Genomic DNA, 144,179 nt, shown 5'->3' on the forward strand with positions numbered 1-144,179 from the left:
GCTCACAGTAATTACCAAGTCTGCTGCCACCAAAGAGAGAGTGTACACACCAGCCTGTTTGATCTAGCTATGCAGTCACACTTTGCTTAATGTTACAGCACTGAGATTACTTCTAATGAAACAATGAGTTTATTAACAAAGGTTGGAGTGATACCAAGTAAGGGCCAGCACTAGACACTGTGTCTGGACTCTGCTTAGACCCAACTGATTTCAAAGCATCTGCTTGGGGGACTCAGCCCGGGCTGTAATCTTCTTGTTTGTTTTTTACCGTTCAACCAGCTCATCTATGCCGACCCCAGTTTCTTGAAGGAACACTTGGCTTGTTTGTTCATTCAGTAACTCTCCATTGGCGCATGGATCCTGTCCCAGAGGAGCCATCCACTGAATGGAAATCTTGCTTCCCTGATGATGCCATGGGTACTCCATGGAATGTGGACATAATAAAAAGGCTTCTTGCCTGCTCAGTCATCAAAGGTTTTCAGAACAACCAGGGCTCGCTCCTCTCATATGGTCTGAGCTGACTGAAATTCCTGCAATTTCCCCACAAAACACTTTGTCACCTGTCACTGTTGAAACAACTCATCTAGAAAGAGGACCAGTCTCACTCAGGCAGGTGCAGGAAGGAAATAGCAGGAAAGTGCCCCCTAGTTTTCTAAATCCACAAATACAAGTATGTTCCTGATGTTTGGAATTACTGATTTCTTTCTTTCTTTCTTTCTTTCTTTCTTTCTTTCTTTCTTTCTTTCTTTCTTTCTTTCTTTCTTTCTTTCCATACATTCACAGTTCCATAAGTACATTATAAAAAGGAGAGGCTGAGTAAGAGCTTGTCTTCATGGCTCCGTATTTTGGTCTACGGGGGCATGAATTGCAGTTTACACTAGTATGCTGGGCTATAATTGTCCTGTGAGTGCAAATGCAAATCAAGTTCACACTTTCAGGGTGTACATGGGGCATTTACAACCAATCATGCTAGAGAGTGCTGTGACGTACACTTCTGTAGCCCGAACTGTGGAAATGCCATAAGACACTGGTTTTCAACTTTTTTTCATTTGCGGACCCTTAAAAAATTTTGAATGGAGGTGTGTACCTTTTTGGAAATATTAGACATAGTCTGTGGACACCTAGGAGTCCATGTACCATGTATTGAAAACCACTGCCCTAAGACAAGGTTATGGGAGATACCTTAACACAGTTAGGTCCCTTATTTGCTGAACTGCCTCCATACAAATGAGACTGGCGCAATGCACAGCAAATTAAGATTAGGTTTAGGGATTAGAAAATTAGACACCCAAGTACGTCCCATTGAATGTCAGTGGGAGTTGGGCACCTGCTTCCCCATTGCTGTAGTGAAAATACAAATCTACAAAGAAATGTGGGAGATGACCGTGACAACAATGATGATGATTCTGCACTATGGCAGTTTCACCTGGACTCTGCAAGAGAGCGGGTTGAACTATTTGGCTGAGAAACATTTTCTTACAAAAAAGATCTACAGTAGAACCTCAGAGTTGCCAACACCTTGGGAATGGAGGTTGTTCAAAATTCTGAAATGTGCATAACTCTGAACAAAATGTTATGGTTGTTCTTTCAAAAGTATACAGTGGAACATTGATTTAATACAGTTTTGAAACTTCACTACGCAGAAGAAAAATGATGTTTTCCCTTTATTTTAGTAGTTTACGTATAATACAGTACTGTAATGTATTTTGCTTTTTTTTTGCCTTTACTGCTGAATGATTGCATACTCCTGGTTCCAAATGAGGTGTGTGGTTCACCAATCAGCTCGTAACTCTGGTGTTGGTAACTCTGAGGTTCTACTGTATTTTCAAAAAATGGAAATTTCTGTGCAAAAAAAATGTATATAAATTGTTTTATTTTTGTTAAAAATCTCATTTTTTTTTAAATGTATATTTTCATTTTCACCCAGTTTTACTTATTACTTCTCCTTTTCTGTGGAAAAGTTATGGGAGGGAAGAAGAGAAAACAGGTGGAGGGGAGGAGAAATTAAAAAAATCACAGAAAACTGAAATAAATGATAAACTGCTCCTTTTCGAAACCTGCCCAACAGGAATTATTTTGAAATTTTCTGTTTTCTTTGTGTATACTCTCGCATTTACCCAGTGGCTCTAGTCTCCAGTCTGGATCACCACTGTAAGTTGACCTAAGTTATGTTGACTTCAGTTATGTAACTTATATATAAGAATGGCCATACTGGGTCAGGCCAAAGGTCCATTTAGCCCAGTATCCTGTCTTCCGACAGTAGCCAATGCCAGGTGCCCCAGAGGGAATGAACAGAACAAGTTATCATCAAGTGATCTATCCCCTGTCACTCATTTCCAGCTTCTGGCAAACAGAGGCTAGAGTCACCATTCCTGCCCATCCTGGCTAATAGCCATTGATGGACCTATCCTCCATGAATTTATCTAGTGCTTTTTTGAACCCTGTTATAGTTTTGGCCTGCATAACTTAGGTCAACATACAGCTTTAGTGTAGACAAGCCCTCACGGTAAGGCATTTTATCAAATCATTTTTGTGGTTCTTTTCTGCACCCTCTCCAACTTTTTAGTGTATGCACAAGTCAGGTTTGATCATGGCGGGCAACACAGCAGAAATGGGGCTGTGAGAGGGACTTAAATGCAGGCAGAATAGGGGATTTCCAAATGAGTTTGCAGAGGTTTACCGTACATGGCATGGTGTGAGAATGGGACAAACAGAAGGACTATGAACTGGAGAGCATTGATGGAGTGGAAGGAACTGGAGGCAACAGAAAGCATGACAAGGGAGGATATACAGGGAAAGGCAGAGTTACTTAGAGCTTTTCAACTGGTGCCTAGAAGCTGAGCTTTGATACAATATCCAGTGGGAAGCCAATGGATGGATCCAAAGAGTGAAGAGCTGCTAAGCGTGTTACCTAATGAAAATTGGACCTTTAATGCTGCCCTTTGTTATCTCTCATACTTTGCTGCTCACCCCATGACCTCAGAGATCCTTTCATAGCCTATTGTGAGGCACATAAAGGAATTTTGAAGGTCTAAATAAATGTCAACCCATTCTTTTTTATCTACTGTTTCGGTCACACATTCACGTAATTCTAACAGATAAGGGAGACCCAATTTTCCTTTGCAAAAATCTGTGCTGCTTAGACACTATCATATCATGATCCTCTGGGTCTTTTATTAATCTATCTGTAATTATTCTTTCAACCCCTTTACCAGGCTCATATGTTAGTCTTACTAGTCTGTAATTCCCTGGATCATCTCTAAGGCCTTTTAAAAATGTAGGGAAAACATTTGTTAGCCTCCAGTGTTCTGTGATTCTGTCAAACTAAGAGGATGCTGAAGTACATTTCAAAAAAAAATATTATTTTTTTTAAATTATTCATTTAAAATTTTTATTCACAAAGAGAAAACTTTCAGCTCTACTCCTCGTGTGGAGCGATACAAGACACCCTGCAGCTATTCTGTCTCCTTTTCTTGTATATTCCAGTAATGGAGAACCAGACAGAGATGAGCGAGTTCATCCTCCTGGGCCTGACCAACCTCCAGGAGCTGTGGTGCTTCCTCTTTGTTCTCTTCCTGATGCTGTACTTGGCCAGCATGCTGGGGAATGGGGCCATCATGGCCATGGTAATGGCTGAACCCCGGCGTCACACCCATATGTACTTCTTCTTGGGCAACATCTCCTGTCTGGACATCGTCTACTCAACAGTCACCGTGCCCAAGATGCTGGCTGGTTTCCTCTCAGAGTACCAGACCATCTCCTTCACTGACTGCCTCTCCCAGCTTCATTTCTTCCACTTCCTGGGCAGCAGTGAGGTCATTCTTCTGGCTGTCATGGCCTATGACCGCTATGTGGCCATCTGCAACCCGCTTCGCTACATGCTGGTCATGAACCCACAGGTCTGCCTGCTCCTGGCAGCAGCGACCTGGACCACCGGCTTCACACGGTCATGACCTCCAGTCTGCACTTCTGTGTTTCCCCTTTATTGTAATCATCAGCCCTCCCCTGGTGGGCAGTTCTGGTCTCAGTCTCAGCACAATAATTGCCCTCTAATTTCCCTGCTAAATCTTCCCCCCCATTTAAGTTTACCCTCACTCATGACCATTGTTGCCATATAAGGGGTATTATTGAGCACTTAGCTATTTTTGTCAGTGAACACCTGTATGTTTCTGGTTTTGGGATTTTCCGTCTGTGTCTTCCGCCGGTAGCTTACCAGACAGACTTAATGTCAGATAGAGCCAGTCCCCCAGCCCCCCACAGCATCTTTCAGCCTGAAGCTCACTGGGTTAAATTTTCAAAAGTGTCTAACTGATTTAGAAGCAAGAATCACATTGTTTTTAATTTAGGCTTGAATTTCTAAGTGCCCAAGTTAGATTTGAAAATTGGACGTAGGCTTTTAAGTTATGTTGGCACTTCTGAAAATTCTACCTATTGATTAGTACCTTAGGGCAAGATATTCAGAGGTATTTAGATGCCTAGTGGGATTTTCAAAAACATGTAGGTTCTCACAATTCATTGATGTCAATGGATGTTAGGTGCTTAGATGCTATAAAAAACCCCACTAGGCGTCTAAACAGCATCAAAAATCTGGCCCTTACTCCTTATGATTTCCATTCAAATTAATACAGAAGAACTAATTCAGTATGACTGTGGCTGAACCACTAAGTAACTGATATCACACTATAACTAAATTAAACGTCCATGGGGAAGGTAGGGTACCAAAAAGTTTTGATTTTCTGGTGCTGTCTGGCCAGCAGCCATGCCTGATGGTTAAGACTACAGTTTTGCACAGATATCATAGTGTTAAAAGTAATTGTGAATTGGAATGAAGTCCATGACCCCAGTGGCAGTTCCTGTCCTGTGGGAGTGGGACTGACTCCCCATTCAGGGTTTTGTGACCTGGCCCACGTGGTCACAGTGCCACTCAGTTTTGGTGTGTCCACCCCTCCATAGATGGAGACAGAGGGACAGAGGGCCAAATTTGATTGGCATCATTACAGAGCCACTCAGATTTGACTTATCCATCCCTCTGTGTCCCTTCACCCTGAGCAGCAGTAAAAGAAGGGGTGCCTATGGTTCTTACCATAGGAGAGCCAGGAACAGGGGCACAATGAAGGGGCAGGCCCCCTTCCTTGGCTAGCTCTGAATGGAGGCCCAGCCACCGCCTCCTCTTCCGCCCATGCCCATCAAGTCCGAAGGACCCATTGCCCACACAGGACAAAATAGGACAGGGCATCAGCATCCCTGCTGAATGGGGACCCCCTGCCTGAGTTCTGATGCTGTGGGCTGGGAGGTGTGGACCCAACTCTTCCCCAATACTCCAATCAGAGCCTTCCTTGTGCCCCTGAAAGACGTACCACAATGGCATTGCAGTTCTCAGAAAAAGTGCTGGATGCTGTTCCAGTAGAGCATTTAGGCCCCACTTGAGCACTGGTTGTTTTTTTGGGGTTGAGATGCAAAAGAGGAGAATCCACCACTTCCCTTTTGGAGTTTGTTCCTGTGGTTAATCAACCTTACTGTTAGAAATGGGTGCCTTATTTCTCCTTTTAATTTGTTTTGCTTGAGATACCAGTGGTTGGTTCTGCCTTTCTCTACTAGCTTAAAGAGCCATGCTATTTTCTCCTCATGAAGGAATGTTTACAGTGTAATCAAGTCTTCTATCAATCTCCTCTTTGTTAAGCTAAACAGATTGAGCTCTTTAAGTCTATCATTGTAAGGTGTTTCTCTGGGTCTTCTCTGAACTCTCTCTAGATTTTCAACATCCCTTTTAAAATATGCACTCCAACCAGAACTGTATGCAGAATTCAAATATCCATCTCACCAATGAAGTCTATAGATAGTAAATCACCTCTACTCCTATTCTCTACTCTAATTTCTTTCCTGATGTATTTTGATCTCCTTATCAAATTTCTACATTCAGAACTTCTAGTTTACGTCAATTGCTACCAACTGCCTCATTTTTCCATTAAAAAAAATATTTCTGCTTCCTTCATGTCACCACTGAACCAGGATGGGGTTTTAGCCAAAGTGGTCATAGATACTATAACCCTCGGCAAACTGCATCTAATTTGCTACATCTGTTTTAATCCTCCATGGCCGAATGGGACCAGGAATCACAAGGAACTACATACAGAATCATGGTGGACCAAATTCAGTGGTTTTAGTAAATAAATAAATAAATGAAATAAAGCATGATATTTGCAAACCAGAGTCTTATTTTTTTAGATTGGGATATTCAAATATATTCAAAGGGATTTGAGCACTTAATTCCCTTAGGATCACTGCTTTGTTTACTTATTTTCCCAGCAGCTCTTGTCTGCACAATAATGCTTGACTTTCATCTCTGTAGGGAACGCTTGAGTTGTTACTCACAGACCAGTAACCCTCCTGTTGTTCAGACATTCTGCCCCACCGGAGCCATCCAGAGAATGGAAATTGGTTTCCCCCCATGGTGTGAATATGATAAAAAGGCTCATTTGTTCCACAGATTCAGCACAACCATCCAGATATTCAAGTCAATAGGAGCTCGCATCTCTCTTCCTTTCTGAACAGACAGAAATTCCTGCTATTTCTCCACAGTGCCCTTTCTTGCCAGCGATTGTTATTGTTTCCATTACAAGGAGGACCAAAACCACCTTGGCTGAGCTCTAAGGAAACAGCATGAGAGAGTCACCAAGGGTAAGATTTTCAAAGGGCCTCAGACTCCTTTGAAAAGCTTCTGACTCCACAAAGGCAAGTAGCCATAACAGCCAATGCTTGCAAGACAGCCTGGCTCAGTGAGTAGAGTTCAGGGTTACAAATCAGGAGAGCTGGGGTCTTTTCCCCCCTTCTGCCATGACTAGCTGGGGTAAGACGTTGGAAAACTTGTTTCCCCGTTCGCAGTCTTGTTTGTTTAGTCTGGTTCTTCAGGGCAGGGATTGTCTCACTCTGCGTTTGTGCAGTGCCTAGCACAATGGGGCCGTAGGTGCTACCATGGGTAAAATAATTGAATTTTCTTTCTTTCTTTCTTTCTTTCTTTCTTTCCCATCCTACTGACCAGTTCTTTTTCTAGATACCAAGGAGGAAACACTCTGCTTCAATTCAGACTCTTATCTCTGCTATATGCTGGGATTCAAAGGAGTCCAATGGAGTTTGTTATCCAACTCCCATTGGATTTCAACAGGATTTGGGCATCCAAGTGCCCGAGACTTTGAAAATAGCCCCCTCAATGGCAGTTGGTAACCTAACTCCCTTGGGCTTCTTTGGAAACCCCATCTGACCTCCAACACAGTTCGTGGAGTTACTCGCAGTTTGCAACAGCCTTGCTGAAGGCAGCATGTGGATAATGACCTTCTCTCATCTTGCCCTCTTATCAAGGCAGGGTTTTTTCTGTTACACTTTTGTTTGAGAGGAGGGAGTAAGGGAGGAGGATATGGAGGACAAATTCATGCACAGAGGGGCTGTCAGACCGACAGATCTGATTCATGCATTGCCTTCGGGCAGTTGATTCCATGGCCTGTCTTCTCCCATTCCCCTGATCGCTTGACTAGCAGCCGGCTGCTGCCAGCTCATGTATTTTGTTGTGTAGTTTAAGGAGTAAGAGCTTGGGGTTCAGGGTTAAACCCTGCTGAGGCAGCATGAGGGGGGCTATTATAGCTGCACAGAATAGTTAATGCACAAAAGAACATTATTTAAGTTGCCAATTCAAATACTACACTCAGCAGCTGGGAAATGCCAGATTCTACAACTGCTTTGCAACTTTAACACTGCCCCCTTGTGCATATGCATTATGATACTCTCTTTCATTGCTTGATCATATGCTATTTTGTTCCACAAGAGAGCTGTCCTGTTCAGTGCATAGGATGGATGCACAAAGGGGCAGAATTATGGCTGCACGGGCAACTGCATACCATCTTGCTTGACTTTGCAACTTAAAAATTCACTCAGTTTGCAAACTGATTCAGATGACTCTGTATCAGCAACCTGTCCTCTTCATTATTTACAACTCCACTTTTTATGATTTTTGTATGTTAAACCCTGAGAATTCTTTTAAAAGCCAACAGCCTTTTTCATGTTGTGTATCTATACATTTATTGTCCTATATATATATCAACTAAAAAAAGTTCCTTGTCCTTCAATTTAAACTGATGGGTGAAGGGAAAATGGTTTCTATGATGGAATGTATGTAACATTTTTACCCTGTCTTTACTAATACAGTCCAGGTGCGTAGCGGAAAAAACCCTCAAACTAATGAAAATATCTACAAATATATGTTATAAAGCAAACTGGCTGGTTGATAAGGGATACTTGTAATTGCACAGGGGGTTTGTCATGGAGGAAAGTAATGACCCATTGAAAGATGTTTTTAACTCATTGAGAACTGTCGGTTGTCACAGCTCTTAGTAATAATGTCCGGGTTAGAGATTCCTTTTTACTCGTCAGTCAGGTAAACCGAGAACCATAAAAGAAAGTATATCACTAATTAGGAAAACAAAACACATGGTGGAGTTAAGCTCGGGAAAGGATTTCCCCCCCAAAAAGGAGTTTAGTTGTCTGACACCCTATAAAAGCAAAGTTAGATTGGGTATGAACACTGTCAGCATTCTATCAAGTACAGAGGAAGGGCCCAAACTACCTTTTCTTCACCATCTACAGGGGATGGTAAAGTGTCTATACTTTCTGTATTCTGCATAGTACAGTATTAATCTTTGATTAATAATCTTAGATTAAATAATGCCATTTGAGCCTGTTATTTGACAATCTTGAATCATTATTAAATTAAAACGTGCAACACCCCCCAATTTTTGTGTCATCTGAAAACGTTATGTTTTCTTCCAGGTCATTGATAAAAATGTTCAACAGCATATGGACAAGAATTTAGCCCTATGGGATCCCATTAAAAACACACCTGTTTGATCATAATTCCTTGTTTTCTGCGAGATTCTGAGACCTATCATTTAGCCAGTCTGTAATCCATTTAATGTATGCCAGGCTAATTTTGCCTCTTTCTAGTTTTTTAATCAAATTGTCTTGTACTACCAGATCAAACGCCTTACAGAAGTCTAAGTATATTGCATGAATTCTATTTCTTTTATCGGCCAAAATTGTGCTATCTATCAATCTATCTATTTTTCATAAACCTACGTGGATTGGAATAAATTATGCTATCCCCATTTAATTATTTATTAATCAAGTCTTGTATCAGCCACTCCATGCCTGGAAATTATGTCAGACTGATAGACCTATAGTTACACGAGTCATCACGTTTATCTTTATTTAAGAATGTGTCCATCGTTAGATTTCTTCCAGTCTTCTGGAACTAACCCAGTGTCCCAAAAGTTAAGGAAAATCAATATTAGATATCCAGTGACCTCCTTAGCTAGCTTTTTTAGCTTGCAACATAACACTATTTTATTTCTTGGAATGTAGAATGACTACATACAATAATCCAAAAACAAAGAGAGAGAAAACAGGCTGCTCCCTGAGGCAGAGACGCACAAGTCACCACACTGTATTTTGAGCTACCTCTCTTATACTTTCTTCCTCAGCCCTCTCCCCCAGCATGTGAGCATGACAAGAAAAACACCCCCCCACACACACAAACACACTTAAAGTGATACCTTGCAATTCCAATACAGTCTTCAATACCACAATGTAGATATCAATATACACCACACTTTATCCCTCTTAGCCCCCATTATTTCATCTGTGAAATTGGGATGTTACCCCAGAGCAGCCACGGGAAGTATTAATTAATAAATGGCAGGCACTGTGGGGCCCTTAGATGGAAGGTGCATATAGAAATAAAAACCACGTGGATTGCTGCATTTCATTCTATTATGGCATTTCCTCTTCCCCCTGCAGCGATGGAGAACCAGACGGAGGTGAGCGAGTTCATCCTCCTGGGTCTAACCAAGCTCCAGGAGCTGCAGTGCTTCCTCTTCGCTCTCTTCCTGCTTCTTTACATGGCCAGTGTGCTGGGGAATGGGGCTATCTTGGCCGTGGTGCTGGCCGAGCCCCAGCTCCACACCCCCATGTACTTCTTCTTGGGCAACCTCTCCTGCTTAGACATCTGCTACTCCACAGTCACCGTACCCAAGATGCTGGCTGGCTTCCTCTCGAGACATCAGATCATCTCCTTCACGGGCTGCCTGGTCCAGCTCCATTTCTTCCACTTCCTTGGCAGCAGCGAGGCTGTGCTGTTGGCCGTCATGGCCTATGACCGCTACGTGGCCATCTGCAACCCACTGCGCTACAGGCTGGTCATGAACCCACGGGTCTGCCTGCTCCTGGCAGTGGCCACCTGGTCCAGTGGTTTCCTGCATGCCCTGATGCACACGGTCATGACCTCCCAGCTGCATTTCTGTGGCCCCAATCATGTCCACCACTTCTTCTGTGACATCAAACCCCTGCTGAGCCTGGCCTGCAGCAGCACTCGCCTCAACCTGAGCCTCCTCAACATCGTCACTGGAGGCATCGTGATAGGCCCATTCATACTTACACTCCTCTCCTACATCTACATCATCTACTTCCTCCTCCTGCAGGTACAGTCCAGGGAGAGCAGGAGGAAGGCCTTCTCCACCTGCACCTCCCACCTCACGGTGGTCACTTTACTCTACATGCCCGTTATCTTTAACTATGTACTGCCCTCTCAGGGGGATTCCCAAGAGAGGGACATGATAGCCACCCTCATGTACAGCATCATCACCTGTGTTCTGAACCCCCTGATGTACACTCTGAGGAACCGGGAGGTGAAATCTGCCCTGAGGAAAGCGGTAGGAAGAAAACTATTCCCTGGAAGGACATGAAAAAAACCAAATGTTTTACTCTGTCTCTGAGAACGAGAGTGGGTAATGGACAATAAAATGTGCTTTCTCTCATCGAGTCTATTGTGCACTGGGATGTGGCCATTAATTTGCAGGGAATCACTATGCATTGGGAACTGGGAAATAGGCTGTAGATAACCTTCCTAAACTGAAGAATGGAGGTTAATAGTAAGGGAGATTTCATAGACTTTAAAGTCCATAGGGACCATTGTGATGATCTTGTCTGACCTCCAGCACAATGGAGGCAACAGAACCTCACCTACCCACTCCTGTAATAGACCCCCAACCTCTGGTGGAGTAACTGAAGTCCTCAAATCATGTTTTAAAGACTTCAAGTTACAGAGAATTCACCCTTGACAGTAGTTGTGCACTGGGCAGCAGCAATTTGACCTTAGGGAATAAGAAGCCTGGGTGGAAATAAACAATATGCTGGAAATTGACGGGGAATCTTTTTGACAAAAAGAAACAAACAAATCATTTGCCAGAATTTTCAGTAGAAAATCTTAATTGTTCATGGAAGAAATGAAAATGGCCAAAACTTAAAAGTGTACTGCCTAGAAGCAAGGATTTTTCTGTTTCAGGGGTGTTGGTTTCCCAGGGGATTTTTTTTTTTTTTTGAGAAAAGCAGGCAATTAGCACAAAATTTTTAGTTTTGTCAAAAAAAAAAAGGATGTTGAAAAACCCATTTTCCATCAGAAAAGTTTTGATGGAAAAAATCACTCATCCCTTTTAAGAAGCCTTCTTCATTTGCATCTGTAGGTGGAGTCTGAGATTTTCAAATGTGTCTGGTGCAGTAAGGCACTCAAATCCCATTGGCTGTTAATGAGAGTTGGACACCCTTAAGCCTTTACGTACAGCTGAATAAGAAATTCAGCCCCCAACAGACTGCAGATCTCAAGCCCTACAAAACATCAAGATCCCACAAAGATCTAACCTATATCAAGCCCCCGTAGGTCCCCACCCATGTTCCCTACAGTAGCACACACAAATAGTTGTTCCTTGCAATGTTCCATGAGGGACAACAGAACAGGGCTATTTTGGATCTAAAAGGAAGAGAGACTGGTGGAGCTTCTTCTACAGTTGAGGCTCCTCACAGAGAAGGCTTTGGACTAGATCCACAAAGGCATGTAGGCATCTCCATCAATTTGGAGAAAGTCCACAAGAGAGAAACAAAAATGACTAAAAGTCTAGAAAACATGACCTATGAAAAAGACTGGGTTTGTTTAGTCTGGAGAAGAGAAGACTGTAGGGGAAACATGATAACAGTTTTCAAGTATGTAAAAGGTTGTTATAAAGAGGTAAGTGATTAATTGTTCTCTGGAACCACTGAGGACAGGACAAGAAGTAACGGGCTTACATTTCAGCAAGGTAGATTTAGGTTAGACATTAGGGAAAAGCTTCCTATCAGGGTGGTTAAGCACTAGAACAAATTATCAAGGGAGGGTGTCAAATATTTGTCATTAGAGGTTTTTAAGAACAGGTTAGACAAACACCTGACAGGGATGGTCTAGATAATGCTTAGTCCTGCCAAAGTGCTGGGGACTGGACTAGATGACCTATTGAGTTCCCTCCCAGTCCTACGATTCTATGATTCTATGAGTAAGCTCTAGGCACTCGGTATCGGGAAACCCAAGAGTCAGCTTGAGAGTCCAGGGATGACTCGGAGTACCTGGAGAACAAGGGTGGTGCAATGCTGGGAAGGGTACATGGAGACCTTGAACAGGATGCATGCCAGGAGCACAGCACTGGTGGCAGCATGGGCATCTTCCTGGCTGCCAGTAACATGTGGTGGTGGGGATCTGGAGCCAGTCCTGTGGAAGCGGGAGGTACTGAACCAGAGGCACATGATGCCATGGTCAAGCAACCCAGTGCAGACAATATAGAAGCTGTTATTGGTGCCAGATGAGGGTCTTCATGCTGAAGCAAAGGCAAGAGCAATACCGGCAGGCAGAAAAAGTCGCTAGCCACAGGATAAGCATCTGACATAGTACCAACGTGGCCTGGTGACCTGCAGTGATCAGGAAAGACTGTTATGTCAAAGAATTATCCAGACTCCACAGTCCCTGAGAGGACACCAAAGTCAATGGCTCAGGTGTCTCTGAATGAGTCAGTGCCAGGAGCAGCAAGCCTTCTTTGCCTTCAGGCATGCTTTGCCTTTGGTACCTGATGGATTCTCTGTTGAAGAATCTGTGACCCAGGGATTTCTTGATGCCAACTGGCACAGGGGAGAGGGGGGTGCACATGGGTTTACAGGGAAGACTGATGCTCACAGGCCTGCTTTTACTAATTGCAGCAAGAAGATGAGCCCAAGGATAAGGACACCAGACTATTCAAAGAACTAGGCCATTGCTGCTTGTTCAGTTCAGGACGGTGTGGTGAAATTAATTCCAAATCAGTGATGCGTGTTTTAAATGCATAGGATTTGTGGCCTGTGTACGGTCTAGTACCGAAAAAATCTGTGTTAAATACTATTATGTGTTTGTTTGCATAGTACCTGTGTGTTGCTGTAATAAGAAGATTGTGTTTAGATTTCTGAGGAGTCTTCAATAACCCGCAAATTGTCCTCTTATAAATATCTAGATTTTTTTTTAGTCTGAGTCCCTTTGCTATACCGTGGTTTCTTTCTTCCAAACTGGAGCAATTCAGATTACGGGCATCCACGACTGTCCCAATTTGCATATTTATCTGATGTGGTATTATCCACAGGTGGGAGTTCCATGGTCAAAACAGACTGGACCTGCTAGCCATTCCTGTTCTAAAATGGAATTATCATGGGTACTTGTGTAATCCAGGTTGGGTGGGTCATACCAGCTCAGCCCTTCCTTACACAAACAAAACCAGAAAGAGACCTCATCCCACCCAATAGCCTGGTGGTTAGGGCATTCTACTGGGAGCCAAGAGAAATGGGTTTCAGACTGTGACGGGTTGTCACCCTGGGGTGCAGTCTGGGAGCGGTTGGAATTGTGCCCTCAAACAATTCAGTTGGGTTGGCCTTTCTCACACTGCTCTTCCGGTGACTCAGCCAGCCTTTCCAGGCCTTGTTATCACCCAACATTACAGCAGGTGGTGCCACACACACAACTGAGTTAACTGAGTGCTTTATGTAACCCACTCATGGACAAACAGGGGGCTCCCAACCAGCTTCCCAGCTCCCCAGCCTTGCACCCCTATTGAAGTATAAACCCAGAATTTTACCATCTTGCACTGCACAGGGATCTGTACAGAGTCCAGTGGAGGGCAACAAAAATGATTAGGGGTATGGGGCACATGACTTATGAGGAGAGGATGAGGGAACTGGGCTTATTTAGTTTGCAGAAGAGAAGAGGGGGGGGCGGATTTGATAGCAGACTTCAACTACCTGAAGAGGGGTTCCAAAGAGGAGGGAGCTAGGATGTTCACAGTGGTGGCAGATGACAGAACAAGGAGCAATGGTCTCAAATTGCAGTGTGGGAGGTCTACGTTGGATATTAGGAAAAACTATTTCATTAGGAGGGTGGTAAACCACTGGAATGGGTTACCTCAGTTTTTAAGGCCCAGCTTGACAAAGCCCTGGCTGGGATAATTTAGTTGGGAATTGGTCCTGCTTTGAGCAGGGGGTGGGACTAATATACCTCTGAGGTCTCTTCCAACCTTAATCTACTATGATAAACAAAACTGCAAACTAAGTCTTTTACAAACTAGACAGGATTTGAATCAGCATTATCTCACCCTGTCCGATGATACAAACAATCTTGTAGATTCTTGAGGCACAAGTTGCATCTGCCTTGCAGTTTGGGTTCCCCTCCCTTGTTCCAAGACCTTGGTCTTCCAGAACTTCTTTCAAGTGTTGAGTTGTGGGGGAGTGAGAACAATCATGATGTCACTCCCCACCTTTTAGAGTTTCTCCATATGGCGGGAACTCTTTGTTTCAATGTAAGTTCTCAGCCCAGTTTGTGGAAAAACACAGGTACCAAAATGGAGTTCAGTATCATGTGGTCTGGTCACATGCCCTTGCTGAGTCATAGCGCCCATTATTCATAGGCTGGCTGAAGAATTCCCAGGTGAGGATAAACCTTTTCCATGATCCATTCTCTTTCCTGATGGGCCATTAGCACTGTCTAGCTCAGAGGTGGGCAAACTACGGCCCATGGGCCACATACAGCCCGTGGGACTGTCCTGCCCGGCCCTTGAGTTCTGAGCGGCATGGTAAGGGGGCCGGGGCTGGGGGGTTGGATAAGGGGCGGAGGTCCCAGGGGGCAGTCAGGGGGCAGGGAGCAGTGGGCGGTTCGATGGGGCGGAGGTTCTGGGGGGTGGTCAGGGGATGGGGGACGGAGGGTGGATAAGCGTGGGAGTCCTGGGGGGGGCTGTCTGGGGGAGGGGGTGTGCATAGGGGTCAAGGGACGGGGAATGGGGGGGTTGGATAGGGGGTGGGGTCCTGTGGGTGGTTAGGGGCGGGGGTCCCAGGAGTGGGCAGCTAGGGGACAAGGAGCAGGGGGGTTTGGATGGGTCAGGGATTCTGAGGGGGGCAGTCAGGGGGTGGGAAGTGGGACAGTCAGAGGCCAGGCTGTTTGGGGAGGCAAAGCTTTCCCTACCCAGCCTACCAAACAATTTTGCAACCCCAATGTGGCCCTCGGGCCAAAAAGTTTGCCCACCCAGGTCTAGTTTCTCCATTGTTGTGCCTGAAAGGCTTATTGTGGGTGTTACCCAGAGTAGGTACATTAGAAATACAGATACATAGTGAATATTTATAACTTCAGATACAAAAATGATACATGCACACAAATAGGATAATCATATTCAGCAAACCATACCTTTTTTATAGACACCTCACATGACATATTTGGTACAGGATGCATCATAATTATGTCATAATCTATCGTAATGATACCACTATGATGAATATGGAGTGTAGTGTCACACAGACCCACCTCCAAATTAGGCACGGGGGGGGGGGCGGATCCAGGGCTGTGGGTCTCCCACATCCCAGCTGAGTGCTCTAACCACTGAGATATTGGGTATAATGGGACACCTCACCAAAAAAAAAATCATATCCCCTGCTGACATTTGTGTGTGGCACTTCCCAGAGGTACTAAAGGCTGTGAGATGCCTTGCCACTGCCTGCCCTTAGTGTGAAGCAATCTGTGTCTATGCCTGCTGTGGTTCCGCTCCTGGAAACCAACAGCCTCTGTCCTCCAGGTCTCTGCAGACCTCACCTTCTCTGTGTAGGCTACATCCCAATCTCTGAGGCCTTGAAATGCTCCCTGCAGTATCCAGCCCCTGCCACTGGATGCTCACAGTAATTACCAAGTCTGCTGCCACCAAAGAGACAGTGCACACACCAGCCTGTTTGATCTAGCTATGCAGTCACACTTTGCTTAATGTTACAGCACTGAGATCTACTTCTAATAAAACAACGAGTTTATTACCAAAGGTTGGAGTGATACTGAGTAAGGGCCAGAACTAGAGACTATGTCTGGGCTCTGCTTAGACCCAACTGATTTCAAAGCACCTGCTTGGGGGACTCAGCCAGGGCTGTAATCTTCTTGTTTGTTTTTTACCGTTCAACCAGCTTATCTATGCCGACCCCAGTTTCTTGAAGGAACACTTGGCTTGTTCGTTCATTCAGTAACTCTCCATTGGTGCATGGATCCTGTCCCAGAGGAGCCATCCACTGAATCGAAATCTTGCTTCCCTGATGACGCCACGGGTACTCCATGGAATGTGGACATAAAAAAAGGTTTCTTGCCTGCTCAGTCATCAAAGATTTTCAGAACAACCAGGGCTCGCTCCTCTCATATGCTTTGAGCTGACTGAAATTCCTGCAATTTCCCCACAACACACTTTGTCACCTGTCACTGTTGAAACAACTCATCTAGAAAGAGGACCAGTCTCACTCAGGTAGGTGCTGGAAGGAAATAGCTGGAAATCGCCTCCTAGTTTTCTAAATCCACAAATACAAGTATGTTCCCGGTGTTTGGAATTACTGATTTCTTTCTTTCATTCGTTCTTTCTTTCTTTCCATCAAGTACATTATAAAAAGGAGAGGGTAAGTAAGAGCTTGTCTTCACGGCCCCATGTTTTGGTCTATGGGGGCATGAATTGCAGTTTATACTAGTATGCTAGGCTGTAATTGTCCTGTGAGTACCCTGTGAGTGCAAATGCAAATGAAGTACCTTTTAGTTCACACTTGCAGGGTGTACATGGAGCATTTACAACCAATCATGCTAGAGAGTGCTGTAACTAACACTCCTGTAGTCCGAACTGCGGAAATGCCCTAAGACACTGGTTTTCGACTTTTTTTCATTTGCAGACCCCTAAAAATTTTGAATGGAGGTGTGTACCTTTTTGGAAATATTAGACATAGTCTGTGGACACCTAGGAGTCCATGTACCATGTATTGAAAACCACTGCCCTAAGACAAGGTTATGGGAGATACGTTAACCCAGTTAGGTCCCTTATTTGCTGAGCTGCCTCCATACCAATGAGACTGGTGCAATGCACAGCAAATTAAGATTAGGTTTAAGGACTAGAAAATTAGACACCCAAGTACGTCCCATTGAATGTCAGTGGGAGTTGGGCACCTGCTTCCCCATTGCTGTAGTGAAAATACAAATCTACAAAGAAATGTGGGAGGTGACCATGACAACAATGATGATGATTCTGCACTGATATGGCAATTTCACCTGGACTCTGCAAGAGAGCGGGTTGAACTATTTGGCTGAGAAACATTTTCATACAAAAAAGATCTACAGTAGAACCTCAGAGTTGCAAACACCTTGGGAATGGAGGTTGTTAAAAATTCTGAAACGTGAGTAACTGAACAAAATGTTATGGTTGTTCTTTCAAAAGTTTACAGTGGAACATTGATACAGTTTTGAAACTTTACTATGCAGAAGAAAAATGCTGTTTTCCCTTTATTTTAGTAGTTTACGTATAATACCGTACGGTACTATACTTTCCTTTTTTTTATTATTATTTTTTTTTGCCTTTACTGCTGTATGATTGCATACTCCTGGTTCCAAATGAGGTATGTGGTTGACCAATCAGCTCGTAACTGTGGTGTTTGTAACTATGAAGTTCTACTGTATTTTCAAAAAAACGGAAATTTCTGTGCAAAAAAAATGTATCTAAGTTGTCTTATTTTTGTTAAACATCTCAATTTTTTTTAAAATTATATTTTCATTTTCACCCAGTTTTACACATTACTCCTCTTTTTCTGTGGAAAAGATATGGGAGGGAAGAAGAGAAAACAGGTGGAGGGGAGGAGAAATTAAAAAAATCACAGAAAACTGAAATAAATGATAAACTGCTCCTTTTCGAAACCTGCCCCAAAGGAATTATTTTGAAATTTTCTGTTTTATTGTGTAAACTCTGCCATTTACCCAGTGGCTCAAGTCTCCAATCTGGATCACCACTGTAAATTGACCTAAGTTATGTCGACTTCAGATATGTAACATATATAAGAACTGCCATACTGGGTCAGGCCAAAGGTCCATTTAGCCCAGTATCCTGTCTTCTGACAGTGGCCAATGCCAGGTGCCCCAGAGGGAATGAACAGAACAGGTAATCATCAAGTGATCCATCCCCTGTCACTCATTCCCAGCTTCTGGCAAACAGAGGCTAGAGACACCATCCCTGCCCATCCTGGCTAATAGCCATTGATGGACCTATCCTCCATGAATTTATCTAGTGCTTTTTTGAACCCTGTTATAGTCTTGGCCTGCATAACTTAGGTCAACATACAGCTTTAGAGTAGACAAGCCCTCACGGTAAGGTATTTTATCAAATCATTTTTTGTGATTCTTTTCTGCACCCTCTCCAACATTTTAGTGTATGCACAAGTCAGGTTTGATCATGGCGGGCAACACAGCAGAAATGGGGCTGTGAGAGGGACTTAAATGCAGGCAGAATAGGGGATTTCCAGATGAGTTTGCAGAGGTTTACCATATATGGCACAGTGTGACAACAGGACAAACAGAAGGACTATGAACTGGAGAGCATTGATGGAGTGGAAGGAACTGGAGGCAACAGAAAGCATGACAAGGGAGGATATACAGGGAAAGGCAGAGTTACTTAGAGCTTTTCAACTGGTGCCTAGAAGCTGAGCTTTGATACAATATCCAGTGGGAAGCCAATGGATGGATCCAAAGAGTGAAGAGCTGCTAAGCGTGTTACCTAATGAAAATTGGACCTTTAATGCTGCCCTTTGTTATCTCTCATACTTTGCTGCTCACCCCATGACCTCAGAGATCCTTTCATAGCCTATTGTGAGGCACATAAAGGAATTTTGAAGGTCTAAATAAATGTCAACCCATTCTTCTTTATCTACTGTTTTGGTCACACATTCACATAATCTAACGGATAAGGGAGACCCAATTTGCCTTTGCAAAATCTGTGCTGCTTAGACACTATCATATCATGATCCTCTGGGTCTTTTATTAATCTATCTGTAATTATTCTTTCAACCCCTTTACCAGGCTCATATGTTAGTCTTACTAGTCTGTAATTCCCTGGATCACCTCTAAGGCCTTTTAAAAATGTAGGGAAAACATTTTCTAGCTCCAGTATAATAACTGATTCTCTAATTCTATCGAACTAAGAGGATGCTGAAGTACATTTCAAAAAAATTAATTTTTTTTAAAATTATTCATTTAAAATTTTTATTCACAAAGAGAAAACTTTCAGCTCTACTCCTCGTGTGGAGCGATACGAGACACCCTGCAGCTACTCTGTCTCCTTTTCTTGTATATTCCAGTAATGGAGAACCAGACGGAGATGAGCGAGTTCATCCTTCTAGGCCTGACCAACCTCCAGGAGCTGTGGTGCTTCCTCTTCATTCTCTTCCTGATGCTGTACTTGGCCAGCATGCTGGGGAATGGGGCCATTATGGCCATGATAATGGTTTAACCGCGGCTTCACACCCCCATGTACTTCTTCTTGGGCAACCTCTCTTGTCTGGACATCTTCTACTCAACAGTCACCGTGCCCAAGATGCTGGCTGGTTTCCTCTCAGGGTACCAGATCATTTCCTTCACTGACTGCCTCTCCCAGCTTCATTTCTTCCACTTCCTGGGCAGCAGTGAGGTCATTCTTCTGGCTGTCATGGCCTATGACCGCTATGTGGCCATCTGCAACCCGCTTCGCTACATGCTGGTCATGAACCCACAGGTCTGCCTGCTCCTGGCAGCAGCCACCTGGACCACCGGCTTCCTACACGCCCTGCTGCACACGGTCATGACCTCCAGACTGCACTTCTGCGGCCGCAACCGTGTCCACCACTTTTTCTGTGACATCAAGCCCCTGCTGAGCCTGGCCTGCAGCAGCACCCGCCTCAACCTGAGCAGTACAAATTTTAAAAAAAACGATGGATAAGTTTAGACCAACTCTACTTGGGAACCATTATTATGAATTGTTATTTTTATTAACGGGGATGCTAGTGATGATATACAGAAGGTTATGACAGATTTTCATTTTGACTGGATTTATAAACCTTTAGATTTAAGAAATGTAAAAATCACACACACTCGTCATCAAAACATAACATGGGTATTAAAAATGAAACAGTATTTGCATTTTTCATCCTGCTTGGTGAAGATCAGGCTGAAGATGTCAAAACTAACCACTTTTTAAAACAAATGTTGAATGGAATGTTTGACCTTTATACAGATCCCTGTTGGCAAAACCCACATATGCTCTTCGGATCTGAATGATTGAAGGATTGGAAAACATGCCTTATAGTGATAGAGACAAGGATCTAAAACTGTTTATTTGAAGCAAGAGAAGGTTAAGGGGTGATTCGATCATAGTCTATAATTACCTACATGTGATCTATCAGCAGATATATAATATAGAACATGCAGACGTCTCGCTCCCAAGGTCTCACTCCTGAAGGGCTACAGAACAGAGATGGTTAAAAATAGAGATCATAGGCAACTGAATTTCAATGTGATTTGGGCACCCAACTCCCTTGGGCTCCACTGAATATCCAAGACATAGACAATTACTCTCAGCCTGTTACTTTTCAAATTGGATGCAGATGTCTTCCAAGATCAAAGAACAAATGTGGGAGAACTTTTGCATTTTAATATGGCTAAATGTAAACTTAGATCTCAGAACAAAGAACGTAGGCCATGCTTATACGATGGGGGTCACAATCCTGGGAAGCAATGACTCTGAAAAAGATTTGGTGAGGGGTGGATAATCAGATAAACATGAGTTCCCATCACGACACTGTGGGCAAAAGCGTTAATGCGATCCTGGTATACATAAACAAGGGAATCTTGAGTAGGAGTAGAGAGGTTACTTGACCTCTGCATGTGGCACTGGTACAACTGCTGCTGGAATCCTGTGAGCAATTCTGGCATCCAAAATTCACGAAGGATGTTGAAAAATTGGGGAGGGGTCAGAGAAGAGCCATGAGAATGATAAAAGGATTAGAAAACCTGCCTTGTAGTGGAATTTTGTTTTGAAAAAAACTGGAAAAAAAAAACATTAATCGATTCATAGATTCTGCAGCCATTAGGGACAATTGTGATAATGTAACCTGACCGCCTGTATATTACAGGGCATAAAAATTGAACCTGACAAGGTTCAAACTTTCCATTGTCAGAATAGAAAATTTCAACATTTTATTTCAAAATGAAACATTTAATGTGTAACTAATCCCTGGGCGAATGGTAGAGCATGGAACACCTGCTGTGTCACTTTCCGTGGCTTTCTTTAGCAGACTTCCCTCCAGAATGTGATGATCCCTACGGATTGAGCAATCGATCATTCGATAATAACCTGTCTATGTGTTTTAGTTTGGTATAGCACCTATTGGTGTGTTATTGAAATGATTCTCGCATAAATTTTATAGTGCTAATCATAGGCGCCAATTTACTCAGATCCCAGGAGGTGCTCAACCCCTGCTCTGCCCCATGCCCACCCCCACTCCACCCCTTCCTCCAAGCCCCCACCTTCCCCTGCCTCTTCTTGTCCCCTCCCCGCACCTTTTCCTGCCCCTGCCCCTACCCCTCCCACCCTGCACCTCCTGCACACCACTGAACAGCTGATCTGCGGTGGGTGGGAGGTGCTGGGGGGAGGGGGAGGCACTGATCCAGGGAGCTGCCACAATTTTTTCTGTGGGTGCTCCAGCCCCGGAGTACCCTCAGAGTCACTGCCTATGGTGCTAATCTTGAAGTCCTTCCTCGAACAGAAGTTCCAACATGCCTGATTCTCCCCTCATCCATCCTGGTGTAAATCAGTAGTGACTCCATTAGAGTCTATGAATCTGATTCCCCTCGCACTTACTCTAATTCTCCAATAATTCTATTGGAGTCAAGGAAGCTGATTCCCAACTCATGCCCCCTAGTGTAAAGCAGGAGTAATTCCATTGGAGTCAGAACACTTACACTAGTTGAGAGGGAAGAGCCAAGCAGGGGGCTGGGTTCCAGGCACATGGATACCCCAGGGAGAGCAACACAAGGGGTGGTATGAGGGGGCATGAGGTTCAGGGAGGAGAGTTAGCTCAGTGGTTTGAGCATTGGCCTACTAAACCCAGGGCTGTGAGTTCAATCCTTGAAGGGGGCATTTAGGGATCTTGGGCAAAAATCTGACAGGGACAGTATTTAGTCCTGCTGTGAAGGTAGGGGACTGGACTCAATGACCTTTCAAGGTCCCTTCCAGTTCTATGAGATAGGGGGGGGTGTGTGTTTATATATATATATATAAAAGAATCTGACCCATTCAGCTACAGAGAAGATTTAGCACAAAGTCAAATAACAGGAGGCAGAGGACACTGTGGGGTACAAATAATACAGCTCAGTTGTGTAAAGACACTGGGGCAATTTTGTTCTCAACTATACTTGTGTCAATCTGGAGTAAGTCCTTTAATGTCAATCTATGTAAGGTACCTCTATTTGTTGGAATATGTAAGGGTTAAGTAAAGACATGTTTTTTGCAGTGTTGCTCATGACACCAGATGTTAGAAGAAAAAGGAGCAGGTTGACCCAGAGGCAGGTATGAGTACAGGCTTCTTTATTCTGATACTTGTTCCCCTTGACCCAATTGTCCAGTAAGCACTGGATTAGTTACAGCACACTCTTTTTATTTGAGTTGGTATGTAAACGCCTACATCTGCTACAACACCCCAAAAACCCTTATTAAGTAATATAAACTCCCATACTATGATCATACCCACCCCCTTGACTGATTACAGCATTACGCATATTATACACACATTTTTCCCTTGAAAATATATTTGTTTGCAATAATTTGTTGCTACAAGTTCCCTTAATCTGCAGTTCTCAGGGGAGAGAGGAAGGGGCTATGAGCAGTTGTCAGGGGAGGGAGGAAGGGGCCATGGCCCAAGGCTCGCTTATGTAACTGGGAAAGGAAGGGAGGAGGATATAACACTTCTTTACCCAAAATGTATCCTTTAGAGCCCCACATTTCTTATGCAGCTGCAACACTTATCAATTCTTAACAAGGAGAATGGAGGGGAAAGGTGTAACACTTTATCTATCAAGTGAAGGAATAGTGCATGCCTGTGCCTACCCCCTGATACCATGCCAGCACAGCAGCAGTTTTCCATGTCTTTACTTAACCCTTACATATTCCAACACTATTGCCCATTATCCACTGTAGGTGCCTAAATTCTTTTAACAATCCTACTAGGTGCCTTAATACCTTTAAAAAACCAACCCCAGGTGACTTGTTTATTATCACATAGGGAGTCTGTAGCAGAGGAAAGCTTTGAACCTGAAAGGTCTTAACCACTAGCCTGCATTTCCTGTGTTCTTAAAGTAGTCTGGACTTACCAGTATATCTAAGAGCGAGATATGGTCTATTGTGTGATGAAATAACTTAAAGCAGTAAAGAGAGAAGGTGGGTGAGGTAATACCTTTTATTGGACCAACTTCTATTGGTGAAAGAGACAAGCTTTCAAGCTACATAGAGCTCTTCTTCTAATATTGTGGGACCAACATGGCTACAAAAACACTGCAAACATTAAAGCATTAAGACACACAAGCCAACAGCAGCAGAGTGAAAGCAAAGTTAAAGGGTGTTCTTAACATAGTGGGTGTGTAGAGGTATTTAGCAAAGAGGTGGAGTGATAATTGGTAGAGCTGGTCAGAAAATGGGATTTTCCAGTTCAAAGCCACTTTTCTTTTCAAAATTTAAGCTAATTAGAGAAAACTAATCAATAAAAGCAATGGTCAAAACTGAAACAACACATTTGGAAATTATCAAAACAAAATCTTTCAAGAGACACAAATGGGAAAGTTTTTTGCAGATTTTCTGTTGATGAAAATTTCTGAGGTTTCAACTGTTCATCCCAGTTCCGGGTGGGAATAATTTTTTCCATAATTGAAAATTTTTGTGCGATGGGAAAACCATTTCCTGCATACCTCTGTAGTGGACTGCTACTGTGGTCCAGGGAATCGAGCATTAGGTTAGGAGACAGTGGGTATGTCTACACTGCAAAGAAAACCCCACAGCACCAAATCTCAGAGCCTGGTACAATTGACGAGGACTCGCGGAGCTTGGGCTGCAGGGCAAAACATTTCAGTGTAGACATTCCCAGTTGGGCTGAAGCCCAGGCTACAAGCCTTTTACCCTGTGACAGTATTCAGAGATCGGGCTCCAGCCCAAGATTGAATGTCTACACTTGATATTTTTAGCCCTGCAGCCTGAGCCCCATGAATCTGGGTAAACTGAACCAGGCTTTCAGACTCAGCACCATGGAATTTGCAGTGTAGACGTAACCTGAGGTTCTAGTCCTATCTCTGTCAATGACTAAGGCAGCAGTTTTCAGATTTCATTGAATATAGCTGAAAACTGTGGGGGGGAAATTGGGGGAATTTTAAATGATTTTTTTGTTTTGTTTTGGGGTTGTAATTTTTTGATGAAAAATTGAACAGTTCAAAGGAAAGCAGACACGTTCCACGAACAATTTTGTTGAGTCAAAACCCAGCTTTTCCTTAAAGGTCAATATAAAACTCAGAGCTTACCTAATAATCATGTTGATGCCAATCCTTTTAGTAACCAAAAAATAAAGGTTTAATAATATAAAAAAGAAAGAAAAGAAGATAGTTATTGAATGGTGAAAGGATCATATACATACAAGTCATTTTCAGTGTTCATAATTCAGGATTACAGCAGTAATGGAATAAACTGCTAGTTTACTAAAGTCTCTCTGGAATCACCCAAACAGATTGGGGGTCATGAGAACTTCTTTAGATCTTACTTGGTAGAAATCTGGTCCAGGGAAATGAAACAGGAAATAAAGAGAAAATGGAGATGTCTCAGGTGTTTGTTTATATCCTCTGCCATGTGCGTGGAAAATTACTGTTCCAAACACAGCCAACAGCCCCTGTTTTTGGAAAGTTACTCTAGCAAGATGGTGTCCAGAGTCACATGAGCATATCACATGTCTTTACATAGTTGGCTGAATCACAGGGTGGTGGTCAGTGTCTGAGGCATCCTCAGGGAGAGCTATCTGGGTGGGATGAGTTTCTTCTATGGCCCATTGTTAGAGTGAAGTATACTCAACGGGCCATCAACACATAGCTATCTAGCCTTGTTGTAAATCTATTTGTGAGATGTCAGACAAGAACAGACACGTTTGAGATACAAATATATATTCATTACTTTAGCTATAAAGATGGCACATAGATTTAACTAGGATAATCATATTTGATGGATTGTAAATTTTCCATTCAGACCTTACATCAGTTTGTGTGTATGTGGTGAAATCGACTTTTACTAAAAAAATTCAAATCATTCTGAGCCTAAATATAAACTATTATAGTTCCCAGACAGACGCCTAAGATTGGTAGAATGGAAAGAGTTTAGAGGAAAATTTTTGTTTCTTCAACTGAGTCACTTTATCTAATACATGCATTTGATATCACTTTGGGTGAAATTCCACAAGTCAGGGATTTTCAGGTAAAACACCCAACTCCTAATGCATCACAATGGAGTAAAGTGCCTAACTCCCTTAGGCACTTTTGAAAATTCCATCCAGAGAGACAGCACAATTCCAATTATTATTATCGCTATATGACAATAGGTGTATGCATACAGGCCAATTTCTGATCATCATGGATACTCATAAACTGGGCAACAATAAGACTATAAAAGTAAACTATTGTTGTAATATGTGGCCAATTTATTAATAATAAAGACAATAGGCTTGTGTTTGTATTGTGATTATTCCCCTTGCTTTCACCTAGTGTATTAAGCAGGCATGCTAACAGAGATTCGTCTCTCTGCTGTCTTTTCTTAGGTGGGAACCAAGCTGTGAAAGAATAAAATCAGAAGCCATTTTTTTTCTCGGTGTTTCATTATGTGAAGGATTTTCTTGGCCCTAAGCCCAGTCAGCGCACTGGGTCTACAGGGATGTGTTAGAGCATGGTTAATAATTGCCTCCCTGCTAATTAAGGTAGGAAGCCAATGCAAGGAAGAGGTGTAGCTGTGCATGTCCTGTGAGGTCTCATTAGACTAGATGAATGGGGTTCTTACTAGCTGGGCATCCCAGAGGCAAAGCTGGGAGCATCTTTGATGTGTCTGTAACTGCAATGACTGATACCTTCTTTAGCCAATTTGGTTTACCATTACAGTTGGTGAGTGACAATGCAATTCAATTCTGTTCTGAAAAATTTCAGAAGTCCCCAGCTTCAAATGGAATTCAATACATATGCTCAGCTCTGTACCATCCTTCTACAAATGGAGAAGTGGAATGTTTTCTACAAACACTTAAGCACGTCTTAAAAGCTAATAAGTCTATGCTAAGTCATCAGCAGACACCACAATGTCTTGCTAGTCTACAGGAACACCCTACTAATCTACAGGAACACCCCAAGAGTCACCTGCAACTCTTTTCTTGAAGTGCTCTTTGTGTGCCTGTTGAGACCTGGTATGTCCTGATATTGCCTCATGTGTAGTCAAATCCTAAATTAATCAACAACATGAGACTCATCATTGTTCTTTCCAAGTTGGAGACTTAGTGTGGACTTGCAGCTACCATTATGGAGTGAAACGGGACCTGTTTCATTCATGGTGAAATTATCCAATGGTATTTTACAGAAATGACATATGGACCAGTTGAAGCCAAGACTAGTACCAGCATCTAAGGATGTTAGAGTAGGATTTCTGTTTCTCAGATCGAACCTCCTTATGGTACAACTCCTAATTTAATGACTTGGTGGAAGAAATTTTTGTACCGGGACCAGCTGATTCTATACCAAATCCAGTTGATTCCTAACCATCAACAGTTCCTGTTGTTCAGGACACTACCACACCATTATCTCCATGTTACTGCAAGAGAGTCTACAAAGCAGTTGTGTGCCTGAATATCCATATTTTTATGTAGTAAATTGCTAGTCCAGGGCAGAATAATCTCTTGAAATTTAAGAGTCTGCCATAGTCCACCTGCAACTCTTAGTTACTTTATAGAGTGTTTATTGTTAGCCATGTAAACAATAATGTATATGTGTTTAGAAAGTTTTTTTAAAGTAGGGTGGAGGAATATGGTGTCCTGTCCTTTTCAATGTTTGAGCACTCTTCCCTCCCCAGTGCAAAGTCTCACTTCAGTATTAGTTACAGTTCTGTCCCTGGAACAATAAAATTAGCACAGAAAACAGCTGGGTTTCCATTACTTCCCTCTGTGTCTGTCTGTCTCCTGCTGTGCTGGCTCCAGAAATATAACACTGCAAACTCCACACTCACCTCCTTATGACCTGCCTTAACTCCCATACCTTAAGAACATAAATTTCAGTATAGGTACATAACTCCTTAAATATTGTCCGTATGTACATTTTACAGTGATTATGATGATCAGTGGGCTACTGGCTGTCAGTAGAGACATAAGAACATAAGAATGGCAATACTGGGTCAGACCAAAGGTCCATCTAGCCCAGTATCCCGTCTTCTGACAGTGGCCAATGTCAGGTGCTTCAGAGGGAATGAAGAGAATAGGAAATCATCGAGTGAGCCATCCCCTATCGCCCATTCCCAGCTTCTGGCAAACAGAGGCTAGGGACACCATCCCTGCCCATCTTGGCTAATAGCCATTAATAGACCTAGCCTCCATGAATTTATATAATTATTTTTGAACCCTGTTATAGTCTTCACAACATCCTCTGGCAAAGGTTTCCACAGGTTGACTGTGCATTGTGTCAAGAAATACTTCCTTTTGGTTGTTTTAAACCTGCTGCCTATTAATTTCATTTGGTGAAATTCACATGCCACCCTTTATTGAATAATTAAGTATATCCGAATCAGGGTATCCCCATAAATCTCCATGCACCCCGCGTACCCTCTGCCAATTAGCCTCAAGAGGTACCTGGAGCACAGCATCCTGAATTGAAAATTGTAACCAAAAAGAAAATGTAGACAGGAATTCTTTCGTTTTAAATAAAACCTAAAACATACCCATGAAAAATAAGTCCTAGTATGAAAAACATAAATAGATAAACATGTACATTCAGATTTTTATATAGAAAAAAAATCCACAACTGGAAAACCCAAAGGTTTACCACCTTCAGTGGAAACATGCATATAAAGAGACGATCCCTATATTATTATTATTATTAAATTATTTAATTGATATAGTGAAACATATGCTCAAAAATGCAACAAATGTATTCACTGGTCAATGAAACTACTCTTGAGTAAAATTGTGCGTCCTTTTACTGACTTCATGACTACACAGAACTTAAATGATTACAGAAATACTATTGAATAAACATCATTTATCAGAGGCCATTTTTAACACTTGGGTGAAAATAAATCCACCAAGTCATAGTAACACATTTAAATAAATAAATAAAAGAAATAGATAGATAGATAGATAGATAGATAGATAGATAGATAGATAGATAGATAGATAGATAGATAGATACCCGAGATGAAATTCATAACTGAAGGCAAAGAGTTTACTCACATGAGTAAAGTTAGACACGTGGAAATTTTTGAAGGATCGGGGCCATTGGAAAGAAAAGAAAGAAAGAAAGAAAACAGGAAGAAGGGAAATCAGATAGACATGCAGGCAGACATACAGATAGATTTGGCACACCCCACTTCCTCCTTGTTGTGATCCCCACTCCTACCCACACATCATGCTGAAGGCCCGCCAGCTCTTGACTGTGTTCCTTGTCAGCCCCTTCTTCATGGCGTCTTTCACCTCCTTCATCCTCAGGCTGTAAATCATGGGGTTGAGGAGCGGAGTGATCACAACATAGAAGAACAACACCACCTTGTCCAGCTCTGAGGAGGAGCGGGGAATGGGACGGATATAAATGAAGAAGGCCATGCCGTAGTAGACCACCACCACAGCCAGGTGTGAGGCACAGGTGGAGAAAGCCTTCTGCTGCCCTGTTGTTGAGGGGATGCGCAGGATAGTAACAATGATGTGGCCATAGGAGACTATGGTCAGCAGACAGGATCTGAGGATGACAGAGGAGGCCAGCACCAAGACCAGGGTGGAGCTGAGGGAGACGTCGCCTCAGGACCGCCTCAGCAAGGGCCCCGCATCACAGAAGTAGTGTTGGAGCTCCTCGGGCCCACAGAATGAGAGCCAGGAGATGAAGATAATGGGCAGCAAGGGGGCTAGGAAGCCACCCAGCAAGACCACCCCATCAGTCTGGTGCAGATCCACATGGTCATCATGGCCAGGTACCGCAGTGGGTGACAGATGGCCAGGTAGCAGTCGTAGGCCATAATGGCCAGGAGGAAACACTGGGTGGAGCCCAGGGCGAAGAAAAGGTAGAGCTGGGCTATGCAGCCAGCCACAGAGATAGTGCTCCTAACTTCCACTAAGCTCTCCAGCATCTTGGGCGCAGTGGAGGTGGTACATAAGATCTCCAGAAAGGAGAAGCTGCACAGGAAATAATACATGGGGTGGTGCAGGTGTTGGTTGACCTTCACCACTCAGATAATGACCAGATTGGCAGTCACTGTCAGGACATAGGTAGCCAGGATCAAGATGAAGAACAAGTCCTGGAGATGTGGCATGCTGGAGAAGCCCAGGATGATGGGCATGCTGGAGAAGCCCATGTCCTCATCCTTTCACAGCTGTGGAGATAAGGGTGGAAAGGATGGGGAAGAGGGAGAAGGTGAGGGAGCTACAGAGGGGGAACAAAGGAAATGAAGATGAAAAAAGAAAAGGAAGCACTAATAGACATAAAGAAAGGCAGAAGAGGGAGGAGGTGAAGGAATGGTGGGGAGGGAGAAGAAAGAGAAGGGGAATAATCAGCATAAGAAGAAGACAAAGGCAGAAAAGATCATAAAGCAGAGGAAAAAGAGGTTTATGAGCAATGAATTGCGATATAAGATCAGGAAATACCTCCATTGGAACATGCAACTTTCTCTTACCAAATATGAAGCATATTTAATGCTGGGATTTTCAAAGAAGGCTAAGGGAGTTAGGAACTGATTTCAATGGGTGTTTGGTGCCTAGCTCCACTAGGTTACTTTGCAGTGTTCCTAGGGAAGACTCTGCTGCTGGCTCAGTGGAAAGGGGATCAAGGACACAGAGCCCAGCAGTGCCACCCTTACCCATTACATTAGTCAGCACGTAAATTGATAGTCCATTGGATGTCAATAGGATTCATTATAGGCAAGTGTTTGCCAGCAGGAGTGAGCATTGTTCAGTCTCACCCTGCACACATACAGAAGAAACAGCTTATCTTTGAGATTTGATTGCTCTCTTCACTGAATTGTCTTGCTTACACCCAATTGCGGCTATGAGTTTGCACATCGATTCAAAGATTCCTACATTTTCAGGCCAGAAGGGAACATTAAAACATCTAGTCTGACCTGCTGTATAACAGTGGTTCTCAACCAGGGGTATGTGTACCCCTGGGGGTATGCAGAGATCTTCCAGGGGGTACATCAACTCATCTAGATATTTGCCTAGTTTTAGAACAGGTTACATAAAAAGCACTAGCAAAATCAGTACAAACTAAAATTTCATACAGAAAATGACTTGTTTAACCTGCTCTGTTACTATACACTGAAATGTAAATACAGTCTTTATAGTTCAATTGATTTATTATAAGGTAAAAATGAGAAAGTCAGCAACTTTTCAGTAATAGTGTGCTGGAACACTTTTGTACTTTTATGTCTGATTTTGTAAGTGTGTCTTTTTTAAGTTTGGTGAAACTTAGAATCATAGAATAGCAGGGTTGGAAGGGACCTCAGGAGGTTATCTAATCCAACACCCTGCTCAAAGCAGGACCAATTCCCAACTAAATCATCCCAGCCAGGGCTTTGTCAAGCCTGTCCTTAAAAACCTCTAAGGAAAGAGATTCCACCACCTCCCTAGGTAACCCATTCCAGTGCTTCACCACCCTTCTAGTGAAAAAGTTTTTCCTAATATCCAACCTAAACCTCCCCCACTGCAACTTGAGACCATTACTCCTTGTTCTGTCATCAGGTACCACTGAGAACAGTCTAGATCCATCCTCTTTGGAACCCCCTTTCAGGTAGTTGAAAGCAGCTATCAAATCCCCCCTCATTCTTCTCTTCTGCAGACTAAACAACCCCAGTTCCCTCAGCCTCTCCCCATAAGTCATGTCCTCCAGCCCCCTAATCATTTTTGTTGCCCTCCGCTGGACTCTTTCCAATTTTTCCACATCCTTCTTGTAGTGTGGGGCCCAAAACTGGACACAGTACTCCAGATGAGGCCTTACCAATGTCGAATAGAGGGGAACGATCACGTCCCTCGATCTGCTGGCAATGCCCCTACTTATACAGCCCAAAATGCGGTTAGCCTTCTTGGTAACAAGGGCACACTGTCAACTCATATTCCGCCTCTAATCCACTGTAACCCCTAGGTCCTTTTCTGCAGAACTGCTGCCTAGCCATTCGGTCCCTAGTCTGTAGCAGTGCATGGGATTCTTCCATCCTAAGTGCAGGACTCTGCACTTGTCCTTGTTGAACCTCATCAGGTTTCTTTTGGCCCAATCCTCTAATTTGGGGGAACGCAAGACAAATCAGACTCCTGAAAGTGGTACAGTAGTCTGGAAAGGTTGAGAGCCACTGCTGTATAACACAGGGCAGAGAGTTTGCCTATGATTCCTCCACTAGTCTCAATAACTTGTGCTTAAACTAGAGCATGGTTTTAAGAAAGAAAGAAAGAAAGAAAGAAAGAAAGAAAGAAAGAAAGAAAGAAAGAAAGAAAGAAAGAAAGAAAGAAAGAAAGAAAGAAAGAAAGAGAAATTTCTTGTTTTTGTGGTAGTGCCTAGGATAGTAAATCTAGTCATGGACCACTGTACAAACACAGAACAGAAAGATAGTCCCTGCCCCAAAGAGCTTACAATTACATGGGACAAAAGTTGGAGACCAATAGATGGGAGAGTACAAGGAAACAAAGAGTCAACAGATGGAGATGGATGGATAGATGGTGGAGTACAAGAAGACAATGAGACAGTCCAGGTCAGAATGACTGGCAGTGATGTGAGGACATCAGCAACCACGCCACTATTAAGTTTTTCTTTGGCATCACAGCAAAGGAGAGTTTCAAGGAGGGATTTGCAGGTGGATAATGAGGTAGCTTTGTGGCTGATTATGAGGATAGACTCCACTGTGTGAGGGGCAGCTTGGGAAAAAGCACAAAGGGGCTTGTTTGGAAAGCCACAAAGCAAAGAGCAAATACAAAGACCACTATTTTACAATGATAGTAAAAGATTCAATATTCACCTTAGCAGAGTGTTGAAATCCCAGAAGGTGTAGAAGCAATATCAGCTATTCAGCTGGAACAAAAAATACTACGGAAGGTCTCAGATGAAGTGTTTCTTATTAGATATCTGAAAGAGCCATAAAATAGTGTTATGAAGATTATTATTAGCAATAATAGCAAGTGCAATAACGTCTAGATTCTTCATAGGTTAACTAGCATTTTCTTTAAAGAAAGACTCATTTTTAACTCTCTGTCTGTCTTATGCTATGTTAAGGTATCTAAATTCTCCTGACACTTGCTATCATTTTATCTAGTCTAATTGAGAACTGGAGTATTTCTAGCTCTTAGCAAGGGACAAGCCAGTATTACACTGTTGATTGTACGTGAGACGCTGCTATTTCAACTGATGTTCCAGGCACGAGAGGGATATAATTCTCTGAATGGGATCCCTTGGGAGATGATCACAATTATTTAAACATAACATTTTTTTTCTACTTTTAGATCATTCTTCCTAGCCAATTATTCACAGTGGTGTTCCGATGATTATTTAGTTCATGTCAGTACAGCAATTTCTCTACCTCCCTGCCTGTGCTGTCCAGTGCCACTGCTCAGCATCTCCCCAAGTTCTCACCTAGACTAAGTGTAATTCATACTTGCACAGTACAGGTCTTTGACCTCCACTCTTGGTTGGTCCACAGGTGAGACCATGAGTCTATTGAAGATGTACTAGAGCAAAGCTTTTCTTTTAGCTCTATCTTTCCTTTAGCACTCAAGGTCTTAGGTTCAACTCCCCCTGGATGACCTAAACAACATGTGTTACTGAAACCTTGTTAGAAAATGGAAGAGGGGTGGTCCACTAGAAACATAAATGACTCCTTTCTTCTTCATTTTCACAAACCTTGGACTATTTGTCAAATAAATATAACAAGCCCAAAACTGATAACTGAACATTTTTGTTTAAATATTGCCAAGAAACTAAATAAAATTCACAACATTTTGGGGTGTCCGGTGTTCCTCTGAGCAACCCAAAATGTTTCCAGGAAATCTAGAAACTTTGGATAAAAGTTTTAATTGAACTCAAAATCTCGCTCTATGAGTTATATTGGCAACCACGAAGATGGAGCCATGGCCCTGACTACAATGTGGAGAACAGGAGAAGGTTTCTACTAAGGTCTGCAGCAGTTTCTGCTGGCGAAACTCATTTCTACTGGGAGATTGTTACAGGTATTTAGGCACCTAAATCTCATTTATTTCAGCTCCCACTGAGAGTTAGGCACCTAAAGACTTTTAAAAATCTGGCCTTAGTGAATCTGGACTGGGTGTAGCTCTCATGTTGAGTATCCACACACATTAGGTGGCCTTGAAAACATCTGCCTAAATATATTAATGGGCTTTAATTACAAACCAGGATCCAAAACTTGGGGTTTTGCCCCTATCACTATAAGGTATCATACATATTTTCCTGTATGGATCACTTCTAGGGGGTCCATTTTGCATGGTGCATTCATTCAATGGCTCTTCTGTTGATGATTGATTGGCGATCCCTCGATTCAAGGATGTTCTCTACCACGGATTTATATGTGGGTCCTGAGATGATTCAGATCCTGGAACCGCAGTAGGTACAGACATTTTGTGGCAGGCCAGCAGCCTGCTGGGAGAAAGTTATTTATTTTTCCTTCCTCCTCTCTCTCTTTTCAGCTTTGAAGACAAGGCGCTTCTCCTTGAAGCAGGCCACTACCTAATCGACGATATGGTGCCATTGTGGTAGGTTGGTGGCTTGCTTTTCCCAGCTTGTGATGTCCACATCAGTTTTCTTAAGATACACTTTCAGTGCATCTTTGTAGCATTTCCTGTGACCACCATGGCATCTCTGAGCATGGTTGAGGCTGAGAGTAGAGGACGTGTTTTGGGAGTCTTGCCTCCCAAAACTTTTCTGTTGACAGTGCGAGCAAAAGACTGTTTTGGGGCTAGTTTTGGACCTCAATTGCACTGGTGTGAATCAGGAATAATTCCCTTGTCTTTGTGATTATTTGCACCTAGAGGCTACCGAGTGAATGCCTCATTGTGCCAGCATCTGTGCAAACATATATCTGACCCTGCCTCAAAGGGTTTTATTATTATAACTATAATAATTATTAATGCAGAATCACTGAGAAACTTCATAGTGCTGGGCACTGTACAGATACATAACAAAAAGATGATCTCTAGAGCCCTGCAAATATGTGGACATCCTCTCTATATCTGTGCATATCTGCATCTGCAGATGTAGATAGCCGCAGATCATGTATGCGGATCATGGATCAGATGCAAATACAAATTTTGTATCCACGCAGGTCTCTAATGTTCTCTGCCCCAAATAGCTACTATCTTGGTATAAGACAAGAGAAAACAGATAGAGACAGATGGGGGCAGAGGGTGCAAGGAAGCAAAGAGACAATATTGGTCACTGTGATCGGCAGTATTATTAGGTTGTCAACGGCTTAACTGTTGACAAACTTTTTGTAGGTATCATGGTACAGGGGATTTTATGGAGGGATGGGAAGGAGGCTAATGTGGTAGGTTTGTGGATATTTGTGGGGAGCTCCTCCCGGCATGAGGGGCAGCAAGGGGGAAAGACTGAAAATGTAACGAGTGGGTTATGGAGGCAGGCATGGCAGGCCAATCCGAGGAGGGAGTCAACCTCCTGATAGTGAATGAGAGATGATCAGTCAGGTGGGGAGAGGCCACAGAGGGCCTTGAAAACGAAGACTTATGTTTGATGTGTGAAAGTTACTCTGGATTGATATTGGCATGAGTGAGCAAACACCCAAAATGCTAATTGTGTTGTTAGCCCTTCTACACCAAAGGAGTGGCCAGAAGCGCAGCAATTCAGTTCACGTTCGGGCTGGGAAGGATTTGATTTTTATTGTTTCATTAAATGTCAGTTTTACTGTATACACACACAAACTGACCTACAGATATCTAAATTGATAATAATCGCAATTTAGAGATCAGCGAAGCAAGAAAAATGCTTCTTGAGAACTTATTTGTGTTTGATTGAAGGATATTTACATTGTATATTTTGACATATGATGTTGATAAGGCGTGTTTTAATGGTTATACAATTTTTAAATCTCTGCATCGACTGTCAATAAAAAATTATTGTGTTTCCCACCATAATTTCATAGAATCATAGAAATGTCAAACCAGAAGGGACCCTGAGAGGTCATCTACTCAAGTCCACTGAGACAGGGGCAAACAAACCTAGATCATCCCCGACAGGTGTTTGTCCAATGTGATCTTAAAAATCTCCAGTGATTCCACAGCCTCCCTTGGAATCCTGTTCCAGAGCTTCACTACCCTTATAATCAGAATGTTTTCTTCCTATCTAACCTAAATGTCCCCTCTTGCAGTGAAAAGCCCCCTGCAACTGAATATTTAAACCAATGCAAAAATTTAAAAATGCTCAAACATTATAAATTTGCACAGCTGTGGAAATTTGAATGGATAAATATAAAAAATAAACATTGATATTATTTGTCAAAATTATATATATATAAATAAACACATTGAATGCTGTCAAGCCTACATATAAGCCACTTGTCACTGATGAGCACTCGTGGCTGTGTGTCCTTGGCTAGGTCACTTTCCTGATCTGTGCCTCAGTTTACCCAGCTGTGCAATGGAGATAAAGTCACTTAACATCACAGGGGAGGGGGCTGAATAAATTGCCAAATCTTGGCTTTACAAGGCGCAACGGTGATGGGCCAGTATTACTTAAATATGCCTGATGAACATCTGTGCTAGAAATCAATGCACCCACTTAGCGTATGGGAAGGCAGATTTCCTTTTCAGACAGTGCTCAGATGTGCCCCCTAGGCCTCTGCTTTGGAGGGTCCGCATGCACTCCCCTCCTGAGCAGGCTGCTGAGTTTCATCTGGAAAAGAATAGACATGAGGTTGAGATCACGGCCCTTCCCAAGTTCCACAATGTGGGCTATCTAGTGCCCCTGGTGGTGTGGAGGTCTCCTGTGTATTCCCCACTATCTACTACCTATGGGCCAGCCCTAATTTAAAAAAAAAAAAAAACAGTGGCTATGCAGCCTACACTTTGATTAATTCAAAGAGCTGAGCAGGAGGTGAGGTTTTTTTCCCTTTGAAAAATGTTGATGACAAGTTTTTATTTACCTCATTTATTTACCATGATTTAGTTCAGTTTTGAAAATCCCTAGCCTTGAGACACTCACTGCATAGCCTGGTCACCAGACTACCTCAGAGATGGCTATCTGCAGTAGTGTAATATCTCATCTGAATTAGGAGTGTACATGTTTGTGGGTGGGGGCATCCACCATGGTCTGAATTAGAGCTCAGTCAATATCAAAATTTCTGTCCTGCCAGGAAAACGTTTGTGGAGGACTCCTGTCTCATACTGAGAAAGCGGAACGATCAGCGAGTTATCTTAAGTGTCTATACATAAATGCAAGAAGCCTGGGAAACAAGCAGGGAGAACTGGAAGTCCTGGTACAGTCAAGGAACTATGATGTAATTGGAATAACAGAGACTTGGTGGGATAACTCATATGACTGGAGTACTGTCATGGATGGATATAAACTGCTCAGGAAGGACTGGCAGGGCAGAAAAGCTGGGGGAGTTGCATTGTACGTAAGAGAGGAGTATGACTGCTCAGAGCTCCGGTATGAAACTTCAGAAAAACCTGAGAGTCTCTGGATTAAGTTTAGAAGTGTGAACAACAAGGGTGATGTCGTGATGGGAGTCTGCTATAGACCACCAGACCAGGGGGGTGAGGTGGATCAGGCTTTCTTCCTGCAACTAACAGAAGTTACTAGATTAAAGTCTCCCATGAGAACCAGGGTCTGCAATCTCCCTGATATCTGCTGGGAGAGCAATACAGCGGTGCACAGACATCCAGGAAGTTTTTGGAAAGTGTAGGGGACAATTTCCTCGTGCAAGTGCTGGAGGAACCAACTAGGGACAGAGCTCTTCTTGACTTGCTGCTCACAAACCGGGAAGAATTAGTAGGGAAGCAAAAGTGGATGGGAACCTGGGAGGCGGTGACCATGAGATGGTCGAGTTCAGGATCCTGACACAAGGAAGAAAGGAGAGCAGCAGAATACAGACCCTGGACTTCAGAAAAGCAGACTTTGACTCCCTCAGGGAACTGATGGGCAGGATCCCCTGGGAGAATAACATGAGGGGCAAAGGAGTCCAGGAAAGCTGTCCGTATTTTAAAGAATCCTTATTGAGGTTGCAAGAACAAACCATCCCGATGTGTAGAAAGAATAGTAAATATGGCAGGCAACCAGCTTGGCTTAACAGTGAAATCCTTGCTGATCTTAAACAGAAAAAAAGAAGCTTCCAAGAAGTGGAAGATTGGACAAATGACCAGGAAGGAGTATAAAAATATTGCTCAGGCATGCAGGAGTGAAATCAGGAAGGCCAAATCACACTTGGAGTTGCAGCTAGGAAGAGATGTTAAGAGTAACAAGAAGGGTTTCTTCAGGTATGTTAGCAACAAGAAGAAAGTCAAGGAAAGTGTGGTCCCCTTACTGAATGAGGGAGGCAACTTAATGACAGAGGATGTGAAAAAAGCTAATGTACTCAATGCTTTTTTTGCCTCTGTCTTCACGAACAAGGTCAGCTCCCAGACTACTGCACTGGGCAGCACAGCATGGGGAGGAGGTGACCAGCCCTCTGTGGAGAAAGAAGTGGTGCGGGTCTATTTAGAAATGCTGGATGACCACAAATCCATGGGGCTGGATGCGCTGCATCTGAGGGTGCTAAAGGAGTTGGCGGATGTGATTGCAGAGCCATTGGCCATTATCTTTGGTGATCGGGGGAGGTCCCAGATGACTGGAAAAAGGCTAATGTAGTGCCCTTCTTTAAAAAAGGGAAGAAGGAGGATCTGGGGAACTACAGGCCAGTCAGCCTCACCTCAGTCCCTGGAAAAATCATGGAGCAGGTCCTCAAGGAATCAATTTTGAAGCACTTAGAGGAGAGGAAAGTGATCAGGAACCGTCAGTATGGATTCACCAAGGGCAAGTCATGCCTGACTAATCTAATTGCCTTCTATGAGGAGCTAACTGGGTCTGTGGATGAGGGGAAAGCAGTGGATGTGTTATTCCTTGACTTTAGGAAAGCTTTTGATACGGTCTCCCTCAATATTCTTGCCGCCAAGTTAAAGAAGTATGGGCTGGATGAATGGACTATATGGTGAATAGAAAGCTGGCTAGATTGTCAGGATCAACAGATAGTGACCAATGGTTCCATTTCTAATTGGCAGCTGGTATCAAGCAGAGTGCCCCAAAGGTTGGTCCTAGAGCCGGTTTTGTTCAATATCTTCATTAATGATCTGGAGCATGGCGTGGACTGCACTCTCAGCAAGTTTGCAGATGACACTAAACTGAGAGGAGTAGATACGCTGGAGGGTAGGGATAGCATAGGTCTATCGCATCTTCCGTGTATTTAACATGTGCAATTTCAGCTTTACGCAGTCAGCAAAAAGAAAAAAAAAGAGAAAAATAAAAATTTTAATACTGTACCCGTAGTGCGGGCGATTCCGCCCGCCATTACACTCAATGTAATTTTGACTATACGCGATTTTCGCTTTACACGCTGACTACGGAACGTAACCCCAGCGTAAGATGCGACAGACCTATATACAGAGGGGCCTAGACAAATTAGAGGATTGGGCCAAAAGAAAACTGATGAGGTTCAAGAAGGACAAGTGCAGAGTCCTGCACTTAGGATGGAAGAATCTTATGAACTGCTACAGACTAGGGACCGAATGGCTAGGCAGCAGTTCTGCAGAAAAGGACCTAGGGGTTACAGTGGACAAGAAGCTGGATATCTATGTGCCCGATTCACACTCATTTCAATGGATTTTTAAAATACCATTAGTCACCTTTAAAAATCTGGCCCACCAGACATGAAACAAATAATTTCAGTTCAGTTCAAGAAACCATAATATTTCAATGCAGGTTAAATTTATCTGAACTGGTATTGAGTTAAAGAATGGGCATTAGGCACCTATTACCTTAGCCCCTCTTTGAAATCCCAGACCACCGTAGCCCTCAAGAATGATATCATAGGTCCATTAAATGGAATTCACTGTGGTCTGATGAAAGTCTAATAGATAAAAATCATTCTGACCTGTGGAACTCATTGCCACAGGATATTAGTGAGTTAAAGAATGGGAATCCCTTAGGCCATCTTGGAAAGTCCCAGACAAGGAGAAGACTTTTATGCCATGCATTGTTTTCCTCAGGGTGTCCTTGAACTCCTCGTTCCTCAGGCAATAGATGACTGGGTTGAAGAGGGGTGTCAGAACTGTGTAGATGACGGACACCAGCTTGTTGGAGTCAAAGGAACTTATGGCCCGAGGTCTGGCATAGATGAAGAGGGAGGAAGCATAGAAGATGGTGACCACCAGCAAGTGGGAGGCACATGTAGAAAAGGCCTTGTGACGCCCCTTGGCTGAGGGGATGCGCACAACCGTAGAGATGATGCAGATGTAAGAGGCCACAGTAATGGAGAGAGGCCCCAGGAGAATGAGCAGGGCCAGCAGGAAGTCCACAAGTGCTGCCAGTGACATGTCGGTGCAGGCCAGGTTGAGCAGCGGTGACACGTCGCAGAAGAAGTGATTGATGATGTTGGCCCCACAGAAGGTCAGACGCGAGATGAAGAGGACCTTCCACATGGAGATGAGAAAGCCACTCAGCCAGGACCCAGCCACCAGGCGGATGCAGAGAGTCTGGCTCATGATGGCTGAGTAGCGCAGCGGGTTGCAGATGGCCACGTAGCGGTCGTAGGCCATGACGGCCAGGAGGACACACTCAGTGCAGGCCAAGGCCAGGAAGAAGTAGAGCTGGGCCATACACGCAATAAAGGAGATGCTTTTCCTTTTTGTTACAAAGCTCAATAGCATCTTGGGCACCGTGACTGAGACGTACCAGATCTCCAGGAAAGAGAGATTCCCCAGGAAGAGGTACATGGGCTTGTGGAGTGGGACGTTGGCCCAGATTAGCATGATGATCACCGTATTCTCTATCACTGTCAGTGCATAGGCTAGAAGGAACATCAAGAAGAGCAGGAGCTGCAGCTCCAGGATGCCAGGGAAACCCACCAGAATGAACTCGGTCACATGACTTTGGTTGGCCCAGTGCATGCTGGAGGTCTTGGCACTGTTGTTATTCAATCTGGAGGAGAGACACAGGTGTTAGAAATGTGACTGCATGTCAACACAGTATTGATGGCTTTGTCACAGGGATTTTCAAAATCATCTATTTGACAGCACCTATTAATTTTGAATGTCTTTAAAAATCTGGGCCTAGGTGCCTAACTCCCATGGAAATCAATTGGAGCTAGACACCTAGTTGCTATTAAAAATCCCAGTGAGCACTTATTTTTATCTTTAGGGTTTGAAAACACCTTTGAAAATCTAGCCCAAGGTAAAGCAATTGGCCTTTTTTTCCTATACTGAAATTGTTCATGAATAATTGTCAACATGTTTCCTTTGTTCATGAAATTTCTCCACAAGATTACTTTTAATTGAGATGATCCTCAAATTTTTTTTACTAAATGAAAACTGGCTTTTGGGGAAATGAAAATAAAAATTAAGACAAATGTCGAGAACCATGTTGATTAAAATATAACACAAGTATTTTCAGAAACAAATGAAAAATGGCTCCATTTCAAACCCAGGAAATTAACATAACATTCATTATGTTTGAGCATTTTTTGACCATCTCTAAAAATAATTCCTGTCTTGGACGTGGATCTTCTGAGCTCTTCAAAGCCAGCTAGGATGTTTGGATACCCAATACCAATTTAAATGACTGATCTGAGCATCTAAGTTCCCTAGGCATCTTGGAAAATCTCAACCAGGATTATTATTATTATTTATTATTATTATTGTAATTCAGTAGCACTTAGAGGCCACTAACAAAAATGAGGACCCTGTTGTTCTGGTCCTGCACAGACATATAGTAAGAGACTGCCCCTTCCCCTAAAATCCCCCCATCTATATAGGTCGGAAGGAAAAAAAGACTTGAACAAGGTCATAGAGCTGATCAGTGTTGCAGGTGGGAATGGAACCTACATCTCCTGGCTCCCAAAGAAAGTAGCAGGGTCCCACTTCTAGCCCCCTTCGTGGAGAGGGGAAGATGGCAGCTAAGGTGTCCCCTGAATACCTACCCCAGCAGCTGGAGTGGGCTAGGCCATTTTCCCCTTTTTGCCACATACAGACACTCGTGGTGGGGCACAGACCCCAAACAGCACGACTTGGAGCTAACACCCCATTGATAAGCACAGGTTGTTCCTTCCCACTCAAACCTATTGTTTTTGGCTGGCTGCAGGTTAGACTAAATGACCATAATGGTTCAAAATCTCTGGATGAAATTTTGGTCCCATTGCAGCCAACTGCAGAACTTCCTGTGTCTTGAACAGAGCCAGGATTTAACGCTATGAATCTATCAGATATCACTGAGAATGTCAACACTACAATTAAAAAAATCATGAGGCAGGCTTGCAGGACTCAGGCTGCAGAACTGGGCTCTGAGATCTCAGACCCCAGGCTCCAGCCTGAGCCCAAACATCTACACTTCAATTGTATAGTGCCCCCAGCCCAAGCCTCATAAGACCTGACCCAGGCCAGCCACAGCTCTTTCATTGCAGTGTAAATATACCCACTGAGGCCAACAACCCTGTATGATTCAAACAAGGATCAGACATTCATGGTCAATATTTTTAAAGGTGATGGGTGCTTTATGGAGAGCTGGTCAGAAAATAGATTTTCCATCCGGTGAACAAATTTGAGATTTTGTTTTCTGTCCCAAATCAGAACAAAAAAGGCAATGATTTAAATTGTTAGTGAAATCATTTTTAAAAAAGAAATGAATGAAAGGATGAAAGAAATAATAATTTGAGCGTGTTATTTCTCTTGCCCGACCTAATTGAATCACAAGGTTCTTTTTGTGAGTTTCCCATTGAATTCTCTGCAAGATGTGCAGAGGAAAGAGCAAAAGCACAAAAGCAAGAAAACAAGAAAGAAAGAAATTGTGAAAGGAAGAAAGAGGAAAAGAAAGAAAGCATAAAACCAAAAGAAAGAGAAAAATACATTTTGAAATGGTGAATGAGCAAAAAAAGCAATATGGTGAGAAAGAAAGAAAGAAAGAAAGAAAGAAAGAAAGAAAGAAAGAAAGAAAGAAAGAAAGAAAGAAACTCACTAATGGATGTATTGCAAACAAATGCTACCTACTTGAGAATAGGAGGTGAAGACAGATGATACCCCAAAATAGCTGTTTGTTCCCCGATGTTTGATCCAAATAATTGATCAGGACAAAAAAAATAAGGAGGGAGGAAAATATCCTTTGGAGAAAAAACAAACAGAGACCTGGAGTTGGGTCGGGCTAGGGGAGTGGTAGTCCCCCGCAGTGCTGCATAGACAAGATTGGGTGAGCTCTCCTTACGGACTGATTTAAGCTGGGCAGGGTCGACTCCTCCCCATCTTCCAGTGGCCCTCGAGGCCTAATTCACAGCCCAGTTGATGTCAATTACAAAACTCCCACTGACTTCAACAGGGCCAGGATTCCACCCCGGGAGCCTTCGCTTGTGGTGCTAACAAGTTTCCAAAGATTCACACCCACAGGGAGCCTCTGCTGGGGGCTGCTCCTCTGTGGATCCACTTCAGACCCTCTCCTCAACCTCTCCTGGCTGCCTGCTTGCATGGCCACTGCTCTGCTTGGAGGAAGAGGCAGAGAGCAGTGTAGCCGGAGCTGCTTGTTGAGTGGAGCCAGGAAAAACAACTCCTGGTGGGTGGTAAAAGACACAGATGCTCGGATCACATCTCCCAGAGAGTTGAGCACTGGGGGAGGCGGGGAGATCCCTCTGCCACTGCCTCCATTAACCAGCCCCCACCATACAGCCCCCCTTCCCTAATGGAAGGTGTGTGGTCAGAAGGAAGGAGCTTTGATCCAAATCATTGAGGCTGGGATTTGCAAAGGAGCCTAAGGGAGTTAGGTACCCAACTAAATTTCAATGAGATTCAGGCACTTAACTCCGACAGTTTTGATAATCCCAGCCTGATTTGTTATTCACAAATATGTCGGTTTTCAGTCTGCTAGTATTTATCAGGACATCTAAGTTCCTACGGGCCAGATTTTTGAAGGTATAGAGGTGCCTAACTCCCATTGATTTCAATGTACAGTAGATTCCGCTTATTAGCAGCTCTCTCGGTTGCCAGCTAAATGTTGGCATTATCCAGCAGTTGTCAATATGCACAAAGCAGGTTTGCAAGGCAGCAGCCAGGTGAGGAAGTGCTGGGATGTGCCCAGGGGTTGGGGCTTTCCATGGGGAAAGTGGGCGCTGGAGCCCAATCACTGATCTCACCATTAGATGGAGACAGAGGACTTCCGTTCCCAGACATGTCCTTGCTTTGGGGCTTAGAGTGAGGAGACGTGTGGACATTTTTTCAACGGATTTCCTTTTAAATGCACCACATCTGTTGGTTATTTTGCTTTATTTACCTCTACATTATCAGTTTTAACTCTTTCCTTCTTCCTCCCTTCTTTGGGTGATTCATCTTTTCCCCCCTCAAATATATTTTCTATTTCATGTAATAACCAGTTAATGATGCATCACCCAGAGATGGAAGTTCATAGGCTCCTCTATGGCATTCCTGATGCGTCATCAGTTCTATGTAGAGTCCAAGAAATAAACAATTCTCCGTATCATTTCTGATATTATGGAAGTGCCTGATACAGGTTCCATAGTTAGTGTTGTGTTATTAAATGGGCTTAAAATAAGATATACAATCCAGTTTTTCTCTAAAAGTAGAAGGCCTCTCCAGGTGTCATTTCATACACTGTTTGTTTCTATGCCCTTGAATTTTCTGGTGTAGTTTTTTTTTTTTTTTTTTTGGTTTCTCTTCATAAAATCCCAACTTGCTTCTGGAGATATCAGAGTCCCGTCACTCCCTTTACCTAACCGAACACCTCTCAAAACAAAACAACACTAGACGAAACACCTGAAATGGGTGGTGTTGGGAGCAGGGCAGTTTGGGAAACATATGTGTAGAGAGGAGTGGCTTGAGGGGAAGCAGAGTTAAGGTTGTGAAGTATGCTAGCTGTAACACTAGACTTAGAGCCAGCTGGAGGAATTGGTCTAATAAATGCTGACTGGGTCTAAGCATCAAGAGATCCAGGTTCTAGTCCTGGGTCTGTCAATGATCTTATGCAAGTCATTTTGTTTCCCCTCCTACTTTTCATCTGCCTTATCTATTTACATTGTAAGCTCTCCAAGTCAGAGACAGTCTCTTACTACAAATTTGTGCAGTGCCTAGCACAATGGTGTCCAAAACTCAGTTGGGGCCTGTTGTATTAATGTAGATAAAATAAATGGGCCAAAGAGTGTAACATAACTCTTTGTCACCCATCCAATGTTAAACAAGGTCCAGAGTTTGGCATAGATACGTTAGCCTGCTTTGTACAATGGCAAAAAAATACATTAAAATTCCTTTTAGCCTTTTATTAAATGTACAGAAAAGAAGGAAAAATCATTTTAGGCATTAAGCATTAAGTAAGGCTTTCATTTTGACAGTATCATTTGTTCCCTTTTTCTTTAGCTGGAAAGAGTTTTAGAAGGGAAAAAAATACCCTTATTTGACAGTCTCTTAGGCCTGGTCTACACTAGGCGTTTATGTCAAATTTAGCGCCGTTACATCGAATTAACCCTGCACCCGTCCACACCACGAGGCTATTTAGTTCGACATAGAGGGCTCTTAAATTCGACTTCTGTACTCCTCCCCAACGAGGGGAGTAGCGCTAAATTCGACATGGCCATATCGAATTAGGCTTGGTGTGGATGGAAATCGACGGTAATAGCTCCGGGAGCTATCCCACAGTGCACCACTCTGTTGACGCTCTGGACAGCAGTCCGAGCTCGGATGCTCTGACCAGCCACACAGGAAAAGGCCCGGGAAAATTTGAATTCCTTTTCCTGTCTGGGCAGTTTGAATCTCATTTCCTGTTTGGACAGCGTGGCGAGCTCAGCAGCACTGGCAACGATGCAGAGCTCTCCAGCCGAGATGGCCGTGCAATCCCAGAATAGAAAGAGGGCCCCAGCATGGACTGATCGGGAAGTCTTGGATCTCATCGCTGTGTGGGGCGATGAGTCCGTGCTTTCCGAGCTGCGCTCCAAAAGATGGAACGCAAAGATCTATGAGAAGATCTCTAAAGCCATGGCAGAGAGAGGATACAGCCGGGATGCAACGCAGTGCCGCGTGAAAATCAAGGAGCTGAGACAAGGCTACCAGAAGACCAAACAGGCAAACGGACGCTCCGGATCCCAGCCCCACACATCCCGTTTCTACGAGGCACTGCATTCCATCCTTGGTGCGACCGCCACCACTACCCCACCACTGACCGTGGACTCTGAGGATGGGATATTGTCCAGGGCCGGTTCCTCGGACATGTTAGCGGACGGGGAAGATGAGGAAGGAGATGAGGAGGACGAGGCAGTCGACAGCGCTTACCAAGCTGATTTCCCCGACAGCCAGGAGCTCTTCATCACCCTTACAGAGATCCCCTACCAACCCTCCCCAGCATTTAACCCGGACACAGATTCAGGGGAAGGATCAAGCAGTACGTGCTTTAAACATATAAACCTTTATTTTTTACAAAACTTGAATATTAAGACTAAGAACAATCTGTGATTCATGATTTCTTCCCCCTGGGCGCTTAAGTAATCAGTAACATCTATTTATAAAAAAATCAAACAGTGTCCGGTTGTGCATGATTGTGCTGCCCAAGCTGCTCCACTCTTTAGTCCCTGCTACTGCAGCTAGACGAAAATCCTGTCTATATGTCCGGGGATAGAGCAGTAGTCCTCCACGGACATCTCCACAAAGCTCTCCTGCAAGTAATGGGATAGCCTGCTCATCAGGTTCCTGGGGAGAGCGGCTTTACTTGGTCCTCCGAAGTACGAGACGTTCCCGCGCCGAGGGGGTGGGACAGGGCCAGAGTTACTGCTTGGCCGATTGCTGGCAGCACAGACTGGCAGTGCTTTCAATGTGAAAGGTGGCCAGTGGTACTCCTAAAGTTTTAATCTGCCACAAGTCTACGGCTTACCATGTTTGCCTGCTACAGAGAGTACCGTGTCCTGCCCCGGTTCCCAGATTGGCAGTGCAAAAGCCCAGGCACTGAAGGCGAGGTTCGAAAATTCGGCCTTGTCCTCAGTGCGCATGTGATAGGTGTGGTTCATGGTCTTGTTCACAGAGAAAGACTATGTTCTTGATTCACAACTACATTTATCTTTCGGAGGAATTCACTGCCTTTTCCTCATTCCCACAGCCACATCTGCAACTGTCTCCCAACCCAGCCTGGCAACACACTCCCAGAGGCTAGCGCACATTAGGCGGAGGAAGAAGAAGACGTGAGAGGACATGTTCTCAGAACTAATGGGCTGCTCCCGAGCCCAGGCAGCACAGCATAAACAGTGGAGGGAGAATTTGTCCCAAATGCACCGGACACACATGGAACGTGAGGAGAGGTGGCGGCAGGAAGACCAGCAGGCGACTCAAACGCTGCTTGGACTTCTGAGGGAGCAAACGGACACGCTCCGGCGCCTTGTTGATGTTCTGCAGGAACGGAGGCAGGAGGACAGAGCCCCGCTGCAGTCTATCAGTAACCGCACTCCCCCGCCACCAAGTCCCATACCCCCCTCGCCCAAAGTCCGAAGAAGGAGGGGCGGAAGAGTCCGTGAAAACTCTCACTCCACCCCTGCAGACTGCTCAAGCACCAGAAGGCTGTCATTCCCCAAAATTTGAAAAGTCCTTTCCTGGCAGCCTCACCCAAGCCCCCGTCCAAGTTTCAGCCCCCAGTTTCATGTGTGGTTGTTAATAAAAAATACGTTTCTGTTCATTACTGTTTCAGTCATGCTGTTTTGAAGGAGAGTCTGTCTGCAGGGGGGGAAGGGGCTTGGTAATTGGACAGGACAGTCACCTTTAGCAGGCTACAGAGGCGGGGGCAGGTCCAGCAGCAGGGCACATACACAGTGCAGTGACTAGTTACCCTGGTCAGTCTGGGAGGTGGTTTTCATGTTCTGTGGGGGGCGGGAGAGGGGTTAGTTGCTCTGTGACTTTGTGGCGGGGGAGGGCAGTTACAGATCGTATGCAGCGGTCCTTGTCCTGGATCACAGAGCCACGCAGCAGGGGATCTGTAACCCTCCTCCCCCTGCCATAAAGTCACATAGCCCCCACATACACGCAGTCCCACTCAGGAGGGCTGGCCGGCTCCGTTGAAACAACCAGTCCGCTACTGTGAATCCTGTCATTCCTGGAGTTTAGAAGGATCATTTGCATCAGTACACTACATCCGCTCCCCACCACAGTCTGCATCCCCGGTTTCAAAGATTCCCGGGAAAACAGTACTAAAGACAACGGTGTTCAATAACAAAAGTAAAACTGATTTTATTTTTTTGGAAGGGGGTGGAGGGGGTCTGTAACTGGAGAGGATAGTCATCCTTAACTGGGTAAAGAAACGGGGGCAGGTTCAGCTTCTCTGTACAGAAACTTAAAAGTCACTGGTTACCCTGCTCACTGTGGAACCTGGCTTTCAAAGCCTCCCGGATGCACAGGGCATCCCGCTGGGCTCTTCTAATCGCCTGGCTGTCTGGCTGGGCGTAATCAGATGCCAGGCTATTTGCCTCAACCTCCCACCCCACCATAAAGGTCTCCCCCTTGCTCTCACACAGATTGTGGAGCACACAGCAAGCAGCTATAACAATGGGGATATTGGTTTCGCTGAGATCACAGCGAGTGAGTAAGCTTCTCCATCTCCCCTTGAGACGTCCAAAAGCACACTCCACCACCATTCTGCACTTGCTGAGCCGGTAGTTGAAGAGTTCTTTTTCAGAGTCCAGGGCGCCAGTGTAGGGCTTCATGAGCCAGGGCATTAGCGGGTAGGCTGGGTCCCCAAGGATCACTGTAGGCATCTCCACATCCCCAAGAGTTATTTTGTGGTCTGGGAAGTAAATACCTTCCTGCAGCCGTCTAAACAGACCAGAGTTCCTGAAGACGCGAGCGTCATGAACCTTGCCCGGCCATCCAACGTTGATGTTGGTAAAACGTCCCCTGTGGTCCACCAGTGCTTGCAGCACCATTGAAAAGTAGCCCTTTCGGTTGATGTACTGGCTGGCCTGGTGGTCCGGTCCCAGGATAGGGATGTGAGTTCCATCTATAGCCCCACCGCAGTTTGGGAATCCCATCGCGGCGAAGCCATCTATGATGACCTCCACGTTTCCCAGGGTCACTACCTTTGAGAGCAGTACCTTGACGATTGCGTTGGCTACTTGCATCACAACAACCCCCACGGTAGATTTGCCCACGCCAAACTGGTTCGCGACAGACCGGTAGCTGTCCGGCGTTGCAAGCTTCCAGAGGGCTATGGCCACTCGCTTCTGGACAGTCAGGGCTGCTCGCATCCGGGTGTCATTGCGCTTCAGGGCAGGGGACAGCAACTCACAAAGTTCGAGGAAAGTCCCCTTCCGCATGCGAAAGTTTCGCAGCCACTGGGATTTGTCCCAGACCTGCAGCACTATGCGGTCCCACCAGTCAGTGCTTGTTTCCCGTGCCCAGAATCGCCATTCCACAACATCCAGATGACCCATTGTCACCGTGATGTCCTCGGAGCTGGGTCCCGTGCTTTGTGAGAGGTCTGTGCCCCTCTCAGAGTTCAGGCCCTCACCGCGGTGCCGTAGCCTCCTCGCCTGGTTCATCTGCATCTGCCTCTGGGAAAGGTGGATGATAACCTGCGAGGTGTTGACAAGTGCCACAACTGCAGCGATGGTCGCAGCGGGATCCATGCTGGCAGTGCTGTGGCGTCCACGCTGTCACTGACCCGAAAAGTGTGCGAACTGATTTCCCGCCGGCGCTTTCAGGGAGGGAGGGAGGGCGGTAGTGACAGACGGATGACGACAATTACCCAAAAGCACCCTCGACCCTTTTTTTTTACCCAGAAGGCATTGGCGGCTCGACCCAGAATTCCAATGGGCAGCGGGGACTGCGGGAACTGTGGGATAGCTGCCCACAGTGCACCGCTTCCAATGTCGACGCTTTCCCCATTAGTGTGGACTCACAAAGTCGAATTACTGTCCTTAGTGTGGACACACAAGTTCGACTTTGCAATATCGATTCCACATATTCGATTTAAGTGAAATCGAAATACCCTCGTAGTGTAGACATACCCTTAGATGGTATCAAAGATGGTAATACCTGTCCTTTGGAGGAAAAGAGGTGATTGTTGAGATGAGCTGGAGCTATTGTTGCTGCTGCTGTGTTAAAGTCTGATCACGTTTCATCTCAGGTGGTGTTTGCAATTCAGCTGGAGCTGGTAGGAGGTGATGTCATCTGGGTCCCTCTCTCTGGCCCAGTCTGATGAGGAAATCCCTCAGGGTTAGGATGAAAAAGGTCCAGGGTCCTAGGAGATGGTGGGGGTAGCAGCCATGTTGGTAAAGCTCTCTCCAGTAGCCTCTGCCTGTTCTTTCTTTCCTCCCCCCATAAACTCTTTCTTTAATGACCCCAAAAAGGAATGATAGGTGGAATAGCCCACCCCACCCGTTGGTTTGTCCACCAGTAGGCCTAATATTTGACACACCAATTTTAAGAACATAAAAACAGCCATACCTGGTCAGACCAAAGGTCCATCTAGCCCAGTATCCTGTCTTCTGACAGTGGCCAATGTCAAGTACTTCAGAGGGAATGAACAGAACAGGTAATCATGAAGTGATCCATCCTGTGTCTCCAGGGCCGGAATTAACCTTTTGTGGGCCCGGCGCTAAATATATCTGTGGGCCCCCATGTGGTTGTGATGGGCCCTTTCCAAGTGTGGGCCCAGTGTGACAGCGCCATTGATGCTATCGTAAATGTGGTATTGCCCAGATGGGGATGAAAACACTTATTCAAAAACAAAATAAGATATTTGAAACCACACTTGATTGAGACCTCCACTCAACCCATAGAGAACAAACTGGGCTAACATCAATGTACCCAGAATACCATTGAATTTGGTTTGTGTGGGAGGGGGTTGTTTGTTACTTTTGTCTTTTTTGTTTAAACACTCAGAGCCTGCTTGGGACCCTGAACACAGGTGCTTAATTAGCACACTTATGAGCCATATTAAGCCTGGATGTAGCAGTCAGTGGTGTCGCACCTACATCTCCCATACCACCACCTCCTCCACCCAAAGTTATGTTTCGTAAATACATTTTTTTAAAGCTGCATTTTCTACTTTAGTACAATAATGTTTACAAAACTTTCGGGTGGAGTGTGGGAAGAAAATAGCTGGTGCCCATCTTTTGCAGGGAGAAAGGGACACTGAGAGACACACACACACTTTACCACAAAGGCTACCACAATACAGCCTCAAACTCCTACCCCAGCCTTCACACCTGGGCTCTCCCTGCCCCCGTCCCTCCTACTATCCCCATCCCACACAACTAGGAAAGGGTCTCCTCGATCTCCCTGCTACTGCCCCCCCACACACACACTTTCACCCCAGGGCTGTCACCTCCCTCCCTTCTACTAGCCCCCCACACTGAGCCAACCCCCACCTTCAACCCAGATTCTTCCCTCCCTCTGCCCCTGCCACACCAACCCCCACCTTAACACCCTGCTTCTCCTACACCCCCCACACGGAGTCATCGCCAGCTCCCACATCGCACCCAGACTTGTCCCACAACTGCCCCTTTCTCCCCAAAGCATGCTGTGCCCCCTCCCCTCCCTGGATTGCAGGGGGGCAGTTTCTGGGCATTCCCACTGGCAGGGGGTGCAGCAGCCAGCACTGAGAAGCCCCATTGTCACCGCCCCCCGTGCTCCCAGGGACCACAGACAACCACCCTCCACCCTGAAGTGCAGGGTTGAGACACTGCCCAGGAGCCACCAGGCACGGTCGCTGGGGGGCTGCACACCACCCGGGAGTCACAGCACCGCGGCTGTCCCATGCTGCCCACTGCCCCAGGAGAATGGGGGAGACTCGGGGGTGGTGTAACCAGGAGCTACCACTCCGTGCCCCAAGGGGGCAGGAGGGCGCGGTTGGAATCCTCTCCCTGCAGACCATTGCCTTGCTTGGGATTTCTTCTTGGTCTGCTCCGCCCACTTCAGCTGCGACGGCTGGCAACATGGCGCAGGACATTCTGGGACTAGTCGTGCAGCTGGCAGCGCAGGTCCCAGGGCCCCAGAGGAACACAGCAGCATGCAAACCACAACTCCCAGCCTACTCTGCAACACCCAGTCTCTTTTGCACCTGCATACTGCGCTCTTCAGGCTGCTGAGTGTTTCAGCTGGTGCTGGGAAGTTGCTGACTCTTCACATTGCTGGGCTGTGGCCCAGGCTGGATTAACCCTTGTGGGCCCTTCCAAGTGTGGGCCTGGTGCCACGGCACCACCAGAGCCATTGTAAACCCAGTACTGTGTGTATCCCATGCCCAACCTCTGGCAAACAGAGGTTAATTAATTTTGGTTTCCTAATTTCTAGTTCCAGATCTCCTGTTTTTACCAAGAATGATTTTAACATAGTCCTTGAACCATATCAGTAGGCTCTTTCATTTAGATTAATATAGTCATTCAGTCTCCTTTTCAGACCGTTTTCCATCAACATTTGTTATTATAGTTTATTGTGACATAAGAACATAAGAACAGCCATACTGGGTCAGAACAAAGGTCCATTTAGCCCAGTATCCTGTCTTCCGACAGTGGCCAATGCCAGGTGCCCCAGAGGGAATGAACAGATGGTAATCATCACGTGATCCATCCCCTGTCGCCCATTCCCAGCTTCTGGCAAACAGAGGCGTGGGGCACCATCCCTGCCCATCCTGGCTAATAGCCATTGATGGACCAATCCTCCATTAATTTATCTAGTTCTTTTTTGAACTCTGTTATATTATTGGCCTTCACAACATCCTCTGGCAAGGAGATACACAGGCTGACTGTGCATTGTGTGAAAAAATACTTCCTTTTGCTTGTTTTAAGCCTGCTGCCTATTAATTTAATTTGGTGACCCCTAGTTCTTGTGTTATGAGAAGGAGTATATAACACTCCCCTATTTACTTTCTCCACACCAGTCATGATTTTATAGACCTCTATCATATCCCCCAACCCTTAGTCAGCTTTTTTCCATCTCTCCTCATATGGCAGATGCTTCATACCCCTAATCATTTTTGTTCCCCTTTTCTGAACCTTTTTCAGTTCCAATATATTTTTTGAGATGGTGCGACCACATCTGCACGCAGTATTCAAGATGTGGGCGTACCATGGATTTATATAGAGGCAATATGGTATTTTCTGTCTTATTATCTAGCCCTTTCTTAATGATGCCAAATGTACAATTGTATTGCTTTGATTGTCTGGTAGCTGCAGAATGTGTCTCCTAGCAGTGATGTCTTATGATCAGTATTAAGAGATATATGAACCCCTCCATTATGCAGCCCCTATGAATTGCAGGTTTTCCCTCCAGCCATTCACCTAGTCTTGGATAAATGTATTTCCAGACTATACAATAATAACATGTTTTTGTCACAATTAACTTTCTGTGGCCCCAGTGAAACTGACCATCTCCTTTGTGATTTTACCCCAATTATAAAACTCTCTTGCAGTGACACCAGCCTGATCACAGGGCTTAGTTTTAAAACCACTTCCCTAAATGCCCTCTCCCCATTTCTATTAACTGTGATATCCTACATTTGTATCATCAGCACCATCCTGAGAATCCCTTCCACCACTAGGAGGCAAAAGGCCTTTTCCACCTGCGCCTCTCACCTTATAGTGGTGACAATTTTCTATGGGATCCTAATGATAGTGTACATGTTACCAAACATTGAGAGACTTAAACAAAGTTTTCTCTTTCTCCTGCAATGTCCTGGCCAATCCCCTCATCTACAGCCTGAGAAACAAGGAGGTCAAGGGGGGCCTGAGAAAAGCTGGTAATAAATGTCTGGTGCTCATATGAATTCAGATGGAGTCACTGATGTGGGAATGAATCAGTCTGGCGTAAATAGCAATGGAAGTAACATCCAGGCTGTCCCTACCTCATGTTGGTGGGAGTTTCCTTGTGGCATGTGAAGTTGTACTAAGCTTCGGGATGGCTTCATTCCGATTTGCAAGTTTATACGGCCCTCACTGCTAACATAACGTTCATGTGCTCTGCATTCCACACAGTGAAATTCGAGATTTTAGTTACATATTTCATCTGCTTTTCTGTTCTGATTAGGTTGGGAGAACTCCACATTTTGTGTAGCACTGGAATTCAATTCCTGTGGGTAGGTTTGGCTTATTAAATTATTTTGCCTTTCATCTTGGTGACAAGGCTTCCTATGCAATTTTATATTGGGAACAATTGTGATGGTTTTCATATTTTTATGTGTTATCATTGGGCTTGGCAGAATTCATTTTTTAATATATATTTAGACAGATAATGATGTTTATTTTGATGTATTATTTCCTATTTTTATCTATTTAAATGAACAAAATTATGGGTTTTAAGCATTTTTTTTGCAATTTTTATTGATTCAGATTTTTAGAATTGTGGGAAATTTTGGGGGGAGAGACAATAGTTTGTTCACCCAATAATTATTAATGACAATATACATTGAGAGTCAAAAAGTTAAAACTTTATAACCATCAAAATACAAATTGTCAACAAAATGTCACAATATACAATTTAAATATCCTTAAATCAAACTCTAATAAGTTCTCAAGCAGCATTTTTGGTACTTTGCCTCTCTGTGCATTTCAATTATTATCGATGGAAATGTTTTTCATCAGTGTGTCTGCGCACAGTGAAATCAATATCTTCCAACATTTACTGATAAAATCTAAGCCTTCCAACCTACTAATCATGCATGATTAGTAAGAACACAAGACCCTAAATGGATTCCTGGCTATCAAAATAAAATGTGACATTAATGTTTTCTGTTGAAACAACTCTTTATACTAAAGAACATTTCAATATCAAGAAAAAAACTCTAAGTATGTGTGACAGCCTGCACTCTTATGCCTTGTGAGGTATCAATTGAAAACTCATCATTTGCTGAACATTATTGTTCTGGTCAAATGTGTGTGGGAACATTGTATGTAAAGTTGTAAGATTCTACTGTACGATGTTACTAAGGCATATTTCAAATCTGGGGAAACAGCCACAAACTGGTTTCTAGAACAAAGCAAGATGATGCCTCAGCCAGGTGTCAACAAGATCAAATGGCCTATCACCTGGTCAAGTGAACATTCTTTGGCAGGAAGAAGGGTGTGAGCAAGAAATTTACATCCTGACAGAGAAACAGCTGGAGTTTCTCATCTCCACAGACTTATTGTCACTTGAAATGATTTTCAAAGTGAAAGGGAGTTATAAGAAAGGGGAACATATGCCCCCCTCCAAATATTCTTCCTCCATTTCTCCCTGCTCACCACATTAGCAACACCTGAAAGACAAGGAAAGAAGCATCGCACTGTGGGAGGGTCCTGGCTGAAAAGCATCCAGCTGGTACGACTGCAAAAGCATGAGATGAGAGAAATCTTTGCTTTGAATTCACTTAGCTTATTAAGTTAGGTATTAGCGTATGCTTTACATTGTATTGCTTTGTAACCAATACTGACTTTTATGCCTCATTAGATGTAGTCACTTAAAATCTGTCTTTCTGTAGTTAATAAACTTGTTTTATTGTTTTATCTAAACCAATGTGTGTTTGGATTGAAGTGTTTGGGGAACTTGATTTGGGATAACATATCATAGCATATCATTTTCTATTAATGAAATGACAGACTTTCTATGAGCTTGTATTGTCCAGGGAGGTGCTGGGCAGTACAAGAGACACATTTCTGGGGACAAGTCTGGGAGTGGGAATTTACTGGTGTCTCTCTGCGGTATAATTCACGAGTAGCTGGCTAGAGTACTCACATAGCATAGTTGGGAGTGCTTTACCTGCTGGAGGCTGTGTTTGTGCAGACCAGGAGTGGTTGCTCTCATGGAAAATCAGTGTAAAAGGCACCACAGGCTGAAGAATTGAGGGGACACAGCTGTTCAACAGTCCAGACTGTATCCTGTGGAATGTCACAGTATAGAATCATAGAATCATAGGACTGGAAGGAACCTTGAGAAGTCATCTAGTCCAGTCGCCTGCACTCATGGCAGTACTAAGTATTATCTAGACCATTCCTGACAGGAATTACTTCTCGTGTATTGCTTACAACACTTCTGCTAATACATCCTAAAAAGATGTTCACTTTTTTGCAACAGCGTTACACTGTTGACTCATATTTAGCTTGTGGTCCACTATGGCCCACAGATCCCTTTCCGCAGTACTCCTTCCTAGGCAGTCATTTCCCATTTTGCATGCGTGCACCTGATTGTTCCTTCCTAAATAGAGTACTTTGCATTTGTCCTTATTGAATTTCATCCTATGTTCTTCAGACCAGTTCTCCAGTTTGTCCAGATCATTTTGATTTTTAATCCTATCCTTCAAAGCACTTGCAACCCCTACCAGCTGGTATTGTCCACAAACTTTATAAGTGTACTCTCTATGCCATTTTCTAAATCATTGATGAAGATATTGAACAGATACAAACCCAGAATCGATGCTTGCGGCACCCCACTTATTATCTCCTTCCAGCATGCCTATGAACCACTGATAACACCTCTCTGGGAAGGTTTTTTCAATCAGTTTTGCACCCACTTTATAGTAGCTCCATCTATGTTGCATTTCCCTAGTTTGTTTATGAGAAGATCATGCGAGGCAGTATCAAAATATTTACTAAAGTCAAGAAATACGACATCTACCACTTCCCCCCATCCACAAGGCTTGTTACCCTATCAAAGAGAGCTATCAGGTTGGTTTGACATGATTTGTTTTTGACAAATCCATGCTGACTGTTATTTATCACCTTATTATCTTCTAGATGTTTGTATGTGTGGAGAAAATGCTACTCAATTTTAGATTTGAAAAGTGACAGCATCTGTTGGGGTATCCTATGTCTTCAGACACAACCAAGGGACACACACAGGAACACATGGAGACTGGAGTCTTTGGTTACAGCTCAGTTTATTGTAGCAGAAGCTCAGCTACACCCTGCAGAAGCATAGCTGTACCACCCGTTTACTCCCCCACATCCCGAGGAGTGAACACAGAGATCCTTTTGTGTTTCCCCTTTATTGTAATCATCAGCCATCCCCCGGTGGGCAGTTCTGGTCTCAGTCTCGGCCCAATAATTGCCCTCTAATTTCCCTGCTAAATCCTCCCCCCTTGTTTATGTTTACCCTCACTCGTGACCATTGTTGCCATATAAGGGGTGTTATTGAGCACTTAGCTATTTTTGTCAGTGAACACCTGTAGGTTTGTGGTTTTGGGGTTTTCCATGTGCATCTTCCGCCGGTAGCTTACCAGACAGACTTAATGTCAGATAGAGCCAGTCCTCCAGCCCCCCACAGCATCTTTCATCCAGAAGCTTACTGGATTAAATTTTCAAAAGTGTCTAAATGACTTAGAAGCAAGAATCACATTGTTTTTAATTGAGGCTTCGATTTCTAAGTGCCCAAGTTAGATTTGAAAATTGGACGTAGGCTTTTAAGTTATGTTGGCACTTCTGAAAATTCTACCTATTGATTAGTACCTTAGGGCCAGATATTTAGAGGTATTTAGATGCCTAGTGGGATTTTCAAAAACATGTAGGTGCTCACAATTCATTGATGTCAATGGGTGTTAGGTGCTTAGATGCTATAAAAAACCCCACTAGGCATCTAAACAGCATCAAAAATCTGGCCCTTACTCCTTATGATTTCCATTCAAATTAATACAGAAGAACTAATTCAGTATGACTGTGGCTGAACCACTAAGTAACTGATATCACACTATAACTAAATTAAACGTCCATGGGGAAGGTAGGGTACCAAAAAGTTTTGATTTTCTGGTGCTGTCTGGCCAGCAGCCATGCCTGATGGTTAAGGCTACAGTTTTGCACAGATATCATAGTGTTCACAGTAATTGTGAATTGGAATGAAGTCCATGACCTCAGTGGCAGTTCCTGTCCTGTGGGACTGGGACTGGCTCCCCATTCAGGGTTCTGTGACCTGGTCCACGTGGTCACAGTGCCACTCAATTTTGGTGTGTCCACCCCTCCATAGATGGAGACAGAGGGACAGAGGGCCAAATTTGATTGGCATCATTACAGAGCCACTCAGATTTGACTTATCCATCCCTCTGTGTCCCTTCACCCTGAGCAGCAGTAAAAGAAGGGGTGCCTATGGTTCTTACCCTAGGAGAACCAGGAACCGGGGCACAATGAAGGGGCAAGCCCCCTTCCTTGGCTAGCTCTGAATGGAGACCCAGCCACCGCCTCCTCTTCCGCCCATGCCCATCAAGTCCGAAGGACCCATTGCCCATGTACCAGCAATGGAGATACAGGAGAGCAATCGTTTCCATGTTCTCTCTCCAGGTTCTAATGCGGAGAGTGGAGTAGATGACCCATCTGAGGGAAGGGAGCAGAAGGAGACTCCAGCGATTGGAAGGCAAAAGATGCATTGTCCTAGGGATGGGGGCTCCACGACCACCACTCCCAAGAGGAGGAGGAGGAGGGTGGTGGTGGTCAGGGACTCCCTCCTCAGGGGGACTGAGTCATCTATCTGCCGCCCCGACGAGGAAAACTGAGAGGTCTGCTGCTTCCCAGGAGCTAGGATACACAATGTGACGGAGAGACTGCCGAGACTCATCAAGCCCTCGGATCGCTACCCCTTCTTGCTTCTCCACGTGGGCACCAATGATACTGCCAAGAATGACCTTGAGTGGATCACTGCAGACTACGTGGCTCTGGGAAGAAGGATAAAGGAGTTTGAGGCGCAAGTGGTGTTCTCGTCCATCCTCCCTGTGCAAGGAAAAGGCCTGGGTAGAGACCGTCGAATCGTGGAAGTCAACGAATGGCTACGCAGGTGGTGTCGGAGAGAAGGCTTTGGATTCTTCGACCATGGGATGGTGTTCCAAGAAGGAGGAGTGCTGGGCAGTGACGGGCTCCACCTAACGAAGAGAGGGAAGAGCATCTTCGCCAGCAGGCTGGCTAACCTAGTGAGGAGGGCTTTAAACTAGGTTCACCGGGGGAAGGAGACCAAAGCCCTGAGGTAAGTGGGGAAATGGGATCCTGGGAGGAAGCACAAGCAGGAGAGCGCAAGAGGGGAGGACTCCTGTCTCATACTGAGAAAGAGGGACAATCAATGAGTTATCTTAAGTGCCTATACACAAATGCAAGAAGCCTGGGAAACAAGCAGGGAGAACTGGAAGTCCTGGCACAGTCAGGGAACTATGATGCGATTGGAATAACAGAGACTTGGTGGGATAACTCACATGACTGGAGTACTATCCTGGATGGATATAAACTGTTCAGGAAGGACAGGCAGGGCAGAAAAGGTGGGGGAGTTGCGTTGTACGTAAGAGAGGAGTATGACTGCTCAGAGCTCCGGTATGAAACTGCAGAAAAACCTGAATGTCTCTGGATAAAGTTGAGAAGTGTGAGCAACAAGGGTGATGTCGTGGTCGGAGTCTGCTATAGACCACCAGACCAGGGGGATGAGGTGGACGAGGCTTTCTTCTGGCAACTAGCAGAAGTTACTAGATCGCAGGCCCTGGTTCTCATGGGAGACTTTAATCACCCTGATATCTGCTGGGAGAACAATACAGCGGTGCACAGACAATCCAGGAAGTTTTTGGAAAGTGTAGGGGACAATTTCCTGGTGCAAGTGCTGGAGGAACCAACTAGGGGCAGAGCTTTTCTTGACCTGCTGCTCACAAACAGGGAAGAATTAGTAGGGGAAGCAAAAGTGGATGGGAACCTGGGAGGCAGTGACCATGAGATGGTCGAGTTCAGGATCCTGACACAAGGAAGAAAGGACAGCAGCAGAATACGGACCCTGGACTTCAGAAAAGCAGACTTTGACTCCCTCAGGGAACAGATGGGCAGGATCCCCTGGGAGAATAACATGAAGGGCAAAGGGGTCCAGGAGAGATGGCTGTATTTTAAAGAATCCTTATTGCGGTTGCAGGAAAAAACCATCCCGATGTGTAGAAAGAATAGTAAATATGGCAGGCGACCAGCTTGGCTAAACAGTGAAATCCTTGCTGATCTTAAACGCAAAAAAGAAGCTTACAAGAAGTGGAAGATTGGACAAATGACCAGGGAGGAGTATAAAAATATTGCTCAGGCATGCAGGAGTGAAATCAGGAAGGCCAAATCACACTTGGAGTTGCAGCTAGCAAGAGATGTTAAATGTAACAAGAAGGGTTTCTTCAGGTATGTTAGCAACAAGAAGAAAGTCAAGGAAAGTGTGGCCCCCTTACTGAATGAGGGAGGCAACCTAGTGACTGAGGATCTGGAAAAAGCTAAGGTACTCAATGATTTTTTTGCCTCTGTCTTCACAAACAAGGTCAGCTCCCAGACTGCTGCACTGGGCAGCACAATATGGGGAGAAGGTGACCAGCCCTCTGTGGAGAAAGAAGTGGTTCAGGACTATTTAGAAAAACTGGACGTGCACAAGTCCATGGGGCCGGATGCGCTGCATCGGAGGGTGCTAAAGGAGTTGGCGGATGAGATTGCAGAGCCATTAGCCATTATTTTTGAAAACTCATGGCGATCGGGGGAGGTCCCGGATGACTGGAAAAAGGCTAATGTAGTGCCCATCTTTAAAAAAGGGAAGAAGGAGGATCCGGGGAACTACAGGCCAGTCAGCCTCACCTCAGTCCCTGGAAAAATCATGGAGCAGGTCCTCAAGGAATCAATTATGAAACACTTAGAGGAAAGGAAAGTGATCAGGAACAGTCAGCATGGATTCACCAAGGGGAAGTCGTGCCTGACTAACCTGATTGCCTTCTATGATGAGATAACTGGCTCTGTGGATGAGGGGAAAGCAGTGGATGTGTTATTCCTTGACTTTAGCAAAGCTTTTGATACCGTCTCCCACAGTATTCTTGCCGGCAAGTTAAAGAAGTATGGGCTGGATGAATGGACTATAAGGTGGATAGAAAGCTGGCTAGATCGTCGGGCTCAACAGGTAGTGATCAATGGCTCCATGTCTAGTTGGCAGCCAGTTTCAAGCGGAGTGCCCCAAGGGTCAGTCCTGGGGCCGGTTTTGTTTAATATATTTATTAATGATCTGGAGGATGGTGTGGACTGCACTTTCAGCAAGTTTGCCGATGACACTAAACTAGGAGGCGTGGTAGATACACTAGAGGGTAGGGATCGGATACAGAGGGACCTAGACAAATTAGAGGATTGGGCCAAAAGAAACCTGATGAGGTTCAACAAGGACAAGTGCAGAGTCCTGCACCTAGGACAGAAGAATCCCATGCACAGCTACAGACTAGGGACCGAATGGCTAGGTAGCAGTTCTGCAGAAAAGGACCTAGGGGTCACAGTGGACGAGGAGCTGGATATGAGTCAACAGTGTGCTCTTGTTGCCAAGAAGGCTAACGGCATTTTGGGCTGTATAAGTAGGGGCATTGCCAGCAGATCGAGGGACATGATCGTTCCCCTTTATTCGACATTGGTGAGGCCTCATCTGGAGTACTGTGTCCAGTTTTGGGCCCCACACTACAAGAAGGATGTGGAAAAATTGGAAAGAGTCCAGCAGAGGGCAACAAAAATGATTAGGGGTCTGGAGCGCATGACTTATGAGGAGAGGCTGAGGGAACTGGGGTTGTTTAGTCTCCAGAAGAGACGAATGAGGGGGGATTTGATAGCAGCCTTCAACTACCTGAAGGGGGGTTCCAAAGAGGATGGAAGTCGGCTGTTCTCAATGGTGGCAGATGACAGAACAAGGAGCAATGGTCTCAAGTTGCAGTGGGGGAGGTCTAGGTTGGATATTAGGAAACACTATTTCACTAGGAGGGTGGTGAAGCACTGGAATGCGTTACCTAGGGAAGTGGTGGAGTCTCCTTCCTTGGAGGTTTTTAAGGCCCGGCTTGACAAAGCCCTGGCTGGGATGATTTAGTTGGGAATTGGTCCTGCTTTGAGCAGGGGGTTGGACTAGATGACCTCCTGAGGTCCCTTCCAACCCTGATATTCTATGATTCTATTCTATGATTCTATGATTCACACAGGACAAAATAGGACAGGGCATCAGCATCCCTGCTGAATGGGGAGCCCCTGCCTGAGTTCTGATGCTGTGGGCTGGGAGGTGTGGACCCAACACTTCCCCAATACTCCATTCAGAGCCTTCCTTGTGCCCCTGAAAGACGTACCACAATGCCATTGCAGTTCTCAGAAAAAGTGCTGGATGCTGTTCCAGTAGAGCATTTAGGCCCCACTTGAGCACTGGTTGTTTTTTTGGGGTTGAGATGCAAAAGAGGAGAATCCACCACTTCCCTTTTGGTGTTTGTTCCTGTGGTTAATCAACCTTACTGTTAGAAATGGGTGCCTTATTTCTCCTTTTAATTTGTTTTGCTTCAGATACCAGTGGTTGGTTCTGCCTTTCTCTACTAGCTTAAAGAGCCATTCTATTTTCTCCTCATGAAGGAATGTTTACAGTGTAATCAAGTCTTCTATCAATCTCCTCTTTAGTAAGCTATCATTGTAAAGTGTTTCTCCAGACTTCAGATATATTTCATGGGTCTTCTCTGAACCCTCTCTAGATTTTCAACATCCCTTTTAAAATATGCACTCCAACCAGAACTGTATGCAGAATTCAAATATCGATCTCACCAATGAAGTCTATAGATGGTAAATCACCTCTATTCCTAGATCTCCTTATGAAATTTCTTCATTCAGAACTTCCAGTTTACATCGATTGCTACCAACTGCCTCATTTTTCCATTTAAAAAAAATATTTTTGCTTTCTTCATGTCACCACTTAACCAGGATGGGGTTTTAGCCAAAGTGTTTATAGATACTATAACCTCGGCAAACTGCATCTAATTTGCTACATCTGCTTTAATCCTCCATGGCCGAATGGGACCAGGAATCACAAGGAACTACATACAGAATCATGGTGGACCAAATTCAGTGGTTTTAGTAAATAAATAAATAAATAAATAAAATAAGGCACAATATTTGCAAACCAGAGTCTTATTTTTTTAGATTGGGATATTCAAATATATTCAAAGGGATTTGAGCACTTAATTCCCTTAGGATAACTGCTTTGTTTACTTATTTTCCCAGAAGCTCTTGTCTGTACAATAATGCTTGACTTTCATCTCTGTAGGGAACGCTTGGCTTGTTATTCACAGACCAGTAACGCTCCTGTTGTTCAGACATTCTGCCCCACGGGAGCCATCCAGAGAATGGAAATCGGTTTCCCCCCATGGTGTGAATATGATAAAAAGACTCATTTGTTCCACAGATTCAGCACAACCATCCAGATATTCAAGTCAATAGGAGCTCCCATTTCTCTTTCTTTCTGAACAGACAGAAATTCCTGCTATTTCTCCTCAGTGCCCTTTCTTGCCAGCGATTGTTATTGTTTCCATTAAAAGAAGGACCAAAACCACCCTTGCTGAGCTCTAAGGAAACAGCATGAGAGAGTCACCAAGGGTAAGATTTTCAAAGGGCCTCATACTCCTTTGCTTGCAAGACAGCCTGGCTCAGTGAGTAGAGCACAGGGTTACAAATCAGGAGAGCTGGGGTCTGTTCCCCCCTTCTGCCATGACTAGCTGGTGTAAGACCTTGGAAAACGTGTTTCCCCTTTCTCAGTCTTGTTTGTTTAGGCTGGTTCTTCAGGGCAGGGATTGTCTCACTCTGCGTTTCTGCAGTGCCTAGCACAACGGGGCCTAGGTGCTACCATAGGCAGCATGTGGGTAATGTCCTTCTCTCATCTTGCCCTCTTATCAGGGCTTGTGTTTTTTCTGTTACACTTTCGTTTGAGAGGAGGGAGTGTGGGGAAGCAAGGGAGGAGGATATGGGAGACAAATTCATGCAAAGAGGGGCTGTCAGACCAACAGATCTGATGCATTCATTGCCTTCAGGCAGTTTATCTCATGGCCAAGATGTTCAATCACAGGAACCAAAAGAAACTATGATGATATGTGGCACTAGATAACCCCCCAAAACTGAGACAAGCTTATAGGCTGGGACTTTCAAAAAGGCCTAAGGGCTCTCGGTGCCAGCCTCATATTGAAAGTCACAAGGATATGGGTGCCTAACTTCCAGCCCATAATCCATATTTAGCACCCAGCACCAACCTGGCTGTGTAACAGATGCCCTACATCTGTTTCATCCACAGCAGAGTAGAAAGAGCAGCCCAACGCAGATGAGCTAGTGGGAAGCTCCTGACTTCTTCCAGTCCCCTCATCTCTTGACTAGCAGCCGTCTGCTGCCAGCTCATGTAGTTTGTTGTGTAGTTTAAGTAGTAAGAGCTCGGGGTTCAGGGTTAAACCCTGCTGAGGCGGCATGACGGAGGCTATTATAGCTGCACAGAATAAGAATTAATGCACAAAAGAACAATATTTAAGTTGCAAAGTCAAATACGACACTCAGCAGCTGGGAAATGCCAGATTCTACAACTGCTGTGCAACCTTAACGCTGCCCCCTTGTGCGTATGCATTATGATACTCTCTTTCATTGCTTGATCATATGCTATTTTGTTCCACAAGATAGCTGTCCTGTTCAGTGCATTGGACGGATGCACAAGGGGCAGAATTATGGCTGCACGGGCAACAGTATACCATCTTGCTTGACTTTGCAACTTACATATTCACCCAGTTTGCAAACTGATCCAGATGATTCTGTATCAGCAACCTGTCCTCTTCATTATTTACAACTCCGCTTTTTATGATTTTTGTACGTTAAACCCAGAGAATTCTTTTAAAAGCCAAAAGCCTTTTTCATGTTGTGTATCTATACATTTTTTGTCCTATATATATATCAACTAAAAAAAGTTCCTTGTCCTTCAATTTAACCTGATGTGTGAAGGGAAAATGGTTTTTATGATGGAATGTATGTAACATTTTTACCCTGTCTTTACTAATACAGTCCAGGTGTGTAGGGAAAAAACCCACTCAAACTAATGAAAATATGTACAAATATATGTTATAAAGCAAACTGGCTGGTTGATAAGGGATACTTGTATTTGCACAGGGGTTTTGTCATGGAGGAAAGTAATGCCCTTTGAAAGATGTTTTTAATTCATTGAGAACTGTTGGTTGTCACAGCTCTTAGTAATAATGTCCGGGTTAGAGATTCCTTTTTACTCGTCAGTCAGGTAAACCAAGAACCATAAAAGAAAGTCTATCAGTAATTAGGAAAACAGAACACATGGTGGAGTTAAGCTCGGGAAAGGATTTTCCCGACAAAAAGGAGTTTAGTTGTCTGACACCCTATAAAAGCAAAGTTAGATTGGGTATGAACACTGTCAGCATTCTATCAAGTACAGAGTTAGGGCCCAACTACCTTTTCTTCACCATCAACAGGGGATGGTAAAGTGTCTATACTTTCTGTATTCTGCATAGTACTGTATTAATCTCTGATTAATAATCTTAGATTAAATAATGCCATTTGTGCCTGTTATTTGACAATCTTGAATCATTATTAAATTAAAACGTGCAACACCCCCCAATTTTTGTGTCATCTGAAAACTTTATGTTTTCTTCCAGGTCATTGATAAAAATATTCAACAGCATATGGACAAGAATTTAGCCCTACGGGATCCCATTAAAAGCACACCTGTTTGGTCGTAATTCCCTGTTTACTGTGAGATTCTGAGACCTATCATTTAGCCAGTCTGTAATCCATTCAATGTATGCCATACTAAATTTGTCTCTTTCTAATTTTTTAATCAAATTGTTTTGCATTACCAGATCAAACGCCTTACAGAAGTCTAAGTATATTGCATGAATTCTATTTCTTTTATCGGCCAAAATTGTGCTATCTATCAATCTATCTATTTTCCATAAACCCACATGGATTGGAATAAATTATGCTATCCCCATTTGATTATTTATTAATCAAGTCTTGTATCAGCCACTCCATGCCTGGAAATTATGTCAGACTGATAGACCTATAGTTACACGGGTCATCCCGTTTATCTTTTTTTAAGAATGTGCCCATCGATAGATTTCTTCCAATCTTCTGGAACTAACCCAGTGTCCCAAAAGTTAAGGAAAATCAATATTAGATATCCAGTGACCTCCTTAGCTAGCTTTATTAAGTTGCAACATACCACTATTTTATTTCTTCGAATGTAGAATGACTACATACAATAATCCAAAAACAAAGAGAGAAAAAACAGGCTGCTCCCTGAGGCAGAGACGCACAAGTCACCACACTGTATTTTGAGCTACCTCTCTTATACTTTCCTACTGAGCCCTCTCCCCCAGCATGTGAGCATGACAAGAAAAGCACCTTCACACTCAAACACACTTAAATTGTAACCTTGCAATTCCAATACAGTCCTCAATAGCACAATGTAGATATAAATATACACTGCACATTATCCCTCTTAGCCCCATTATTCCATCTGTGAAATTGGGATGTTACCCCAGAGCAGCCATGGGAAGTGTTAATTAATAACTGGCAGGCACTGTGGGGCCCTTAGATGGAAGGTGCATATAGAAATAAAAACGATGGGGATTGCTGCATTTCTTTCTATTATGGCATTTCCTCTTCCCCCTGCAGCGATGGAGAACCAGACGGAGGTGAGCGAGTTCATCCTCCTGGGTCTAACCAAGCTCCAGGAGCTGCAGTGCTTCCTCTTCGCTCTCTTCCTGCTTCTTTACATGGCCAGTGTGCTGGGGAATGGGGCTATCATGGCCGTGGTGCTGGCCGAGACCCGGCTCCACACCCCCATGTACTTCTTCTTGGGCAACCTCTCCTGCCTAGACATCTGCTTCTCCACGGTCACCATACCCAAGATGCTGGCTGGCTTCCTCTCGAGACATCAGATCATCTCCTTCACCGGCTGCCTGGTCCAGCTCCATTTCTTCCACTTCCTTGGCAGCAGCGAGGCCGTGCTGTTGGCCGTCATGGCCTACGACCGCTATGTGGCCATCTGCAACCCACTGCGTTACAGGCTGGTCATGAACCCACGGGTCTGCCTGCTCCTGGCAGTGGCCACCTGGTCCAGTGGTTTCCTGCACGCCCTGATGCACACGGTCATGACCTCCCGGCTGCATTTCTGTGGCCCCAATCATGTCCACCACTTCTTCTGTGACATCAAACCCCTGCTGAGCCTGGCCTGCAGCAGCACCCGCCTCAACCTGAGCCTCCTCAACATCGTCACTGGAGGCATCGTGATAGGCCCATTCATACTTATACTCCTCTCCTACCTCTACATCATCTCCTTCCTCCTCCTGAAGGTACAGAGCAGGAGGAAGGCCTTCTCCACCTGCACCTCCCACCTCACGGTGGTGATTTTACAATATGTGCCCATTATCTTTAACTATGTACTGCCCTCTCATGGGGACTCCCAAGATAGGGACATGATAGCCACCCTCATGTACAGCATCGTCACCCCAGTTCTGAACCCCCTGATCTACACCCTGAGGAACCAGGAGGTGAAATCTGCCCTGAGGAAAGCGGTAGGAAGAAAACTATTACCTGGAAGGACACGAAAAAACTGAATGTTTTTCTCTGTCTTTGAGGCTGAGAACAAGAGTGGGTAATGGACAATACAATGTGCTTTCTCTCATCGAGTCTATTGTGCACTGGGAGCTGGCCATTAGTTTGTAGGGAATCACTATGCATTGGGCACTGGGAAATAGGCTGTAGATAACCTTCCTAAACTGGAAAATGGAGGTTAATAGTAAGGGAGAGTTCATAGACTTTAATGTCAGAAGGGACCATTGTGATGATCTCGTCTGACCTCCAGCACAATGCAGGCAACAGAACCTCACCTACCCACTCCTGTAATAGACCCCAAACTCTGGCGAAGTAACTGAAGTCCTCAAATCATGGTTTAAAGACTTCAAGTTACAGAGAATTCACCCTTGACAGTAGTTGTGCACTGGGCAGCAGAAATTTGACCTTAGGGAATAAGAAGCCTGGATGGAAATAAAAAATATGCTGGAAATTGATGGGGAATCTTTTTGTTTGACAAAAAGAAACAAACAAATCATTTGCCAGAATTTTCAGGAGAAAATCTTAATTGTTCATGGAAGAAATGAAAATTGCCAAAACTCAAAAGTGTACTGCCTAGAACCATGGATTTTTCTGTTTCAGGGGTGTTGGTTTCCCAGGGGATTTTTTTTTTTTTGAGAAAAGCAGACAATTAGCACAAAAGTTTTAGTTTTGTCAAAAAAAAAAAGAATGTTGAAAAACCCATTTTCCATCAGAAAAGTTTTGATGGAACAATTCACTCATCTCTTTTAAGAAGCCTTCTTCATTTGCATCTGTAGGTGGAGTCTGGGATTTTCAAAGGGTTTGGTGCAGTAAGACACTCAAATCCCACTCGCTGTTAATGAGAGTTGGACACCCTTAAGTACATTTGAAAATTTCAGCCTTTACATACAGTTGAATAACAAATTCATCCCCCAACAGACTGCAGATCTCAAGCCCTACAAAACATCGAGATCCCACACAGATCTAACCTATATCAAGCCCCCACAGGTCCCCACCCATGTTCCCTCAGTAGCACACACAAATAGTTGTTCCTTGCAATGTGCCATGAGGGACAACAGAACAGGGCTATTTTGGATCTAAAAGGAAGAGAGACGGGTGGAGCTTCTTCTACAGTTGAGGCTCCTCCCAGAGAAGGCTTTGGACTAGATCCACAAAGGCATGTAGGCATCTCCATCAAATTGGAGAAAGTCCACAAGAGAGAAACAAAAATGACTAAAAGTCTAGAAAACATGACCTATGTGGAAAGGTTGAAAAAGACTGGGTTTGTTTAGTCTGTAGAAGAGAAGATTGAGGGGGGAAAATGATAACAGTTTTCAAGTATGTAAAAGGTTGTTATAAAGAGGTAAGTGATTAATTGTTCTCTGGAACCACAGAGGACAGGACAAGAAGTAATGGGCTTACATTTCAGCAAGGAAGATTTAGGTTAGACATTGGGAAAAAACTTCCTGTCAGGGTGGTTAAACACTAGAACAAATTACCGAGGGAGGTTGTCAAATATCTGTCATTGAAGGTTTATAAAAACAGGTTAGACAAACACCTGACAGGGATGGTCTAGATAATGTTTAGTACTGCCAAAGTGCTGGGGACAATTCTATGATTCTATGAGTAAGCTCTAGGCACTCGGTATCGGGAAACCCAAGAGTCAGCTTGAGAGTCCAGTGATGACTCAGAGTACCTGGAGAACAAGGGTGGTGCAATGCTTGGAAGGGTACATGGAGACTTGAACAGGACCCATGCCAGGAGCACAGCTCTGGTGGTAGCATGGGCATCTTCCTGGCTGCCAGTAACATGTGGTGGTGGGGATCTGGAGATGGTTCTGTGGAAGGGGGAGGTAATTAGCCAGAGGCACATGATGACATGGTCAAGCAACCCAGTGCAGACAATATAGAAGGCATTTGGGGAGAGGGATAGCTCAGTGGTTTGAGCATTGGCCTGCAAAACCCAGGCTTGTGAGTTGAATCCTTGAGGGGGCCATTTAGGGATCTGGGGTAAAAATCTGTCTGGGGATTGGTCCTGCTTTGAGCAGTGGGTTGGACTAGATGACCTCGGTCCTTTCCAGCCCTGGTATTCTATGAGGATCTTCACACTGAAGCAAACGGGAGAGCAATGCAGGCAGAATAAGTCGCTAGCCACAGGGTAAGCATCTGATATAATTCCAATGTGACCTGCAGTGATCAGGAAAGACTGCTATGTCAAAGAATTATCCAGACCCAACAATCCCTGAGAGGACACCAGAGTCAATGGCTCAGGTGTCTCTTAATGAGTCAGTGCCAGGAGCAGCAAGCCATTTGCCTTCAGTACCTGATGGATTCTCTGTGGAAGAATCGGTAACCCAGGGATTTCTTGATGCCAACTGGCAGAGGGGGGTGCATATGGGTTTACAGGGAAGACTGATGCTCACAGGCCTGCTTTTACAAATTGAAGCAAGAAGATGAGCCCAAGGATAAGGACACATGCCTATTCAAAGAACTAGGCTTTTGCTGCTTGTTCAGCTCAGGACGGTGTGGTGAAATTAATTCCAAATCAGTGCTACATGTTATAAATGCATAGGATTTGTGGCCTGTGTACGGTCTGGTACTGAAAAAATCTATATGTTAAATACTATTATTTGTTTGTTTTCATAGTACCTGTGTGTTGCTGTAATAAGAAGCTTGTGTTTAGATTTATGAGGAGTCTTCAATAACCCTCAAATTGTCCTCTTATAAATATCTAGATTTTTTTTAGTCTGAGTCCCTTTGCTACACCATGGTTTCTTTCTTCCAAACTGGAGCAATTCAGGGTACGGGCATCCATGACTGTCCCAATTTGCATATTTATCTGATGTGGTATTAACCACAGGTCGGAGTTTCATGGTCAAAACAGACTGGACCTGCTAGCTATTCCTGCTCTAAAATGGAATTATCATGGGTACTTGTGTAATCCAGGTTGGGTGGGTCATACCAGCTCAGCCCTTCCTCACACAAACAAAACCAGAAAGAGACCTCATCCCACCCAATAGCCTGGTGGTTAGGGCATTCTACTGGGAGCCAAGAGAAATGGGTTTCAGACTGTGATGGGTTGTCACCCTTGGAGCAGTTAGCATTGTGCCCCCTAACAATTCATCTGGGTTCTCACACTGCTCTTCTGGTGACTCAGCCATCCTTTCCAGGCCCTGTTATCACCCAACATGACAGCAGGTGGTTCCACACACACAATTGAGTTAACTGAGTGCTTTATGTAACCCACTCATGGACAAACAGGGGGCTCCCAGCCAGCTTCCCAGCTCCCCAGCCTTGGGGATAATCATATTCAGCAAATCATACCTTTTTTATAGACACCTCACATGACACATTTGGTACAGGATGCATCATAATTATGTCTTAAACTATCATAATGATACCACTATAATGAATATGGGGTGTAGTGTCACATAGACCCACCTCCAAATTAGCTGGGGTGGGGATCCAGGGCTGTGGGTCTCCCACATCCCAGATGAGTGCTCTAACCACTGACATATTTGGGTATAATGGGACACCTCACCAAAAAAAATTGTATCCCCCGCTGACCTTTGTGTGTGGCACTTCCCAGAGATACTAAAGGCTCTGAGATGCCTTGCCACTGCCTGCCCTTAGAATGAAGCAATCTTTGTCTATGCCTGCTGTGGTTCCGCTCCTGGAAACCAACAGCCTCTGTCCTCCAGATCTCTGCAGACCTCACCTTCTCAGTGTAGGTTACATCCCAACCTCTGAGGCCTTGAAATGCTCTCTGCAGTATCCAGCCCCTGCCACTGGATGCTCACAGTAATTATCAAGTCTGCTGCCACCAAAGATCTAGCTATGCCAGGGGTAGGCAACCTATGGCACACGGGCCACAGATGGCACTCAAGCTGATTTTCAGTGGCACTCACACTGCCTGGGTCCTGGCCACTGGTCTGGGGGGCTCTGCATTTTAATTTAATTTTAAATGAAGCTTCTTAAACATTTTAAAAACCTTGTTTATTTTATATACAACAATAGTTTAGTTATATATTATAGACTTATAGAAAGAGACCTTCTAAAAATGTTACAATGTATGACTGGCACGCAAAACCTTAAATTAGAGTGAATAAATGAAGACTTGGCACAACACTTCTGAAAGGTTGCCGGCCCCTGACCTATGCAGTCACACTTTGCTTAATGTTACAGCACTGAGATCTACTTCTAATAAAACAACGAGTTTATTAACAAAGGTTGGAGTGATACTGAGTAAGGGCCAGAACTAGAGACTATGTCTGGACTCTGCTTAGACCCAACTGATTTCAAAGCATGTGCTTGGGGGACTCAGCCAGGGCTGTAATCTTCTTGTTTGTTTTTTACCGTTCAACCAGCTCATCTATGCCGATCCCAGTTTCTTGAAGGAACACTTGGCTTGTTCATTCATTCAGTAACTCTCCATTGGTGCATGGATCCTGTCCCAGAGGAGCCATCCACTGAATGGAAATCTTGCTTCCCTGATGACACCACGGGTACTCCATGGAATGTGGACATAATAAAAAGGTTTCTTGCCTGCTCAGTCATCAAAGGTTTTCAGAACAACCAGGGCTCACTCCTCTCATATGCTTTGAGCTGACTGAAATTCCTGCAATTTCCCCACAACACACTTTGTCACCTGTCACTGTTGAAACAACTCATCTAGAAAGAGGACCAGTCTCACTCAGGTAGGTGCTGGATGGAAATAGCAGGCAATCGCCTCCTAGTTTTCTAAATCCACAAATACAAGTATGTTCCCGGTGTTTGGAATTACTGATTTCTTTCTTTCTTTCTTTCTTTCTTTCTTTCGTTCTTTCTTTCGTTCTTTCTTTCGTTCTTTCCATCAAGTACATTATAAAAAGGAGAGGCTGAGTAAGAGCTTGTCTTCACGGCCCCGTGTTTTGGTCTACGGGGGCATGAATTGCAGTGTACAGTAGTATGCTAGGCTGTAATTGTCCTGTGAGTACCATGTGAGTGCAAATGCAAATCAAGTACATTTTAGTTCACACTTGCAGGGTGTACATGGAGCATTTACAACCAATCATGCTAGAGAGTGCTGTAACTTACACTCCTGTAGGCCGAACTAACTTTTTTTCATTTGCAGACCCCTAAAAATTTGGAATGGAGGTGTGTACCTTTTTGGAAATATTAGACATAGTCTGTGGACCCCCAGGGGTCCATGTACCATATATTGAAAACCACTGCCCTCAGACAAGATTATGGGAGATACCTTAACACAGTTAGGTCCCTTATTTGCTGGGCTGCCTCCATACCAATGAGACTGGTGCAGTGCACAGCAAATTAAGATTAGGTTTAGGGACTAGAAAATTAGACACCCAAGTACGTCCCATTGAATGTCAGTGGGAGTTGGGCACCTGCTTCCCCATTGCTGTAGTGAAAATACAAATCTACAAAGAAATGTGGGAGGTGACCGTAACAACAATGATGATGATTCTGCACTGATATGGCAATTTCACCTGGACTCTGCAAGAGAGCGGGTTGAACTATTTGGATGAGAAACATTTTCATACAAATTTTCATACAAAAAAGATCTACAGTAGAACCTCAGAGTTGCAAACACCTTGGGAATGGAGGTTGTTAAAAATTCTGAAACGTGAGTAACTGAACAAAATGTTATGGTTGTTCTTTCAAAAGTTTACAGTGGAACATTGATACAGTTTTGAAACTTTACTATGCAGAAGAAAAATGCTGTTTTCCCTTTATTTTAGTAGCTTACGTATAATACCGTACTGTACTATACTTTCCTTTTTTTATTATTATTTTTTTGCCTTTACTGCTGTATGATTGCATACTCCTGGTTCCAAATGAGGTATGTGGTTGACCAATCAGCTCGTAACTCTGGTGTTTGTAACTATGAAGTTCTACTGTATTTTCAAAAAACGGAAATTTCTGTGCAAAAAAAATGTATCTAAGTTGTTTTATTTTTGTTAAACATCTCAATTTTTTTTTAATTATATTTTCATTTTCACCCAGTTTTACATATTACTTCTCTTTTTCTGTGGAAAAGTTATGGGAGGGAAGAAGAGAAAACAGGTGGAGGGGAGGAGAAATAAAAAAAATCACAGAAAACTGAAATAAATGATAAACTGCTCCTTTTCGAAACCTGCCGAAAAGGAATTATTTTGAAATTTTCTGTTTTATTGTGTAAACTCTGCCATTTACCCAGTGGCTCTAGTCTCCAATCTGGATCACCACTGTAAATTGACCTAAGTTATGTCGACTTCAGGTATGTAACATATATAAGAACGGCCATACTGGGTCAGGCCAAAGGTCCATTTAGCCCAGTATCCTGTCTTCTGATAGTGGCCAATGCCAGGTGCCCGAGAGGGAATGAACAGAACAGGTAATCATCAAGTGATCCATCCCCTGTCACTCATTCCCAGCTTCTGGCAAACAGAGGCTAGAGACACCATCCCTGCCCATACTGGCTAATAGCCATTGATGGACCTATCCTCCATGAATTTATCTAGTGCTTTTTTGAACCCTGTTATAGTCTTGGCCTGCATAACTTAGGTCAACATACAGCTTTAGTGTAGACAAGCCCTCACGGTAAGGCATTTTATCAAATAATTTTTTGTGGTTCTTTTCTGCACCCTCTCCAACTTTTTAGTGTATGCACAAGTCAGGTTTGATCACGGCGGGCAACACAGCAGAAATGGGGCTGTGAGAGGGACTTAAATGCAGGCAGAATAGGGGATTTCCAGATGAGTTTGCAGAGGTTTACCATATATGGCACGGTGTGAGAACAGGACAAACAGAAGGACTATGAACTGGGAGAGCATTGATGGAGTGGAAGGAACTGGAGGCAACAGAAAGCATGACAAGGGAGGATATACAGGGAAAGGCAGAGTTACTTAGAGCTTTTCAACTGGTGCCTAGAAGCTGAGCTTTGATACAATATCCAGTGGGAAGCCAATGGATGGATCCAAAGAGTGAAGAGCTGCTAAGCGTGTTACCTAATGAAAATTGGACCTTTAATGCTGCCCTTTGTTATCTCTCATACTTTGCTGCTCACCCCATGACCTCAGCGATCCTTTCATAGCCTATTGTGAGGCACATAAAGGAATTTTTAAGTTCTAAATAAATGTCAATTTTTCTTTGCAAAATCTGTGCTGCTTAGACACTATCATATCGTGATCCTCTGGGTCTTTTATTAATCTATCTGTAATTATTCTTTCAACCCCTTTACCAGGCTCATATGTTAGTCTTACTAGTCTGTAATTCCCTGGATCACCTCTAAGGCCTTTTAAAAATGTAGGGAAAACATTTGCTAGCTCCAGTATAATAACTGATTCTCTGATTCTATCGAACTAAGAGGATGCTGAAGTACATTTCAAAAAAATTAATTATTTTTTTTAAATTATTCATTTAAAATTTGTATTCACAAAGAGAAAACTTTCAGCTCTACTCCTCGTGTGGAACGATACGAGACACCCTTCAGCTATTCTGTCTCCTTTTCTTGTATATTCCAGTAATGGAGAACCAGACGGAGATGAGCGAGTTCATCCTTCTAGGCCTGACCAACCTCCAGGAGCTGTGGTGCTTCCTCTTCATTCTCTTCCTGATGCTGTACTTGGCCAGCATGCTGGGGAATGGGGCCATCATGGCCATGATAATGGTTTAACCGCGGCTTCACACCCCCATGTACTTCTTCTTGGGCAACCTCTCTTGTCTGGACATCTTCTACTCAACAGTCACCGTGCCCAAGATGCTGGCTGGTTTCCTCTCAGGGTACCAGACCATTTCCTTCACCGACTGCCTCTCCCAGCTTCATTTCTTCCACTTCCTGGGCAGCAGTGAGGTCATTCTTCTGGCTGTCATGGCCTATGACCGTTATGTGGCCATCTGCAACCCGCTTCGCTACATGCTTGTCATGAACCCACAGGTCTGCCTGCTCCTGGCAGCAGCCACCTGGACCACCGGCTTCCTACACGCCCTGCTGCACACGGTCATGACCTCCAGACTGCACTTCTGCGGCCGCAACCGTGTCCACCACTTTTTCTGTGACATCAAGCCCCTGCTGAGCCTGGCCTGCAGCAGCACCCGCCTCAACCTGAGCCTCCTCAACATCGTCACTGGGACCATCGCTCTGACTCCCTTCATCATCACACTCCTCTCCTACCTCTACATCATCTCCTTCCTCTTTCTGAAGGTCCAGTCATGGGACGGCAGGAGAAAGTCCTTCTCCACCTGCACCTCCCACCTCACCGTGGTGGCACTGCTCTATGTGCCGGTCCTCTTCAATTATATGACACACTCCGTGGGAGGCTCCTCAGAAAGGGAGATGATCATCACCCTCATATACACCATTGTCACCCCAGTTCTGAACCCCCTGATCTACACCCTGAGGAACCAGGAGGTGAAATCTGCCCTGAGGAAAACACTGGGAAGAAAGCTTCTCCCTGGGAAAAAATTAATAATGTAGAGACAATACTCAAAAAGTATGTCTGATATTATCAAGGGAAGTGGAGAAATGGACAGTATATTGTAAGGGAAAATCCTGCAAGATGCACTTGAAAATACACTATATTGAACCATATTAAGTATTGGATATTTTACTATTTGCATTACAGTATTGCCTGGAAATAACACTCTACGGAACCATTCTAATTGACCATTGTCATTATTAATTGTATTACAGCTATAGCTAGAATTCTACAATATCATTGATGTTATTGTTTTTATTATGGTTGTGCTTAGTAAATCTACTGTTGTGAATAGCAGTGGGCAGATATTTCTTTTTCCCCAGCATGGAAAAGTTTAGTGAAAATCGTATGGGGGAGTCATTTTTGGCTAAGTTTTCAGTGGAAAAGTTTGACTGCTTATTGACAACCTGAAAACCAAAAATGTTTTTGTTTCTCACAACCAAATATTGAAAAGAATACAGCTGAAAACTGTGGGGGGAAAATTGGGGGGGATTTTAAATGATTTTTTTGTTTTGTTTTGGGTTTGTAATTTTTTGATGAAAAATTGAACTGTTCAAAGGAAAGCAGACACGTTCCATGAACAATTTTGTTGAGTCAAAACCCAGCTTTTCCTAAAACAAATTAAAAAAAAATATGAGGGAGGATATACAGGGAAAGGCAGAGTTACTTAGAGCTTTTCAACTGGTGCCTAGAAGCTGAGCTTTGATACAATATCCAGTGGGAAGCCAATGGATGGATCCAAAGAGTGAAGAGCTGCTAAGCGTGTTACCTAATGAAAATTGGACCTTTAATGCTGCCTTTTGTTATCTCTCATACTTTGCTGCTCACCCCATGACCTCAGAGATCCTTTCATAGCCTATTGTGAGGCACATAAAGGAATTTTGAAGGTCTAAATAAATGTCAACCCATTCTTCTTTATCTACTGTTTCGGTCACACATTCACATAATCTAACGGATAAGGGAGACCCAATTTGCCTTTGCAAAATCTGTGCTGCTTAGACACTATCATATCATGATCCTCTGGGTCTTTTATTAATCTATCTGTAATTATTCTTTCAACCCCTTTACCAGGCTCATATGTTAGTCTTACTAGTCTGTAATTCCCTGGATCACCTCTAAGGCCTTTTAAAAATGTAGGGAAAACATTTTCTAGCTCCAGTATAATAACTGATTCTCTAATTCTATCGAACTAAGAGGATGCTGAAGTACATTTCAAAAAAATTAATTTTTTTTTAAATTATTCATTTAAAATTTGTATTCACAAAGAGAAAACTTTCAGCTCTACTCCTCGTGTGGAACGATACGAGACACCCTGCAGCTACTCTGTCTCCTTTTCTTGTATATTCCAGTAATGGAGAACCAGACGGAGATGAGCGAGTTCATCCTTCTAGGCCTGACCAACCTCCAGGAGCTGTGGTGCTTCCTCTTCATTCTCTTCCTGATGCTGTACTTGGCCAGCATGCTGGGGAATGGGGCCATCATGGCCATGATAATGGTTTAACCGCGGCTTCACACCCCCATGTACTTCTTCTTGGGCAACCTCTCTTGTCTGGACATCTTCTACTCAACAGTCACCGTGCCCAAGATGCTGGCTGGTTTCCTCTCAGGGTACCAGATCATTTCCTTCACTGACTGCCTCTCCCAGCTTCATTTCTTCCACTTCCTGGGCAGCAGTGAGGTCATTCTTCTGGCTGTCATGGCCTATGACCGCTATGTGGCCATCTGCAACCCGCTTCGCTACATGCTTGTCATGAACCCACAGGTCTGCCTGCTCCTGGCAGCAGCCACCTGGACCACCGGCTTCCTACACGCCCTGCTGCACACGGTCATGACCTCCAGACTGCACTTCTGCGGCCGCAACCGTGTCCACCACTTTTTCTGTGACATCAAGCCCCTGCTGAGCCTGGCCTGCAGCAGCACCCGCCTCAACCTGAGCAGTACAAATTTAAAAAAAAACGATGGATAAGTTTAGACCAACTCTACTTGGGAACCATTATTATGAATTGTTATTTTTATTAACGGGGATGCTAGTGATGATATACAGAAGGTTATGACAGATTTTCATTTTGACTGGATTTATAAACCTTTAGATTTAAGAAATGTAAAAATCACACACACTCGTCATCAAAACATAACATGGGTATTAAAAATGAAACAGTATTTGCATTTTTCATCCTGCTTGGTGAAGATCAGGCTGAAGATGTCAAAACTAACCACTTTTTAAAACAAATGTTGAATGGAATGTTTGACCTTTATACAGATCCCTGTTGGCAAAACCCACATATGCTCTTCGGATCTGAATGATTGAAGGATTGGAAAACATGCCTTATAGTGATAGAGACAAGGATCTAAATCTGTTTATTTGAAGCAAGAAAAGGTTAAGGGGTGATTCGATCATAGTCTATAATTACCTACATGTGATCTATCAGCAGATATATAATATAGAACATGCAGACGTCTCGCTCCCAAGGTCTCACTCCTGAAGGGCTACAGAACAGAGATGGATAAAAATAGAGATCATAGGCAACTGAATTTCAATGTGATTTGGGCACCCAACTCCCTTGGGCTCCACTGAATATCCAAGACATAGACAATTACTCTCAGCCTGTTACTTTTCAAATTGGATGCAGATGTCTTCCAAGATCAAAGAACAAATGTGGGAGAACTTTTGCATTTTAATATGGCTAAATGTAAACTTAGATCTCAGAACAAAGAACGTAGGCCATGCTTATACGATGGGGGTCACAATCCTGGGAAGCAATGACTCTGAAAAAGATTTGGTGAGGGGTGGATAATCAGATAAACATGAGTTCCCATCACGACACTGTGGGCAAAAGCGTTAATGCGATCCTGGAATACATAAACAAGGGAATCTCGAGTAGGAGTAGAGAGGTTACTTGACCTCTGCATGTGGCACTGGTACAACTGCTGCTGGAATCCTGTGAGCAATTCTGGCATCCAAAATTCACGAAGGATGTTGAAAAATTGGGGAGGGGTCAGAGAAGAGCCATGAGAATGATAAAAGGATTAGAAAACCTGCCTTGTAGTGGAATTTTGTTTTGAAAAAAACTGGAAAAAAAAACATTAATCGATTCATAGATTCTGCAGCCATTAGGGACAATTGTGATAATGTAACCTGACCGCCTGTATATTACAGGGCATAAAAATTGAACCTGACAAGGTTCAAACTTTCCATTGTCAGAATAGAAAATTTCAACATTTTATTTCAAAATGAAACATTTAATGTGTAACTAATCCCTGGGCGAATGGTAGAGCATGGAACACCTGCTGTGTCACTTTCCGTGGCTTTCTTTAGCAGACTTCCCTCCAGAATGTGATGATCCCTACGGATTGAGCAATCGATCATTCGATAATAACCTGTCTATGTGTTTTAGTTTGGTATAGCACCTATTGGTGTGTTATTGAAATGATTCTCGCATAAATTTTATAGTGCTAATCATAGGCGCCAATTTACTCAGATCCCAGGAGGTGCTCAACCCCTGCTCTGCCCCATGCCCACCCCCACTCCACCCCTTCCTCCAAGTTCCCACCTCTTCCCATCGCAGGCCACACCCTCACTCCACCCCTTCCTCCAAGCCCCCACCTTCCCCTGCCTCTTCTTGTCCCCTCCCCGCACCTTTTCCTGCCCCTGCCCCTACCCCTCCCACCCTGCACCTCCTGCACACCACTGAACAGCTGATCTGCGGTGGGCGGGAGGTGCTGGGGGGAGGGGGAGGCACTGATCCAGGGAGCTGCCACAATTTTTTCTGTGGGTGCTCCAGCCCCGGAGCACCCTCAGAGTCACTGCCTATGGTGCTAATCTTGAAGTCCTTCCTCGAACAGAAGTTCCAACATGCCTGATTCTCCCCTCATCCATCCTGGTGTAAATCAGTAGTGACTCCATTAGAGTCTATGAATCTGATTCCCCTCGCACTTACTCTAAATCTCCAATAATTCTATTGGAGTCAAGGAAGCTGATTCCCAACTCATGCCCCCTAGTGTAAAGCAGGAGTAATTCCATTGGAGTCAGAACACTTACACTAGTTGAGAGGGAAGAGCCAAGCAGGGGGCTGGGTTCCAGGCACATGGATACCCCAGGGAGAGCAACACAAGGGGTGGTATGAGGGGGCATGAGGTTCAGGGAGGAGAGTTAGCTCAGTGGTTTGAGCATTGGCCTACTAAACCCAGGGCTGTGAGTTCAATCCTTGAAGGGGGCATTTAGGGATCTTGGGCAAAAATCTGACAGGGACAGTATTTAGTCCTGCTGTGAAGGTAGGGGACTGGACTCAATGACCTTTCAAGGTCCCTTCCAGTTCTATGAGATAGGGGGGGGGGTGTTTATATATATATATATATATATATATATATATATATATATATATATATATATATATATATAAAAGAATCTGACCCATTCAGCTACAGAGAAGATTTAGCACAAAGTCAAATAACAGGAGGCAGAGGACACTGTGGGGTACAAATAATACAGCTCAGTTGTGTAAAGACACTGGGGCAATTTTGTTCTCAACTATACTTGTGTCAATCTGGAGTAAGTCCTTTAATGTCAATCTATGTAAGGTACCTCTATTTGTTGGAATATGTAAGGGTTAAGTAAAGACATGTTTTTTGAAGTGTTGCTCATGACACCAGATGTTAGAAGAAAAAGGAGCAGGTTGACCCAGAGGCAGGTATGAGTACAGGCTTCTTTATTCTGATACTTGTTCCCCTTGACCCAATTGTCCAGTAAGCACTGGATTAGTTACAGCACACTCTTTTTATTTGAGTTGGTATGTAAACGCCTACATCTGCTACAACACCCCAAAAACCCTTATTAAGTAATATAAACTCCCATACTATGATCATACCCACCCCCTTGACTGATTACAGCATTACGCATATTATACACACATTTTTCCCTTGAAAATATATTTGTTTGCAATAATTTGTTGCTACAAGTTCCCTTAATCTGCAGTTCTCAGGGGAGAGAGGAAGGGGCTATGAGCAGTTGTCAGGGGAGGGAGGAAGGGGCCATGGCCCAAGGCTCGCTTATGTAGCTGGGAAAGGAAGGGAGGAGGATATAACACTTCTTTACCCAAAATGTATCCTTTAGAGCCCCACATTTCTTATGCAGCTGCAACACTTATCAATTCTTAACAAGGAGAATGGAGGGGAAAGGTGTAACACTTTATCTATCAAGTGAAGGAATAGTGCATGCCTGTGCCTACCCCCTGATACCATGCCAGCACAGCAGCGGTTTTCCATGTCTTTACTTAACCCTTACATATTCCAACACTATTGCCCATTATCCACTGTAGGTGCCTAAATTCTTTTAACAATCCTACTATGTGCCTTAATACCTTTAAAAAACCAACCCCAGGTGACTTGTTTATTATCACATAGGGAGTCTGTAGCAGAGGAAAGCTTTGAACCTGAAAGGTCTTAACCACTAGCCTGCATTTCCTGTGTTCTTAAAGTAGTCTGGACTTACCAGTATATCTAAGAGCGAGATATGGTCTATTGTGTGATGAAATAACTTAAAGCAGTAAAGAGAGAAGGTGGGTGAGGTAATACCTTTTATTGGACCAACTTCTATTGGTGAAAGAGACAAGCTTTCAAGCTACATAGTGCTCTTCTTCTAATATTGTGGGACCAACATGGCTACAAAAACACTGCAAACATTAAAGCATTAAGACACACAAGCCAACATCAGCAGAGTGAAAGCAAAGTTAAAGGGTGTTCTTAACATAGTGGGTGTGTAGAGGTATTTAGCAAAGAGGTGGAGTGATAATTGGTAGAGCTGGTCAGAAAATGGGATTTTCCAGTTCAAAGCCACTTTTCTTTTCAAAATTTAAGCTAATTAGAGAAAACCAATCAATAAAAGCAATGGTCAAAACTGAAACAACACATTTGGAAATTATCAAAACAAAATCTTTCAAGAGACACAAATGGGAAAGTTTTTTGCAGATTTCTGTTGATGAAAATTTCTGAGGTTTCAACTGTTCATCCCAGTTCCGGGTGGGAATAATTTTTTCCATAATTGAAAATGTTTGTGTGATGGGAAAACCATTTCCTGCATACCTCTGTAGTGGACTGCTACTGTGGTCCAGGGAATCGAGCATTAGGTTAGGAGACAGTGGGTATGTCTACACTGCAAAGAAAACCCCACAGCACCAAATCTCAGAGCCTGGTACAATTGACGAGGACTCGCGGAGCTTGGGCTGCAGGGCAAAACATTTCAGTGTAGACATTCCCAATTGGGCTGAAGCCCAGGCTACAAGCCTTTTACCCTGTGACAGTATTCAGAGATCGGGCTCCAGCCCAAGACTGAATGTCTACACTTGCTATTTTTAGCCCTGCAGCCTGAGCCCCATGAATCTGGGTAAACTGAACAAGGCTTTCAGACTCAGCACCATGGAATTTGCAGTGTAGACGTAACCTGAGGTTCTAGTCCTATCTCTGTCAATGACTAAGGCAGCAGTTTTCAGATTTCATTGAATATAGCTGAAAACTGTGGGGGGGAAATTGGGGGAATTTTTAATGATTTTTTTGTTTTGTTTTGGGGTTGTAATTTTTTGATGAAAAATTGAACAGTTCAAAGGAAAGCAGACACGTTCCACGAACAATTTTGTTGAGTCAAAACCCAGCTTTTCCTAAAAGGTCAATATAAAACTCAGAGCTTACCTAATAATCATGTTGATGCCAATCCTTTTAGTAACCAAAAAATAAAGGTTTAATAATATAAAAAAGAAAGAAAAGAAGATAGTTATTGAATGGTGAAAGGATCATATACATACAAGTCATTTTCAGTGTTCATAATTCAGGATTACAGCAGTAATGGAATAAACTGCTAGTTTACTAAAGTCTCTCTGGAATCACCCAAACAGATAGGGGGTCATGAGAACTTCTTTAGATCTTACTTGGTAGAAATCTGGCCCAGGGAAATGAAACAGGAAATAAAGAGAAAATGGAGATGTCTCAGGTGTTTGTTTATATCCTTTGCCATGTGCGTGGAAAATTACTGTTCCAAACACAGTCAACAGCCCCTGTTTTTGGAAAGTTACTGGAGCAAGATGGTGTCCAGAGTCACATGAGCATATCACATGTCTTTACATAGTTGGCTGAATCACAGGGTGGTGGTCAGTGTCTGAGGCATCCTCAGGGAGAGCTATCTGGGTGGGATGAGTTTCTTCTATGGTCCATTGTTAGAGTGAAGTATACTCAACGGGCCATCAACACATAGCTATCTAGCCTTGTTGTAAATCTATTTGTGAGATGTCAGACAAGAACAGACATGTCTGAGATACAAATACATATTCATTACTTTAGCTATAAAGATGGCACATAGATTTAACTAGGATAATCATATTTGATGGATTGTAAATTTTCCATTCAGACCTTACATCAGTTTGTGTGTATGTGGTGAAATCGACTTTTACTAATAAAATTCAAATCATTCTGAGCCTAAATATAAACTATTATAGTTCCCAGACAGACGCCTAAGATTGGTAGAATGGAAAGAGTTTAGAGGAAAATTTTCTTTTCTTCAACTGAGTCACTTTATCTAATACATGCATTTGATATCACTTTGGGTGAAATTCCACAAGCCAGGGATTTTCAGGTAAAACACCCAACTCCTAATGCATCACAATGGAGTAAAGTGCCTAACTCCCTTAGGCACTTTTGAAAATTCCATCCAGAGAGACAGCACAATTTCAATTATTATTATCGCTATATGACAATAGGTGTATGCATACAGGCCAATTTCTGATCATCATGGATACTCATAAACTGGGCAACAATAAGACTATAAAAGTAAACTATTGTTGTAATATGTGGCCAATTTATTAATAATAAAGACAATAGGCTTGTGTTTGTATTGTGATTATTCCCCTTGCTTTCACCTAGTGTATTAAGCAGGCATGCTAACAGAGATTCGTCTCTCTGCTGTCTTTTCTTAGGTGGGAACCAAGCTGTGAAACTATAAAATCAGAAGCCATTTTTTTTTCTCGGTGGTTCATTATGTGAAGGATTTTCTTGGCCCTAAGCCCAGTCAGTGCACTGGGTCTACAGGGACTTGTTAGAGCATGGTTAATAATTGCCTCCCTGCTAATTAAGGTAGGAAGCCATGGCAAGGAAGCGGTGTAGCTGTGCATGTCCTGTGAGGTCTCATTACACTAGATGAATGGGGTTCTTACTAGCTGGGCATCCCAGAGGCAAAGCTGGGAGCATCTTTGATGTGTCTGTAACTGCAATGACTGATACCTTCTTTAGCCAATTTGGTTTACCATTACAGTTGGTGAGTGACAATGCAATTCAATTCTGTTCTGAAAAATTTCAGAAGTCCCCAGCTTCAAATGGAATTCAATACATATGCTCAGCTCTGTACCATCCTTCTACAAATGGAGAAGTGGAATGTTTTCTACAAACACTTAAGCACGTCTTAAAAGCTAATAAGTCTATGCTAAGTCATCAGCAGACACCACAATGTCTTGCTAGTCTACAGGAACACCCTACTAATTACAGGAACACCCCAAGAGTCACCTGCAACTCTTTTCTTGAAGTGCTCTTTGTGTGCCTGTTGAGACCTGGTATGTCCTTATATTGCCTCATGTGTAGTCAAATCCTAAATTAATCGACAACATGAGACTCATCATTGTTCTTTCCAAGTTGGAGACTTAGTGTGGACTTGCAGCTACCATTATGGAGTGAAACGGGACCTGTTTCATTCATGGTGAAATTATCCAATGGTATTTTACAGAAATGACATATGGACCAGTTGAAGCCAAGACTAGTACCAGCATCTAAGGATGTTAGAGTAGGATTTCTGTTTCTCAGATCGAACCTCCTTATGGTACAACTCCTAATTTAATGACTTGGTGGAAGAAATTTTTGTACCGGGACCAGCTGATTCTATACCAAATCCAGTTGATTCCTAACCATCAACTGTTCCTGTTGTTCAGGACACTACCGCACCATTATCTCTATGTTACTGCAAGAGAGTCTACAAAGCAGTTGTGTGCCTGAATATCAATATTTTTATGTAGTAAATTGCTAGTCCAGGGCAGAATAATCTCTTGAAATTTAAGAGTCTGCCATAGTCCACCTGCAACTCTTAGTTACTTTATAGAGTGTTTATTGTTAGCCATGTAAACAATAATGTATATGTGTTTAGAAAGTTTTTTTAAAGTAGGGTGGAGGAATATGGTGTCCTGTCCTTTTCAATGTTTGAGCACTCTTCCCTCCCCAGTGCAAAGTCTCACTTCAGTATTAGTTACAGTTCTGTCCCTGGAACAATAAAATTAGCACAGAAAACAGCTGGGTTTCCATTACTTCCCTCTGTGTCTGTCTGTCTCCTGCTGTGCTGGCTCCAGAAATATAACGCTGCAAACTCCACACTCACCTCCTTATGACCTGCCTTAACTCCCATACCTTAAGAAGATAAATTTCAGTATAGGTACATAACTCCTTAAATATTGTCCGTATGTACATTTTACAGTGATTATGATGATCAGTGGGCTACTGGCTGTCAGTAGAGACATAAGAACATAAGAATGGCAATACTGGGTCAGACCAAAGGTCCATCTAGCCCAGTATCCCATCTTCTGACAGTGGCCAATGTCAGGTGCTTCAGAGGGAATGAAGAGAATAGGAAATCATCGAGTGAGCCATCCCCTGTCGCCCATTCCCAGCTTCTGGCAAACAGAGGCTAGGGACACCATCCCTGCCCATCTTGGCTAATAGCCATTAATAGACCTAGCCTCCATGAATTTATATAATTCTTTTTTGAACCCTGTTATAGTCTTCACAACATCCTCTGGCAAAGGGTTCCACAGGTTGACTGTGCATTGTGTCAAGAAATACTTCCTTTTGGTTGTTTTAAACCTGCTGCCTATTAATTTCATTTGGTGAAATTCACATGCCACCCTTTATTGAATAATTAAGTATATCCGAACCAGGGTATCCCTATAAATCTCCATGCACCCCGCGTACCCTCTGCCAATTAGCCTCAAGAGGTACCTGGAGCACAGCATCCTGAATTGCAAATTGTAACCAAAAAGAAAATGTAGACAGGAATTCTTTCGTTTTAAATAAAACCTAAAACATACCCATGAAAAATAAGTCCCAGTATGAAAAACATAAATAGATAAACATGTACATTCAGATTTTTATATAGAAAAAAAATCCACAACTGGAAAACCCAAAGGTTTACCACCTTCAGTGGAAACATGCATATAAAGAGACGATCCCTATATTATTATTATTATTAAATTATTTAATTGATATAGTCAAACATATGCTCAAAAATGCAACAAATGTATTCACTGGTCAATGAAACTACTCTTGAGTAAAATTGTGTGTCCTTTTACTGACTTCATGACTACACAGAACTTAAATGATTACAGAAATACTATTGAATAAACATCATTTATCAGAGGCCATTTTTAACACTTGGGTGAAAATAAATCCACCAAGTCATAGTAACACATTTAAATAAATAAATAAAAGAAATAGATAGATAGATAGATAGATAGATAGATAGATAGATAGATAGATAGATACCCGAGATGAAATTCATAACTGAAGGCAAAGAGTTTACTCACATGAGTAAAGTTAGACATGTGGAAATTTTTGAAGGATCGGGGCCATTGGAAAGAAAGAAAGAAAACAGGAAGAAGGGAAATCAGATAGACATGCAGGCAGACATACAGATAGATTTGGCACACCCCACTTCCTCCTTGTTGTGATCCCCACTCCTACCCACACACCATGCTGAAGGCCCGCCAGCTCTTGACTGTGTTCCTTGTCAGCCCCTTCTTCATGGCGTCTTTCACCTCCTTCATCTTCAGGCTGTAAATCATGGGGTTGAGGAGCGGAGTGATCACAACATAGAAGAATGACACCACCTTGTCCAGCTCTGAGAAGGAGCGGGGAATGGGACGGATATAAATGAAGAAGGCCATGCCGTAGTAGACCACCACCACAGCCAGGTGTGAGGCACAGGTGGAGAAAGCCTTCTGCCGCCCTGTTGTTGAGGGGATGTGCAGGATAGTGACAATAATGTGGCTGTAGGAGACTATGGTCAGCAGACAGGATCTGAGCATGACAGAGGAGGCCAGCACAGAGACCAGGGTGGAGCTGAGGGAGACGTCGCCGCAGGACCGCCTCAGCAAGGGCCCCGCATCACAGAAGTAGTGTTGGAGCTCCTCGGGCCCACAGAATGAGAGCCGGGAGATGAAGATAATGGGCAGCAAGGGGGCTAGGAAGCCACCCAGCAAGACCACCCCATCAGTCTGGTGCAGATCCACATGGTCATCATGGCCAGGTACCGCAGTGGGTGACAGATGGCCAGGTAGCAGTCGTAGGCCATAATGGCCAGGAGGAAACACTGGGTGGAGCCCAGGGCGAAGAAAAGGTAGAGCTGGGCTATGCAGCCAGCCACAGAGATAGTGCTCCTAACTTCCACTAAGCTCTCCAGCATCTTGGGCGCAGTGGAGGTGGTACATAAAGGAGAAGCTGCACAGGAAATAATACATGGGGTGGTGCAGGTGTTGGTTGGCCTTCACCACTCAGATAATGACCAGATTGGCAGTCACTGTCAGGACATAGGTAGCCAGGATCAAGATGAAGAACAAGTCCTGGAGATGTGGCATGCTGGAGAAGCCCAGGATGATGGGCATGCTGGAGAAGCCCATGTCCTCATCCTTTCACAGCTGTGGAGATAAGGGTGGAAAGGATGGGGAAGAGGGAGAAGGTGAGGGAGCTACAGAGGGGGAACAAAGGAAATGAAGATGAAAAAAGAAAAGGAAGCACTAATAGAAATAAAGAAAGGCAGAAGAGGGAGGAGGTGAAGGAATGGGGGGAGGGAGAAGAAAGAGAAGGGGAATAATCAGCATAAGAAGAAGACAAAGGCAGAAAAGATCATAAAGCAGAGGAAAAAGAGGATTACGAGCGATGAATTGCGATATAAGATCAGGAAATACCTCCATTGGAACATGCAACTTTCTCTTACCAAATATGAAGCATATTTAATGCTGGGATTTTCAAAGAAGCCTAAGGGAGTTAGGAACTGATTTCAATGGGTGTTTGGTGCCTAGCTCCACTAGGTTACTTTGCAGTGTTCCTAGGGAAGACTCTGCTGCTGGCTCAGTGGAAAGGGGATCAAGGACACAGAGCCCAGCAGTGCCACCCTTACCCATTACATTAGTCAGCACGTAAATTGATAGTCCATTGGATGTCAATAGGATTCATTATAGGCAAGTGTTTGCCAGCAGGAGTGAGCATTGTTCAGTCTAACCCTGCACACATACAGAAGAAACAGCTTATCTTTGAGATTTGATTGCTCTCTTCACTGAATTGTCTTGCTTACAACCAATTGCGGCTATGAGTTTGCACATTGATTCAAAGATTCCTACATTTTCAGGCCAGAAGGGAACATTAGAACATCTAGTCTGACCTGCTGTATAACAGTGGTTCTCAACCAGGGGTATGTGTACCCCTGGGGGTATGCAGAGAACTTCCAGGGGGTACATCAACTCGTCTAGATATTTGCCTAGTTTTAGAACAGGTTACATAAAAAGCACTAGCGAAATCAGTACAAACTAAAATTTCATACAGAAAATGACTTGTTTAACCTGCTCTGTATACTATACACTGAAATGTAAATACAGTCTTTATAGTTCAATTGATTTATTATAAGGTAAAAATAAGAAAGTCAGCAATTTTTCAGTAATAGTGTGCTGGAACACTTTTGTACTTTTATGTCTGATTTTGTAAGTGTGTCTTTTTTAAGTGAGGTGAAACTTCATAGAATAGCAGGGTTGGAAGGGACCTCAGGAGGTCATCTAGTCCAACACCCTGCTCAAAGCAGGACCAATTCCCAACTAAATCATCCCAGCCAGGGCTTTGTCAAGCCTGTCCTTAAAAACCTCTAAGGAAGGAGATTCCACCACCTCCCTAGGTAACCCATTCCAGTGCTTCACCACCCTTCTAGTGAAAAAGTTTTTCCTAATATCCAACCTAAACCTCCCCCACTGCAACTTGAGACCATTACTCCTTGTTCTGTCATCAGGTACCACTGAGAACAGTCTAGATCCATCCTCTTTGGAACCCCCTTTCAGGTAGTTGAAAGCAGCTATCAAATCCCCCCTCATTCTTCTCTTCTGCAGACTAAACAACCCCAGTTCCCTCAGCCTCTCCTCATAAGTCATGTTCTCCAGCCCCCTAATCATTTTTGTTGCCCTCCGCTGGACTCTTTCCAATTTTTCCACATCCTTCTTGTAGTGTGGGGCCCAAAAATGGACACAGTACTCCAGATGAGGCCTTACCAATGTCGAATAGAGGGGAACGATCACGTCCCTCGATCTGCTGGCAATGCCCCTACTTATACAGCCCAAAATGCGGTTAGCCTTCTTGGTAACAAGGGCACACTGTCAACTCATATCCAGCTTCTCGTCCACTGTAACCCCTAGGTCCTTTTCTGCAGAACTGCTGCCTAGCCATTCGGTCCCTAGTCTGTAGCAGTGCATGGGATTTTTCCGTCCTATGTGCAGGACTCTGCACTTGTCCTTGTTGAACCTCATCAGGTTTCTTTTGGCCCAATCCTCTAATTTGGGGGTACGCAAGACAAATCAGACTCCTGAAAGGGGTACAGTAGTCTGGAAAGGTTGAGAGCCACTGCTGTATAACACAGGGCAGAGAGTTTGCCTATGATTCCTCCACTAGTCTCAATAACTTGTGCTTAAACTAGAGCATGGTTTTAAGAAAGAAAGAAAGAAAGAAAGAAAGAAAGAAAGAAAGAAAGAAAGAAAGAAAGAAAGAAAGAAAGAAAGAAAGAAAGAAAGAAAGAAAGAAAAAGAAATTTCTTGGTTTTGTGGTAGTGCCTAGGATAGGAAATCTAGTCATGGACCACTGTACAAACACAGAACAGAAAGACAGTCCCTGCCCCAAAGAGCTTACAATTACATGGGACAAAAGTTGGAGATCGATAGATGGGGGAGTACAAGGAAACAAAGAGTCAACAGATGGAGATGGATGGATAGATGGTGGAGTACAAGAAGACGATGAGACAGTCCAGGTCAGAATGACTGGCAGTGATGTCAGGACACCAGCAACCACGCCACTATTAAGTTTTTCTTTGGCATCACAGCAAAGGAGAGTTTCAAGGAGGGATTTGCAGGTGGATAATGAGGTAGCTTTGTGGCTGATTATGAGGATAGACTCCACTGTGTGAGGGGCAGCTTGGGAAAAAGCACAAAGGGGCTTGTTTGGAAAGCCACAAAGCAAAGAGCAAATACACAGACCACTATTTTACAATGATAGTAAAAGATTCAATATTCACCTTAGCAGAGTGTTGAAATCCCAGAAGGTGTAGAAGCAATATCAGCTATTCAGGTGGAACAAAAAATACTACGGAAGGTCTCAGATGAAGTGTTTCTTATTAGATATCTGAAAGAGCCATAAAATAGTGTTATGAAGATTATTATTAGCAATAATAGCAAGTGCAATAACGTCTAGATTCTTCATAGGTTAACTAGCATTTTCTTTAAAGAAAGACTCATTTTTAACTCTGTCTGTCTTATGCTATGTTAAGGTATCTAAATTCTCCTGACACTTGCTATCATTTTATCTAGTCTAATTGAGAACTGGAGTATTTCTAGCTCTTAGCAAGGGACAAGCCAGTATTACACTGTTGATTGTAAGTGAGACGCTGCTATTTCAACTGATGTTCCAGGCACGAGAGGGATATAATTCTCTGAATGGGATCCCTTGGGAGATGATCACAATTATTTAAACATAACATTTTTTTTCTACTTTTAGATCATTCTTCCTAGCCAATTATTCACAGTGGTGTTCCGATGATTATTTAGTTCATGTCAGTACAGCAATTTCTCTACCTCCCTGCCTGTGCTGTCCAGTGCCACTGCTCAGCATCTCCCCAAGTTCTCACCTAGACTAAGTGTAATTCATACTTGCACAGTACAGGTCTTTGACCTCCACTCTTGGTTGGTCCACAGGTGAGACCATGAGTCTATTGAAGATGTACTAGAGCAAAGCTTTTCTTTTAGCTCTATCTTTCCTTTAGCACTCAAGGTCTTAGGTTCAACTCCCCCTGGATGACCTAAACAACATGTGTTACTGAAACCTTGTTAGAAAATGGAAGAGGGGTGGTCCACTGGAAACATAAATGACTCCTTTCTTCTTCATTTTCACAAACCTTGGACTATTTGTCAAATAAATATAACAAGCCCAAAACTGATAACTGAACATTTTTGTTTAAATATTGCCAAGAAACTAAATAAAATTCACAACATTTTGGGGTGTCCGGTGTTCCTCTGAGCAACCCAAAATGTTTCCAGGAAATCTGGAAACTTTGGATAAAAGTTTTAATTGAACTCAAAATCTCGCTCTATGAGTTATATTGGCAACCACGAAGATGGAGCCATGGCCCTGACTACAATGTGGAGAACAGGAGAAGGTTTCTACTAAGGTCTGCAGCAGTTTCTGCTGGCGAAACTCATTTCTACTGGGAGATTGTTACAGGTATTTAGGCACCTAAATCTCATTTATTTCAGCTCCCACTGAGAGTTAGGCACCTAAAGACTTTTAAAAATCTGGCCTTAGTGAATCTGGACTGGGTGTAGCTCTCATGTTGAGTATCCACACACATTAGGTGGCCTTGAAAACATCTGCCTAAATATATTAATGGGCTTTAATTACAAACCAGGATCCAAAACTTGGGGTTTTGCCCCTATCACTATAAGGTATCATACATATTTTCCTGTATGGATCACTTCTAGGGGGTCCATTTTGCATGGTGCATTCATTCAATGGCTCTTCTGTTGATGATTGATTGGCGATCCCTCGATTCAAGGATGTTTTCTACCACAGATTTATATGTGGGTCCTGAGATGACTCAGATCCTGGAACTGCAGTAGGTACAGACATTTTGTGGCAGGCCAGCAGCCTGCTGGGAGAAAGTTATTTATTTTTCCTTCCTCCTCTCTCTTTTTCAGCTTTGAAGACAAGGCGCTTCTCCTTGAAGCAGGCCACTACCTAATCGAGGATATGGTGCCATTGTGGTAGGTTGGTGGCTTGCTTTTCCCAGCTTGTGATGTCCACATCAGTTTTCTTAAGATACACTTTCAGTGCATCTTTGTAGCATTTCCTGTGACCACCATGGCATCTCTGAGAATGGTTGAGCTGAGAGTAGAGGACTTGTTTTGGGAGTCTTCCCTCCCAAAACCTTTCTGTTGACAGTGCGAGCAAAAGACTGTTTTGGGGCTAGTTTTGGACCTCAATTGCACTGGTGTGAATCAGGAATAATTCCCTTGTCTTTGTGATTATTTGCACCTAGAGGCTACCGAGTGAATGCCTCATTGTGCCAGGATCTGTGCAAACATATATCTGACCCTGCCTCAAAGGGTTTTATTATTATAACTATAATAATTATTAATGCAGAATCACTGAGAAACTCCATAGTGCTGGGCACTGTACAGATACATAACAAAAAGATGATCTCTAGAGCCCTGCAAATATGTGGATATCCTCTCTATATCTGTGCATATCTGCATCTGCAGATGTAGATAGCCGCAGATCATGTATGCGGATCATGGATCAGATGCAAATACAAATTTTGTATCCACGCAGGTCTCTAATGTTCTCTGCCCCAAATAGCTACAATCTTGGTATAAGACAAGAGAAAACAGATAGAGACAGATGGGGGCAGAGGGTGCAAGGAAGCAATGAGACAATATTGGTCACTGTGATCGGCAGTATTATTAGGTTGTCAATGGCTTAACTGTTGACAAACTTTTTGTAGGTATCATGGTACAGGGGATTTTATGGAGGGATGGGAAGGAGGCTAATGTGGTAGGTTTGTGGATATTTGTGGGGAGCTCCTCCCGGCATGAGGGGCAGCAAGGGGGAAAGACTGAAAATGTAACGAGTGGGTTATGGAGGCAGGCATGGCGGGCCAATCCGAGGAGGGAGTCAACCTCCTGATAGTGAATGAGAGATGATCAGTCAGGTGGGGAGAGGCCACAGAGGGCCTTGAAAACGAAGACTTATGTTTGATGTGTGAAAGTTACTCTGGATTGATATTGGCATGAGTGAGCAAACACCCAAAATGCTAATTGTGTTGTTAGCCCTTCTACACCAAAGGAGTGGCCAGAAGCGCAGCAATTCAGTTCACGTTCGGGCTGGGAAGGATTTGATTTTTATTGTTTCATTAAATGTCAGTTTTACTGTATACACACACAAACTGACCTACAGATATCTAAATTGATAATAATCACAATTTAGAGATCAGCGATGCAAGAAAAATGCTTCTTGAGAACTTATTTGTGTTTGATTGAAGGATATTTACATTGTATATTTTGACATATGATGTTGACAAGGCGTGTTTTAATGGTTATACAATTTTTAAATCTCTGCATCGACTGTCAATAAAAAATTATTGTGTGTCCCACCATAATTTCATAGAATCATAGAAATGTCAAACCAGAAGGGACCCTGAGAGGTCATCTACTCAAGTCCACTGAGACAGGGGCAAACAAACCTAGATCATCCCTGACAGGTGTTTGTCCAATGTGATCTTAGATTCCACAACCTCCCTTGGAATCCTGTTCCAGAGCTTCACTACCCTTATAGTCAGAATGTTTTCTTCCTATCTAACCTAAATTTCCCCTCTTGCAGTGAAAAGCCCCCTGCAACTGAATATTTAAACCAATGCAAACATTTAAAAATGCTCAAACAGTATAAATTTGCACAGCTGTGGAAATTTGAATTGATAAATATAAAAAATAAACATTGATATTATTTGTCAAAATTATATATATAAATAAACACATTGAATGCTGTCAAGCCTACATATAAGCCACTTGTCACTGATGAGCACTCGTGGCTGTGTGTCCTTGGCTAGGTCACTTTCCTGATCTGTGCCTCAGTTTACCCAGCTGTGCAATGGAGATAAAGTCACTTAAAATCACAGGGGAGGGGGCTGAATAAATTACCAAATCTTGGCTTTACAAGGCACAACGGTGATGGGCCAGTATTACTTAAATATGCCTAATCAACACCTGTGCTAGAAATCAATGCACCCTCTTAGCGTATGGGAAGGCAGATTTCCTTTTCAGACAGTGCTCAGATGTGCCCCCTAGGCCTCTGCTTTGGAGGGTCCGCATGCACTCCCCTCCTGAGCAGGCTGCTGAGTTTCATCTGGAAAAGAATAGACATGAGGTTGAGATCACGGCCCTTCCCAAGTTCCACAATGTGGGCTATCTAGTGCCCCTGGTGGTGTGGAGGTCTCCTGTGTATTCCCCACTATCTACTACCTATGGGCCAGCCCTAATTTAAAAAAAAAAAAAAAACAGTGGCTATGCAGCCTACACTTTGATTAATTCAAAGAGCTGAGCAGGAGGTGAGTTTTTTTTCCTCTGAAAAATGTTGATGACAAGTTTTTATTTACCTCATTTATTTACCATGATTTAGTTCAGTTTTGAAAATCCCTAGCCTTGAGACACTCACTGCATAGCCTGGTCACCAGACTACCTCAGAGACGGCTATCTGCAGTAGTGTAATATCTCATCTGAATTAGGAGTGTACATGTTTGTGGGTGGGGGCATCCACCATGTTCTGAATTAGAGCTCAGTCAATATCAGAATTTCTGTCCTGCCAGGAAAACGTTTGTGGAGGACTCCTGTCTCATACTGAGAAAGCGGAACGATCAGCGAGTTATCTTAAGTGCCTATACACAAATGCAAGAAGCCTGGGAAACAAGCAGGGAGAACTGGAAGTCCTGGTACAGTCAAGGAACTATGATGTAATTGGAATAACAGAGACTTGGTGGGATAACTCATATGACTGGAGTACTGTCATGGATGGATATAAACTGCTCAGGAAGGACTGGCAGGGCAGAAAAGCTGGGGGAGTTGCATTGTACGTAAGAGAGGAGTATGACTGCTCAGATCTCCGGTATGAAACTGCAGAAAAACCTGAGAGTCTCTGGATTAAGTTTAGAAGTGTGAGTAACAAGGGTGATGTCGTGATGGGAGTCTGCTATAGACCACCAGACCAGGGGGGTGAGGTGGACCAGGCTTTCTTCCGGCAACTAACAGAAGTTACTAGATTAAAGTCTCCCATGAGAACCAGGGTCTGCAATCTCCCTGATATCTGCTGGGAGAGCAATACAGTGGTGCACAGACATCCAGGAAGTTTTTGGAAAGTGTAGGGGACAATTTCCTCATGCAAGTGCTGGAGGAACCAACTAGGGACAGAGCTCTTCTTGACTTGCTGCTCACAAACCGGGAAGAATTAGTAGGGAAGCAAAAGTGGATGGGAACCTGGGAGGCAGTGACCATGAGTTGGTCGAGTTCAGGATCCTGACACAAGGAAGAAAGGAGAGCAGCAGAATACGGACCCTGGACTTCAGAAAAGGAGACTTTGACTCCCTCACGGAACTGATGGGCGAGATCCCCTGGGAGAATAACATGAGGGGCAAAGGAGTCCAGGAGAGCTGGCTGTATTTTAAAGAATCCTTATTGAGGTTGCAGGAACAAACCATCCCAATGTGTAGAAAGAATAGTAAATATGGCTGGCAACCAGCTTGGCTTAACAGTGAAATCCTTGCTGATCTTAAACAGAAAAAAAGAAGCTTCCAAGAAGTGGAAGATTGGACAAATGACCAGGAAGGAGTATAAAAATATTGCTCAGGCATGCAGGAGTGAAATCAGGAAGGCCAAATCACACTTGGAGTTGCAGCTAGGAAGAGATGTTAAGAGTAACAAGAAGGGTTTCTTCAGGTATGTTAGCAACAAGAAGAAAGTCAAGGAAAGTGTGGTCCCCTTACTGAATGAGGGAGGCAACCTAGTGACAGAGGATGTGGAAAAAGCTAATGTACTCAATGCTTTTTTTGCCTCTGTCTTCACGAACAAGGTCAGCTCCCAGACTACTGCACTGGGCAGCACAGCATGGGGAGGAGGTGACCAGCCCTCTGTGGAGAAAGAAGTGGTTCGGGTCTATTCAGAAATGCTGGATGAGCACAAATCCATGGGGCTGGATGCGCTGCATCTGAGGGTGCTAAAGGAGTTGGCGGATGTGATTGCAGAGCCATTGGCCATTATCTTTGAAAACTCGTGGTGATCGGGGGAGGTCCCGGATGACTGGAAAAAGGCTAATGTAGTGCCCTTCTTTAAAAAAGGGAAGAAGGAGGATCTGGGGAACTACAGGCCAGTCAGCCTCACCTCAGTCCCTGGAAAAATCATGGAGCAGGTCCTCAAGGAATCAATTTTGAAGCACTTAGAGGAGAGGAAAGTGATCAGGAACAGTCAGTATGGATTCACCAAGGGCAAGTCATGCCTGACTAACCTAATTGCCTTCTATGAGGAGCTAACTGGGTCTGTGGATGAGGGGAAAGCAGTGGATGTGTTATTCCTTGACTTTAGGAAAGCTTTTGATACGGTCTCCCACAGTATTCTTGCCGGCAAGTTAAAGAAGTATGGGCTGGATGAACGGACTATAAGGTGGATAGAAAGCTGGCTAGATTGTCAGGATCAACAGGTACTGATCAATGGCTCCATGTCTAATTGGCAGCTGGTATCAAGCAGAGTGCCCCAAAGGTCGGTCCTAGAGCCGGTTTTGTTCAATATCTTCATTAATGATCTGGAGGATGGCGTGGACTGCACTCTCAGCAAGTTTGCAGATGACACTAAACTGAGAGGAGGAGTAGATACGCTGGAGGGTAGGGATAGTACAGGTCTGTCGCATCTTACGTGTATTTAACATGTGCGATTTTAGCTTTACGCGGTCGGCCAAAAAAAAAAGAAGAGAAAAATAACAATTTTAATACTGTACCTGTAGTGCGGGTGATTCTGCCCGCCATTACACTCAATGTAATTTTGACTATACGCGATTTTCGCTTTATGCGCTGACTGCGGAACGTAACCCCAGCGTAAGATGCGACAGACCTGTATACAGAGGGACCTAGACAAATTAGAGGATTGGGCCAAAAGAAGACTGATGAGGTTCAAGAAGGACAAGTGCAGAGTCCTGCACTTAGGATGGAAGAATCTTATGAACTGCTACAGACTAGGGACCGAATGGCTAGGCAGCAGTTCTGCAGAAAAGGACCTAGGGGTTACAGTGGACGAGAAGCTGGATATGAGTCAACAGTGTGCCCTTGTTACCAAGAAGGCTAACAGCATTTTGGGCTGTATAAGTAGGGGCATTGCCAGCAGATCGAGGGACGTGTGTCCAGTTTTGGGCCCCACACCACAAGAAAGATGTGGAAAAATTGGAAAGAGTCCAGCAGAGTGCAAGAAAAGTGATTAGGGGGCTGGAGCACCTGACTTATGAGGAGATGCTGAGGGAATTGGGATTGTTTAGTCTGCAGAAGAGAAGAATGAGTGGGGATTTGATAGCTGCTTTCAACTACCTGAAAGGGGGTTCCAAAGAGGATGGATCTAGACTGTTCTCAGTGGTACCAGATGACAGAACAAGGAGTAATGGTCTCAAGTTGCAGTGGGGGAGGTTTAGGTTGGATATCAGGAAAAAAAAATTCACCAGGAGGGTGGTGAAGCACTGGAATGGTTTATCTAGGGAGGTGGTGGAATCTCCTTCCTTAGAGGTTTTTAAGGTCAGGCTTGACAAAGCCCTGGCTGGGATGATTTAGTTGGGGATTGGTCCTGCTTTGAGCAAGGGGTTGAACTAGATGACCTCCTAAGGTACCTTCCAACCTTGATATTCTATGATTCTATGTTTCTATGACCCAAACTGGGTCCAAAAGTTGAATGATTCATATTTTTTGTAAACTGAAAAATGCAGGGGGGAAAAAGCAGTTTGGGAAATGGTGACATGTTTTATTTTGGGTCAGTTGGACAATAAACTGCAGCCTCAAGCCGTCACTTCATCCTTCATGACTGGATTGCATCTCCCATGATGCAACAAAGTCATGTGACTGCTATGATGCATCACACTGGTCTGGAGATGTAATTCAGCTGAGAAGCCTGGTCCATAGAGAAGAATTACGACTGAAAGACCTGAACTACAACTACCATGAGGCACTGTTAGACCTGAGGCAGATGGTGTTTCATGTCAAAAGGAGAGCATTTTAAAGGTATTAAGGCACCTAATGAAATTTTCAAAAGCATCTATGTGCCCGATTCACACTCATTTCAATGGATTTTTAAAATACCATTAGTCACCTTTAAAAATCTGGCCCACCAGACATGAAACAAATAATTTCAGTTCAGTTCAAGAAACCATAATACTTCAATGCAGGTTAAATTTATCTGAACTGGTATTGAGTTAAAGAATGGGCATTAGGCACCTATTACCTTAGCCCCTCTTTGAAATCCCAGACAACCGTAGCCCTCAAGAATGATATCATAGGTCCATTAAATGGAATTCATTGAGGTCTGATGTAAGTCTAATAGATAAAAATCATTCTGACCTGTGGAACTCATTGTCACAGGATATTAGTGAGTTAAAGAATGGGAATCCCTTAGGCCATCTTGGAAAGTCCCAGACAAGGAGAAGACTTTTATGTCATGCACTGTTTTCCTCAGGGTGTCCTTGAACTCCTCGTTCCTCAGGCAATAGATGACTGGGTTGAAGAGTGGTGTCAGAACTGTGTAGATGACGGACACCAGCTTGTTGGAGTCAAAGGAACTTATGGCCCGAGGTCTGGCATAGATGAAGAGGGAGGAAGCATAGAAGATGGTGACCACCAGCAAGTGGGAGACACATGTAGAAAAGGCCTTGTGACGCCCCTTGGCTGAGGGGATGCGCACAACCGTAGAGATGATGCAGATGTAAGAGGCCACAGTAATGGAGAGAGGCCCCAGGAGAATGAGCAGGGCCAGCAGGAAGTCCACAAGTGCTGCCAGTGACATGTCGGTGCAGGCCAGGTTGAACAGCGGTGACACGTCGCAGAAGAAGTGGTTGATGATGTTGGCCCCACAGAAGGTCAGACGCGAGATGAAGAGGACCTTCCACATGGAGATGAGAAAGCCACTCAGCCAGGACCCAGCCACCAGGCGGATGCAGAGAGTCTGGCTCATGATGGCTGAGTAGCGTAGCGGGTTGCCGATGGCCATGTAGCGGTCGTAGGCCATGACGGCCAGGAGGACACACTCAGTGCAGACCAAGGCTAGGAAGAAGTAGAGCTGGGCCATACACGCAATAAAGGAGATGCTTTTCCTTTTTGTTACAAAGCTCAATAGCATCTTGGGCACCGTGACTGAGACGTACCAGATCTCCAGGAAAGAGAGATCGCCCAGGAAGAGGTACATGGGCTTGTGGAGTGGAACATTGGCCCAGATTAGCATGATGATCACCGTATTCTCTATCACTGTCAGTGCATAGGCCAGAAGGAACATCAAGAAGAGCAGGAGCTGCAGCTCCAGGATGCCAGGGAAACTCACCAGAATGAACTCGGTCACATGACTTTGGTTGTCCCAGTGCATGCTGGAGGTCTTGGCACTGTTGTTATTCAATCTGGAGGAGAGACACAGGTGTTAGAAATGTGACTGCATGTCAACACAGTATTGATGGCTTTGTCACAGGGACTGGGACTCGAAAAGCCATGCAAATAATTAGAGCTGGCCAGAATTAAATAATACTAATATTATTAATAAAAAAATAATGGGCCAGGTTTACAAAGGTATTTAGGCACCTAAAGATATAGATTGGCATGTAGTGGCACACAGATTTGCATCAAAAGTGACTAAGTTAAGCACCTGGGGCCATATTTTTAAAGATATTTGGATACTTAAAGATATAGATAGGTACCTAGTGGGATTTTCAAAATCATCTATGTGACAGCACCTATTAATTTTGAATGTCTTTAAAAATCTGGGCCTAGGTGCCTAACTCCCATGGAAATCAATTGGAGCTAGACACATAGTTGCTTTTAAAAATCCCAGTGAGCACTTATTTTTATCTTTAGGGTTTGAAAACACCTTTGAAAATCTAGCCCAAGGTAAAGCAATTGGCCTTTTTTTCCTATACTGAAATTGTTCGTGAATAATTGTCAACATGTTTCCTTTGTTCATGAAATTTCTCCACAAGATTACTTTTAATTGAGATGATTCTCAATTTTTATTTACTAAATGAAAACTGGCTTTTGGGGAAATGAAAATAAAAATTAAGACAAATGTCGAGAACCATGTTGATTAAAATATAGCACAAGTATTTTCAGAGACAAATGAAAAATGGCTCCATGTCAAACCCAGGAAATTAACATAACATTCATTATGTCTGAGCATTTTTTGACCATCTCTAAAAATAATTCCTGTCTTGGACATGGATCTTCTGAGCTCTTCAAAGCCAGCTAGGATGTCTGGATACCCAATACCAATTTAAATGACTGATCTGAGCATCTAAGTTCCCTAGGCATCTTGGAAAATCTCAACCAGGATTATTATTATTATTTATTATTATTATTGTAATTCAGTAGCACTTAGAGGCCACTAACAAAAATGAGGACCCTGTTGTTCTGGTCCTGCACAGACATATAGTAAGAGACTGTCCCTTCCCCTAAAATCCCCCCATCTATATAAGTCAGAAGGAAAAAAAGACTTGAACAAGGTCATAGAGCTGATCAGTGTTGCAGGTGGGAATGGAACCTACATCTCCTGGCTCCCAAAGAAAGTAGCAGGGTCCCACTTCTAGCCCCCTTCGTGGAGAAGGAAAGATGGCAGCTAAGGTGTCTCCTGAATACCTACCCCAGCAGCTGGAGTGGGCTAGGCCATTTTTCCCTTTTTGCCACATACAGACACTCGTGGTGGGGCACAGACCCCAAACAGCAGGACTTGGAGCTAACACCCCATTGATAAGCATAGGTTGTTCCTTCCCACTCAAACCTATTGTTTTTGGCTGGCTGCAGGTTAGACTAAATGACCATAATGGTTCAAAATCTCTGGATGAAATTTTGGTCCCGTTGCAGCCAACTGCAGAACTTCCTGTGTCTTGAACAGAGCCAGGATTTAGCACTATGAATCTATCAGATATCACTGAGAATGTCAACACTACAATTAAAAAAATCATGAGGTAGGCTTGCAGGACTCAGGCTGCAGAACTGGACTCTGAGATCTCAGACCCCAGGCTCCAGCCTGAGCCCAAACATCTACACTTCAATTGTATAGTGCCCCCAGCCCAAGCCTCATAAGACCTGACCCAGGCCAGCTACAGCTCTTTCATTGCAGTGTAAATATACCCACTGAGGCCAACAACCCTGTATGATTCAAACAAGGATCAGACATTCATGGTCAATATTTTTAAAGGTGATGGGTGCTTTGGGGAGAGCTGGTCAGAAAATAGATTTTCCATCCTGTGAACAAATTTGAGATTTTGAAATGTTTTCTGTCCCAAATCAGAACAAAAAAGGCAATGATTTAAATTGTTAGTGAAATCATTTAAAAAAAAAGAAATGAATGAAAGGATGAAAGAAATAATAATTTGAGCATGTTATTTCTCTTGCCCGACCTAATTGAATCACAAGGTTCTTTTTGTGAGTTTCCCATTGAATTCTCTGCAAGTTGTGCAGAGGAAAGAGCAAAAGCACAAAAGCAAGAAAACAAGAAAGAAAGAAATTGTGAACGGAAGAAAGAGGAAAAGAAAGAAAGCATAAAACCAAAAGAAAGAGAAAAATACATTTTGAAATGGTGAATGAGCAAAAAAAGCAATATGGTGAGAAAGAAAGAAAGAAAGAAAGAAACTCACTAATGGATGTATTGCAAACAAATGCTACCTACTTGAGAATAGGAGGTGAAGACAGATGATACCCCAAAATAGCTGTTTGGATCAAACATCGGGAAACAAATTATTGATCAGGACAAAAAAAATAAGGAGGGAGGAAAATATCCTTTGGAGAGAAAACAAACAGAGACCTGGAATTGGGTCAGGCTAGGGGAGTGGTATTCCCCCGCAGTGCTGCATAGACAAGATTGGGTGAGCTCTCTTTACAGACTGATTTAAGCTGGGCAGGGTCGATTCCTCCCCATCTTCCAGGGGCCCTAGAGGCCTAATTCGTGGCCCAGTTGATGTCAATTAGAAAACTCCCACTGACTTCAACGGGGCCAGGATTCCACCCCGGGAGTCTTCGCTTGTGGTGCTAACAAGTTTCCAAAAATTCACACCCACAGGGAGCCTCTGCTGGGGGCTGCTCCTCTGTGGATCCACTTCAGACCCTCTCCTCAACCTCTTCTGGCTTCCTGCTTGCCTGGCCACTGTGCTGCTTGGAGGAAGAGGCAGGGAGCAGTGTAGCCGGAGCGGCTTGTTGAGTGGAGCCAGGAAAAACAACTCCTGGTGGGTGGTAAAAAACACAGCTGCTCGGATCACATCTCCCACAGGGTTGAGCACTGGGGTGGGGGGGGAAGATCCCTCTGCCACCGCCTCCATTAACCAGCCCCCACCATACAGCCCCCCCTTCCCTAATGGACGGTGTGTGGTCAGGAGGAAGGAGCTTTGATCCAAATCATTGAGGCTGGGATTTGCAAAGGAGCCTAAGGGAGTTAGGTACCCAACTAAATTTCAAATGAGATTCAGGCACTTAACTCCGACAGCTTTGATAATCCCAGCCTGATTCATTATTCACAAATATGTCGGTTTTCAGTCTGCTAGTATTTATCAGGACATCTAAGTCCCTACGGGCCAGATTTTTGAAGGTATAGAGGTGCCTAAGTCCCATTGGTTTCAATGTACACTAGATTCCGCTTATTAGCAGCTCCCTCGGTTGCCAGCTAAATGTTGGCATTATCCAGCAGTTGTCAATATGCACAAAGCAGGTTTGCGAGGCAGCAGCCAGGTGAGGAAGTGCTGGGATGTGCCCAGGGGTTGGGGCTTTCCATGGGGAAAGCGGGCGCTGGAGCCCAATCACTGATCTCACCATGAGATGGAGACAGAGGACTTCCGTTCCCAGACATGTCCTTGCACTGGGGCTTAGAGTGAGTAGATGTGTGGACATTTTTTCAACGGATTTCCTTTTAAATGCACCACATCTGTTGGTTATTTTGGCTTTATTTACCTCTACATTATCAGTTTTAACTCTTTCCTTCTTCCTCCCTTCTTTGGGCGATTCATCTTTTTCCCCGCTCAAATATATTTTCTATTTCATGTAATAACCAGTTAATGATGCATCACCCAGAGATGGAAGTTCATAGGCTCCTCTACGGCATTCCTGATGCCTCATCAGTCCTATGCAGAATCCAACAAATAAACAATTCTCTGTATCATTTCTGATATTATGGAAGTGCCTGATACAGGTTCCATAGTTAGTGTTGTGTTATTAAATGGGCTTAAAATAAGATATTCAATCCTGTTTCTCTCTAAAAGTAGAAGGCCTCTGCAGGTGTCATTTCCTACACTGTTTGTTTCTATGCCCTTGAATTTTCTGCTGTAGTTTTTTTTTTTTGTTTTGGTTTCTCTTCATAAAATCCCAACTTGCTTCTGGAGATATCAGAGTCCCATGACTCCCTTTATCTAACCGAAGGTCTCTCAAACAAAACAACACTAGACGAAACACCTGAAATTGGTGGTGTTGGGAGCAGGGCAGTTTGGGAAACATATGTGTAGAGAAGAGTGGCTTGAGGGAAAGCAGAGTTAAGGTTGTGAAATATGCTAGCTGTAACACGAGACCTAGGGCCAGCTGGAGTAATTGGTCTAATAAATGCTGACTAGGTCTAAGCATCAAGAGGTCCAGGTTCTAGTCCTGGGTCTGTCAATGATCTTATGCAAGTCATTGTTTCCCCTCCTACTTTTCATCTGCCTTGTCTATTTCCATTGTAAGCTCTCCAAGTCAGAGACAATCTCTTACTACACATTTGTGCAGTGCCTAGCACAATGGTGTCCAAAACTCAGTTGGGGCCTGTTGTATTAATGTAGATAAAATAAATGGGCCAAAGGAGGTAACATAACTCAGTCACCCATCCAATGTTAAACAAGGTCCAGGGTTTGGCACCTTAGCCTGCTTTGTACAATGGCAAAAAAATACATTAAAATTCCTTTTAGACTTTTATTGAAGGTACAGAAAAAAAGGAAAAATAATTTTAGGCATTAAGCATTAAGTAAGGCTTTCATTTTGACAGTATCATTTGTTCCCTTTTTCTTTAGCTGGAAAGAGTTTTAGAAGGGAAAAAAAAACACACTCTTAGATGGTATCAAAGATGGTAATACCTGTCCTTTGGAGGAAAAGAGAAGGTGATTGTTGAGATGAGCTGGAGCTGTTGCTGCTGCTGTGTTAAAGTCTGATCACGTTTCATCTCAGGTGGTGTTTGCAATTCATCTGGAGCTGGTAGGGGGTGATGTCATCTGGGTCCCTCTCTCTGGCCCAGTCTGATGAGGAAATCCCTCAGGGTTAGGATGAAAAAGGTCCAGGGTCCTAGAAGATGTTGGTGGTGGCAGCCATGTTGGTAAAGCTCTCTCCAGTAGCCTCTGACTGTTTTTTCTTTCCTCCCCCCATAAACTCTTTCTTTAATGACCCCAAAAAGGAGTGATAGGTGGAATTGCCCAACCCCCCCCCCCATTGGTTTGTCCACCAGTAGGCCTAATATTTGACACACCAATTTTAAGAACATAAAACCAGCCATAGCTGGTCAGACCAAAGGTCCATCTAGCCCAGTATCCTGTCTTCTGATAGTGGCCAATGTCAAGTGCTTCAGAGGGAATGAGCAGAGCAGGTAATCATGAAGTGATCCATCCTGTGTCTCCAGGGCCGGAATTAACCTTTTGTGGGCCCCGTGCCAAACATATCTGTGGGCCCCCATGTGGTTGTAATGTGCCCTTTCCAAGTGTGGGCCCGGTGTGACAGGGCTATTGATACTATAGTAAATGTGGTATTGCCCAAATGGGGATGAAAACATTTATTCAACAACATAGAGAACAAACTGGGCTAACATCAATGTACCCAGAATACCATTGAATTCAGTTTGTGTAGGAGGGGGTTGCTTGTTACTTTTGTCTTTTCTGTTTAAACACTCAGGGCCTGCTTGGGACCTGGAACACAGGTGCTTAATTAGCACACTTATGAGCCATATTAAGCCTGGATGTAGCAGTCAGTGGTGTCACACCTGCATCTCCCATACCACCACCTCCTTCACCCAGAGTTATGTTTCATAAATACATTTTTTTAAATCTGCATTTTCTACTTTAGTACAATAATGTTTACAAAACTTTGGGTTGGAGTATGGGGAAGAAAATAGCTGGTGCCCATCTTTTGCAGGGAGAAAGGGACACTGAGAGACACACACACACACACACTTTACCACAAAGGCTACCACAATACAGCCTTAAACTCCTACCCCAGCCTTCACACCTGGGCTCTCCCTGCCCCCGTCCCTCCTACTGTCCCCACCCCACACAGCTAGGAAAGGGTCTCCTCGATCTCCCTGCTACTGCCCCCCCCCCAGTTTCACCCCAGGGCTGTCACCTCCCTCCGTTCTACTAGCCCCCCACACTGAGCCAACCCCCACCTTCAACCCAGATTCTTCCCTCCCTCTGCCCCTGCCACACCAACCCCCACCTTAACACCCTGCTTCTCCTACACCCCCCACACGGAGTCACTGCCAGCTCCCACATCGCACCCAGACTTGTCCCACAACTGCCCCTTTCCCCCCAAAGCATGCTGTGCCCCCTCCCCTCCCTGGATTGCAGGGGGGCAGTTTCTGGGTATTCCCACTAGCAGGGGGCGCAGCAGCCAACACTGAGAAGCCCCACTGTTACCACCCCCCCTAATCCCAGGGACCACAGACAACCACCCTCCACCCTGAAGTGCAGGGTTGAGACACTGCCCAGGAGCCACCAGGCACGGTTGCTGGGGGGCTGCACACCACCCGGGAGTCACAGCACCGCGGCTGTCCCAAGCTGCCCACTGCCCCAGGAGAATGGGGGAGACTCGGGGGCGGTGTAACCAGGAGCTACCACTCCGTGCCCCAAGGGGGAGGGAGGGCGCGGTTGGAATCCTCTCCCTGCAGACCATTGCCTTGCTTGGGATTTCTTTTTGGTCCAGTACACCCACTTCAGCTGCGACGGCTGGCAACATGGTGCAGGACATTCTGGGACTAGTCGTGCAGCTGGCAGCGCAGGTCCCAGGGCCCCAGAGGAACACAGCAGCATGCAAACCACAACTCCCAGCCTACTCTGCAACACCCAGTCTCTTTTGCACCTGCATACTGCGCTCTTCAGGCTGCTGAGTGTTTCAGCTGGTGCTGGGAAGTTGCTGACTCTTCACATTGCTGGGCTGTGGCCCAGGCTGGATTAACCCTTGTGGGCTCTTCCAAGTGTGGGCCTGGTGCCACGGCGCCACTGGAGCCATTGTAAACCCAGTACTGTGTGTCTCCCATGCCCAACCTCTGGCAAACAGAGGTTAATTAATTTTGGTTTCCTAATTTCCAGATCTCCTGTTTTTACCAAGAATGATTTTAACATAGTCCTTGAACCATATCAGTAGGCTCTTTCATTTAGGTTAATATAGTCATTCTGTCTCTTTTTCAGACTGTTTCCCATCAACATTTGTTATTATAGTTTATTGTGACATAAGAACAACCATACTGGGTCAGAACAAAGGTCCATGTAGCTCAGTATCCGGTCTTCCGACAGTGGCCAATGCCAGGTGCCTATGACAGGGTTGGGACTCATCACCACAGCGCCTCCCACTGGTTGTTCCGGGGATTAGCTTAGTCCATGGGGAGTGCCTTCTGCTGGTGGTGTCCCATCCGTCATCTCTTCCTCACTGATGTCTGGACTCGCGTTGCTCCTCGCTCGGCAGTGCCCTCTTCTGGCCACTGCCCTCTGGCAGTGCCCCCTAGTCCATCCTCACCCCCTTCCTGGGAGTGGGGGGGGTTGTTCAGCAGTCCTTGCACTGGCCTCAGTGGTCAACCACAACCTCCAAAGTCTAGCCCCTTGTCTCAAGAGCCGGTTGCAATTTGTCTCAGCCACCCTACTGCATGGCCAGGTGTAATCCACTACTCTGGGTCCCGACCCAGGGACCCTCTAGTGGCAGCCTCCCTGCCCTCCTTCTCTCCCCTTGTCCAACTGTCCCTGGGCCACTTCCCCTCTGGCCCCTCGCACGCTCTAGGCCCCTTCTCTCAGGGCCCTGCAGTCTGGCAGGTCTTGGGCCGGAGCCCTACTCTGCTTCCCCTGAGCCTGCCCAGCACTGCCCTGTCCGAGGTGCTGGTCTCCTGCTCTGGAGACAGACTTTCCCCCATGAAGGTCTGGGACAGACTGCTTGTTCTCTCCCTGAGCAGCCTTCTTATAGGGCTGAGCCTGGCCCTGATTGGCTGTCTCCACTCTGGACCCTGATTGGCTCCCAATAAGCCCTTCTTTAATTGGCTGCCGGGCTGCACAGGCACCCTGGCCTGCTGCAGCCCTCTCTAGCATGAGGGTGGGGCAGCTGCCCCACCACAGTGCCCCAGAGGGAATGAACAGACCAGGTAATCATCACATTATCCATCCCCTGTCACCCATTCCCAGCTTCTGGCAAACAGAGGCATGGGGCACCGTCCCTGCCTATCCTGGCTAATAGCCATTGATGGACCAATCCTCCATTAATTTATCTAGTTCTCTTTTGAACTCTGTTATATTCTTGGCCTTCACAACATCCTCTGGCAAGGAGATACACAGGCTGACTGTGCATTGTGTGAAAAAATACTTCCTTTTGCTTGTTTTAAGCCTGCTGCCTATTAATTTAATTTGGTGACCCCTAGTTCTTGTGTTATGAGAAGGAGTATATAACACTCCCCTATTTACTTTCTCCACACCAGTCATGATTTTATAGACCTCTATCATATCCCCCACCCCTTAGTCAGCTTTTTTCCATCTCTCCTCATATGGCAGATGCTTCATACCCCTAATCATTTTTGTTCCCCTTTTCTGAATCTTTTCCAGTTCCAATATATTTTTTGAGATGGGGTGACCACATCTGCACGCAGTATTCAACATATGGGCAGGGGGGAGGGATAGCTCAGTGGTTTGAGCATTGGCCTGCTAAACCCAGGGTTGTGAGTTCAATCCTTGAGGGGGCTATTTAGGGAACGGGGGGAAAATCAGTACTTGGTCCTGCTTGTGAAGGCAGGGGGCTGGACTCCATGACCTTTCAAGGTCCCTTCCAGTTCTAGGAGATAGGATATCTCCATTAATTTATTTATCATACCATGGATTTATATAGAGGCAATCTGGTATTTTCTGTCTTATTATCTAGCCCTTTCTTGATGATGCCCAGCATTCTGTTCCCTTTTTTGACTGCCGCTGCACATTGAGTGGATGTTTTCAGAGAACTATCCACAATGACTCCAAGATCTCTTTCTTGAGTATCAACAGCTAATTTAGATACCATTGTTTTATATGTATAGTTGGGACTATGTTCTCCAATGTGCATTACTTTGCATTTATCAACATTGAATTTCATCTGCCATTTTGTTGCCCAGTCACCCAGTTTTAAGAGATCCTTTTGTAGCTCTTCACAATCTGCCTGGGACTTAGCTATCTTGAGCAGTTTTGTACCATCTGCAAATTTTGCCACCTCACTGTTTACCCGTTTTTCCAGATCATTTATGAATATGTTTAATAGGACCAGACTGGACACTGGGGGTCACCACTATTTACCTCTCTCCATTCTGAAAACTGATCATTTATCCCTACCCTTTGTTTCCTATCTTTTAACCAGTTACCAATCCATGAGAGGACTTTCACTCTTATCCTATGACTGCTTATTTTGCTTAATAGCCATTGGTGAGGGAACCTTGTCAAAGGTTTTGTGAAAATCTAAATATACTATATCCACTGGATCCCCCTTGTCCACATGCTTGTTGATGCCCTCAGAGAATTCTAGTAGACTGGTGATGCATGATTTACATTTACAAAAAACATGTTGACTATTCTCCAACAAATTCTGTTCATGTATGTGTCTGACAATTTTGTTCTTAATTTCAGCCATTTTTTGCCCGGTACTGAAGTCAGGCTTATCGGCCTGTAATTGCCGGGGTCATCTCTGGAGCCCTTTTTAAAAATTGGCATCACATTAGCTATCCTCCAGTCATTTGGTACAGAAGCTGATTTAAATGATAGGTTACAGATGACAGTTAGTAGTCCTGCAATTTCACATTTGAGTTCCTTCAGAACTCTAGATGAATAACATCTGGTCCTGGTGACTTATTACTGTTTAATTTACCATTTTTTTCCAAAACCTCCTCTAATGACACCTCAATCTGGGACAGTTCCTCAGATTTGTCACCTAAAAAGAATGGCTCAGGTTTGGCTCACATCCTCAACCATGAAGACCACTGCAAAGAATTCATTGAATTTGTCTTCAATGGCCTTATTATCCTTGAGTGCTCCTTTAGCATCTCGATCATCCAGTGGCCCCACTGGTTGTTTAGCAGGCTTCCTGTTTCTGATTTACTTAAAAAAAAAGTTGCTATTACTTTTTGAGTCTTTGGCTAGCTCTTCCTCAAATTCTTTTTTGGCCTTCCTAAATATATTTTTACACTTCATTTACCAGAGTTTATGTCCTTTCTATTTTCCTCACTAGGATTTAACTTCCACTTTTTAAAGGATGCCTCTCACTGCTTCTTTTACTTTGTTGTTTAGATGCGGTGACTCTTTTTTGGTTTTCTTACTATGTTTTTTAATTTGGGGTATACATTTAAGTTGAGCCTCTATTATGGTGTCTTTAAAAAGTTTCCATGTATTTTGCAAGGATTTTACTTTTGGTGCTGTACCTTTTAATTTCTGTTTAATTAACCTCCTCATTTTTGTATAGTTCCCCTTTCTGAAATTAAATGCTACAGTGTTGGGCTGCTGTGGTGTTTTCTCCACCACAGGAATGTTAAATTTCATTATATTATAGTCACTATTACCAAGCGGTCCAGCTATATTCACCTCTTGGACCTGATCCTTTGCTCCACTTAGGACTAAATCAAGAATTGCCTCTCCTATTGTGAGTTCCAGGACTAGCTGCTCCAAGAAGCAGTCATTTAAGGTGTCAAGAAACTTTATCTCTGCATCCCATCCTGAGGTGACATGTACCCAGTCAACATGGGGATAGTTGAAATCCCCCATTATTATTGAGTTTTTTATTTTAATAGCCTCTCTAATCTCCCTGAGCATTTCACAGTCACTATCACCATCCTGGTCACATGGCCGGTAATATATCCCTACCGCTATATTCTTATTATTCAAGCATGGAATTGCTATTCATAGAGATTCTATGGTACAGTTTGATTCATTTAAGATTTTTACTTCATTTGATTCTATGCTTTCTTTCACATATAACGCCACTCCCCCACCAGCACAATCTGTTCTGTCCTTCCAATATGGCTGCTGTGGTTTCGGGTTAAGGTCCTGGCACACAGATGGGAAACATGTGACACATTGGCAGTGCTCCCTGCCATGTGACCTGCGTGCTGTAGTTAGAAGATCATTGCATGGCCATTGGCACGACTGTGCGTGCACGCAACTTACAGTTGCAATGTCGCAGGTTTTAAAAACGTAGCACATTGCAATCAGCAACTGGCAAGGAAGTAGAAAAAACAACAAGGAGAGTTAAAAAACAGCCAGGTGGCAATTCCAGTGCTAGATGTGGGGGAGAATGTGCTCACTGGACGGAGCAGATATCCCCACTCGGGACTGTGAGGAGAAGGATGAGCCTCTGACCATGGGAGAAACCACCCTGCTGCTAAATGTCTTGTGTGCAGGGGCAGAAGACAGCCTCTGTGCTCCTGGCTGGTGAGTGAGGAAGTGGGCCCAGTGACAATAGGTCTGCAGGGGGCTCCCTGTACAGCCGAGGGGCCTTGGATACTCAATCACACTGGGTACTAGGTGCGGGGGATACTGCACTGTCTCATTACTATCAATTGATATATTCCCCATCAATTTCTGTGTGGCAGGTTGTCATAACTATAAAGGGAAGGGTAACAGCTCTCCTGTGTACAGTACTATGAAATCCCTCCTGGCCAGATACTCCAAAATCCTTTTACCTTTAAAGGGTTAAGAAGCTCGGGTAACCTGGCTGACACCTGACCCAAAGGACCAATAAGGGGACAAGATACTTTCAAATCTTGGGGGGAGGGAAAGGCTTTGGTGTGCTCTTTGTTTAAGGGGTTGTTCGCTCTTGGGACTGAGAGGGACCAGACATCAAACCAGGTTCTCCCCATCTTTCTAAACAAGTCTCTCATATTTCAAACTTGTAAGTAAAAAGCCAGGCAATGCGTCTTAGTTTTACTTTGTTTTCTCAACTTGTAAATGTACCTTTTACTAGAGTGTTTATCTTTGTTTGCTGTACTTTGAACCTAAGACAGAGGGGGGTCCTCTGAGCTCTTTAAGTTTAATTACCCTGTAAAGTTATGTTCCATACTGATTTTACAGAGATGATTTTTACCTTTTTCTTTAATTAAAAGCCTTCTTTTTAAGAACCTGATTGATTTCTCCTTGTTTTAAGATCCAAGGAGTTTGGATCTGTATTCACCAGGGAATTGGTGAAAAGTTTCTCAAAGCTTCCCAGGGAAGGGAATGGTGGCAGCGGACCAGAACTAAGCTGGTAATTAAGCTTAGAAGTCCTCATGCAGGCCCCCACACTTGTACCCTAAAGTTCAAAGTGGGGATACAGCCTTGACACAGGTAAAAATGATTAATGACATAAATTGAACCCGTCCAAGCCTGTGTATTTGCAGAATTTGATATGTAAATTTCATAGTTTTGACAGATAATATTATTGTTCACTTTAAAGCTTTTTTGTTTTTCAATTTTTATCCATTTAAATTTTCACATTTGTGCAAAATTTGGGGTTCAGGTAAAGATCCCATGTCAAAATATACAAAGTAAATATCCTTGAATCGATATTCAAAAGTTCTCAAGCATCATTATTCGATCTGTACATTTCTATTATTATCAATGGGAAAATGTGTGTATGGTGAAATTTATGTTTACTGACATTTACTGATAAAATCTAATCCTTCCAAACCTTTGTATATGCACTGGTGAGACAGCTGCTTGAATACTGTGTCCACTTCTGATGTCCACATTTTAAAAATATTTTGAAAAATTGGAGAGGGTGCAGAAAAGAGCCACAAAAATTACCAAAGAGCTGGAAAAAATGCCTTATAGTGAGAGGTGGAAGAAGCTTGAGTTTTCTGTCTTATCAAAAAAAAGATTGAAATGTGACTTCATTAGTGTACAAGTACCTTCCTAAGGAGAAAATATCAGGTACTAAAATGTGCTTTAATCTCATGGAGAACAGAGAACTAAACCCAATGGTTGGAAGATAAATCCAAACAAACTCCAATTAGAAATAATGCACAATTTTTTAACAGTGAGAGTTATTAACAACAGGAACAAACTCCCTAGGGAAGCGATGGCTTCTCCATCTTTTTATGTCTTCAAATCCAGACTGGATGCCTTTCTGGAAGATGCTTTAGCCAAACACAAGCTATTGGGCTCAGGAGATGAGTAATTTGGTGGAATTCCATGGCCTGCATTCTACAGGAGGTCAAAATAGATGCTCTAATTGTCCTTTCTAGCCTTAAACTCTATGGATCTGTGAAAAACAAAACCACCTAATAGCTTGTTAGTATTATAGTGGCACCTATAGGTCTGTTGTAATAATTGGTACGACAACATTTACCCTAATTCTAAACTCAACTGTAAAAAGTAGAAGAACTGGAACGGCTTAAGAGGGGAGGGACTTCTCCAGGTAAAGGAGGAGCGATTACATGACCCTTGGGGTAAGTTTGTTGTCTGTTGTGTGTGTGTGTGTTTATTGTGGTGTGCTTGCTGCTGGACTGAAATATACCATGTGGTCTGTTTGTTTTGGGGAATGTGTGCTGACCGTGTGGGTGCTGAGCCTAGCGGCCTGCTAGGCAAGGCTGAGAGCTTCTTAACGAGGCTTTGATCCCTAAGCCCTTTAGCCCCATCAACCCTTAACCGGGGTGGGGCTACTCAGGAAGACCAGGGCTTTAAAAAGCCCACTCCTAAGCGACCAGAGGAGCTAGTGAACAGGAGCAGCTAACAGGGGAGTTTTGCGAGGGAGTTTACTGAAGGGGAGTGGGAGAGTTCTTCAAACTTAAGCCAAAAACCACCCCCTGATAAAAACAAAACCTCAACAAAGGAACTAACTTCAGGAGTAAAAAAACAATGTAGGCAGAAGTCCAGCAACAGACTGGGGGCTATCCAGTGTAGTGCACCCAATGCAGCATGTATGATTACCTGCCCTATGGTGCAAGGAGCACGTGCAAGGAGTTTCTGGCCCTCAGAGACCCTGTATGGGCTTTGGAGACCAGGGTGGCTGAGCTGGAGGAGCTAAGGGAGACAAAGAGGTACATAGATGAGACTTACCGGGACAGTAGAATGGTCCCATCCCCAGTCTGACAGCCTCTATGCTATCGAGGAGGAGGAAAGTCTCAGGGAAGGAGAACATCCAACTGGAGCAGAAGGAAATGATCCCATAGTTTGGACTATCCTTCCAGATGATGTTGTGGTATCCTCTCACACTGAGGATACCTTTCTGGGGGAGGGAACTCCAGTTATTAGGAAGAGACAGGTATTAGTAATGGGTGACTCGATCATTAGAAACATAAATAGCTGGGTTTGTGATGACTGGGAGAACTGCATGGTGACTTGCCTGCATGGTGCAAAGGTTGTGGATCTCTCGAGACATCTAGATAGACTTATGTGTAGTGCTAGGGAGGAGCCGGTGGTCGTGGTACATGTAAGTACCAGTGACATAGGAGAGAGGTCCTGGAGGCTAAATTTAGGCTGCTAGGTAAGAGATTGAAGTCCAGGACCTCCATGGTAGCATTCTCTGAAATGCTTCCAGTTCCACGCGCAGGGCCAGTTAGACAGGCAGAACTGCAGGGTCTCAATGCATGGATGAGACGATGGTGTAAGGAGGAGGGGTTTAGATTTACTAGGAACTGGGGAAACTTTTTGGAAAGGGGGGGTCCTATATAGGAAGGATGAGCTCCACCTAAACCAAACTGGAACCAGAATGCTGGCCTTAAAATTAAAAAGGTTGTAGAGCAGTTTTTAAATGAAGGGCTGGGGGAAAGCCGACAGGTGCAGAGGAGCACGTGGCTCGGACAGAGACATTCCTATGGGGAGGATCTGCTAATGGAGATCGTCTATGTCCTAGTAAGGAGGAGAGGATGGAAGATGATAAAATACAGGTAAGATCTAATGAGAAACAGTCAAAGAAAAAAAGTCTCATTCAATTAAATCATGTAATGGGAGACAGCTAAAAAGTGACAAGTTTTTAAAGTGCTTATATATCAATGCTAGAAATCTAAGTAGTAAGATGAGTGAACTAGAGTGCCTCATATTAAATGATGATATTGATTTAATAGGCATCACAGAAACTTGGTGGAATGAGGATAATCAGTGGGACACAGTAATACCAGGGTACAAAATATATTGGAAGGACAGAACAGATCGTGCTGGTGGGGGAGTGGCATTATATGTGAAAGAAAGCATAGAATCAAATGAAGTAAAAATCTTAAATGAATCAAATTGTACCATAGAATCTCTATGGATAGCAATTCCATGCTTGAATAATAAGAATATAGCGGTAGGGATATGGCCGCTGTGCCATGGATTAGGAAGAGGGATTGATAAAGCCAAGGTTTGCCAGGAGGGAGGGATAAGCAACAGGGATCGGGGCGGGGGAGGCAGGAGCTTCTGGGAGGAGATGGTAAGGTGGGGGCCCCCTCAAGGGCTGAGACTCCTGGGAGGGGGTGTGTATAGGGGGTCATGGGAAGGCTAAGCACCCAGAATTGAAATATGTTTCTTTGAAAAATGGGGTTTTAGCAATAAAAAATTGTAGTCTTCTGTGACATTTTTTTTTTAAATCAAAGCAAAAATGTCCAAAATGACATTCAAAAATTTGGGAAATGTTCTTTTTTTTTTTACTTTAAAATAGTGGGGAAATTTCCACTTTGTTTTAGTTTTCCACTATCATCTCCTTTATTCCCCACTGAGACATTCACTTATTTTCCACTTTACAGTGGAAAATGTAAATAATTGAAGGAAAATATTGATTTTTAAATCACTTTCTCCCACTCTTCTTTCTTTACCTTTTCTCTCCCCCACCCCCACAAAGAGGAAAATGTTAAAACATTGAGAGAGAGGCAGACATACCCCAAAAATTCAAAACGAATATATTAAAAAAAAATCATTTAGAATTTTTTTCATCAAACTGAAATACATAAATAATAACCTGGAATAGTTGAAACTACAGTAGAAATTCAGAGTTACGAACACCAGAGTTACGAACTGACAGTCAACCACACATCTTATTTTGACTCAGATGTATGCAATCAGGCAGCAGCAGAGACCAAAAAAAAAAAAAAAAAAAAAAAAGCAACTACAGAGCAGTACTGTGTTAAACGTAAACTACTAAAAAAAAAAAAAAAAGGAAAGCAGCATTTTTCTTCTGCATAGTAAAGTTTCCAAGCCATATCAAGTCAATGTTCAGTCATAAACTTTGGACAGAACAACCTCCATTCCCGAGGTGTTCGTAACTCTGAGGTTCTACTGTAAATGAAAATTGTTCATTTCCTATTGATTTCTTTTTTCAAAAACACTACAAAATATGAACCAACTCTAAACAGGGACATTGGCACATTGCAAGGGAAGCAGTGAGATTGGAATACACTGCCAAAAGATGTTGCACAATTGACTCTGATACAGACACTGAAATTCAGATTGGGCCAATATTTCAGATGCATTATTGCTGAGCTCTTTCTGAGAGTGCATAAGAACCCTAACTTCCTATTAAGGTCACAGGAAGACCTTAGATCCTCACAGACTCTGGCAATTATAGAGAAGGTAATTAATAATAATAATAATTAATATGTAATATTGTTTGTTATTATTAAACCTTCTGTATAATTGCCAGAGTCTGTGAGGATCTAAGGTCTTCCTGTGACCTTAATAGGAAGTTAGGTTCTTATGCACTATATATATCTATATCTATATATCTATATCTATAAACACTTTGGATGTGTAGGGTGAGATTTTCAAAGCTGCCCAAGCAATTTGGCCATGCATTTCCTATGAAATCCAGGAGATTTTGCCATATCTATTATGAAGACGCATGGTCCAGTGGTTAGAAAATTAGCTTAGATCAGGGGAACCCAGGTTCAATTGCTGCTTTCCCACATATTTTATGCCTCAAGCAAGTCTCTTGGGGCCATATTTACCAAGATATTTAGGCACCTAAAGATACAGAGAGGGGCCTATCTTCAAAGGCACTGATGCAGTTTGGTGCTTAACTCCCAATGGTTTCAATGAGAGTTAAGTACCTAACTCACCTAAGCATTTTTGCAAATTCCACTAGATACCTATTTTAAGGTATGTAAACACCTTTATAAACCTTTAGTCTTGCTGGGCCTCAGTTCCTCTTTGTGAAAGGGGGATAAGGGCACTTCCCCACCTCAGACACATGTTATGAGGATAAATGCCTTCAAGACTGAGTTGCTCAGATGATGGGGGCCATATCTGTACCTAAGATAGTTAACCAAGCTAGAAATCACCTCAAGAAGCTTTGAACCCCTCAGCTGCATTGTCTGCGGTGACTTCCTGTTGAAGAGATGAACGAGCTTATGACATGTCAATAAAATAAGTGTCATCACACCTCTCAACATTGGTAAGAATAATTATGTCTGTTTTACAGGTAAGTAGCCAGAAAGAGGTTAATTTAGCCAAGATTTGCAGAACTGGCTTCTCATATTGTCATTTTCAGCAGAGTTGAGCGCCCGCAACTATGAGGTCAATGGCTCAGTACCTCTGGAAGCCAGGCCCCTAAAGAACCTCAAGTTAGGCACCCAGTTTCTGAGGCACTAAAAGACAGGCACTATTTTTTTAAAATCTACAGATATGTAAAAGGTCAAGCTATATGGGCACCAGGGTCCCTTTTAGCCTTAAATCTAAGGGTCACATATTCAGCTGGTGTAAACTGGTAGAGCTCTCTAGCCTTCCCCCATTTGCAACTGCTGGCCCCATTAATCTGTGAAGCATAAGGGGAGCAGAACCTCGGGTTCCTGACTGGGACTCCTAGCTCCAGCAATACTAGATTGAACTCCCTTCTTTAGACCTGCTCTGCTCCAGCAAATGGTGATGAGAACTCCCTTTGTGAGCTCACTGTACCTGGGACTCTATTTAGTTCATTGAAAAAAGCCTCTTCCCCATCATCCTCCCCAGACCCTCTTTCACGTCCTTGTTCCTCAGGCTGTAGATGAGGGGATTTAGCATGGGGATCACCAGGGTGTAGAACACGGACACCATTTTGCTCTGGTTTGGAGTGGATATAGCAGCTGGCTGGGCATAGATGAAGAAGACCGTCCCATAGAAGAGACTCACAGCCATCATGTGGGAGGCACAGGTGGAGAAGGCTTTATACCTACCCTCCGCAGAGCGGGTCTTGAGGATGGTGGAAAGGATGTAGGCATAGGAAGTAAATATTGCCACTGTGGTGATGACTATGATAACATTGCAGAGTGCAAACATCACAACCTCATTTACATATGTGTCAGTGACCGAGGCCTTCATGACGGCGGGGACGTCACAGAAGAAGTGGTTGATTTGGCTGCTCCCACAGAACCGCAACCGGAAGGAGAAGCTGGTCTGTATCACTCCATTGGCACAGCCGCAGGCGTAGGATGCAGCCACCAGTTGCTGGCAAGACTTCCTGGACATCATAATGGGGTAGAGGAGTGGGTAACAGATGGCAATGAAGCGGTCATACGCCATGACAGCCAAGAGGAACCCTTCAGTAGTGATGAAGAGGGAAAACAACAGCAACTGGGCCACGCATCCTGCGTAAGAAATAGTCTGGTTCTGGGTGAAGAAGCTGGCCAGGGCTTTGGGGGCAATTACAGAGGAGTAGCACAGGTCCAAGAAGGACAAGTTCCTGAGGAAAAAGTACATGGGAGTGTGGAGATGAGTGTCGGCACTAATGATGGCGATCATACCACTGTTGCCCACCAGGGTGGTGACATACAGCACTAAGAAGACCACAAAGAGGATGATTTGAAGCTCTGGATGGTCTCTGAATCCTTCCAGGATGAACTCAGCCACTGCAGTGCAGTTTTCCATAGCAGTTGCTTGCTTTGGGTAAAGGGAACAAACACAATTAAAAGGGATCGATAATGGCTATTGCGGTAACACATTAACCCCTTAGTGATCTCTGATTTCCATCCTCAACTAGTGGGCAGAAGAGCTGACCGAAGTTTTTCATTTGCTTCTTCTTTTGGAAATCTGGCCCTGTAAACTCCCAACACCCCTGTGAGATAGGAAAGTATTATCCCCATTTTACAGATGGAAAACTGAGGTGCAGGTAAATTGAGTGATTTGCCCAGCAGGATCTCTGGTGGACCGAGGATCTGAACCTATTCTGAGTCTCAGTCTTCTGCTCTCTGGAAAATCATTTTGTTCAGCTTTGCAAACACAATGGGACCTTCAGGACTGTCCTCCTGGTTGGAGGGGCAGGTGGTCAGACTCATGATTGTAATACACTGGTATCGTAGTGCTTTGTCATCTGCGAGGGACCAAGGAAGCTATTCAACCATGCACATGATAATAGTAGTACTAGTATCATGTATCTTCTTCTCAGATACTAAGGTCCAAACCCTTTACTCTTCCCTGTGACTGTCCCAGAGGAACCAGTGCCTCTCCAATGCCATTAGCATTTGGTGCTGCAACTCATGAGATTTGCAGTCCTGATGCTGAAGTAACGGTTGTGGAATGGATTCTCAGCTATCAAGTGGTCTTCTGCTGCACTATTGGCTAGTGAGGAAGATGATTTGCACTATGCAGAGATGTCCAGCTGGCAGTTTCCAGAATCTGGGATCATATCAGCAGTACTGGTCCCTGGCATTGTGATAACTAATGCTGCAAATCCATGTTCTGTCAATACTTTAACCAAGTGTACCACCACAATAATTCCCTCCCTCAACCTTAACATTTGTTCCAAGGGCAGGCGGAAAGTTAATATCCACTGAATAACATGGCATTGGCAAATTCCATTCCTGAAGGATTAGTTGGATACAAAATCTCTGGTTCTGTACAAGAAGGAGACCAAAGAAAGGGTAGGCCCACCAGTCAACGAGGAGGGAAAGACAATAACTGAAAATACAGCACTGACCACAGTCAGATAAATGGTTTTTTTGTTTCAGTTTTTGCCAGAAAGGTTAGTAGTGATTGGACGACTAACATAGTGAACATCAGTATAAATGGAGTAGGATCTGAGGCTAAAATAGGGAAAGAACAAGTTGAAAATTACTTAGATTAGTTAGATATCGTCAGGTCGGCAGAACCTGATGAAATACATCCTAGAACACTTAAGGAACTGGCTTAAGAGATCTCTGAGCTGTTCGTGATTGCCTTTGAAAACTAGTGGAGGATGGGAGAGATCCCAGAGGACTGGAAAAGGGCAAAGATAGTACCTATCTATAAAAAGGGGAATAAGGACAACCCAGGGAATTATAGGTTAACTTCAGTATCCAAAAAGCAAACAATCAAGCAATCACACTGTAAGCATCTAGACTGTAATAAGGTGATAAGTAACTGTCAACAGTCAAGAACAAATCATTTCAAATCAACCTAATATCCTTCCTTGACAGGGTAGCAAGCCTTGCAGATAGCAGGGAAGCAGTAGATATATAGATCTCAACTTTAGAAAGGCTTTTGATACTGTCTTACATGATCTTCTCATAAACAAACTAGGTAAACATAGCTTTTACAAACCTACTATAAGGTGAGTGCACAACTGCTTGTAAATCCATACTCAGAGAGCAGTTATCAAGGGTTCACCATGAAGCTGGAAAGGCATATCGAGTGGGGTCCTTCAGAGACTTGTCCTGGGTCCAATTCTATTCAATATCCTCATAAATTATTTGGATAATAGCATAGACCGTACACAGAGGTTGTGCATGATACCAAGCTGGGAGGGGTTGCAAGCACTTTGGAGGACAGGACTGGAATTCAAAATGAGCTTGATAAACTGGAGAAATGGTCTGAAATAAATAGGATGAAATTCAGTAAGAACAAACACAAAGTACTACACTTATGAAAGAACAATCAATTGCACGAATACAAAATGGGAAATGACTGCCTAGGAAGGAGTACTGCAGAAAAGGATCTGGGGGTTATAGTGGATCACAAACTAAATATGAGTCCACAATGTAATACAGTTGCAAAAAATAAAGTGAACATCATTCTGGGATGTATTAGCAGGAGTGTGGCAAGCAAGACACAAGTAGTAATTCTTCCATTCTATTCCATGCTGACAAAGTCTCAACTGGAGTATTGTGTCCAGTTCTGGGCACCACACTTTGGGAAAGATGTGGACAAATTGGAGAAGGTCCAGAGGAGAGAAAAAATGATAAAAGGTCTAGAAAACATGACCTATGAAGAAAGATTGAAAAAAATGGGTTTGTTTAGTCCGGAGAAGACTGAGGAGGGACATAAATCTTCAAGTATGTAAAAGGTTGTTATGAAGAGGAGGGTGATAAATTGTACCCCTTAACCACTGAGGACAGGACAAGAAGTAATGGTCTTAAATTACAGCATGGGTAATTTAGGTTAGATATTAGGAAAAGCTTCCTGTTAGGGTAGTTAATCATTAGAACAAATTACTTAGGGAGGATGGGGAATCTCCATCATTGGATTTTTTAAAAAACAGATTAGACAAACACCTCTATGGTATGGTCTAGATAATACTTAGTCCTGCCACAGTGCAGTGGACTGGACTAAGTGACCTATCGAGATCCTTTCCAGTCCAACATTTCTGTGATTCTATAATTCTGGATGGGATTTTCAAAAGAGCCTAAGGGAGTTAGGCACCCAATTCCTATTAGATTCTATGGGAGTTTGGCATATAATTCCTTTAGGATCCATTGAAAATCTCAACTGTTTCAGGCTACAATCATGACAAATATATGGAGCATATTGATAACATACCTGTGTCAAACCTGAATGATTTGGTATGGGAAGAACTTGTAGAATACTTTCCTATGAAAACATTTTTTGAAAAAAAAACCAAAAACATGAGTGGTATTGTAAACCCAAAGGCAAAGGTTGGGCTAGTGCTGGTCAAAAATTTGAGCATGGAACATTTTATTTTATTCTATATTATATTTTGAGTTATAATATAAAATAAATGAGTTGAAACTAGAACACAATTTTTCCATTGTATTGAAACAGAACATTTTGATTGGCCAGATTTCTTTTTTCAATTTCATTTTGTGGGAAACTTCATTTTTTTTCTTTTTGTTCCAATTTGAAAGGAAAATAAATTTTGAAATGTTGGCATTTCTCATAGAAGGGAGTTTCTGAGTTTCAAACTGCTCTAGGCTGGGTTTTTCAAAGAGATTGAGGGAATTACAAGCCCAAATCATACTGAAGTTCTGTAATGTATGGGTAAATAACAGTATTAGGTTCTCTTGCACCAAAGCCAAAATGTTTGCTGATCAGAATTTATTTTTATAACACTAGGGATATATCCAGAAAGATCCAGCACCCAGAATTGGGTGTATCTACCTCCAAAAGTAAAGAAATCCCTTCAACCTGAAGGCAAAATTGTAGGGCTACATCTAGTACAGTACTGCCAATGTCATCTCCTAACATTAAACAGAATAGAATATTTTCTAGGAAAGTAAAAAGTGCAGTGATACAATATGAGCACAAGAGGAGTTCACACAGGGATGCTGTAAAGTCAGCAGGGTGGATTAAATGCTGGCATATAGATAGATAGATAGATAGATTAGATAGATAGATATGGGAGAAAAAGCTCATTGCAGTGGTTCTGTACCTGTCAATACCCAGAGTAGCTGAACTTACCTGGAGAAGAAGAAGAAAAAGTCCCTGCTAAGTCTGGTGGTGGTTGTGGGGTTGCTACTGTTGATGGTAAAATAAAATACATCTGCAAACTGCTGAAGGATTCATGCTGGTATCACAGACTCATCTTTATATGTGGTTTTGTGAACCTCTGGGGTAGGATATTCCCAGAAGCATTGCATGCTTGTAGGCAATGTCTGGCACCAAAAGATAGGATGCATTTTATTACGTGAAAGTTTTCCTAGTATTTTAATATTTCAATAATATTTCCTAATATTACACATATCCCAGTGCTGGACTCAGACTTTTCACAAAGTTTGCTTCTTTATCATGCTCCTCAAATTTAGGAAGCAAATTGGGGGCTGACTTGGGATATAGTGTACCAAAAGTAACTGTCTATTCTGTTGAAAGTTCTTTTTCTTCAGGGACATACATATTTTTCCTCCAATCACATCTATCTATCTATCTATCTATCTGAGCAGGTCAACATTTTCTGTATGGAAATGTTTCCCTGATGCAAAATCTGTTTTCATAATAACTGGCATTCCCATGAAAAAATTCCAGCATTTGAGAGAGTGGAGAAAACCTACTTTCTCATATTTTATGCTTGCCTCCTATTTTTTTTCCAGTGGGAAAATAGGAAGAAAGTGTCAGAAAGTAGCTTTTTCCAAACATTTTTCTTTAAAAAAAAAATTCCCATGGGAATACCAGATTTTTTTGACAGGAAAATTTCAAAAGGGAATTTTCTTAGGAAACATTCCCCATATTCTGCTTTGATCTATCTATCTGCACAACTAGCTCAGGGCATTAATATATTCATTATCCCTACTCCAGGATCTCAGAAGGAATGAAGAGTAGACACCAGCCAGAATTCATTCTCCTGAATTCTTCCATCTGTCTGGTGGCCTCCGCTCTATTTCCTCACCTTCCTGCTCCTCTGCCTCATTACCATGCTGGGAAATCTCCTTTTCCTCACCATCTCTGCCTCCCCATGAATCTGCACCCCCGTGCTCCCTCCACATTTTGGGTTGGTATCAGGCTCTCTGATACAAAGCTTCAGGCCTGACCAATCTCCCAATTCATAGATTCTAAGACCAGAAGATATCATTTTGACCATCTACTCTGACATTCTGCATAACACAGGCCATAGGGCAAACTGTAATGTTTTGACTGGTGTTTTCAAGTGGATCTATGGGAGATTGGTGCCCAGATCCCATTAACTTTCAGAAGGAAATGGACATTTTGTCCCATAGTCTTCTTAAGAATCCTACCCTTAATGACCAGATTTTATGCACTCCTTGCCTACATGTGTAATGATGCTTACGGTTGGGCTGTGAGAAGATTGAACCTGGCACCTGTGGCTCTAAAAGTATGAGACTCTATTGTGTGAGCTAAAGGTTTTATAACTGAAGTAGCAGACTCATAAACCCCTACCCATGGGCTAGTCACTAGCATGGGACAGTGAGGAACTCTGGTTTAGTTGGGTTACATGCTACCATTGGCTGAGGGAGCTCAGTCTACATCTCAGAAATGAACAAGCAATTTAAGTTTCCTCTCCAGGACACGAATAAAACCACCACCCCAAGGCAAATTATGTGCATTGATTGACCACTGAATCTATAAACATGAGTCCCTACTGCTGTACCAAGAGAAAGGTGACAAAGGTGTAGCAGACATACATTTATTGGAATGTATCTGTCACTAGATGGTGACAAAGTACCACATTATGGTAGCATGAGTTACAGGTAGAACTGGTTGGGAAATGATGGCTTTCTCATGGGAAATTTTCAACTTTGAAAAACCTAATACCTAAAAATTTGGCCAAAATACCATTTTTTTTGGCTGAAAAGTTTTCTGCCAAAAGTGTTTTGGTTTTGGACCTCCTGCATAATGCAGGCCATAGGATAAACCATAATATTTGTGACTGGCTTTTTCAAAAGGGTCTAAGTGAGATCGGTGCTCAACGCTCATTGACTTTTAGAGGGGAAATAGATATCTCACCCTCTTTGAAAATCCCAGCCTTAATAACAAATTTTTCCCACTCCCTGCATGCTTGATACCCATGGCTGGGCCATTTAAGCATGCCATTCACAGCAAGGGTTACAGGTGGAACACATAGGAAAATGGTGGTTTTTCCATGGAAATTTTTGACTTTTCTTTGAAAAACTAAAACTTTGGCCATAAATTCATTTTTGATTAAAAGGTTTTCGGACAAAAGTTCTGGTTTTTTTATTATTATTATTTTCTATTATTAAGACAAATATTAAAAACTTTATCTTTCTTAACAAAAACCTGATTTCCCTAAACCTCAATTGTCCACCAAACACAATTCCCATGGAAAATTCCAATCATCCTTAAAGCCTCTATAGCCCATTACACTTACATGAAAAGCTGGGTGCAACTCCACTCAGAGGTGCTGCCCCCCTGTGGTTGGAGGGAAGTTTCTCTCCAATGGGGCAACTCCTTGTGGCTGTGGCTGGGGAATCAGTTTTGGTTCAGTCTGGCACTGCCTTCTATGATTCACTCATCCTGCTGCCTCTCTCCATCTCTCTGAATCAGAATGCTCTCTTTCTTCATTACTCAACCGTCTGACTAGGTCACTATATATCCCCCCCCCTTCCAGGATATCAGAATCCCTCCAGACCAGTTGTCTGGTTGGCATCTCCCACAATCCTGTGTCCAGTGGCTGGTAGGGAAACCTGGGCCTGCTCCAGGTTCCAGCCCAGGGACCCTACAGTCAGCAGCCAAGCTCTGCATGATCTCAAACCTCACTGCTCTTTCCTTGGGCTGCTTCCTACTGTGCCTCCCACAGGCTTTCTTCTCCACCTTTCAGGGCCAGGATCCCAGGGCTTCTCTCTCCACTTGGGTTTCCTCCTTTTCCCTCTCCAAGCCCAGAGAGTGACTTCTGGCTTCCACATTGCAGCCCCTTTCTGCTGTACACTTCCTGGTTTTAGTCCTTAGCCAGCTTCTCCCCCAGCTGGGCTTTTTCAGCCATTGGTCCTTTTCAGTCAAGCTAGACTCTCTACCAGATGCAGCCTATAATGTTAATTGGCCCTATCTGTGTCACCTTAACCCCTTCCAGGCTGGTGTGGAGAAAACAACCCATCAAAGGCTGAACCAAAAATTAGAAAAACATATGGGATGGGGGAGGGTGTGTGTGATGAGGTGCGATTCACCACTGTGGCACCTCCTACTGGCTGTCTTGGGAATTAGCTCTGTGACCTCTTCTAGTGGTATCTCACCCACTGTCACCTCTAATCCTGGACCCGTGTCACTTCAAGGATTGCAGCATCCTTTTCAGGACACAGCCCTCCAGCTGTGTCACAGTCTGTTCTCCCCCATTCCAGGGGACAGTATTGCAGTCCCTCAGTCCAGCCACTTCCTCAGTGGCAACTGGGGGTGGGGGGGGACCCAGGCCCACCCACTAGTCTGGGTACCAGCCCAGGGACCTTGTAGATGACCATCACTTGCTTCGTTTGCTCCAACTCCTCAGTTCATTCCCCTAGACCACTTCCCCACGGCCTCCAGCACCTTCTTCACCATTAAGCCTGCCAGTCTTAGCAGCTATCCAGGAGCCCTCTCTAGCTTCCCCAGTCCCTGCTGGCAGCACTGCTCTGTCCCGTGTGCTGGCACTCCTTCCTCCTACTAGAAGCCTGGTCTTCCCTCCTCAAGCTCCAGGCAGCTACTGAAACTGCTCTGCCCTGCAGATTTTCTTATATGGGCCAGCCCTGCCCTGATTGGCTGCTCCTCACAGCCGCTCTCTAATTGGCTACTGTTGTCAGATGCTACCGGTGTGGTGCTCTGGTTGCTCCTATGTTGGTATCACTCGGCTGCGTGCGTCTATTCCCTCTGTATGCTGCCCCAGCTCTGCGCAGATAGCTGACACAGCAAACCCGACGAGAATCCCCAATAACCACAGAGTCCAGTAAGGTGCAAAGTCACTTCAACTACGTTTATTGCGATCTCGGACACAATTGCAGTTCCCTGTAGGTTTCTGAGCCTAACTCAGGGCATACTACGAGAAAGTGCCTCTTGGCAAGGACCCGGCTCAGTGGCGGGACTTTCCACTGCCCCCGTGGCCGGACAAAGACACCACTCCAGGGATACATTCTTATACACGGGTACAAACAAGTTACACATCACTCCTGACGTATTGAGGTGCAACCCCTTTACACAGCAAGGTACAACCCCTCTACGTAGTAAGGTGCCACCTCGCACCTTGTACATGTTGGTTCGATCAAAACAACACTATACATCATTTTACCCTTTTGCCCCGTCATTGGGATGGGTCGGCCTGTTCCATGTTATCTGTGGAATGTTCTGGTATAGTGTATCTTGGTACCATGTTTATACTGTAACTATGCTAGGTGAATATACATTTATGCAACATCAGCCCTTTCCTTGCCAGCTTCTGTGAGCAGGGCCTGCCTCTTGCTCACAGCTTAACTTTGCTTTATGCTATCAAAGTCTTGACCATTACTTTAGTTCAGGCCTCAGGGCCTTTACTTACTACAGCTACCTCCTGCACAGCCGCCCTAGGGCTCTATTACCCTTTATGGGCCAATGTGGGGCAGATACCCCATCACAGGGTGTCTTGATCTGAAACAAACTATTTTTCCAATTTTTCAGTGAAGCAAACAAGTACAAACATAATTCTTTTGGGCTTGAATAAAACATTTGCTTTGACACAAATTGAAATGTTTCATTCTGCGGGGGTTATATCTTTTATTTTAAAGTAAAACTGCAGCAACATTCTAAACAAAAAGGTACTTTTTAATTGAAATATTGAAACATTTCTCTTAAAATATTGAAACTGTTTCAGGTTTTTTCTGATTTTATTTTATTTTATTTGGACTGAAGCATTTTGGTGAATTTGACCTACATTCATGAAATGTTTTGGTCAAGCAGAATCTACATTTTGGGGCTGAAAACTTTTGACCAGCTGTACCCATGAGCTTGTTCTCTCTGTTACACTTTTCATTTCCTGCTAGACAGAGTTCCTTTCTCCTCTGGACTTCTACACAATTTTTAAATCAAGATTGGATGTTTTTATAAAAGGTGATCTCTAGGATTTATTGTGGGGAAATTCTATGGCCTATGTTTTACAGGAGGCCAGACTAGATAATCACAGTTGGCCCTTCTAGTCTTGGAATCTACAAATCTATAAACCAAAGATGGGTTTGAACTGAAAATTGTGGACAAAAATTGTGAATATCCCCAAAGGTGTTTGGCACCCATCTGCCATTGAGTGACAAAGGGAATTGGGCCCATGATTTCTTAGGCTACTTCGAAAATCATCATCACAGAGAACAAAGATCTTCAATTAGAACTGAAAACAAGAACGTAAGAATGGCCATACTGCGTCAGACCATAGGTCCATTTAGTCCAGTATCCTGTCTTCTGACAGTGGCCAATGCCAGGTGCCTCAGAGGGAATGAACAGAATGGGCAATCATCGTGTGTCCATCCCCTGTCACCCATTCCAAGATTCTGGCAAACAGCATAAGAATGATATTTTCAAAAGTGTTTTCTGTTGGTCTAAATCTGCCCCCATTGAAGTCAAAGGTAAAATATTCATTGACTACAACATTGAGTGTTCCTGAAAATCTTACCTTAGCCCCTTAGGAAAATAGCATGGTGTTTAGCAACTGGAGCCAGAGAGTAAAGGAGATATGACACCACACACACACTCACACACTAAGCCAGGCAACTAAATTTGGGTTCAGCATTTATCAAGTAGTTGAGCAATTTGGATGCAGATTTCAAACACTCCCTATGGCTCAAGGGTGTTTGGATCCAGTTTTCCAAATCTGTGCATTTCTAAACAGATAGATAAAAATGTGAAAAATAACATAAACATGGAGAGGATTGATTTATTACAGTTTTTAAAAAATCATTCTTCTAGTGTCATAGGACAGTATTGAGCGTGAGATAGATAGATAGATAGATAGATAGATAGATAGATAGATAGATAGATAGATAGATAGATTAGTTGACCAATAAGTTCTTCCAATATAGCAAAGGATTATTTAGCTCAATATTCATAGAAAAGATTCATTTCAAAACCATTATGCAGCCTATGGTTCTTCTCAAAGCTTCTTTCACATCCTTGTTCCTTAGGCTGTAGATGAAGGGATTCAACATGGGGATGACCAGAGTGTAAAACACAGACACCACTTTGCTCTGATCTGGGGAAGATAATGAACTTGGCTGGGCATACATGAAGGAAACAGTCCCGTAAAATAAACTCACAGCTACTATGTGGGAGGTGCAGGTGGAGAAGGTCTTGTGCCTGCCCCCGGCACAGCGAGTCTGGAGGACAGCAGAGATGATATAGGCATAAGAGACAAGAATGATCAGGGCAGTGCTCACTATGATGACGCCCGATAAGGCAAACAGCACCATTTGATTGATGTATGTGTCGGTGCATGAGAGGTTTAGCAGGGGTGGAACATCACAGAAGAAATGATCAATCTCATTAGAGCCACAGAAGCGCAGAGTAAAGGTGAAACTCGTTTGCACCATGGCGTTCACGCTGCCACAGAGATAGGACCCCACCACCAGCTGAATGCAGACTGGCTTGGACATGGTGGTGGGATACAGGAGTGGGTTGCAGATGGCAGTGTATCGATCATATGCCATGGCCGTCAGGATGAATGCCTCAGTACTTACAAAGAGAGCGAAGAAGAAGAATTGGGTGGCACATCCCCTGTAGGAAATGGCTTTGGTGTCTGTTAGAAAGCTCACCGTGGCTCTGGGGGCAATGACGGAGGAGTAGCAGAGGTCTAAGAGTGACAGGTTCATGAGGAGGAAGTACATGGGGGTTTGAAGGTGACAGTCGGCTGTAATGGTGAGGACCAGGATGGTGTTCCCTAGCACAGTTATTATGTAAATCAACAGGAACATCACAAAAGGGACCACCTGGAGCCCTGGACCTCTTCCAAACCCCAGAAGGATAAATTCCGTCACTGCAGTGTGGTTCGCATCTCTCCCTGGCTCTGCCAATGACATTTCCTTTGGAAAAGTGATGAGATAAAGATTAAAGAAGAACTGAAGGTGCTAGATAGATTGCAGCAGGCAACAGGTCCATGTGGATTGATTCTCAATGAAGTTGAGCACAAGGCTTCTATTGGTTTTAATAACAGTGGGCAGAACCCTTGGAAAGCTAGTTAAATGTATACTGAACCATCCTTGAGAAATTCTGTGTGAATTTTAACCTTTCTGCAGTAAAGCAAAAAATTATTACATTTCCCATATAATAATGATTCGCGAGAGTGGACTTTGGGCTTCACCCATATAGCGCAAAATTCTGATAATCTCATAACCCACATGGATACCCTCTCCCATTGAAATCCATGGGACTTCCCTGTGAATGAAGGGGATTTTACCCATTCCCTTCATGAGTGTGTAACAATGCCCATGTCCGAGCATTACTCAACCTGAGTCAGGGTAGTGGAACGTCACCCTCGAGCCACCGATTCATCTATCTTAAAGCCAGAAGAGAGCAAGATGAGCATTTAATATGACCTCCTGCCCAATAACTTCTAGCTGAACTAGAGCATATCTCTGCCCAGGCCACAGTAATTACTCAAAAGGATATGTCAACGGATTTATCAGATAGCTTCTTATCAACTCCAACACACGCACCCCATCCAAATACCAGCATTAACAATTAACCTGTAAATAGAGTCATCGGATCAGTCCTGCTGGATCATTTCCTTTGAATGTCACTGAGTTCCTAGCAAGCAGACTGGTTGTCCTTCTAAAAGATCTGCTCTAGCTTAAACAGATGTGGGAGTCACTGGGTGGGGTTCTCTGCCATGTGCTACCCAGAAGTTCAGACTAAATGATCGTAAAGGTCTCTTCTGGCCTTAAAATCTATGAATTGATGGAACAAATCAATTTTTTCCTATAAAATAGGTGCAATTTCAAGGCTGCAATACTGGAATTTCAAGGCTGACTTACTGGCTTAATGATTCCTCTAGACTAGGGTTCAAACTAGAGCCTAAATGCAACATTAGTTTGGTTCCTGTTATTTGTACTGGCCCCCTGCACGGGGTGAATTTCAGCTGTATAGAATTACAAATCTTAAATTGCTCACTAAAAACTACATTAAAAGAATGTTATGAAAATTGCATAGATGTAGGATTTTGCAGCAGATCCTGCCTCTGCAAAATCCTACCTCAATGCCTCAAAGTGGTGCAGCAGTGACCCTGGCTTCTCTGACAGTGAAGATAGTGGAGTGTATTCTTCAGTAGGTTCAACCATGCTATTAAGGTGTCAGACTACCAACCCAGGGAGAGGAGAGCTGTCCTCCTACTTGAGGTTGGGTGCTAGCTATGTTGAGGAGGTAAATGCGCCACTGACAGCATAGCCAGTGGGTGGATGAAGAAATGGCTAAAACAATATGAATACATGGGTCCCAGCTCCTTGTTCACTCCTCGATCTGTTATACAACAGTGGTGGGGAGTTCAGTCGATGAGAGGCTATTAAGAATCTCAGGGGCCAGAAAAAGGACTGGCCTCTCAGTGTGCACCTATAACTGCAGGACACTGATGAGAGATGATTTGATCAACCATCTAATGGAGGAGAAGGCAAGGACAGCCTGCAACATCCTTGGTCTCTGCAAAACACGATGAAGAAAGGAGATGGAAGTGAAGCAGAGATATGAAAGTACCATCGTGTTGGGAAAAGGAGAAAGCATGAGAACTGTTGGAGGAATCGGCTTCATCATTAACAAGGAATGGTCTTCAAAAATCATCTCGTGCAAGTTCAAGTCATCACGCATCGGGGTGCTACACCTCCAGCTGAACAAGAAAAGCACCCTCAAGATTATTCAGATCTATGCTCCCACAAGCACAAGCGAAGATGATGATATGGAAGAATTCTATCAGGAGCTTGAGGAAACCCTTGCTCAAAAATCCACATATACGATCGCAATGGGAGATTTGAACACAAAGTTGGAAGAGGGAAAGAAGGTGAAAAGTTCATTGGAAGGTATGGCATCGGTGAACAGAATCCACGAGGAGAGCGACTGGCAACTATGGTGGAGATGAAAGAAATTTTCATTGGTAACACCTAGTTTAAGAAGAAGGCCAAGAGGAGGTGGACATGGATCATGCCCAATGCGAAGAACAAAAATGAGATTGACTATATTCTAATTGATAAGCGCATTGTACAAGACGTCTCAGTAGTACCATCACTTAACACCAGTAGTGACCATCGCTTGCTCAGAGTAAGGCTCAACTTCAATGAAAAGGTGGAGAAGAAAGCGCTACAGATGGCAAATCAGAGACAGCGGCCAAAAATATTTGACAAGGCAATCTTGAAAGTGAACATTTCCAAGGAAGACTGGAGTCTTATAGATAACTGCAATGATCAATTGAGGCAATGAGTAATATTAGCCGAGAAAGAAAGACTGAAAAGAGCAAAGGGAAGAATCTCAGAGGAAATGCGGTACTTGCTAAAGAAGCAAAATGATGGTGCAAGCTTGAGTACTCCCTCCTCTGCAAGTTGATAAGAAGAAGACTAAAGGAGGACTTCAAGAAGTACCAAAATGAAAGGCTCTTAAAGACGGCTGAAGATCACAGACACCTCAAAAAATGCAAAAGGGAATTGACACTGTATGGGTCAACAATAATGGCACTGAAGAACAGGGACAGAAAACCAGTAATTGACAGAACAGGGATGGAAGTGGTCTGCAAAGATTTCTACACCGAACTGTTCGCGTCTCAGATAAATGTATCAGTACCAACACTTCAACAGACCAATGAGCATGTACCTCCCAGTCCTTGTCAGCAAAGTTCAACATGCAGTTCACCAAATTAAGGAAGGAAAATCCCCAGGTAAAGATAGACTGACAATCAAAATGATAAAAGCTGGAGGCCAAGACCTCTGGGAAACCCTTGCTCAGAGGTTTAGCCATTACTTGGAAATGCAGAAGATGCCATCTAACTGGAAGGAGTCCAACACCATTCTGCTTTACAAGAAGGGTGATTGTGAAGATCTAAAGAACTATTGTCCAGTATGCCTGCTCTCACATGTCTACAAGCTGTTCACCAAAATAATAAACCGACTCTCGCAGAGTCTGGACGAGCAGCAGCCAAGAGAGCAGGCAGGCTTTTGAAGGAATTTCAGCACAATGGACCATATTTTCACTATAAACTAACTATTGGAATGCTCAAGGGAATACAAATACTCTTTATGTATTGCCTTCATTGACTATGAAAAAGCATTCAACAGCATAGAGATCAATGCAGTGTTGAAAGCAATTGCAGAGCAGGGCATCGACACAAACTATATCAAACTATTAAGGGAAGCAAATTCTGACTGCTTTATTATAACTTTATTTGATACCCTGCTTTGCATCTAAGTTAAGAAAGGTGTGAAACAAGGAGCCATGGTTTCACCGAAACTCTTCACAGCCTGCCTCGAAATGGTAATGAGGCAATGTAGTGAGGCGGTTACCCCGCTCCTGGGATAAAAGGAGTGAGAGCAGCTGAGGGAGGCGGCTGAGTAGCTGGCCAGAGGTGTGGCCAGCTCAATCAGGACACAGCTGGCCCTGATAAGAGGGCTGTGAGTAGGGAGCTGAGTGAGTCTCACTGCAGCCCTGGAGTGAGAAGGACCTAGCTGCCTGGGAGAGACAGGGTACCTTCGACAGAGCAGTGCTAGGGAAGGGACAGGCTGAGCTGGGGAGCTCAGGCCTGGCTACCTCCCAGGCTGAGGCCTGGCAGAAAGGCCTAAGGAGGTACTGGGGCTCCAGGGAAAGGCAGCAGGTCCAACCCCCTAGCCAATGATGAGTGGCCATTGCAGACTGCAGTTTGCACCTGAGTAAAGGGGCTAGATGAAGACTGGCAGTAGCCACTGAAGCAAGGTGGGTATAGGGGGGAGGGATAGCTCAGTGGTTTGCCCACTGGCCTGCTAAACCCAGGGTTGTGAGTTTAATCCTTGAGGGGGCCACTTAGGGATCTGGGGCAAAATCAGTACTTGGTCCTGCTAGTGAAGGCAGGGGGCTGGACTTGATGACCTTTCGGGGTTCCTTCCAGCTCTATGAGATAGGTATGTCTCCATATATTATTTAGAGAAGGGTTGGGGTTCCCCTGAAGAGGTGAGACCCAGAGTGTGGGGGCACTGCTGTGGGGTAGCACCCCAAGGTAAGGGGCACATGGGTCTGGGATGGACACAGGGCCAGAGGTGCTGGAGACAACAGGGCCGGTAACCAAGGGCAAGAAACCGACCAGCAGGAGGCGGTCCGAGGCTGGAAAGGGCTAATTCGCAGACTTACCAGCAGGAGGCACTGCGGCGGTGAATGCACGCCATTACAAGCAGATCAATTGAAAGGGTGGAATCAACATCAACGAAGAGCAGTTAAACCATCTCAGATTCATGGACGATATTGAGTGGATCACAGAAAATACTATCAAACTACAGGAAATGCTGCAAGAACTCAACACAAAAAGCAGCCAAGTCAGATTGAAAAATTAACTGCTCCAAAATTAAATGTATCTGGTCAGATACCTTGCCAAAAGTCCAAATGACAATCAAGGGAGAACAAATAGAAGAAGTTGAGCAATATGTCTATTTGGGCCAAGAAATTAACAGGCACCATGATCAGGAAGGTGAACTCTCGCGAAGAAAGAAAGCAGGTTGTTGCGCTTTCAATTCTATCAAGGATGTCCTCCAAGGAAAAATCAACAAGGCAACATGCGCCAGCCTCTTCAACTCAATAGTACAGCCAGCAATGCTGTACAGCAGTGAAATATGGGCACAACTGTCTGTCATGCAGAGGGCGATGGAAAGAAAAATTCTGGGAATTTCAATCCGTGACTGAGTCCCCAATGAAGTGATCAGACAGCAGAGTGGAGTTCAGGACGTCGTTGTTGAGAGCTGGCATAGTAAAATGTGATGGGCTGGGCATATAACGAGGCTCACTTACAATCGATGGACTGCAGCTGTCACTGCAGTTCCCACGGGAACTGAAATGACCACTCAGCCGACCTCCAAAGAGATGGGAAGATTTTATCATGAAAAGACATGGATACAAGACAGGCCAGGATACGAGAAGAATGGAAGATGTGTTGTGATCAGTACAATATATACAAGGGCTGAAGGACCGATTGATCAAGGTGATGAAGATCGCAAGTCAAGCACTCAGAAGTTAGGAAATGCTAGAGTTAATGTTGCCCATGCAATCTTAATTCAGTCCTCTTGTATGTATCCATGATTAGACACTTTTAATTACACAATCACCTACTATTTTTTCCACCGGACCCCTGCCTCATTCAGTGCACAGGTGGAATGGTGCTCTGGGGAATGAATCATGGCGGTGTACTGAAGAATGCTCTAGTTTGTAGGATCCCTGCCTCATTATTGCAGAAGGTGGAAGGTATTTAGCAATTGAGGCAGGGGACTGCAGCAAGAGAAAGGATAGTCTAAGGCAGGTACGGCAGTTGAATGTTGCCCTGGCAAACTACATTCTACACCAGCAAGTCCCTTAAAACAGACTTTTCACAGGTGGTCACTAACTGTGTGTTACACATGTTTTGGGAACCTTACCTGAGACCCTGGGATCTAATATGAAGAAGTGCGGAGCAATCACAGCTGCAACTGAAGTCAATGGGTCCTGGGCTCAGCACTTTGAAAAATCAGATGCTAGGCATCTCAGATTGGGCAGCCAACATTTTGACTGAATCTCTCTGTGCCTCAGTTCCCCATCTGTAAAATAGAGAATATAATACCTGTTAAAATAAACGGGCTGCCACACATACCCTAACTGTGAGCTCTGCTGTAAAAAACAAGCAAAAGTTCATAAGCTATCACAATAACCTCTAGCCACATATGTGGATAGGAAAAGGTGCAAAAAAGAGACTGAAAGACTGAATTAGTCCAAACGAAAAGACCTGCTGACATAATTCATGGACTGTGTTGAAATCATGCCTGGTAAACAAGAATATTGTAAGACTGAAAATTAAGGAGCCAAAATTGGTGTGTCAGTAATTAGGACTAACTGGTGGACAAAATAAGGAGGGGATGGGCTGCTTCACTCATCACTCCCTTTTGGGGCCCTTAAAGAAAGAGACTTTGGGGAGAACTATTGGCTATTGGAGTGAGCTTCACCATCATGACTGTCACCCCCACCATCTCCTGGAACTTGGGCCTGCATCATCCTGACCCTGAGTAATGTCCTAATGAGACCGGGCAAGGGAGAGGGATCCAGATGACATCACCACTTCTTCCACAACTGGCTGAATCCCAACCACCACCTAGAGTTTGTCTCTCTCTCTTCTCCCCTCGCCCCTGTGCATCCTTTTCCTTCCCCACCTTATTTTTCCCCATCTCTCTTATTTTGCCTTCTATTTAGTAAGAGTCTGGCTTAGCTGCCCAAGACTACATGTTCTCCAACACTGCAGTAAGCCTGTGACTGGAAAGGCAACTAAAAGCGATGTCCTAAACAGCCTGATGCTGGCACGAGCTTGTCAGGTCTCAGAGTGGCTGATAAGACCATGTGCTGTGCCTGATTTTTTCCAGCAGTGAGGTTGCAAGTGAGAGTCAACACCAGAGACAGAAGCTGCATTTTCTATCTTTGCTGCTCTTTCCCCGCCCCTGTTGTGTGTGCTTGTCTTGTTTTGTCTTGTAGGAGATGGGATCAGACTTTAACAACAACAGCTCCAGCCCACCTCAAGTAACTTCTTCTCCTTTCCCCCTTAAAGGATAGTTATTAGCATATAAAGACTGTCATACAAGGGTTTTTCCTTTTAAAGACTCTCCAACTAAAGGGAAGGGAGCAAGGGATGTTGTTCAAAGTTAACACAACCTCCCCTCTGGTCTCAGGTGCTCTGAAAACAAATTCATGAATGTTTGTGAAGCACTCAGACAGTACAGGGATAGATACCAGAGAAAAGCCCATGAAGAAATTAATAAATTATTTCTTCAGAGCGAGGTTTGACTAGTGTGCAGTAAATGAGGATGGGGCCACACTGAACAATATGCATAAAACAAAATATCAAATAGCTGGTCATTAAGGTACTAAAACAAGGTTGTTAGCATCTATGTAGACCAATACTACAGGGGCATGGGACGCTTTCCCAGTGAGTTTCAAAGGTATTTGCTGATAGCAGAGGAACAATGAGACCCAGGAATCTTGGGTTCCAGGTGCTGGAGGGGAGAGTGCTCTACAGGCCACAGACTTTTATGCTCATACCCCCGAAGCCTTAGCTTCCTGCCCCATCCCCTCCAGCCTGTCCTTGTGACGTGTTTCTCTCGTCTGCCCCCACGGCTCCTTGTCCCAGTCCCAGCCTCCTCACCTTACCAGTCTCAGTCTCCTCCCTTCTGACTTCTCATCCCAGTCTCCATGCCCAGCAATCCTAGTCTGACACTTCCAGATTCCCTGTCCTAGTCCCAGTCTCCCCTACCATTCGCAGTCCCAGTCTCCTTGCCCAGCCCAGTCCCCCTCCCCCAGCTTTTTACCTGATCCATTTCTCGCTCCCACCCTGGCTTCCATCCCCCCCCCCCCCCCCGCACCATGACATTCCCCTTCCCTGCTGGTTCCTAGTCCAATCTACCTTCCCAGGCTCCTCATCCAATATCCATATCTCCCTCTTTCTCCTGCCCACTTTGCACAGCTAGTGTCAATTCTGCCTCTTCACCCAGGATCCTCATCAGATTTGTCTCCCATCCTCCCTCACCTCCTTCCCCCCATCCCACTGGTTATCAGTCCCAGTCTTCTTGCTCCATAAGTCCCAGTATCCCCTGCAGCTCCTCATCTGATCTCAGTCTCCCCCTTGACAACTGACACCCAGTCCCCAACCCCACTTCCTTCTCTGGCACCCAGTCCTAGTCTCCTTGCCAACAAGTCACAGTATGCCTCCAGCTCCCAGTCCCAATCTTCTTGCCCAGCCTCCACTTCACCCCAGTATCCAGTTTCCCTCTCCCCACTCCACCTCCATCTTCCAGTCTCTGCCTTTCCCCCAGGGTCCTTCTCCCAATCTACTCCCTCTGCCCCCACCCATGTCTGCCTCTTCTATCCACTGCATTTGAATCAGGCAGCATCTTCCTCTATGCTGCCTTCAAGGTCATTAAGAGCACAGGAGAGACAGACCCCTTCTCTCAGTTCAGGTGCCTGGATCCTGGACCTGGTGCAGCCCACAGCAGCCCAGAGCTGCCATTGCAGAGAAAAGTCCCACTCAGTCCTGCACTGGAGCATGCTCAGTGTGGAAGGAACCTTCAGGGAATTTAGCTTCTAACACTAAGTCTGTATGTGGATGTGTGAACTGCTGATTATCAAAGTTATAACTTGGACATATTTGGGCAGATTTTTATGGGTTGGCAAAAGACACATCTCTGACACAAAGGCCATCTCCTCTGTCAAATTTCAAGTCCCAGCTCCAAAGCTAGAGGTGCTAGAGCTTCTCAAAGACGAGGCCACAATACTTTTTAATGCAGGCAAAACCATGTATGTTTCCCTTGTCTGAACCATTTTAGCAGAAATTTTCTAAAAAGAAATCAGCCTGAGGCAGACACCTGGCCTGGAATATTTCAGCCCAAATAATTTGCATTTTGTCACGTTATAAAGGAACCAAAGACAGGTCTTATAATGGGAAGTGTTGGGCAATCTTCATAGTACATAGCACTATCAAGCTCACCTATCATAACAGTTTTGCATTGCCAAGGTAACATTTGCATGGGGTTCTGGTCCATAACCGGGGCTGCTCCACATTACAACAACTCACATAAATCATAATCCTAACAACTTGTTACGAGTTAAAAGCTATATGCGGGATTTTATTTTTCCTAATGAGAATCAGTGGGAGTTGGGTATCTAAATCCCTTAGCCCCCTTTGAAAATCCCAGTCTACATTAGTTTAGGAGGGGTCATAACATTCTTTCAGATCTGGCTTACAATGGGCATTCTTACACTTACCTGACTCTGAGTACGCCAACTGACTTCAGTCAGAATCCTCAGGTAGTTAGGCTGGGATTTTTAACGGACTGAATCCCCATTTCCCAATTAACTTAGTTGGGAGCCGAAAGGCTAAATTTTAAAAGGTACTTAGATATCTAAACTTACAGATAGGTGCCTAATGGAATTTTCCAAAGCACCTAAGGCCAGATTTTTAGGCATTTAAATAAGCTCTAATAAAAATAAACACAAACAAAATACAGGTTTAGTGACATTTCATGTTGTGTCAGGACACACCTGACCCACCAAAATCATAAAGCACAGGAGTTAGAAGTTGAGGGGGAAAGTCCCCTGCAGTCCTTGCCAACTTTTCATTGCCTATAATATTGTCAATAACACAACCCAACTCTCCATAAGGCTTTCACTGCCATCTGCAACACATACCTGGGAGCAAACCATACGATATTCAACTTGCTCTCCAGTGCAGAAACCTTAATAGCAACATCATACACTTTTGTATCAACAGATCTGCACATCTGACTGTCACACTTGGGGAGTTAATCTGCTTTAAACATGGCTGAGGGCGTTGGGTGGTCAAAATTCCCCTCCAAACTCAAGGGCCAGGACTATGATCAGTTAGAGCTCCACCACTAGCCTGAAAAGTCACATTTACCTCTAGCCTTCTCACCGACTATGGTAGAGAGCACGGGACCTGGTGCAAGACCTGAGGACTCAACCACAGTCAGCAAAGCCAGGCCATCCTAGGAGAAAAAATCAAGCCCTGTCATAAAGCAGATGCTTGCTTATAACTTTACTGTCTGGTATATGAAATTAGAAAAGGTATAGCTAGCATTGCTAAAACACAGGCACTCATCAGAAATACTAGATACTGGGTATCCATGTAAACACATTCCAGAAGGCTAGCACAGGTCCACCTCAACATAAAGTTCTCAAGTAACAGCACAAACACAATCCTTAAAACACACTGATCCCAAGTAAAATAAGGATGGGATAACAGAATAACAAATGGAGTTGTTTTGTTCAAACAAACAGGTACAAGGTGTAGGGTTGGTAACCAACTATGTCAGAAGTGTAATATGTAAGTTGTTTGTATCAATGTATACAAGAGAAATCATAGGACTCCCACTGCTGACTGAATTGGTACCATTGCTGCCGGCATAGATGTCTTAGTGTACCTGTAGCAACAGAGCCAGGGCATTAGGAACATGCTTCATCGACAATAAACCTGGCCGAGCGCCTTCGCCACTGAATTGAGTCTGTGGTCTTTATGGGTAGTACTGTCGAGGCTGGCTGAACCAACTATCTGAGCAGGGCTGGGCCAGCATAAGGAGAGAACACATGTACATGCCAACTGACACCGCCGACCTCTGAACAATGAGCACTGGCTTCATAGATGAGTATTTCTGCTTGTTTCCAGAACCTATGGGACTTCCTCCCTAGTTGCCTCATTAGGTTCAGAACTTCAGGTGGGAAAACAACCCCCTGTTGGCAAGAGGTTTTCTAGTATTTTGTTTTGGGATTGCAATAATCCCCAAGATTGAAATATTGGGATCTCATGCACTGAGTATGTTTTTCATTTTCCATAAAGACGTTGGGTACTTTCCTCAAATGAACACACCTAATGAAACCATGCATGTTCCCTGTTCTGCAACTCTTATTCTCCCTGAGTAGTGCGTACTGATCATAGAATCATATAATCATAGAAGATTAGGGAGGGAAGAGACCTCAGGAGGTCATCTAGTCCAACCCCCGGCTCAAAGCAGGACCAACACCAACTAAATCATCCCAGCCAGGGCTTGAAAACCTCTAAGGATGGAGATTCCACCACCTCCCTATGTAACCCATTCCAGTGCTTCACCACCCTCCTAGTGAAATAGTTGTGACGGGCTGGATCACAGAAACCCCCTTGGGAACTGCCAACTGATGTGTCAAGACAACTTCTGCCCCGCCTTCCCTCTGCCAGCTTGGGACTCCAGCACCTTGTCTTGTTGAGCCAGACACGCCAGCCTGCTCCAACACAGACCCAGAGTTTGAACCACGTGCCCAAGTGCCCAAAGCTGCAGACTTAACTGAAAACAGCTTACAGAAGTGTTCCTGTCTTTAACACTCAGATGGCCAACTCCCAATGGGGTCCAAACCCCAAATAAATCTGTTTTACCCTGTATAAAGCTTATACAGGTAAACTCATTAATTGTTCTCCCTCTATAACACTGATAGAGAGGTAAACTCATTAATTGTTCTCCCTCTATAACACTGATAGAAAGATATGCACAGCGGTCCCCCCCACCCCCCAGTATTAATGCATACTCTGGGTTAATTAATAAGTAAAAAGTGATGCTTATGTCCCTTCTGCTACGGACAGTCCCGGACCCTCCAGACCTGTCCTTGAGGGCTCATAGCAGGTGCTACTCCAGCATGAGGAATTCCTGGGCACCCAAAAGGCCTAGGTCCGTAGGTGAGACTGTTCATCTAACACAATTCTCATAGCCGTTTTTTATCATCATCTCTTTCTAAGGAGGGCGTATACATCCACAAGCAGGATCTGGCAAGAAACACTACTGCTTTCTATTCCCACACTTAACACTTTCAGGCCCTCCTTATCTCTTTACTTGTTTATCCAGTCAAGTGGCTTCGAGCCGGTCAAAGCCAGTTCACTACAAGCTCCCCCCCCCGAACCATTCTGTAACAACAGGCCAAGGTAACTTGCGGTCAGCCCCAACAACATGCCCTGAATAAATCTAACACATTGTAATACTTAATTCATGGGAATCTATTACATTAGTATAAATATCTTTCTATCCAATACTGCTACATCTGCACTATTGGTCATATTTCTAAAAGTATGTTGTTGCCTAGTAGGATTTTCACAAGCAATTACATGCCTTATTCCCATTGTTTTCAGTGGATGTTAGGTGTCTAGGTGTTTTTGAAAACTTCACTAGGTGGGTAAATACCTTTAAAAATGTGTCCCTAAGGGATTGTGCCACTTTAAATATATTAAATTCCAAAACTATATAAATGGATGCATCCATGCATCCACAAATATATACATTATATTCATGATTGCATCATATCCATGGGTCATAGTCATCCTGTGAGCAATCAATAAACCTAGGTCTTTCCCCTACTCTGTTGCTTCCAACTGATATGTCTGCAGTTTATAGGAAAAATTCTTCTTGTTCTTTCATCCCCATTTCTATTACTCTGGTTTTCAAGGTCATCCAATCTTTTTGTGTGATATTCCGGTCCTCCTCTGTACTGGCAATACCTCCCAACTTTGTGTCATCCATAAATTTTATTAGCACACTTCCATTTTTTGTGCCAAGGTCATAATGAATGTTGTAAATAAGATTGGCCCCATGACTGATCCCTGAGGAATTCCACTAGTAACCTCCCTCCAGCCTGACAGCTCACCTTTCAGTATGACCCATTGTAGTCTCCCTTTTAACCAGTTTCTTACCCACCTTTCAATTCTCATATTAATCACCATCTTTCCGCCACTAGACATGTCCTCTCAATTTAACAACTGCTCTTTGAGTACAGTCTTTCAACCAGCTGTGCACCCACTTTAACCCTAGCCACCCCTGTATTCACATCCTACACACTACTGCAATAATAGTTGTACCTTGTGAGGTATCATTCAAAAACTGATAACACTGGTCAATAATAATTGATTAATAATGTGTTCCAGTATCTTTCCAGGTATCAAAGTTGGTCTGTAATTCGCCACATCTTCTTTGCTCTCCTTTTCAAAGATGGGTACCATGTTTGCCTTTCCCCAGTCCAATAAATAAATCATATATGTTAATTCTCAGACTGATGGAGTATGGAATAATTGAGGCTAAAATCCCAATCTGCCACCTTTTTATAAATCAGTGGGATCACACGTGGCTGGATAGATTCTGTAATTGTCCAATTTGGCTGAGTAGATGGGCTTTGTATTACAACTACAAGGAAAATTTGGTTAAATTGGCTGCCAGACTAGAAAAGATGCCTTCTAAAAGGACAGCTCCAATTGTATTAGGACTTCGTTTAACTTGGATTACAAGGGCCTAATCTGTTTACAGTGAAGTCAAAGGCAGCTTTGGCATCAAAATCAATCTATCTAGGATGAGATTTTCATTAGAACTTTAGTGAATTAAGGACCCAAATATTACAAAAAGTCAATGAGAGTTGAGTGGATCATTTTAAAAATTACTGACAAAATACTTTTCTATCTCTCGACATGGTATCATTTGAGCACTTGCAATATATTAATGAATTTCTCTTCCCAACACCCTCTGAGCTCAGGAAATAATATTATCTTCATTTTCAGGAAGGGGAGCTGAGAGGCAGAAATATCAAAGCTGAGAGTTTTCACGAGAGCTTAAGGCATAGGCCTCAGATTTTTATTGATATTTAAGATCAATTTAGGATAGTTAGGAATTCAGGATTAACAGTATTGTTTCAGAATGGTGCCTTCTTGACTTGGAATCTATGAATCTAGGAGGCTACTGGGATTTTTGAAAGCATCTAGGAGATTTTGGTGCTTAGGTGCTTTTGATAATTGCACTAGGCACAGAAATACCTTTAAAAATCTGGCCTGAGGTGATCAAATCCTATGGAAATTAACTGGGAGATGAGTTCCCAATTCTCTTTGGCTGCTTTGGAAGTCCCAGCCCAAGTGACTGGGCCAAGGCCTCACTGGGTGTCTGGAAAATGAGTATTGATTTGCTAACTCTCAGACCAGGGGTCTTTTCCCCTTATCCATCCTCCCTCTTTTCATCGAGCCCTTCATTGCATCGTCTTCATTTGATTCTCCTTATCTCATCCCTTTCCCCAAGGATTTAACAGCCATGGCATCAGTGAGAGAGGGGAACGACACAGCAGTCACGGAATTCATCCTGCTGAGGTTTGGAAATGGTCCAGGGTGACAGATGGTCCCCTTTTTGGTGTTTCTGGTGATTTACATGGTAACCATGCTGGTAAACACCATCCTGGTCCTCATCATCAGAGCCAAAAATCTCCACACCTCCATGTACTTCTTCCTCATAAATCTGTCCCTCATAGATCTCTGCTACTCCTCCACCATTGCCCCCAAAGCCATGGTGAGCTTCCTATTAAAAAGCAAAGCCATTTCCAGTCTATAAGAACCCACATGTGGAACAAATATTTAATAATGGGTTCTTCAATCTAGCAGAGAAAGGTATAACATGTTTCAATGGCTGGTAGTTCAAGTTAGGCAAATTCAGAATGGAAATAAGGCATAATTTTTTTAATTGTTGACTGTAATTAACTATTGGAACAACGTAACCAGGATCATGGTGGATTCTCTACTACTGATAATTTTAAATCAAGGTTGGATTTTTTTTGTAAAATATCTGCCTTAGGAATTATTTTGGGGAAGTTCCCTGGCCTATGCTACACAGGAGGTCAGAGTAAATGATTGTCACAATGGTCCCTTCTGGCCTTGGAATCTAAGACATAATGGGCCTGATTCTGATCTTGTGGCTTGACCCAAAGCCCACTGAAGACAATGGGATGCTTTCTATTGTTTCCAAAGGGCATCGGATCAGGCTGTCTCTTCCACTGGTGTAAATGCAGAGTAAATCCAGAGAGAGAGAATTTTCTCTGCTAAGTACACTCTTTCTATGACTTAATCATTTGGATTTGCTGTTTTCCCTCTGGTCTGATTATACACACAAGAGTCTTGTGCCTCCTCTGGAGATATTAACAGAAGTCAAACACATCAGCAGTGCTTCATGTCAAGGGTTGACCAGTATTACATCATCTTTCGTCACTGTGGCCCTGCCTCTCAAATGCTGGGTGGAACCACTTCTTAGCAATATGCCTCAGGTGGCTAGTGACCAGGATTCATCACCGAATTTGGTCTGCTGATTGGATCATTAGCTTCCCTGGTTTGGGCTGTGTATTGATGGGGAGTGCGACATGAATGCTGATCCATGCCCCCCGGTGGAACCACTAAAAGATGTGCTCTCAATCAGAGGAGACAGAGCAAACCTTGCTTTGTGCTCCTGCTGAGTTAGTTTGGCCAAGATCTCGAGTTTATGTCTGCGGTAGATGGAGCCATGGAGCCTACAATACAACAAAATCCTCTCTGCTGAGTGTTCAGTGTGGTGCCTTCAAACACTGCTTATGAGATTTGCCTTAACAATGCGATTAACAAGCACCAGTTCCCCAGATGCTTGATAGTCTGGTGACTTTACCTGGAGTCCAAACTATAGCATAAGGTATTTAAAGATATATTTTCTTATTGATTTCCTGCTTACTCTTTCTTATTCTGTCTGTATGCTCTCAAATATAATAGATTCTAGGTCAACACTCCCAGAGTTCCTTAGCACAAAGTCTGAATTATACTTTATTTTAGGCTAGCATCAAAAAACCTTTTTCTCCATTTCTTCATTTAAATATTACCAGGCATAGTACTGAAGTCAATTGAAGAACTCACCAGAGTAAGCACTATGCCTGAAGGAAAGTGCTTGAAGAATAGAGGGGACAATGGCTAAATGTTTAGCAAACAACTAGTTCCTCCCTTCCACACCTCAAAATAACTTAGAACATAAGAACGGCCATACTGGGTCAGACCAAAGATCCACCTACTCCAGTATCCCATCTTCTGACAGTGGCCAGTGCCAGGTGCCCCAGAGGGAATGAACAGAACAGCTAATCATCAAGTGATCCTGTCGCCCATTCCCAGCTTCTGGCAAACAGAGGTTCGGGACAGCATTCCTGCCCATCCTGGCTAATAGCCTTTGATGGACCTATGCTCCATGAACTTATCTAGTTATTTTCAGGGCCGCCCAGAGGGGAGGGCAAGTGGAGCAATTTGCCCCAGGTCCCGGGCCCCGCAGGGGCCCCCACGAGAATAGGACAAGGCCTATTTTTACTCACCCGGAAGCATTCTTGGTCTTCGGCAGCACTTCGGCAGTGGGTCCTTCACTCGCTCCGGGTCTTCGGCGGCACTTCAGTGGTGGGTCCTTCAGTGCCGCCGAACA

General features: G+C 43.9%; 6 protein-coding genes and 3 pseudogenes across 6 annotated transcripts; 5 read left to right on the forward strand and 4 right to left on the reverse strand.

The window, feature by feature from the left end:
- The first annotated feature begins 9,845 nt into the window (after positions 1-9,845).
- LOC135887010 (olfactory receptor 12D1-like) lies at positions 9,846-10,787 on the forward strand. The gene has a single exon (XM_065414789.1). It carries the CDS (start codon positions 9,846-9,848, stop codon positions 10,785-10,787), a length of 942 nt encoding a protein of 313 aa, XP_065270861.1.
- Positions 10,788-19,541: 8,754 nt separating this feature from the next.
- Positions 19,542-53,445, forward strand: LOC135886303 (olfactory receptor 12D1-like; annotated as a pseudogene).
- LOC135886570 (olfactory receptor 226-like) lies at positions 38,491-40,614 on the reverse strand. Its single transcript, XM_065414322.1, has 2 exons — positions 39,688-40,614; positions 38,491-38,496 (listed from the first exon to the last, which is right to left on the reverse strand). The coding sequence occupies exons 1-2, from the start codon at positions 40,612-40,614 to the stop codon at positions 38,491-38,493; spliced, it is 933 nt and encodes a 310-aa protein (XP_065270394.1).
- Positions 53,446-66,076: 12,631 nt separating the features above from the next.
- Positions 66,077-67,018, forward strand: LOC135886304 (olfactory receptor 12D1-like). Its single transcript, XM_065414116.1, has 2 exons — positions 66,077-66,688; positions 66,755-67,018. Exons 1-2 carry the CDS (start codon positions 66,077-66,079, stop codon positions 67,016-67,018), a joined length of 876 nt encoding a protein of 291 aa, XP_065270188.1.
- A 7,480-nt stretch (positions 67,019-74,498) lies between these two features.
- LOC135886305 (olfactory receptor 12D1-like) lies at positions 74,499-75,449 on the forward strand (annotated as a pseudogene).
- Positions 75,450-76,801: 1,352 nt separating this feature from the next.
- LOC135886306 (olfactory receptor 12D1-like) lies at positions 76,802-77,416 on the forward strand (annotated as a pseudogene).
- Positions 77,417-97,922: 20,506 nt separating this feature from the next.
- Positions 97,923-98,912, reverse strand: LOC135886309 (olfactory receptor 6B1-like). Its single transcript, XM_065414118.1, has one exon. The coding sequence runs from the start codon at positions 98,910-98,912 to the stop codon at positions 97,923-97,925; it is 990 nt and encodes a 329-aa protein (XP_065270190.1).
- Positions 98,913-116,589: 17,677 nt separating this feature from the next.
- LOC135886583 (olfactory receptor 9S13-like) lies at positions 116,590-117,525 on the reverse strand. The gene has a single exon (XM_065414341.1). It carries the CDS (start codon positions 117,523-117,525, stop codon positions 116,590-116,592), a length of 936 nt encoding a protein of 311 aa, XP_065270413.1.
- Positions 117,526-127,319: 9,794 nt separating this feature from the next.
- On the reverse strand, positions 127,320-128,276 carry LOC135886582 (olfactory receptor 5AR1-like). The gene has a single exon (XM_065414340.1). It carries the CDS (start codon positions 128,274-128,276, stop codon positions 127,320-127,322), a length of 957 nt encoding a protein of 318 aa, XP_065270412.1.
- Positions 128,277-144,179: the final 15,903 nt, after the last annotated feature.

This window comes from Emys orbicularis, chromosome 12 (genome assembly GCF_028017835.1).
Source record: "Emys orbicularis isolate rEmyOrb1 chromosome 12, rEmyOrb1.hap1, whole genome shotgun sequence".
NCBI classification, from domain to species: Eukaryota; Metazoa; Chordata; order Testudines; family Emydidae; genus Emys; species Emys orbicularis.

Coding starts and splice junctions, on each gene's coding strand:
- LOC135887010 (XM_065414789.1), top strand. CDS start 9,846: ATGGAGAACCAGACGGAGGTGAGCGAGTTCATCCTCCTGGGTCTAACC.
- LOC135886570 (XM_065414322.1), bottom strand. CDS start 40,614: ATGCACTGGGCCAACCAAAGTCATGTGACCGAGTTCATTCTGGTGGGT.
- LOC135886304 (XM_065414116.1), top strand. CDS start 66,077: ATGGAGAACCAGACGGAGGTGAGCGAGTTCATCCTCCTGGGTCTAACC. Junction 66,689..66,754: donor ACATCGTCACTGGAGGCATC/GTGATAGGCCCA, acceptor CTCCTCCTGAAG/GTACAGAGCAGGAGGAAGGC.
- LOC135886309 (XM_065414118.1), bottom strand. CDS start 98,912: ATGCACTGGGACAACCAAAGTCATGTGACCGAGTTCATTCTGGTGAGT.
- LOC135886583 (XM_065414341.1), bottom strand. CDS start 117,525: ATGGAAAACTGCACTGCAGTGGCTGAGTTCATCCTGGAAGGATTCAGA.
- LOC135886582 (XM_065414340.1), bottom strand. CDS start 128,276: ATGTCATTGGCAGAGCCAGGGAGAGATGCGAACCACACTGCAGTGACG.